At 55.4% G+C, this 137,325-nt stretch overlaps 9 protein-coding genes and 1 pseudogene across 14 annotated transcripts; 7 read left to right on the top strand and 3 right to left on the bottom strand.

Annotated features, from left to right (window-relative positions):
• Positions 1-7,580: 7,580 nt before the first annotated feature.
• On the top strand, positions 7,581-23,999 carry LOC125625847 (glyceraldehyde-3-phosphate dehydrogenase 2). Of its 3 annotated transcripts, none has more exons than XM_048828386.2 (11): positions 7,581-7,665; positions 16,051-16,176; positions 16,949-17,045; positions 18,489-18,595; positions 20,184-20,274; positions 20,580-20,698; positions 21,217-21,298; positions 21,411-21,562; positions 21,929-22,091; positions 22,856-22,953; positions 23,603-23,999. In XM_048828386.2, exons 2-11 carry the CDS (start codon positions 16,148-16,150, stop codon positions 23,673-23,675), a joined length of 1,011 nt encoding a protein of 336 aa, XP_048684343.1. In that variant the 5' UTR covers positions 7,581-7,665; positions 16,051-16,147; the 3' UTR covers positions 23,676-23,999. The 3 variants fall into 3 exon arrangements, with proteins under 3 accessions (XP_048684343.1, XP_048684342.1, XP_048684344.1); XM_048828385.2 differs by having other exon boundaries at positions 7,589-7,688; XM_048828387.2 differs by lacking the exon at positions 7,581-7,665 and adding an exon at positions 13,387-13,492.
• A 5,341-nt stretch (positions 24,000-29,340) lies between these two features.
• TMEM147 (transmembrane protein 147) lies at positions 29,341-36,736 on the top strand. 2 transcript variants are annotated; one of them, XM_048828380.2, is made up of 8 exons: positions 29,341-29,416; positions 29,925-30,066; positions 30,824-30,893; positions 31,079-31,144; positions 31,245-31,381; positions 32,704-32,788; positions 33,264-33,385; positions 34,095-36,736. In XM_048828380.2, the coding sequence occupies exons 1-8, from the start codon at positions 29,392-29,394 to the stop codon at positions 34,213-34,215; spliced, it is 768 nt and encodes a 255-aa protein (XP_048684337.1). In that variant the 5' UTR covers positions 29,341-29,391; the 3' UTR covers positions 34,216-36,736. The 2 variants fall into 2 exon arrangements, with proteins under 2 accessions (XP_048684337.1, XP_074978810.1); XM_075122709.1 differs by lacking the exon at positions 29,341-29,416 and adding an exon at positions 29,472-29,490.
• A 957-nt stretch (positions 36,737-37,693) lies between these two features.
• ATP4A (ATPase H+/K+ transporting subunit alpha) lies at positions 37,694-57,500 on the bottom strand. Its single transcript, XM_048828378.2, has 23 exons — positions 57,489-57,500; positions 54,637-54,774; positions 53,711-53,770; positions 52,688-52,891; positions 51,284-51,397; positions 50,862-50,996; positions 50,463-50,580; positions 49,448-49,716; positions 47,023-47,221; positions 46,599-46,708; positions 45,957-46,091; positions 45,472-45,664; positions 44,944-45,119; positions 44,604-44,740; positions 43,840-43,990; positions 43,386-43,554; positions 42,994-43,148; positions 42,605-42,728; positions 42,019-42,164; positions 41,403-41,536; positions 40,771-40,872; positions 40,187-40,278; positions 37,694-38,097 (listed from the first exon to the last, which is right to left on the bottom strand). Exons 1-23 carry the CDS (start codon positions 57,498-57,500, stop codon positions 38,069-38,071), a joined length of 3,102 nt encoding a protein of 1,033 aa, XP_048684335.1. The 3' UTR covers positions 37,694-38,068.
• A 6,084-nt stretch (positions 57,501-63,584) lies between these two features.
• LOC125626000 (proline rich transmembrane protein 1B) lies at positions 63,585-67,476 on the bottom strand. Its single transcript, XM_048828669.2, has 2 exons — positions 66,588-67,476; positions 63,585-65,688 (listed from the first exon to the last, which is right to left on the bottom strand). The coding sequence occupies exons 1-2, from the start codon at positions 66,921-66,923 to the stop codon at positions 65,533-65,535; spliced, it is 492 nt and encodes a 163-aa protein (XP_048684626.1). The 5' UTR covers positions 66,924-67,476; the 3' UTR covers positions 63,585-65,532.
• Positions 67,477-87,218: 19,742 nt separating this feature from the next.
• On the top strand, positions 87,219-88,878 carry LOC125625601 (protein NKG7-like). Its single transcript, XM_048827873.1, has 4 exons — positions 87,219-87,393; positions 88,110-88,256; positions 88,484-88,612; positions 88,832-88,878. Exons 1-4 carry the CDS (start codon positions 87,219-87,221, stop codon positions 88,876-88,878), a joined length of 498 nt encoding a protein of 165 aa, XP_048683830.1.
• A 2,685-nt stretch (positions 88,879-91,563) lies between these two features.
• LOC125626013 (B-cell receptor CD22) lies at positions 91,564-107,541 on the top strand. 3 transcript variants are annotated; one of them, XM_048828678.2, is made up of 14 exons: positions 91,564-91,748; positions 93,061-93,156; positions 93,599-94,003; positions 95,735-96,025; positions 96,442-96,708; positions 98,004-98,267; positions 99,996-100,259; positions 101,878-102,141; positions 102,311-102,574; positions 102,744-102,843; positions 103,061-103,124; positions 103,632-103,771; positions 103,983-104,076; positions 105,678-107,541. In XM_048828678.2, the coding sequence occupies exons 2-14, from the start codon at positions 93,123-93,125 to the stop codon at positions 105,840-105,842; spliced, it is 2,616 nt and encodes an 871-aa protein (XP_048684635.2). In that variant the 5' UTR covers positions 91,564-91,748; positions 93,061-93,122; the 3' UTR covers positions 105,843-107,541. The 3 variants fall into 3 exon arrangements, with proteins under 3 accessions (XP_048684635.2, XP_048684634.2, XP_074978908.1); XM_048828677.2 differs by lacking the exon at positions 91,564-91,748 and having other exon boundaries at positions 92,732-93,156; XM_075122807.1 differs by lacking the exons at positions 91,564-91,748; positions 103,983-104,076 and having other exon boundaries at positions 92,732-93,156.
• Positions 107,542-110,234: 2,693 nt separating this feature from the next.
• Positions 110,235-111,366, top strand: LOC125626012 (free fatty acid receptor 1-like). The gene has a single exon (XM_048828676.2). It carries the CDS (start codon positions 110,235-110,237, stop codon positions 111,219-111,221), a length of 987 nt encoding a protein of 328 aa, XP_048684633.1. The 3' UTR covers positions 111,222-111,366.
• Positions 111,367-118,001: 6,635 nt separating this feature from the next.
• On the top strand, positions 118,002-119,531 carry LOC125626099 (free fatty acid receptor 3-like). Its single transcript, XM_048828783.2, has 2 exons — positions 118,002-118,952; positions 119,391-119,531. Exons 1-2 carry the CDS (start codon positions 118,002-118,004, stop codon positions 119,529-119,531), a joined length of 1,092 nt encoding a protein of 363 aa, XP_048684740.2.
• Positions 119,532-126,577: 7,046 nt separating this feature from the next.
• On the top strand, positions 126,578-127,643 carry LOC125626017 (free fatty acid receptor 2). The gene has a single exon (XM_048828682.2). It carries the CDS (start codon positions 126,615-126,617, stop codon positions 127,641-127,643), a length of 1,029 nt encoding a protein of 342 aa, XP_048684639.2. The 5' UTR covers positions 126,578-126,614.
• An 8,230-nt stretch (positions 127,644-135,873) lies between these two features.
• The window catches only part of LOC125625818 (free fatty acid receptor 2-like), a 3,959-nt pseudogene continuing 2,507 nt past the window's right edge, over positions 135,874-137,325 (bottom strand).

The following is a 137,325-nucleotide window of genomic DNA, read 5'->3' on the forward strand; positions in this document are numbered from 1 at the left end:
TGTTAGAGACAGGATCATTGGTCTGACCCAGTATGGCCGTTCTTGTGACTCCTGAATTATATCCCCAGCTCTGGGAGGGGAGTCGGGTCTAGTGGGTTAAAGCAGGGTGAGGGCCTGGGAGGCAGGACTCCTGGGTTCGACTCCTTGCTCTGGCATGTAACTGTGCAAGTTCAGATTATGCATATAAACATCCCAATCTTTTTGTGAATCCTGCTGAGCTCTGTGTTCTCGTGTGGCCATGAGCAGCACAGGCCAGTAGGAACGTTCTAGCCCCTGGTGTTTAGAGTATCCCCACCTAGTGGGACAAACCCTGGGAACTGCAACTTTTTACAAGTGTTCCAATTAGCCAGTGGAACTCCAGCCCACAAGGTATTACCCAGCTGAAGAGCTCTGTAGGATCCAGGAGAGGATTTAAATTTACTTGGACAATGGGAGTCTCTCTAAGTAAATCAAAGATGCAGGTATAAAATTTAAGCCGTCTCACTTAGAGAGGTGTTAATAGGCAAACTCCTGCCATTCCAAAAGGCCCTGAGCTACTACAGCTGCTAAAATCCCTGGGGGAAGTAAAACAACAGCATGCAAGTCTCAAGCTCCCTGGTGGAGGAAGGCTAGGGGCTCCTACCGCTGTACGGGGGCGATGGCACTGTGGTAATGCAATGGACATGCAGAAAGATGAAGGGAGACCCGGACACGCTTGCAGTGGGAGCCCTGGGTTTGCAGCTAGAGTCCAGTGTTGCAATGAAAGTTGCATGCAGGGTGATCATCATTTACAGTCCAGCTGGGCTAGAACTTCACCAAGGGAGCAGCTGTGACTGCAGAGGCCAAAGCAGGGGGTGAAATGGGGGCCAGCTGGGGCCACTCTAATGCCAGCACCCTGCTGGACTCAGGGCTGCGAAGGCGAGATGTACCCACCCAGGTACCTTACCTCCTGCCATGTGGGCTTGCTGCCATCTCTGATCGTGCTGTGGGGGTGTCCCAGCTCTTTCCCCACCCTGCCTGCTGCTTTGTGTTTGTGCAGTGCCTGGAGCAATATGGCCCTGGTCTTGGCTGGCTCTTAGTTACCACAGTAATAAATGTGATTAGATCTCAGTGATCCCTGGGGCAGGGTCTGTGGCCTGGACTATGCCAAGGGGGCAGCCTGCCCTGGGAACCTAGGAGTATACAGACCCAGCGGCTGCAAAGTGGAGGCTGGAAATCCAGGCCTGAGCTGTTGTGAAGCCACTCGCTGCAATCAAGAGGAGAGAGAGAGAGAGAGATGCTTGGCACAGAACAAGGGACAGGATCCCAGCATCCACCACCTGCCACACAGCAGGGGGCCTGGGGCCTGACTGGAGCACCTAGGTGCTACCGTAATTCACCTAATAAACAGTAATATACAGCACCTAGCACAATAGCGTCCTAGGCCATGATGGATGCCTTGGTGCTACCATAATATGCCTAATAAACAACAATGAACAGTGCCTAGCACAGTGGTGTCCTGGTCCAGGAATGGGTGCTACCATAATACAGCTAATAATAATGTGTAGCTCATAGCACAATGGAGTCCTGGTAGGTGCTACCGTAATACATCTAATATACTACTACTACAGTAGACCCCCCCTGTTTATTTGCCCCTCCATTATCCAGCTCTCCATATTAACCAAACAACCAGCGCACACAGGTCCAGAAGCAGGCGATCTCTCCTGTGGCCGCAAGACAGCACTGCAGCGTCGCACTTCCCCATTCTCCACATTACCTGAGTGTTTTATTATCTGATCTGGTCCCGGTCCCAATTCGATGGGATAAACAAGGTCCTGCTGTACCAGTCCTTCTACTTCTAGTACTGCTAATAAATGTCTCCTCCAGTGATCAAGACGAGGCCTCGTCAAAAAGCGAGGGGGAGCCCCTGCCAGAACCGGGAAGCGATAGCAAACCCTCAGTTGCTGTCTGCGCAGCGGCCCCGCAGGCTGGGAGACCAGGATTTCTGGAAAGGCTCTGCTCGAGCTCAAACAGGAGTTTGTTCAGGGGAGGTCTCGGGCCTGTGTGATACAGGACATCAGAGTAGATGATCACAACGGTCCCTCGTGGCCTTGGAATCTATGAATCCGTGAGAGCCTGCGCTATGTAGCAACACGGCACCAGGTCTGGAACACGGGGAGGGCAACTGGGCACGGGAGATGGGTCCCCAAGTGCAGCATATGACCCATCACCTCAGGTGCCTTCCCCCCTCTGACAGAGACCCCGACGGGCTCTGTCTTTTCCCTGTGCTTTGGCAGTACTTTGCACAGCTTGGCCTGCCCATAAAACAGCGCATTGAGTCCCTGAGGTGTGTCAGCTCGCCAACTCCCAGGCTGCCCACCAGAGGGACGCGTGTGCGCTCACATGCAGCACTGCGTGACCCGTCACTGCACAAACAAGCCAGGACCAGGCAGCAGGACACACACACGCAGAGTTTATGCCCCAGTTAATCTAGAGCTCACCAGCCCCGGCCTGCAGGAGAGGCGGGACTCTCCACTGGCTTTTAGCCATGCGGGGACATGGGCACACAGGAATAGTTGTGATTCTAGACAAAAGGGGAGTGGGAAGGTGTATGTGTGTGTGCAAACACACACACAATGCCATACACACAAAGACCACACACACACATGCAGAGTGCAAAGTTCATCCGTTCCAGCAGGGGGCAGCACGGATGTACACACATTCATTACAGTGAATATATATAATGCAAAACATTCCCAGTCAAAACATCCCTCTATCTATTCATCCATCCCCATACACACCCTTGTATCTATCTTCCATCTCCCTCTCTCTTGTATCACCTCCTTCTGTGTCTGTTATCCATGGACCATTTGATCTCCTCTGTCCATCTATCTTCCTAAAAGCAAAACTAGAACCCAGGAGTCCTGACTCCCAGGGCTTCTGAGAAATCCTTCCCCAGCCATAACAGCTCACCCCCATAATATCAGATGCAGAGCTAACAAACTGGGACAAGGGCTCACATTGGTGAGCGATCCAAGCCACAGACAACCTCAGCCCGGGGAATTGTAGACCAGTCAGTCTAACTTCGATACCTGCAAAGATATACCAGAAGCAATGATTAAACAATCTATTTGTAAGCCCCTAGAGGATAATAGGGTTATAAGGAATAGCCAGCACGAATTGGTCAAGAAGGAAACAAACCTAACTAAACTAATTTCCTCCTTTGAGAGGGTAACTGGCCTAGTGGATTGGCGGCGGAGCAGTAGATGTGATATATCTTGATTTTAGTAAGGCTTTTGAGACAGTCCCACATGAGATTCTCATAAGCAAACTATCCTACTACACACATCTATCTATCTATCTATCTATCTATCTATCTCCATACACTCTATCTATCTAATCTATCTATCTATTGCCAAACACAACTCTCTCTCTTTTCTCTTCCATCTCTCTGCATCTCTCTCTTTTCCTGCCCCCTTTCTCTCCCTGTCTCTCCCTCTCTCTCCAGTGAGGCCTGACGATTTATTTTTAGTCTCTTCTCCAGGGCCTGGGGCCCCACCGGCCTGTCTGCAGCCAAAGCTGCAAACGCAGGCGGTGTCAGAGCGGGGACAAGATAACCCAGGCAATCTCCGGTGAATCTGTGTTGAGATGCAGAGAGGAAGGGGGGTTGTCAACCTCTGGGGGTGATCTGGGAAGGGTTCTGCATTTCCAAAGACCACATCCAGGACCAAAGGATGGGTGGCCTGGGTGAGGGACAGGTCATTGTCTTTGAGATGTAACCTCCCTAGGGCAAACAGATACCTGGTCATGCTGGCAGTCCATGCCGGAGTTTGCATTAGTGCAGGTTATTGATTTGGATGCTGGTTAGTCTCTCTCTTGCTCTGCTCATTGATTGGCTCGTTATTTTAGTCCTGCGATGAGCCTGAAGTGTCGGTTGGGCCATTCCCTAACTCAGAGATGTTAAATGTATGTAGGATCATAATGGTTGCGCCAGGCTTGTCCAGCTGAGATCGGGGTCCCATTGTGCCGGGTGCTGCACAGCAAGAGGCAGCCCCTGCCCTGGCTGAGATCAGAGCCCCATTGTGCCAGGCGCTGCCCAGACACAGTGAGAGACAGTCCCTGCCCCAGCTGAGATCAGGGCCCCGTTGTGCCAGGTGCTGCACAAACACACAGAGAAAGATGGCGGTCTTCCCCTAACCCCATTCACAAAGGATTTTGGGATTCTGGTCATGGGATGATTTTTTGGTAATATTTTTGCCTTTCTGGTCAAACAATGTGGCAGAGAGGAGAGCTACTGCCGAACCCGGGAGTTCTGACTCTCAGCATCTCCTTCTAAAAGCCTTGATCCCATTCACCTCCCAGAGCTGGGGAAAAGAACCCATGAGTCCTAATTCCCAGTCCCCTGATCTAACCACTGGACCCTGCTCCCCTCCCAGACTCAGGGATAGAACCCAGGAGTCCAGGCTCCTAATATTGTCACAAGGGGCTTGTTTTTTTTCATTCTGATTCCCCCTCATCATGCCTCAAACAGGAGGCACACGGGGTCCCGACTCCCATGGTCCTGGCCTGCCTCTCTGGCCTAGTCTGGCCTAGCTGGGCCTAACCACCAGGCTAGAGTTGGGTGATCAGTGCTGAGTCATGGCCAGCCTCCTGTAGACCCACAATTCCTCTGGCCCATAAAGGGTTAACCCCCGCATTTAGAGGAGCTGCGTAGGGGTCGGGGCTGCAGCAAACGTATTGGGATGCCAATGCTGTGTGAGTGATGGGCCGGGGGTTGCCATGGCAGCGGGATTCTCCTCGGGCCTAGCCTTTTCAAAGGCATCAGCCACAGTGGGCGAGAGCATCACCTTCCCGCCCCCCCCCCCCCACGCCGGCTGTCGCCTGAATTATTAACAGCTCAATTCTGCTGGCTCATTTCTCCGGCTGACGTCAGGCGAGCGGCGGGCTCGTGCACGCACCACCCCACCACCACCGGCTGGGGGGATGGGAGGCCTCCGAGCAATTCCAGCATTGGAATAGGGAGCCAGCTGGCACGGGGACCCAGCTACAGTACCCAGATGTCCCTCTGCTTCAACCTCACCCCCATTCATCCCCATGCACACCCCTCGTCGATCCATCCCCCCACACACCACTCATCTGTCTATCCATCCCCCCTCATCTCTCTATCCACCCCCATCTGTCTATCCATCCCCCATACACAACCCCTCTTCTATCTATCCTCCCCCATACATATACCCCTCATCTATCTATCAATCCCCCATATACACACCCTGATCTATCCATTCCCCATACACACACCCCTCATCTGTTTACCCATCCCCTATACACACCCCTCGTCTATCCTCCCCCATACACACCCTGATCTGTCTATCCTCCCCCATACACACACTCCTCATCTGTCTATCCATCCCCATATACACACCAAGAAAAGGAGTACTTGTGGCACCTTAGAGACTAACCAATTTAGGGAAAAACAAGGGGAAATAGGTTACCTTGCATAATGACTTAGCCACTCCCAGTCTCTATTCAAGCCTAAGTTAATTGTATCCAATTTGCAAATGAATTCCAATTCAACAGTCTCTCGCTGGAGTCTGGTTTTGAAGTTTTTTTGTTGTAATATTGCAACTTTCATGTCTGTAATCGCGTGACCAGAGAGATTGAACTGTTCTCTGCCTGGTTAATGAATGTTATTTCCCCTTGTTTTTTCCTCCCCACTCCCCCCTCCTCAGACGTTCTTGTTAAACCCTGGATTTGTGCTGGAAATGGCCCACCTTGATTATCATACACATTGTAAGGAGAGTGATCACTTTAGATAAGCTATTACCATCAGGAGAGTGGGGTGGGGGGAGAGAAAACCTTTTGTAGTGGTAAACACCCATTTTTTCATGCTTTGTGTGTATAAAAAGATCTTCTATACTTTCCACAGTATGCATCCGATGAAGTGAGCTGTAGCTCACAAAAGCTTATGCTCAAATAAATTGGTTAGTCTCTAAGGTGCCACAAGTCCTCCTTTTCTTTTTGCGAATACAGACTAACATGGCTGTTACTCTGAAACCTGTCATATACACACCCTGATCTGTCTATCCATTCCCACCATGTCTATCCAACCTCCATATACACACCCCTCATCTGTCCATCTATCCCCCGTACACACACCCCTCATCTGTCTAGCCATCCCCACCTACCCCACCTACTCCACCATCTATCTGTTTATGTATCTGTCCCCACACTCCTCTATTTACCTGTCTATCTATCTATTTCCATACATATCTATCTATCCGTCCATCCCCATACACATACTCATCATCCATTTAATCTATCTATCAATTCCCATACATACCCCACCATCTATGTGTACCCATACCATCATCTATCTATCTATCTATCTATCTATCTATCTATCTAAGAATGGCCATACTGGGTCAGACCAAAGGTCCATCTAGCCCAGTACCCTGTTTTCCGACAGTGGCCAATGCCAGGTGCCCCAGAGGGAATGAACAGAACAGGGAATCATCCAGTGATCCACCCCCTGTCACCCATTCCCAGCTTCTGGCAAACAGAGGCTAGGGACACTATCCCTGCCCATCCTAGCTATTAGTTATTGATGGACCCATCCTCCAGGAACTTATCTAGTTCTTTTTTGAACCCTGTTATAGTTTTAGCCTTCACAACATCCTCTGGCAAGGAGTTCCACAGGTTGGCTGTGCGTTGTGTGAAGAAATACTTCCTTTTCTTTGTTTTAAAGCTACTGCCTATTAATTTCATTGGTTTCAGAGTAGCAGCCGTGTTAGTCTGTATTTTCAAAAAGAAAAGGAGGACTTGTGGCACCTTAGAGACTAATAAATTTGTTAGTCTCTAAGGTGCCACAAGTACTCCTTTAATTTCATTGGGTGGCCCCTAGTTCTTGTGTTATGGGAAGGAGTAAATAACACTTCCTTATCTACTTCCTCCACACCCGTCAGGATTTTATAGACCTCCATTATACCTCCCCTTAGCCGTCTCTTTTCCAAGCTGAAAAGTCCCAGTCTTATTAATCTCCCCTCATACGGAAGCCGTTCCGTACCCCTAAGCATTGTGTTGCCCTATCTCTCCATCCCTGTACAGCCCCACTATCTAATCTAATTGTCAATTCATTTCCACACCCCACCCTCTCTCGTGTTTTGTCTAGTTTCCAGGGAGGTAGTGGCAGAACCCAAAAGTCCTGGCTCCTGCCCTTGCCCCACCAGGGGTGCATTGCCAGCTCACACCAGGCAGGGAGCAGTCACGAAAACTACAATCCCCAGAAGCCCTCGCGAGCAGCTGTGCAGCCGGAGGATGCTGAGGGGGAGAGAATCTGCGCATGCGCTCGAAAATGGCAGTGGGCGGGGCGTGATCCTGGAGGCGGTGCGTGCCGCGTCGGTTGGTAACCGCTAGCGCGCCTCGCGACAAAGCTATAGCGCCTGCGCAGTAGAGGCCCCTAGCTTTTTCTCCCTCCCATCGCTCTCGCTTTCCATCACGACTGTTTGACCTGCACGCGCTGTGCGGTTACTAAGGCGCGCGCGGCTCGGAAGGGCGGGGCGGGGACAGCGCGCGCCAGACAGGGCGGGGCGTGGCTGGGGGGGGGGGGGGTGAGGGAGGCGTGGCAGGGGAGGGGCGGGGGGAGTATATAAACGGGCGTTTGCACCGCTGATGCTTTCGTTCGACGCCATCCAGACCCCAGACCATCTGGTACGTGGTGCAGGGCGCAGCAGGTGACGGGGCTGGCTGTGGGGGGCTGGGTATGTGGGGGAGGGGATGGATTTGGGGTGGGGGAGGGGATGGATTTGGGGTGGGTATGTGGGGCAGGGGATGGATTTGGGGTGGGGGGTTGGGAAGTAGGGTGCTCCAGGTGGGGAGAAGCTGTGGGGGACGCAGCAGGGGTTAGATCTGGGGTGAGGGTGGCTGGCTGTGGTGGGGAGGGGTTGGGTGCAAGGTGAGCTGGGGAAGTGGGGTGGGGTGGCTCTTGGTATTTGGCTGTGGTGATGGGCAGAGTGAGCTGGGGAAGTGGGGGGGGGTGGTGGCTGCATGGGGTGGGGAGCTGGGGTTAGATGGGGCGTGATGTGGAGAGGGGCCAGGAGGAGGTCTGAGGGGCAGCATGTGGAGGAGTGGGGTGGGGGGGGGGGGGGGTTAGTAGTGGCAGAACTAGAGGGGCTGTGGGGCAGGGACCCCAGCTGTGGAGAGCTGGGGGGGGTAGAGGATGCTGCAGATGGGGAGGAGGCTGGCAGGGGCATGGCTTAGGGCCCTATATATGTGCAGAGAGTTGTGAGGAGGGGGTGTCTTGTTGAGGGGTAGGATGGGAGTAGAATGAGCATCTAGGGTGGAGTGTAAATGGGAGGGGGCCCAGGGGTGTATCAGGGAACTGGGGTGGTGGGGAGGTTCCCTGTTTGGTAAAGGAGGGATGCAGCTCTGAGGTGGGAGTAATCAGGATGCCCTGCGGAGGGGAGTGCAGAGATCTGCTTGGGGAGCAGTTGGATGTGTTTGGGGCAGCTTGAGGGGGTGACATCTGCAGAGGGGGGTGGGGGGTGATGATGCAGACTGACCTGGTGGTGCCCTTGCACCATAGATTTCTCTAGAAACATGGAAATATCAGGGGAACTCCAATCAGACTCCGCATCACATCACCTCCCCCTCCCCCTCCCAGCAGGGCAGGGCTAGAGGAGGATTTACCTTCTAGTCACCGCCTGCAGCTATGCAAGAAATGAGCCCGTCCCCCTGTGGGGGATGGGCAGATGCATTGCTCTTCCTTTGGACCACCCATCACCGCCCCATGTGGGAGATCTATGGGGAGAATCTCCCTGCTGATCAGATCAAGTGGGTTCTTTGCTGTTTGCTTAAAATAGAATCTACTCAAAATAGACTAACCCCAGAGCCACAGCCGCATCTCCTGCTTGAGGCCTCGTCCCTCCACGCCTCTTACATGCCTGATTGGATCCCCCAAACCCAGCCCAGAACACCTCCAGGGAATGTTCCACAGCTAGTGGCCCTCTGTTCTCCTTCCTGTGCCCTGCCCCCTCTGATATGGGAAGCGTTTTATTGCTAGCATGCTTGTCCTTCCAGTCGCACCAGACAGCGGGTGCTGAAAATCGCCTGACCCTGGAGGGATTTAAACCCCTTCCTTCCTGACACTAGTACTTCCAGTGAGATTATATTGGTTCCCCTCCCTCCATGTGATCTAGCTGGGAGTAACAGTTGCAGAGGCAGGAGATGGCATGCTCCCCACAGCAAAATTGCACCTGCATTGGAGGACAGACTGCAATATTATTGCCCAGCCTCTGCTGTATTGCACCACTACCAATGTCATATGCCCCTCCCCTCTGCAGACGAGGCAGTCTCTCCCTATTAATATATGGCAGCTAGCTTAAAATCAGCCACTGGTAGCAGGACAAGAAGCGTCTGTCTGTAATCCTGCTCAAGACTGATGGTTAAATTGCTGCTCTGTTGAAATCTAGTGTAGACAGTGGGGAGATAGTTGTGTGCTCTATCCACTAGGTCCTGGTACTTTGGGCAAGTCACTTCCCCTCTCTTAGCCCCCATTTCACAGATGGGGAAACAGTTAATTTCTGTAAAGTGCTTTGAGATATACAATTGTATTACTTAGCACTTTTAATCAGTACATCAGGCCCCAGAGACCCAAGTACATTTATAGCTCCTCGCCAGGGAGGCACTCTTGCCTCTGTCAGCATCTGCAGCCAGCAAGCTGTGTTCTCTCCTGCCCCCCCTTTCAGAAGAAAAAGGGGGTGTGCATATAGAGCATATTTGTGACCCTTGGCCATGGTGCTGAGTGAGTATCTAAACTGAGCAGACTTCCTGTCTTTGATTGCTGGAAGGCTGCCAGAGGTGAAACTGGATCTGTCCTCTGGCGTGGGAAAGCAGACATCAGTTCTTGCGCTTGAGGAAACCTAGAGATCAGAACAAGTACCAAGGAGAGTGCCACTTGTCTTATAGAGGCAACACGGTCTAGTGGGAAAAGCAGAGGGAGTTGGGTGGCTTGTGTTCTATTCTGCTACCGACTCTTCCAAGGTCATTTAATCTCCCTAGCTCTCCACATTCATAAAATGATGCTTGTAAAGCCCCTGAGGTCTGACGCCGGGTATCTGTGCCTGAGCGAAGACGGCAGCATCTGTGGCGTTCTCGTCTGGTTTTGGTGTTCCGCGTCCTAACCTCTCAATGTCACTGCGGTAGAACGCCTGCAGTGGGGTGGAAATAGCCACGTCCCGCCCCCCCACCCCTCTGCAGCCAGTACAGACTGGCCAGCTTATCTTGAATCAATCTCCGGGGGGAGTTGGAGACTGTCAAGTACTGAAGCAACAGGTTTCAGAGTAACAGCCGTGTTAGTCTGTATTCGCAAAAAGAAAAGGAGTACTTGTGGCACCTTAGAGACTAACCAATTTGAGCATGAGCTTTCGTGAGCTACAGCTCACTTCATCGGATGACTTCAACAGGATGACTCAGTCGTATGCCATTAGTTCTGTTGGAGCCTTAGCTGGGCTGGTGCAGATGTATGCCTTTAAGATCCCTTGTATTCCTCTGTGCGTAGGTCCTAAAGCATCATTATGTATTTGGCATTCAATTGGGGGCAACTGGGAAAGGGGCCATGGTGATGGACACCTAGCACAAGGGGGTCCTGCTCCATGAGAAGGAGTCCTAGTTGCTATGGTAAGACAAATGTCTGATAGATGATCAGAGTGCAAGGATACAGAAGGGGTTCTCATGAGTCATGCCAAAACACAGACCCCGCCCCCCCCTTTATATGGCAAGCGTAGCTTTGCAGTGATGCTGTAGGAATGAGCGATCCAGTCCTCTTGCCTCTAGAACAGCACGTCCTCTGCACCTTCCCTTCCTCGGACAGCACAGGTGTTGGGTTCAAAGCTGCAGCCCTATTATTAGGTGGTCCTTCCTGCTGCACTTTGCCTGTGTCTACACTAGCGAACTTACAGCGGCACAACTGTGCCAATGCAGCTGCGCCCCTGTAAGATCGCTTGTGTAGCTGCTTTATGCTGACAGGAGAGAGCTCTCCTGTTGACCTAATAAAATTGCTTAAATGAGAAGCTCTCCCACCACCCTAGCACTGTGCACCCAAGTTTCACTGGCATAAGCACTCATGTTGCTCAGAGGGGTGGTTTTTTCACACCCCTGAGCCACATACATTTTGCCAAATAAGTGATAGTGTAGACATGGTCTTAGATTTCAGGGTTGGTAGCTGTGGAGTGAAAGAAAGCTGGCCATGGTCCCTCTGCTGGGAGTGGAAGTGATGAGTCCACCGCAATGCAAGTGAGTGTTAGGAGCTGATCCTCACGCGGTGCTGTGCAACAGAATCCATCTTGCAGAGCTGGCCATCTTGAAGCGAAATGCCATCTGCTGCCTCTAGCAGCTGCTGCCTCGATATTTTTTTTTGCACAGCCTCCTGGATTCTGATGGGGGTTGCGGGGACCAATTCTACGATAAATCCCACCCCAGCTTTGCAGTCAGAGGTCTGCAGTTCTGAGTGCACCCTCACAGGTGGCTTCATTCTTTGGTAGTGGCTGGATAGTCATGCCCCATCAGGACTCAGGCCAAACCCTCTGCCTGCCTGCCTACACTGACCTGCTGCATCTGTGTTTATCTGTCCGCCTTGTTTGGTTTAAAAAAATTGTCTGTCAGCAGGCTTGCCTGTAATATTTCTGGGTGCTTATCTTTGCCCTGCAGGCCCCAGTCCCTACTGTGATTTTTTTTCTTTTGGGGGGGGGGAGGGAGCGGTTGGCAGCATGTAAGACCTAGATGGTGCCTGTAGTGGTTTGGGTAGTTGCTGAGGGTCAGGGCGTCTGGACTGTATTCAGTCAGTGCTAGTGATTTGTGCCTTAGTTTCTTGGTATGTGACTTAATTGATATCTGGGGGGAGTCTGAGACTGTCTAGCGCTGAAGTGACTGGATGACTCAGTCATATGTTAGCTCTGTTAAAACCTGGAGCCCAGTTAAAATGGAGAATTCACCCACTCTTGTACAGGTAGGGAAACTGAGGCACAGACATGGCATGACCTTGTCCAAGGTCACACCTGTGAGCTAGTGGCAACTGGTACCAGAACCTGGGAACCCTGACTTCCAATCCCGTAGACGAACCCTTGTCACACTGCTTCCGTATCTGAGGGAGGCTGGATAAAAGTGGATAAGAGGCTGTTGAACCAAGGGTTGGGGATGTGAGCTACTCAAATTGCTTGCCAAAAGCACTGGTCCGTGAAATGAAGTGGCCTGTGATGTACGAATCTCTTGCTCTCCTGTTTTTCTTGAGGGACAGACTCCAGAGGGATTTCTTGGCTCTCAAAAGGCAAAGGCTCAGGCTCAGTGTAAACACAAAGCAGAGTGCTTTCTTCTACCCCAGTGGGGCCTCATGCCAGATTCACCTTTGCCATTTGACCTCGTAACTGATCTCGTGGAGAGGGGCCTCTGGGAGTCTTCTGGGTAATGCTATATTCTGCTGATTCAGATGCAAGATGATGGATGGCAGCATCATACCAGGATTTATAGCTGATGGAAGCAGAGGGCTATGTAAATGGGCCTAGCAAAGTACTTATACACACACCAAGCCCTTGACAGCATTGTGTATTTCCAGTACTTGAATAGGCCTCATTCTGATACACCTGCCTAATGACCTGGCTGGGTTTTAGCTTTGACTTACATTGCTCTGGGTCATAAGTGCAAGCCCCTAGCACAACTGGCATGGCTGCATCTGAGTCTGCAGGGGGTGCAGGGTAATGTCCCATGCATCTCTATGGGGCTTTAACTCTGAAATCTCCTGCTCTGGGAAGATCCTAGCTGGCTCGTCCAGTCAGAGGGCTGGGAGGGGGTGGGGGACTCATTGCTGCTACCCCATTATGGCTGGATTGAGTTGGGGGGGTGCAGAAAGGGCCCCCCACAGAATTCTCTGCTCAGTTAAAGGGGGTGAGACCTCCCTCAAGGATGTCCCCAACCTGTCTGAAGACAGAACAGTGGGAAGGACTTGAGCCCTGAATTGTCTTAGAGTTGAAATTGACTTGATTAGGATCAATTGCAGTCACATTGGCATTCTAGGTCTAGGCCTGCACTCAGTGCACAAGCCCTTCCCCTACCTAGCCTCTGCCTGCAATGGTCTGCTGGGCTGAAATATGGAATTTAAGGCCCATAGCCCATCTCGCCACGCTCCATCTGAATGTGCTTCATGCACATAAGCACATGAGTAGCCGTTGCAGGAAAGGGGGCCCAAGTGCTCTGCAGGATCAGGGCTGGTGTCCCCATGATGGGACTAAACCAACGTCAAAGGAACTGAAAGTAAGAATGACTTCACTGTCTGGGTCCTTTTTCTAAAAGACCTGCACTAACTGTTATAGCAACATAGATCTCAGTATAGTCAGTGATGGTTAAAGATCAGTTTTAAAGTGTCTTGAACTCGCTGTTTTCAGTATCTCCAGTCAGTAGCTAGGGCAGCCAGCAAAATGCTGCAGCGTTGTAACTCTCCGTTGAGCCAGGAGTCAATTGGATCATCTGTTAGTGTCAAAGTTTTCAGGTAAGCTTTGATTTAAGTGCATCTTAGTGGGAACCTAAACACACATGGGCCTTAGTCTGGCCTCCTGAGACTGTATGTTTCTGGGGACTTGCTCTTCTTTATAGCTGCGTGTAGTGATAAGCAAATAACTGCAGCTTCCCTTTTAAACTCTGATTTGATCAGCCTTGGTAAGAGCAGATCTTGACAAATAGTAAATCCACAAAGTTCAGATAGTGAACTTCAAAACGCAGAGCAGATCTGCACTTTAATCTCTCACAAATGACTTGATCCCAGGAGGTCAAATCCCAGGGTAAATTTGCAGCACGATTTGGTAGATGATATTCTCTGTATTTTGTTAGCATCTAAGCCATTGAAGCACGGGCCTCAAAGTCTCTGTCCCAATCTGGGTATGTCTACACAGCACTCAGAGCATTGATAGGGCCCTACTAAATTCATGGTCCGTTTTGGTCAATTTGATAGTCATAGCATTTAAAAAATCATCAATTTAATGATTTCAGCTATTTAAATCTGAAATTTCAGTGTTGTAATTGTAGGGATCCTGACCCCAAAAAAGAGTTGGGGGGGCTTTGTCACAAGGTTATTGTAGGGCAGGTTGCAGTACTGCTACCCTTACTTCTGCGCTGCTGTCTGCAGAGCTGGGCCCTCAGTCAGCAGCCACCGCTCTCCAGCTGCCCAGCTCTGAAGGCAGTGCAAAAGTAAGGGTGGCAATACTGTGAATCCCCCCTAACATAACCTTTGCAACCCCACCTGCAACTCCCTTTTGGGTCAGGACCCCCAATTCTAGATACGCCAGTCTTCCCTGTGAAATCCCTATCGTATAGGGTAAAAGCACACAAGACCAGATTTCACGGGGGAGGACCAGATTTCATGGTCCCTGACGCATTTTTCATGTCTGTGAAACCTCCGCGTGAGCTGGGATCCGGGGTATAGACTCGAGTGGCTAGTCTGTGCTGCGTCAGCTTTGCAGCTGCTGTGCATCAGGCTAGCTAGATCAGGTAGGCCTGCGCATGGTGCAGTCACACCTGATGGCAACATAGCCACACGCAAAGTAAAGCAAGCTTCTCCTGCTGTCCAATGCAAAGGACTCCTCCGCTGGGGCTTCGTTACAAATTCTGGTGCACTAGCCAGCATAGAATCCAGCTCGCGCTTCCCTAGCTGGACCTACAGGCTGAGTAGTGTAACTTTACCTTAGTGGGGAGGGCTGATAGCTGTGACTGACGGACACAAAGGAGGCAGCACCTTGACTACAGTGTCACTTTATTTATAGTCCAGTGCCTCATTGTGGATGCATCAACAGTGGGGGAAAACTGACAGGGAGCTGTTCTGCAGAAGCTATTCTGGATTATCTCCCTGTGAAGGTACTCTGGAATGTGTACCTCCAAGGAGTCATTCTGGAATAGTTCCCGGGCTTTAAATTCACACCCTACTTTATTCTGCAACCACTTCCCCTGTCTGGACAAGCCTCGAGATTCCTGCTCAATACGCAGTAACCCCTGGGGAGCAAGGGGTGTTAAGGTATAAGGAATGGGATAGAGCATATAGAATTTTGTTGCAACGAAGGTCTTCAGGGCGTGCAGTTTGCTGCTCTGTGTCATGTGTCACACAATGGGGCCCTGGTTTTGGATCTGCCCAAGGCACTACTGTAATAAACACTGGTTTCAGAGTAACAGCCGTGTTAGTCTGTATTCGCAAAAAGAAAAGGAGTACTTGTGGCACCTTAGAGACTAACCAATTTTATTTGAGCATGAGCTTTCGTGAGCTACAGCATGCATCCGATGAAGTGAGCTGTAGCTCACGAAAGCTCATGCTCAAATAAATTGGTTAGTCTCTAAGGTGCCACAAGTACTCCTTTTTCTTTTTGTAATAAACGCTGTTTGTATAGCAGCATTGTTAGTTAGGTGCCCTTGACTGGATCCCTCGGATCTCAAAGGTTAGAACAGAAACAGCAGGACCACAAGATGGACAATGCAAATGAAAGGATCAGAACTGTCCCTTTTGAGGGGTGCCCAATAACAAACTGGAATGGGTGCTGCCATTCACCTTCTCCCCTATGCAAACAAGCGTGGCATTGAGTGACAGGCTGCACACTTAGAACTGATCAAATGGTTTTGTTCCAAGTTTCTGGCCTGTGGAACTCAGTCCCACAAGAGGTCACTTCGGCCAAGAGCTTACAGGGATTCAGAAAAGGCATAGAATAGCCAGAGTTGAGAGGGTTTCTTAAAATAGGATTTTGGAAGGGATGTAAACCCTCGGCTTCAGGGCATAAGCCTCAATCTCTAAAGGAGGTCAGGAAGAAACCTCCTACCATGGGCAGGCTATTCCATCACTGCCCTTGAAGGAGCCTTTCTTGTACCTTCCTGTAACAAAATTAGGCCAGGCCATGGTGGGAGTTGGGACACTGGTCTGGATGGACCCTCTGGACTGATGTAGTTGGGCAAATCCCACGTTCCCAGTAGCTCTAAAGGAGCTGTGGCTTTCCCTTGCAAAAAAGCCTGTTTGCTGTTATCTTGATACTGGCATCTGCCCCAGCCTCTGCTCTGATTCCTTTTTCCTTCCAGACTTGAGGTCTCCCAGCCCCGAAAACCGTCCATTCCGGAGAAAAAACCGGAGAAAGTCGAGGAACCGGCTCCAGTAGAGAAACCAGTAGAACGAGTCATGTCTGAGCTCACTGTTGGGATTAATGGGTAAGGCCCCAGACTCCCCCTTATGCTGCCCCCAGGGCTGGAGTTGTAGCCCGCTGCTACCATGGGGCTGCCCAGTGCAGTGGGAGTGAAAAGTTCTGCTGCGTGTAGTAAGAAGTGGGGGCCGTAACTGGCAGCAACGGTAAAACCAACCGTGCGGCGCTTCCACTTGTTTTGCAAGTCACTCAGTGACTCCCTGCAGCTCTGGTGGCTGGGGACGCACCCTGCCGTTGAAATAGAGTCTGGATCTTTGCCCCTTTGGCCTCACCAGAACCACACTTACTGGCAGCTGTCTTCATTTCAAGGAAGAGCCCAGCTCATTGATAGCAGTAGTGGTGTTGAATGACTGAGCCTGAAAATGCAGTTCTTGCTTTCTTAGTCTCAGGTGACTACAAGGGTCACCAGGTTGTCATCTTGAAGCATTTAACTCCTCTACAGCTGCCGGATTGATGTCGGGGGTGTGCATGGAGGAACTTGTTCCAAGGTGGTTAGGATGGCTGGCTTGTGCTCCTACTAGATCAGAGCTAGGGGGCACCACTAGAGTGCAAAGCGAAGGGGGTAGCTTAATGTCCTAGTGATTGGACAGTCATGGGGAAGCCCTGCTGACTGAGCTCCCATTGGCTGCGCTGCAAGTGTGTGTGTGGGGGGGTGCTCTTGGAGGCTAAGGAAGCTCAAAAGCCAGCATGGAAGGGATGTCCCTTCATGACTAGCTCCCTAGATGGGACTATGGCTACAGTAGGAGGAACCTATCTAACTACTAACATTCCTGTTCCAGATTTGGCCGTATCGGGCGTCTGGTCCTCCGAGCCTGCCTGGAGAAGGGACTCAAAGTGGTGGCCATCAATGACCCCTTCATTGACCTCAACTACATGGTAACCCTCAATCCAATGGCCAAACTAACCTGCCTACGACACTCTTCTGCATGTCTCGGAAGCTCAGGCTCCCATAGTTAGTTCTCAGTCTCCCTGGATATCTCCCACCTCACAACCCTATGTAGACAGTGATTGTGGCATGGGTGAGCTTGGCCAGCTGGCAGATCAACATGTGACAGGAACTGAGGACTGAGGGGGCCTTGTTCAGCCTATGACTGGCTTTCCTGGGGTGCAACCTGGAACTGGGATACCACTGAGCCCTCTGACATACAAATCTGGGTCCCCTCTCACTGAGGCTGTGACAAGCTGCAGATCTTTCCCAGTCCTGCACTCACACAAACATCTACACAGGTAGGGACAAACCTAGCTGCAGTTACATGAATGCTTCTCTCAGCCACTCATAAACGAACAGTAGAGGCTCCAACCAACTTCCCCCCCCCAGTGTCACAGCCTAGGACCCCCAGAGCTGTACTGTCTTGCCCTAATCAAAAGCCTGACCAGTGTAAGTTTATTACCCAGTCTGCCCCTTCTGTCCTGCTTGGGACTCCCTTCCCCAGTTCAGTCTTTGTTCCTCTGGGGTTTTCAGGTGTTGTCACTTCCCCCTCTTATAGCTTCTTTCCAGTTTGCTAGAAAGATCTTTGCTCATGATGTGGGGGTCAACCCCTTCCCCCTCAAGCATCCTCATTGCCTACCTGCTCCCTATTGTACCTGAAAGACTAGTTGTGGGTGTTTCCAACTTCATAACAGAGCAAAACTTCATAGCTCTCCATACAATGACAGCACATACAATCCAACAGGGTATTAATGTTCAACAGATCAAGCCTTTTAAACTGATGCCTCAAGGCAGACTTTGTACGAAACATGCCATAATGATATCACTGTAGTGACTATGGGGTGCAGTGTCTCTCAGCCATGGCCAACTTTCCTCTGAGCTGCCTCACCTGGGACTTGATCCTTGTGTTCCAGTCCAAGCCAGCCCCTGTGGTTTAGAAGCTGGGTGGGAGACATGGGTTTTTCCCTTGGCCTTGCACATTCAGCAACTGCTGGCTGCTAAGGAGCCATTGCATCTCTGACACCCAGCTTTGTCTAGGACCCATCCCACGGTCACTGTTGGGTTTGATTGCTCAATGCTAGGACTCTAAGGGCACCATACCCTTTAGCTTTCAGGGAGCTTGGCCCTTCTGCCCTCTGTGCTGATGCATGATCAGTCAGTGTCCTCTAGATCTACTTGGAGGATAGTCTTAATGCTCGCTGCCCACCGAGTGAGAGGTTTGCTGCTGATCAGCCCCCATCTTGAAGAGAACTGGTCACCAGCTTCACCTTCTGCAGTTGATGGAAGCAGAGTTGATCCGCTGGGGAGATTCCCCTGCTGAATGACAGGAGCTACCTAGGGTAACTCCACGAAGGCTTGGGTTACTAGGCTGATGCACTCTCCTCTTTCAGGTGTACATGTTCAAGTATGACTCCACTCACGGGCGCTACAGCGGCGAGGTGAAGGCTGAAGATGGCAAGCTGGTGGTGGACGGCAGTGAGATCTCTGTGTTCCAGTGGTGAGTACGGGGAGCTGAATGGACCTATCCTCCATGACCATCAATGGCTGTTAGCCAGCATGGGCGGGGATGGTGTCCCTAGCCTCTGACTGCCAGAACCTGGGAATGGGTGATGGGATGGATCATTTGATTACCTGGTCTCTTCATTCCCTCTGGGGCTCCTGGCATTGGCCACCATCAGAAGACAGGATACTGGGCTAGATGGACCTTTGGTCTGACCCAGTATGGCCATTCTTATGTAGCACAGGGTGTGGGCTGGCACCTCATCACTGGCATAGTGCTTGGGATCTTGCCAGCTAAGCGGGACAAATCTCCTCAATAGTAGGAGGGGAGACCTCTGAGCCCAGTGCATGGTGCTGCAGGAAGTGATGGTCCTTCAACAGTGGATCAGTGCTAATAGTTGCCAAATTGCTGGAGGGCTGTCTTTTGTTGGCTAGCTGGGGAAACTGAGGCACTGAGCATTTGAGTCCTGACAGCCTTTCTGCACCATGGTGGCATCACTCCAGCGTTCTGATTGTTAGGCTAAAACTCCTTCCTGCAGTTTCAGCTGGCTGTAGTAAACTTCCTGTACATAGCTTCCTGTCCTAGACTCTAGCATTGGCATTAAATCAGCTGCCATGTGCCACTTCAGAGGTGGTAGCATTGCAGTGTACAGAGAGCAACTCCTGTACACTGCATCCTTCAGCACTGTCTAGAGAAATAACTACTTTCCTGTATAGCATGTCCAACTACTTGAGACTCCTACCAGTCTAGCAGAGCCTAGATGTGGCTTCCTAGTCTACCTCCTGCGTCAACAGACCTGCTTGCTTCACTTAAGACACGAATCTGTAGTGTCAAGGAGACATCTCCCCTGACTCTGAAGCCCGTCCCGTTGAGCTGAGCGCATGGCTTGCTGGAAATGTCATTCTGGCTTCAGGCCAAATCAGAAGTGATTGGTCTCAGTACAGGGCGAAATTCTCTGGCCTGTTACACAGGTCAGACTAGATTAGAAGTCCCGTCTGAGAATCCGCTCAACTTAATTGTTGAGAGCCTAGCATCTAGAGTAAGATCCAGGGGTCTGGACCTCTGAAGGATCTTGCTAGTGTGAATGAATGGATGGTGAGTGGATGTGACAGAGCTATGCAGTGATCTCTAGGTACTTGTGTGCAGCCTATCATTGTGGTGTCTGCCTCCAACTACTAATGGACTCTTCTTCTCAGCCACCTGTGAGCAAGGGGAAATAGTAGATTTACAGGTTGGGGGAAACTGAGTCACATATCTGGTTCCTGGCCCCACAGGGAGTCTGGTGGAGCTGGCAGTTCTCAAGAGTCTCTGTCTAGTGCCTTGAAACCAGAAGACCAGCCTTCTTCCAGATCACTGCGTTTCCACTCGGCTGTATCTCTAGGTCACCCTAGAAATGAGATAGTCAAAGGAAGAGTTGGGTGCCAAGGGGCTGGTGTATCAGGGTCCTCAGAGGCTGGGGGTCCCACACCACTCCCTCAAGCTGTATAGAATGGGGACAGAGTCCTCATCTGTGCTCAAACGTGCATTGACCTCCTGGAAGTAGCCGGCCCTTGGGGCAGTAACCCTGGTCTGCTGTCTGTTACAGCATGAAGCCCAGTGAGATTCCCTGGGGTGACGCAGGAGCGCTCTACGTTGTCGAGTCCACCGGAGTCTTCCTCAGCGTTGACAAAGCTTCGGTGAGTGTCTGAGCTGCCTAGCTTGGTACAGGAGCTGCAGGGCCCATGTCTGGCTGGCACGTGAGGCTCAGACACCTGCTTCTCCTCCTTCATTGGGAGTTGGGTGAGAACCTGTGGCTAACAAGCTGAGCCACTACAGGGCTAGGACAGCCTGGCTTTGTCTGGGATGCCATTCTCCTGGGCAGCCTTCGTCCAAGACCTTAGTATGATGGAGTCTAGGTCTGCTAGTGCCTAACTCCTCCAGATGATGTTGGCCTGGCCTCCTCCATAGCAGGATCCTCCATGATTAGCCTCCTCTTCCACAGGCCCACATACAAGGTGGAGCCAAGCGAGTGGTGGTGAGTGCCCCCTCCCCTGATGCTCCCATGTTCGTCATGGGTGTCAACGAGGACAAGTATGACCCATCCAGCATGACAATAGTCAGGTAAGACCTGCCTCCCCACATTGTGCTGGGAGGTGGGGGCGGGGAGTTGGACAGTAGGATGGGATGACTTTCTGAGTTGCTCCCCAGACTGGCTTGGGGTGATTTCCTGAGTCTGGCTGCCTTGTACGTAGCCAAGGAGAGATGAGGGCATGGATCTGCCATTCGGGGGTCAGAGGGATGTTTGAGAGAGCCTCCATTTTGTGGACATGTGCCTGAGGAAAGGGCCCAAGACAAGAATTTAGCCACTTGTGCCATACAATTGGGAAGCGAGAGGCCTATAGACAGCTTGGGCTGGAAGACTGTCCCCTCAAGAGGAGGGCAGGTGGATTTCTACTTTGACATGTGAGCAAAGACTATCCTAATAGCGTGGTTTCTATTGTCTCCCCCTTGGTCTCCCCTACACCAGGGAGAAATGGAGGTGGTGGTGGGAATGGGAACTCAACTAGGCAGGCTACTGGAAACCCAGTAGCAGGTGTCTGTTCTAGACATCATTCTGTCTCCCTTCCCTCCCCATGTAGCAATGCCTCCTGCACCACCAACTGCCTGGCGCCTCTGGCCAAGGTGATCCATGACAACTTCGGCATTGTGGAAGGACTCATGGTAAGTCTCCTGTGTGCTGTCAACCCCCAGCAGCTTGCCTGTGTGCGGGAACCGGTAACTGTCTCTCTAGCTTCTACCAGCTCATAACCATAATTCTCCTCTCAACCTTCAGACCACAGTGCATGCCTACACTGCCACACAGAAAACTGTGGACGGGCCCTCTGCCAAAGCCTGGCGCGATGGAAGAGGCGCCCACCAGAACATCATCCCAGCATCCACTGGTGCTGCCAAAGCAGTTGGCAAGGTCATCCCAGAGCTGAATGGGTATGGGCTATCTCTCTAAGCGGGCATCAGGAGAGGTCTCCAGTCTAGGTGTTCCTGTAGCAATCCCAGGTGGCTGGGTGATGTCCCACAGGCCAGATAGCGGCTAGGAGAGAAACTCTGGCTCCTAGAGGTGGCCATGGGGATGGGCAAACCACATCTGTGTGGAAGCTTGCACCATTCATGGTGGCTGACTAGCAGTGTTCACTAAGCAAAACCTGAAACACCACATCTCCGTTGGGAGAGTCTGGGGGTCTCCCTTCAGGGGTCCGATGCCAGAACCACAGACTGGTCTTCTAGATCCATTGATGTCTTGCTTACAGGCAGTCCTAATTGGTTCTCTCATTGGCTGAACTTCCCTCCTCACAGGAGGCTCACTGGCATGGCGTTTCGTGTGCCTGTCTCTGATGTCTCTGTTGTGGACCTAACCTGCCGCCTTGCCAAGCCGGCAACCTATGCTGAAATCAAAGAGGCCATGAAGAAGGCTTCTGAGGGCCCCATGGCTGGGATCCTGGGATACACAGAAGATGAGGTGAGCAGGGAATGTATCCACAGAGCTGTATAGGGCCTGCTCACGGGGAAGAACGCTGGTACACATTGGCCTGGCATGTTGCTACTGATTTCTTCCAGGCCTTCTGGGGACTCTCCATTCAGTGCTTTAGCTGGTCACATGATGGGATCAAGAAGGAATTTTTGGATGTAATCTGGACCTTCTCACTTTCCTCTGAAACATCAGCTGGGACCCCAGGCTGGTGGGCCAGAGAATCCCTTTTGAATGCCTGGCTGGTGTCTTCACATGCTCAGGGATCAGACTGATGGCCATGTTTGGGGTCAGGAAGGAATCTTCCCTTCCCCCTCAAGCCCATCAAATTGGCAGGGACTTACATTTTTCACCTTCCTCCCCGGCATGGGGCATGGATCAACTGGACAGGTCTCGCCAACCCAGTTCCCTGCCATGGATGGGACCTCCTGCATTGGTGACATCTCAGTCCCTCCTGTTCTCTGCTGGTGGCATGTAACAATGGAGTCTCCTGAAAACTGAAATGCTGTAATCTGTTTGAAGTCCTTGGGGATAACGGTGACATTCTGTGGCCTGTGCTATATAAGTGGTCAGACTGACCTAATAGTCTATTCGGGTATTCAGCCCTATTAAATCTTGATGTGCAGCCTATGGTGCAATCAAAGCTGCTTCTGGGGACCTCTGGCCAAGGGAGGCAGGTCTCCTACTGAACTGGCCCCTACACATTCCTCCCCCTCCTGCATCTCTCTCAAGCCAAATGCCCCCCTCACTTGCAGGTGGTCTCTTCTGACTTCATCGGCGACAGCCATTCCTCCATCTTTGACGCTGGAGCTGGGATCTCCCTCAATGATAACTTTGTGAAGCTCATCTCTTGGTAAGGCCCAGCAGAGGGATGCTGCACTTAGTCCTAAGCAAAGGGATAGGTCTGAAAACCAGCCTCTCCTAGAAGGCTGGGGTGGAGGGGTCCAGCATGCTTTGGAGTCTAGTGACCACTCTCCAGAGTGGATCAAGAACCAACAGGTTCCATCAATTGCATCTCGCTTGCCTGGCATGAGGTGTCTGGGTTCCCCTAGCCATAGAGTATGTTTGGAGCGCCTTGGCCTAGTCCCATGCACAAATGGCCCCCGTAACCCAGCTGAAGACTTCTGGGTGAACGACTGGCTAAATCTGAGGGTCCCAGTCCAGATCTAGTGAGGTCACTGTCCCTGGAGCTAAGCTCCAGGTGGAGAACAGGGGATATGCCAGAGATCCCACAGGAAGACTGAGGAACAAACCCAGATCTCCTGAGTTCCAGTCAGTGCCTTAAGCACAAGGTCCTCTACTACCTCTGCCTTCTTCCAACCATCCTCAATTGGTCCAGAGGCCTATTGGCATGTGGCTGATCCAATAGGGATGGGAAACCAGGAGCCCCCTAGAAGTCATGTGGAAACATCCAGTTGAGAGGGTCTCCTTTGTGGTCAGGGTTGTCCACTTGGTGTGGGAGGTGGCTGAGAGCTGAACTTGTTCCTCTTCTCTTCCCATAGGTATGACAATGAATATGGCTACAGTAACCGCGTTGCCGACCTCTTGAGTCACATGTACACCAAGGAGAACTGAGCGCCTGTCCCACTTACATTCCAGGCCATCTGAAGAATCTGCTTCACCCCCTCTAGACATATTTGGCCACGAGATCATCCTATCTTAATGCTTCAACCACACAGCCCCAAATGCTGCGCCTCGTCCATCCCCGTAAACCTCTGTACGTGTCCATGTGCGTGTGAATCCTGCTCTCACAGCAGCCTGCGTGCGCCTAACCAGAAAACTGCACCAACGCCTCCCCCGGGGGAAGGAGTCTAGCCCTGGGTTAGTAGTGGTCTGTGGCAGTAGTGTCATTGAGATTTCATAAGTGTTGGAAATAAAAGCCACTTAAAGTTGCAGAAACATGGGTGAGATTGTTCAGATCCTTTATTCCCACCTGCTTCTGAAGCCTGGGGCCCAATAAGATCATGGTTTCAGAGCTAGACTATTTGTGTAGTCCTCAAACTGCAAATGTAGTGTAGTAGCACCATATCTCAAATGGACAATCCCTGCCCCAAAGAGCGAAGCCTAAATACACAAGGAGGGAAAACTGAGGCAAGGCCCAGTCAGTGCCTTTCAGCACAAAGTAGGTCCTGAAGAGACTCTAACAGGGTCCTGACCTGCAAACCACATAGCTGCAGATTTTTCATGGGGCCACCTCTCTAATAGCTTGTTTCTCTGCTGAATGTTTGTCACCTGCCTGTAGACAACCAACAGTCCGTGGACTGCCACTGAGCACCATCGGAGCAAGATCACCCCCAGCCAGAGTTGGGATCTGTAATGACAGCTGCTGCCTTGTCTCTGTGCAAGGGGTTGGAGCAGATCTTGGTGGCTAGGGCCATGGGTGTCCCACCATGGTGGGGCAGAGAAATTAAAGCATCGCTGATAGTGCAGCGTTCAGGGGCTTCATGGTGACATCCTTAGAGCCTGGAGAGTTGTCCCGACCTCTCCAGCAAGGGCTTGTCCACACCTGATCTCTGAATGGAGCCATTCAGGGCTTTGCCTCGTTGCTTGGCTCCAGTCGACCAGCTGTTGCAGATTCTCCATAAAGGTCTCCATTGTGTCTAGCTTGGCATGTCACCATCTTGGCAAAGGGCCATCCTCGCCCAAAGCAGGATGCTGGGTTTTGGCAGCAACTGGGCCCTTTGCGCTTGGTGTGCGCTTTCCTAGCGTGTCCCTTCCACAGAGGCTGGGGCACTCACATGCTGAAATGCTAGGTTTTTGCCCAGAAAACACCCCCTGCTTCTGTCAGGTGTAGCTGAAGCACTGTCCCCAAAGGGTGAAGGGGCCAATAGCTGGCCTGAGCCCCCTGGGTCACAGCCTGCAGTGCCTTTTGAAAAAGGCAGCCCAGACTTGCAACCCTGGAGTCTTGATATCTCTGCCTTTCTTGGCTGCTGGAGAGGAATTCTATTCTAGCAGCTTCAGCCAGGACCACACTGTGGTAGGCACATCACAATCCTAAGAATGGTCCTAGTGGGTCAGACCCATGGTCCGTCTAGCCCAGTGTCCTGTTCAGCAGTGCAGGCTTCAGAGGGAATGAACAGAACAAGGCAGTTCCAGAGGGATCCATCCCCTGTCCAGTCCTGGCTGCTGGCATTGAGCTTTAAGGACACGTAGAGCATGACATTTTGTCCTGGGCCATCTTGGCTAAGAGCCATCAATGGACCTATCCTCTGTGAACTTAACTGGGCTCAAAAGAGAACTAGTTATAATTTTGGCTTTCCAACATCCCCTGGCAGTGAGTTCCACAGGCTGGCTGACTGTTGGGTGAAGGACGTATTCACGCTTGTCTTACACCTGGTGCCTGCCCTCTTCATAGAGTGACCCCTAGGTCTTAGGGTTGTCCCCACACATAACTCTCCTCAACACTGTTCCTGGTTTTATAGATTGGCTTAGAAACAAGGTGCCTGAGGGGGAATATGACAAACTGTCCCGGTCTTTTCCATCTCAGCACATGGAAGCTGTTCCATACCCCGAATCATTTTTGTTGCCCTTCTCTGTACCTTTTTCCATTTCTAATGTGTGGTTCTTTGAGATGGGGGCACAGAAGTGCACCAAGTACTCAAGGCGGGGACATACCATGGGTTTATACAGTAGTGGCATATTTTCTGTCTTACTGTCTCTCCCTTTCCTAAGGGTTCCTAACATGTGTTAGCTTTTTGACAGCTGCTGCACATTGAGCAGCTGTCTGCAGAGGACTATCCACAATACCCACCTGACCTTTCATGAGCAGTAACAGCAAGTTAGACTCCATCATTTTGTAGGTAGAGTGGGGATTGTTTTCCCTTGTGTGTTACTTTGCATTTATCAACACTGAATTTCACTTGGCCTTGTGTTATCTAGTTTAGCGGTATCCCTCTGTAACTCTTCATCATCAGCTTTGGACTTCCCTAGCTTGAGTAACTCTCCTGGCAAACTGGTCCTGGTACAGATCCCTAGGGCACCCCACTATTTACCTCTTGCCATGGTGAAAACTGACCATTTATTCTTAGGTTGGGGTTAAAAGATAGGAAACAGTTACTGCAATCTAACTATACAATAAACTACAGCTGGTAGAAGGCAATAATGGGTCAATAGTGACCCACAGTGGGTATGGTATCCCATGCACCCAGATAATGTGGCTCTGGGGCTGGCCTAGGGACCACCTCAGGGTCTGGTTTGAAAAATGTAACTAGTGGGTGAAGGAGGCTGGCAGCAGAGAGGGGGTGATAGTTCACTGAGGGTTGGGGGCACACAACAGGCCAGGAACAGCCTTGGAAGAGAAGACAAGCAGCTGGTGGTTGAGGGGATAGAGAAGGGGAGCCAGGGGTGGGATAGACAAAGCACCATAGCTCAGATCTATTACCCATGTATGACAGAAGGGAAACTGAGTCACAGAAGGCAAAGGGCTTTGGAAGGGTGGGCTTGATAGCGTGGGGCTTATAAGTTAACTCTCTGAAAACCCTATCTGCTGCTCCCCACATATTCTGTGCCCCACAACCCCATCCTCCTTACCCACTGGCACTTGCTTTGACTGCCTGCAACCTCGATTTACTTTCCCTTAGAAGGGGAAGTAGCAGCTGTTCCTCCTGTGTGGGAAACTCCTGAGTAATCCAGCATGGCCCTAGACCTTCCCACTACCACCTTCTGTGGGAGGGGAAAACCCAGGCTGGGTTTAGCAAAACTCTCCTGCTCTAACCACTAGACCCCACTCCCTTCCCACAAGTGGGACTGGAAGCCGGGAGTCCTGGTGCCCAGCTCCAACCGCTAGACCACAACCCAGCAGTCCTGTTATTTGCCTCTTAAAATCTAGGCCAGGTGAGCTGATTAAAATGGCAACGCCAGGCTGCCTCCTAGTGGCCAATGTGGCTATGACGGGGAGGAAGAGCCCCTTCTTCAGCAAGGTCACCCTACGTGGCATCAGCCTCCAGCTCCAAGGCTGCGACTGATCCACTCAGGGGCTGACGTCAGCGGGAAGCGAGGCCCAGGACACGAGCCAGGGTGTGTGGAGCAGCGGCGGGGATGCAGGATGGGGACGTGCAGAGACAGCAGCGCGGGGCCCAGCCTCAGACCTCTCGGCAGGTTGGGAAGGGCCAATAGCCGCCGTCAGCCCTGTAGCGCCCGCGTGAAGCTGCGGGGGTGACCTGGCTGAGGCATCAGCCGCGGCATCCTGGGGATTTGGGTTCTGGGAGCAGCTAGAGGCTGCAGATGAGGTGCCAGTGGGATGGACACGGCCCAGACCTGGCGAGAGACCAGCCCTGCCCTGTCTGAGATCAGGGCCCCATCGTGCCAGGCGCTGCTCAGACCCGGAAAGAGACCGGCCCTGCCCCAGCTGAGATCAGAGCCCCGTCATGCCAGGCGCTGCTCAGACCTGGTGAGAGACAGGCCCTGCCCCAGCTGAGATCAGGGCCCCGTCATGCCAGGCGCTGCTCAGACCTGGTGAGAGACAGGCCCTGCCCCAGCTGAGATCAGGGCCCCGTCATGCCAGGCGCTGCTCAGACCTGGTGAGAGACAGGCCCTGCCCCAGCTGAGATCAGGGTCCCGTCGTGCCAGGCGCTGCTCAGACCTGGTGAGAGACAGGCCCTGCCCCAGCTGAGATCAGGGCCCCGTCATGCCAGGCGCTGCTCAGACCTGGTGAGAGACAGGCCCTGCCCCAGCTGAGATCAGGGCCCCGTCATGCCAGGCGCTGCTCAGACCTGGTGAGAGACAGGCCCTGCCCCAGCTGAGATCAGGGTCCCGTCGTGCCAGGCGCTGCTCAGACCTGGTGAGAGACAGGCCCTGCCCCAGCTGAGATCAGGGCCCTGTCGTGCCGGGCACTGCCCAGACCCGGCGAGAGACAGGCCCTGCCCCAGCTGAGATCAGGGCCCCGTCGTGCCAGGTGCTGCCCAGACACACAGCAAGAGACAGGCCCTGCCCCAGCTGAGATCAGGGTCTCGTCGTGCCAGGCGCTGCCGAGACCTGGCGAGAGACAGGCCCTGCCCCAGCTGAGATCAGGGCCCCGTCGTGCCAGGCGCTGCCCAGACACAGCCAGAACCAGTCCCTGGCCCTAGATGTCACAATCTCCATAGAAAGGGGGTGATTATGGTGCCCATTGTACTGACAGGCAAACTACGGCCCCAAGAGATGCAGTGACTCTCCTAAGGTCACAAAAGCAGCCTGTGGCAGAACTGAATATTGAACCGAGATGTCCGAGCCCAGGGTCTTAACACTAGCCCAATCCTGGCACCCCACTGGGGGCACCAGGGCCAGCCAGCTGCCAGGGGAGAGCCCCCTTGAGCTGGGACATCAGGGGCAGTCCAGACTGCCAGGGCAGCGCCCTCCACCCTGCTCGTTGTAGCACAGCACCCCCTAGTGCTGTACTGGGATATCGGGGCAGCCTGACTCCAGCTGGGGATTTATGGCAGCTTGCTGGGAGGGATCTAATTGCAAAGAGTCAGGGTGTGGATCTACCCAGAGGGGCAGTGGCAGGGGACGGTGCTTCTGCCACCCTCCCATCCCAGCTCCGGATAAAGGGTTCAGAGAAAATCCCAGCCGCTTACGCAATGGGATTAGGCACAAAGTCAGGGAAATCCTTAGAGCTGCTGGATGCAGCAGTGAGGAACATCTGGCCAGGCTGCCCCGGATTGAGCCATTTATGGGGGGCGGGGGAAGGGGAAATGATTGTTTAACCCACTATTGTCCCCTGGATCTGGCTTCCACAGACCACTTTAGCTTCAAGATGTGGAGTGTAGCCAGAATTCAACTCCACTTCCAGTGCCGGGGATGGAACCCAGGAGCCCTGGCTCCCAGCCCCCCAGCTCTAACCACTAGACCCCCACTCCCCGCATAAAACCCAGGAGTCCCGAGTCCTCCTCCCCTTCTCAAACCAACTACACCCTTCTGTTATTAATGCCTCCCCATGCACGGTGGGGATCTTTAGACCTTATTGCTGTGGAAACGGGCTGGAAGACTACAGCTCCCATAGTGCACTGCTGCTTGCTGCATCACGGGAAATGTAGTCTAGTGAACGAATGACTACAACTCCCATGCTGCCCCGCTCGCCATACTGGGTGCACAGCCTCATGGGAGATGTAGTCTGATGGTACCGTAACCGTCTCTGATTCCCATAGTGCTTTGCTCCCAGACCAGCTGGGTGCGCGTTGCATCATGGGTGTTGTAGTCCAATTACCCAGTTAGGCCAATCAAAAGGCTGGTCCAAGGGAAACTAGTAGCTACAGCTCCCAGAGTGCACTGGGGCAGGGCATGAGTCCATCCACCTTGCGGCTCATTGCGGCGCATGTGCGAGAGACTGGTGGGGTCTAGTGAGTGTCAGGGGCGAGGAGCCCGGACTCCTGGGTTCTCTCCCTGGCCCCGGGAGGGGAGTGGGGTCTATTGGGTTAGAGCAGGGGATTCTGGGAGCCAGGACTCCTGGGTTCTCTCCCTGGCCCCGGGGTGTGTGGTGTCTAGGGGGTTAGAGCAGGGCGTTCTGCGGGCCAGGACTCCTGGGTTCTCTCCCTGGCCCGGGAGGGGAGTGGGGTCTGTTGGTTTAGAGCAGGGGATTCTGGGAGCCAGGACTCCTGGGTTCTCTCCCTGGCCCCGGGGTGTGTGGTGTCTAGGGGGTTAGAGCAGGGGGTTCTGGGAGCCAGAACTCCTGGGTTCTCTCCCTGGCCCGGGAGGGGAGTGGGGTCTATTGGTTTAGAGCAGGGGATTCTGGGAGCCAGGACTCCTGGGTTCTCTCCCTGGCCCGGGAGGGGAGTGGGGTCTAGGGGGTTAGAGCAGGGGATTCTGGGAGCCAGGTCTCCTGGGTTCGATCCCTGTCATTCTCCGCAGGCAGGATCCGGGCAGTGCCAGACGGGCCCCCCGACCCCCACACTGATCCTGGCGCCACCGCAGCCATGACCCTCTTCCACTTTGGGAACTGCTTCGCTCTGGCCTATTTCCCCTACTTCATCACCTACAAGTGCAGCGGCCTGTGAGTGCCCGGTCTGGGGTCTGTACTTCCGGGCAGGGGCTCTGCCTAGCTGGGGAGGCAGGGTTTGGGGTGCAGTGATGCTCGGGGGGAGGGCTGGGCTGGGTATCCTGCCTGAGGGGCGGGATACCCAGTAGATGGGCCCCTGGGGCTGAGCGGGGTGGGGGTGGGATACCAGGGTAGATGGGCCCCTGGGGCTGAGCGGGGTGGGGGTGGGATACCAGGGTAGATGGGCCCCTGGGGCTGAGCGGGGTGGGGGTGGGATACCAGGGTAGATGGGCCCCTGGGGCTGAGCGGGGTGGTGAGTGGGATACTGGGGTAGATGGGCCCATGGGGCTGAGCGGGGTGGTGAGCGGGATACCGGGGTAGATGGGCTCATGGGGCTGAGGGGGCGGGATACCGGAGTAGATGGGGCTGAGTGGGGCAGCGGGGAGGAGCTGGGATACTGGGATAGACGGGCCCATGGGGTCCCGTGGGATACCAGGGTAGATGGGCCCCTGGGTCTGAGTGGGGTGATGCGTGGGATACCGGGGTAGATGGGCCCCTGGGGCTGATCCTACTGTGAATCAAGGTCTTGGTGACACCCCCCCCACCCATTGTTTGGGCTAGTGGATTCCTCTCTCTGCCATGAACCTGCTTTTGCTCCTGGGGCAGCAGGGGTGGCTATGGGGGGAGGGGTTGGATTGTCCTGGGTTGGGAGCAACATTGTGGGGCCCCCTCCACGTGACCCCAGCTGATCTCTTCCCCCCGTCCCCCGCAGGTCAGAGTATAACGCTTTCTGGAGATGCGTCCAAGCTGGGGCTACCTATCTCTTTGTCCAGCTCTGCAAGGTGAGGGGTACATCTCTCGCTGACCTCAGGGCTGGGAGCCAGGGCTCCTGGGTTCTATCCCCAGTTCTGGGAGGGGAGTGGGCAGGAAGCGGAATCAGAGACTACGGGGGCCTATTGACCTGACCTGGGGGTGCTGGGCCCGTTGCTGTGATGTTGTCTCATCTCCCGTTGCTTTTTCATTCCAGATGCTGTTCTTGGCCACTTTCTTTCCCACCTGGGAGGGTGCAGCCGGGGCTTATGATTTCGTGGGGGTAAGTTCAACTCGGGGAAGGGGGGAGAGCCCCGGGCTGGGCTAGCAGGAGGCTGCGGGTCGGGACTTAGGGGCACTGTTTAACCCCTCGTATTCCCTAGGAGTTCATGAAGGCCACGGTAGACCTGGCTGACCTGGTGGGGCTGCACCTGGTGATGTCGAGGAATGCGGGGAAGGGCGAGTACAAAATCATGGTGGCAGCCATGGGATGGGCCACGGCCGAGCTCGTCATGTCCAGGTGGGACCCGCCCTCCCGCTCAGCCGGGCCAGGTGGGGTCAGGGCTTGGATGGGAGACCTCCCGTGGTGGCCGAGGCGCCCCCGTGTGGTGCTAGGGGGCGCTGTGCTGTGGTGGGCGGTGAGGGCCTAAGTTCCTGCTAAGCTGCATGGAGAGATGCCCCGCCCCCACCCCCAGACCTGCCTCAGCGCCCCCGCCCTGGCGCCCGTGCCCCGACCCAGCCCCGGACCAGAGCTGCTGGGGGGAGTCCTCTCTCCCCGCTGTAGCCCCGGGGCAGCCTGCTCCCCAAACCCCTCATCCCCAGCCCCACCCCAGAGCCCCCCCCCCGACCCGAGCCCTCACCTGCCCCCACCCCAACCTTCTGCCCCAGCTCTGAGCCCCTCATCCCTGACCCCACCCAAGAGCCTGCACCCCCAGCTGGAACCCCCACACTCCAGCCCTGAGCTCCTCATCCCCAGCCCCACCCCAGAGCCTGCACCCCTAGCTGGAATCCTCGCCCCCCCCCCCACTCCCAACCCTCTACCCCAGCCCTGAGCCCCTCATCCCCAGCCCCACGCCAGAGCCCGGACGCCCAGCTGGAACCCTCACGCCTGAGCCCCTCATCCCTGATCCCATCTCAGAGCCTGCCCCCCCAGCCGCAACCCTCACCCCCATACCCCAGCCCTGAACCCCTCATCCCTGACCCCACCCCAGAGCCCGCACCCCCAACCGGAGCCCTCACCCCACCCCGAGCCCCTCATCCCTCACCCCACCCCAGAGCCTGCACCCCCAGCCCGCACCCCCAGCCGGAGCCCTCACTCCCCCCGCACCTCAACCCGCTGCCCTAGCCCTGAGCCCCCTCCCACATGCTGAACCCCTCGGCCCCACCCCTGCCACATGAATTTTGTTACATGCACCAATATGGAGGTGACGTGTCACACAACAGACTTCATTCCGCACATGGGTGGGAAAAGTTAGAGGGAACGCTGGTGAGGACTCTCCTCCGTTAGTCAAGGCCGGCCCCAATCCCCCAGGGCAGCTCTAGGGGGCGCCGAGCCGCATGGGGCCAGGGTGTGGGGCTCTCCCCTAGCAGGCAGGGCTGGCCCCAATTCCCTAGCGCAGCACTAGGGGGCGTTATGCCACAGTGAGCAATCACTGACTCTGAGCCCTATAAAGAGTCATTGGGACAAAGGATTCTCTTTCCTTCCCATCCTGACGTTCTGTGCGGCTGTTCCCCAGCAGCCCCAGAGCTGGCTGCATCTCAGTGCTGGGCGAGCCCTCCCTGCCTGTCCCAGCTGCGGTGTTTGAGCCGAGCAACCTCAGACCGTCCCTGTGTCTCTGTCAGGTGCATTCCTCTCTGGGTGGGAGCCCGCGGCATTGAGTTTGACTGGAAATATATCCAGATGAGCATCGACTCCAACATCAGCCTGGTGAGAGCCCCTCTACTGCTGCCTGGGCCTTCTGCTGTGAGCTTCCCCGGGACAGTGTCCTAGCCTCAAGGGAGGGGACGCTGCAGTGCTGTGAGCTTCCCTGGGACAGTGCCCCAGCCACAAGGAATTTGACATGCCAGTGCTGTGACCTTCCTCGGGACAGTGCCCCAGTCCCAAGGAAGGGGATGCTCTGGCGCTGTGAGCTTCCCCGGGACAGTGTGCTAGCCTCAAGGAATGGCATGCCAGTGCTGTGAGCTTCCCCGGGACAGTGCCCCAGGGAAGGGGACGCTCTGGCGCTGTGAGCTTCCACAGGACCGTGCCCCAGATGACCTGGGTGGGGAGTGGACAGATCGGTGCTGTGATCTTCCCCTGAGCAGTGCCCCCGTTGTGGGAGGTGGGGCACTGGTGCTGCGCTCTTCCCCAGGGCAGTGCCCTGCCCTCTCTGACACACCCCTGCCCTGCGTTCCCTCCCCAGGTTCACTACATCGCCATGGCTGCCCTGGTATGGATGTTCACCCGCTACGACCTGCCCAAGCACTATCGTCTGCCCCTCACCCTGCTGCTGGGCCTCAGTGTCTACAAGGCCTTCTTCATGGAGTGAGCAATGGGGTCGGGGCATGGGAGCGGAGCCTCTGGGAGCAGGGCACAGAGCTCCAGGGCAGTTGGGGGACCTGGCTGGAGTTGGGGGTCTGGGGAGCGTGGCAGGGCCGGTCAGATTGGGAGGTGAGGGTCCCAACTGGAGGGGGGACAGGGATCTAGGTGGGGTGCAGGGGCTGGCAAGCAGGCCCAGGTTCCTGCTGGACCCAGCTGGGGCCAGGGGGAGGATCTAGGGTCCAGGCAGGCTGGGGCTGTGGTGGGGGAGAGGATTTAGGGTCTGGGGCGGGAGGGGATGATCTGGGCCGAGGGCCCTGGCTGGGGGGTGGGGCTTGTCTTGGGACAGGTCTACCCAGAGAAGTTTTGGGCCCCCGACATCATGTGTGCCGGCATCCCCATCCCTCCCTTTTCACCAGTTATAGGGGTTTTGGGCCCCCTGAGCTCGGAGCCCCGGGACAATCGCAATCCTCCCCTTGTCGGCCCTGAGCATTTCGATTTCCCGCAGATGGCCGTGAACTGCCCTGTCGAAAATCTTCCTCACCCTTGGGGGTCTCCGTTGCGGCCCGCAGCGCCAGGTGCTGTACGTTCACAGAGCGCTCCCGTTCCCTTTCGCTGATAGGGTGGGAGGACACTGTGGTGCTGTGATCTTCCCCCAGGCAGTGCCCCAGCCTTGGAGTTCCTGCTAACTCCCGTCTCTCTCGCTCCCCTCCAGATCCTTTGTTCACGTCTTCCTGCTGGGCAGCTGGACGGCACTGCTGGTCAAAGCTGTTATCACCGGCTTCCTGGCGCTCAGCTCCCTGGGTCTCTTCGTTACCTTGGTCCATGGAAACTAATCGCCCCCACCCCGCCAGGGATACTCTCAGCTCTGCTACCTAGAGACCTTGGGGATGGCTAAATGCCCGGTTTTGCCGCCTGCTGCGGCACCAGATCCGATCCATGTTGGATCCACCAGGACAAGGGTCAGAATAAATGACAGCGGTTGGGGTTTTTTTTTTTTTTTTTATTTTCAACATTTTTTGTGTGTGGTATTTCTGGTATGGAGGTGTCTTTGTCTTGCTGCTGCCCCCTGCTGGAGGAGACGAGCCCTGGTGTTCATGTCTGTGCCGCCCCCTGCTGGAGGGGACAAGCCCTGCTGTGTGTGTTTGAATGAGTATGAGGGACACCCTCTGCCTCTCAGGGTAGGAATCGACACAGGTCTGCCCAGCTCAGCAGAGGGGGCCGGATCCAGCACAGGATGGTGAACACCAAAGCAGGGATGATTATGGGGCAGGGTGGGAGGGCAACAGCTGGAGTCAGCTCTTGGTGGGCACCGTCCCAGCACTGACTCTTCTGTGAGGCTGGGGATGGTCCCACTCCCTTCCCGGGAGGAATATGCAGGAAATAGGCTCGGGTGGATTGATTTAAATCACCGATTTTAATCAGGATTCAAATCGGTGACTGTGGGACCCCGGGACTGTAACCAGCCATGTAAATCTGGCTTCCCAGTTGCACTTTCTAGTGGAAACCCTGAGCCTCCTTGGCCAGTAACCATGAAAACCCAGTCATTGCAACGGCGCGGAAGGGACTCAGAGCCCACCCAGGCAGGACCCAGCAACCCTAGCCCAGCCCTGATGGGGGGCCTAGTCCTAAGAACCTCCAATGACGGGGATCCCACGGCCTCCTTTGGCCACCGATTCCAGAGCTGAATTCCCCGGGAGTTAGAGAGTTTTTCCTAATATCCAACCTCCATCTCCCTGGCTGCCGGTTAAGCCCATTCTTGCTTGTCCTGCCTTTGTGGAGAACAATCGATCTCCGTCCTCCTCAGAAGGGCCCTAAACATGGTTGCAGCCTGTTCTCAGATCCCCACTCAGTTGTCTTCTCTCAAGACTAAACAAGCCCAGGGTTTTTATCCTTCCCTCCCAACTCAGGGTTTGCTCATTTTTGTCATTTTCCTCTGTACTCTCTCTGGTGTATCCCCATAGTTTCCCCCTTCCCCAGTTCTGCACCTGAGACCCCACGTGTTGATTCCTGGCCTTGATGCTAAATTTGGTCCTGCTTTTTGCTAACTGGGGGCAAAAGCCAAAATAAGGATCTGGCGAATGAGGAGTGTGTCGTTCACTGTTTTCTAACAAATCCAAACCCCATAAACATTATCTAGGCAACCCCTGGATAAATGGCTGCCAAGCTACAGAATTGCTGAAATAGCTGTAAACATTTATTTAAGCAATTTTGTAGCCTAACAACTGTTTGTTCAGGGGCTGAATTTTTCGGAGCATTAGAAGACAGCAAATGACGCATTCCTTATTTGCATGATCGTTTTTTTTGCTCGTGATTTGTGTCAAGCTGCCGTTGAATGGAGATTGGAACTCAATGAAAAATGCACCAAACCAACCTTTCAAAAATGGTTCTTATAATTAAATAAAATGACCTTAAATGTGCGTCTTCTGTGGCCAGCACATTTTTAGGTCATTTTGTTTAATGAATAAAAGCCATTTTAAAAGGCAGGTTTTGTGCCTTTTTGAAAGGAATTCCCCCCCCTTTTAAAAGCAAACCGTATTTTGATCCGAAGACTGAGTAAGTTTATCAAAATATGGTTTGTGTTTAAGACGGGATTAATTTAAGAAGGCACAAAACCAGCCTTTTAAAACTGTTTTTATGGGTTCACTGGAACAACCTTGACTGTGCTGGATACATAAGAAGACTCAGAAATATGGTTTGCCTTTAAAAAATGGGAATTCATTTAACAAGGCACAAAATCAGCATTTTAAAATGGTTTTTATGAGTTTAATAAAACAACTTTCAGTATCCTGGAGCCATAAGAAGGACAAGTAGGTTTATCAAAACAGAGTTGGTGTTTAAAACTCATTTTAAATTAGACAAACGAAAGGTTATCTGGAGTTAGTGGTTGGAAGTATTTGGTTTTGGTCACCAAATCCTTCAAGACTTTAGCACTTGGAGATTTTGTGCATAGGTTTTTGTTCATATATTTGAAGAGGAAAACGAGCTTTTCTGCTCGCTCAGCTCTCCCGCGTGTTCCTAACTTTGGAGCTGAATACAGCTGGAACTGAAGAACGTTCTCCCTCGGCAGCTGTTGTCGACAGCGGGGTTAGCCCTTCAGCACACTCGGGGGCCTGCCACTGAGCCGGCGATTTCTGGCCGCTCGGTGGCTTAATTTTCTGTACAACGTTGGCAGCAAATGTGGCCTGCTGGGTTATTTGGGTTGCGGTGAGAGGAGGCGGCCGGGATCTCAGAGTGGTTTGTTTGTTAAAAGAAAACTGGATTTGACGTCAATCAAAAAAAATCCCATTTAAATTAAATTAAATGATCTATTGGATATTTTTCGTTAATAATTAAAAAATAAACAGTTGATTTTTATCCCCGGGGAGCAGCCTGACCTGCCCCTGCTGTCGCTGATTCCCAGGGCTGGGGTGTCTGGAGCGGTGTGTGTGTGTGGGTTTCCTGCTGGTAGTAGCTGGGTGGACAGGGGCCCCTAGTTTTTGGGAGGGGTGAGCCCCACCTGGGGGTCAGGCTGGAATTAAGGCCTCTGCCATGGGGCAGCCAGGTGCATTGTGGGAGCTATGCTCCTTCCGCCGAGGAATCCAGCACAGATCAGTGAGGGGGAGTGGGGCCCGGGGGTCTGAGCCAGGGTGGAGGCCAGATATCGGGCTAGATGGGCCCATGGATCTGATCGGGGGGAGCACGAAGGGAACAGGATCTCAGGCTAGATAGGTGATAGATGCTGGTGTCGGGATATCAGGGTAGGTGCTGCAGACGGGATACCGCGCTAGATGGGCAGATGCTCAGAGTGGCGGGGGGGGGGGGGGGGAGAAGGGCTGTAGTTCTGCTCTGTCCCGCAACCTCCTCTTGCTTCTTTTCCAAGCTGCCATCCCGCTTAGGGGGGCAATGGAACCCCACTGGGCCAGCTCCCCTGGGAACACAGGGAGGCAGGACGCCCGTCTGTCAGCCCCTCATGGAGCATTTTCCTGTCCTGGGTCTGTGAGATGCAAGCGAGGGAGGTCTCCCAAGTCTGGGTGAGCTGGGAATTGATGTCTGTCCGGCCCCCTGTGTCCTATCGCTTCAGAGAGAGTCTGGCTGAAAGCCAACGCTACCTAGCCACGCCTGCCGTGGAAACCGGGCGTCTGCTAAAGCTCCCCCACCCCAGCAAGAGGAAGGGTGAGCAGTGCCTGACCAGTGGGAAACTGAGCGATATGGAGAGAACCCAGGAGTCTTGCCTCCTAACCCCCCCTCTGCTCTAACCACTAGACACCACTCCCGTCCCACAGCCAGGCAGAGAACCCAGGAGTCCTGCCTCCCACCCCCACTCTAGCCCTTCAACCCCACTTCCCTCCCACAGCTGGGGATAGAACCCAGGAGTCCTGGCTCCCAGCTGCCCTGCTCTAACTACTAGACCCCACTCCCCTCCCAGAGCCAGGGGTAGAACCCAGGCGTCCTGCTTCCAACTACTCAAAAAGAGCCAGCAAGGCCTAGCTATGAACTGATGCGAGTGGGCCAGTCTTGTTCCCTCCATGGCTGGTGCCCCTGACCCAAGGGGTTTGCATTCTCCAGTAGTTTCCAGGTTGGTGAAGCAGGGACCGGGAACATGGTGTGGGCGTCTGTATCTCTTTTGCTGCACTGAGGGGGTGGTGTAAGCCCTGAGATGCTGCAAGAGGCCGGGGGCAGCAGCAGCCGTGGGGCAGAGCTTTGCCTTTAGTAGTAAAGTTCTTTGTCCCACCAGCCTGTGGAAAAGAAGAATGAATAATACAGTGAGATTGCTGGAGCTGTGGAGGATCCCAGTGTTAGAGCGTGTCACTGGGGTAGCGATGCAGCCATCTCTGGGGTGGGGCAGCTGGGGAACAGCTGCATATAACGCTGCATGGGCGCAGCTTGCCCAGGGCTGAGATGCAGCCACCTCTGGGGTGGGGCAGCTGGGGAACAACTGCATATCACGCTGCATGGGTGTAGCTTGCCCAGGGCTGAGATGCAGCCACCTCTGGGGTGGGGCAGCTGGAGAACAGCTGCATATAACACTGCATGGACGTAGCTTGCCCAGGGCTGAGATGCAGCCATCTCTGGGGTGGGGCAGCTGGGGAACAGCTGCATATCACGCTGCATGGGTGTAGCTTGCCCAGGGCTGAGATGCAGCCATCTCTGGGGTGGGGCAGCTGGCGACCAGCCGCACCTGACGCCAGACTGGGATGACGCACGGTGCCAGAATACGCCTCAACCCACGCACTACTGCACGACAGTTTTTACAAGGCCTCGTGCGGTAGCACTGAAAAACTCAGGATTTGCTGGGCAATAACACGGTGGCAGATGGCCTGGAGGTGCAGTTAGAAACACAAGCCGAGCTACTGACCCAAAGGTTGTTTTCCAGAGAAATCTGGGGAGCGGCCAAACCAGTTCCTCCATGACAAAGGGCAAGTAGCCACCTGAGCCTGCTGTGAACAAGGCTGATGGGCCGTTACCTGGTTCTCAGGGCAGTGGGCGGTGCAAAAAAAAAAAAAAAATCTATATTTTTAGCAAAGAGCCAGCATGGAGTTTCCTTTCTTCCCCAGCCGGCTGCCGCCTGGCTCCTCACTGAAAGCGCTTTGCCCTCGGGGTAGGGTGACCAGATGTCCCGATTTTATAGGGACAGTCCCCAGTTTGGGGGCTTTTTCTTATATAGGCACCTATTACCCCACACCCCCTGTCCCGATTTTTTACACTTGCTGTCTGCTCACCCTACATGCGGGGACTGGCCTATAAAACGAAGGGGCAGCTGCCCCACGACACCCCATCTCCCGCCCTGCCCTGCGCTCTCTGCCCCAGGAGAGAGACAGGAAATTGGCTCTGGACTCGAGGTGGGGGAGGGGGTGTCCCGTCCTGAAAGCTGGTCAGCAATCTGCAGGGCAGGGAGCCCCCGACACGGTGCGAATTACTCTTTCATGGGTCTCCTGTGGTTCTTCGCAGCACGCGCTATTAAAACACCATGCGATCGAATCTGCAGCACTGCAATCAATGATTCTGCTATCGTTTGCTCGGTTAGGCCTTCGGAAACCTCGTCTCTTGGGGCCATTTCTCATTTTTATGCCTCCTTAACGTGGCCTCACTTAAAAGCGGTCTCTCTGGCTCGTGAATCAGCTGGTTTTCCTGGTTTAGCTAATCCCCCCAGTTTAAACGGAAGGGTTCGAATAACTGCGGGAGGCAAAGCCGGCACATGGGTCCCTTAAAGCAGGGGGTTTTCAAACTTTTTTTCCATTTGAAGACCCCTAAAAACATTTTGAATGGAGGTGTGGACCCCTTTGGAAATCTTAGACGCAGCCTGCGGACTCCTGGGGGGTGTGTGCGGCCCACAGGTTGAAAACCATTGTCTTACAGGAATAATGAACTTAAAAGAGTTTGTACTGTTGAGGAGAGGACCAGGCAGGGTGGGACAGGCATTTCTGGGGGGGAATCTAAGACTGGGGGGGTGTTGGGGTCACCCCGCCGTATAACCCAGGCTGGGGAGAGCCAGGGGGTGGCTTGCAGGCTGCTGTTACATACAGACATGCCGGTGTGGTTTGCACCGTTTAGATTGTGAGCAGCCCAGCTGGGAGCTACTTCAGCAAGGCATTAAAGCACCCAGGGTTGCAGGATAGGGGAGACACAGCAGCTCATTAATCTGACTTGTACCCTGATAGGTTATATTCGCCCGGTGCAGAGATGCAGCCACTTCTGGGGCAGGGCAGCTGGGGAACAGCCGCACATAACGCCACATGGGGATGGCTCCCCTGGCCCTGAACCGCAGCCCCTTCTGGGGCAGGGCAGCTGGGGAACAGCTGCTCGCGCGATCTCTCGGTTACTCACTTCCGGGGTGCCTGCGGACTCCGAGCTTTCGGATTTCATCATAGACGAAGATGAGGATGCCGTAAGGCAACGGCACCAGCCACCACTGGAATCTGGATAGGAGCCAGGAGAGAGACCTTAGCCACGGAGAACGAGACGGCAGCACCTACTCAGCCACAGCGCTGAGCCCTTAGCGGTCGCTAAGCCAGGCTGAAGAACCAACGCTGGTTTCTGGAGCGGCACAGTGCCCTCCAGGGGCATCGGGGCCAGCCCTGCCTGCCTGGGGAGAGCCCCCACCCTGCCCCCCGCAGCACAGCGCCCCCTAGTGCCACGTTGGGGCACCGGGTCCAGCCCTGCCAGCCGGGGAGAGCCCCCACCCTGCCCCCCGCAGCACAGCATCCCCTAGTGCCACGTTGGGGCACCGGGTCCAGCCCTGCCTGCTGGGGAGAGCCCCCACCCTGCCCCCCGCAGCACAGCGCCCCCTAGTGCCACGTTGGGGCACCGGGTCCAGCCTTGCCTGCCAGGGGAGAGCCCCCACCCTGCCCCCCGCAGCACAGCGCCCCCTAGCGCCGGGCTGAACCAGCAGGGGGTAGCCCAGCTCTCACCGGATGGGCATGAAGTTGAAGATGTTCGGCATGCCGGGACAGTAGCACAGGAAGCAGCCCAGGCAGAGCTGGAACACGATGGCGATCACCAGGATTTTATTCCTGCCACAGAAGCAGACCGTGAGCTCGGGTGAGGCCAGCGAATGGCAGCTGCCCCTGGCTGACACGCTCTCCGTGCAGCTGAATAGGCAGGACCACCCAGTCGCCAGTGATACAGGGACACCCGAGACCAAACCCCCATCTTGTAGCGTCTTACACCTGGGAGGATGCTAGCGAATGACTTGCTCGGCACTGAGATGCAGCCACCTCTGGGGCACTGCACCTAGGGAACAGCTGCACAGTGACGCCACACGGAGGTGGGTGAAATGCAGCTGATTCTGGGGTGGGGCAGCTGGGGAACATCTGCACATAACCCTGCATAGAGCTGGCTCATCCGGCGCTGAGATGCAGCCACCTCTGGGGCGGGGCAGCGGGGGAAGAGCCGCACAATGACACCACATGGGGATGGTTCGCCGGGCGCTGAGATGCAGCTGACGCTGGGGGAAGGTAGGCAGCTGGGGAATGGATGGAGAAAAACAGGTCGCCTGCACTCCTGGGTTCTCTCCCCAGTGGCCTGCGGGCTCCCTGCTCACCTGAAGAAGCCCTGCTGGAAGACGGAGAGACGGCGAGTCTTGCGGATGAGGACATCTGAGATCTGACACATCTCGATGCTGATGAAGAAGACGGTGTAGCAGGTGTATTCCTGGTACAGGCGCTGCCCAAATGTCTGAGGGTGGGGACGGCGACCAGTCAGAGTCAGCCTCCACCACCATCCACATGGGGAAAGACCCCGTGCCCCATTCCCCAGTCCCCTGAGCCAGCCCTGGGGCCAGATCGGAGATGGCGCCCCCTAGAGGGGAAAGGCGCTGAGTGCCATTCCCTTGAGCCAGCCAGTCTCCTGCCCGTACACTGACATTCAAGAAGGAACCACCCTGGTATCCCAGGCCTTGCTTCCAACCTTCCCGCCCTGGGGCGAGGGGTTGGACCCCCACACACTGAGATTCACAGTCCAGACCTCCACCACGGGAGCTAAAGTTAACAGAGGTCTCTCCAGTAGACTGGCAGCAGCAGTACGGCTGTTATCCTCTAGGTGGGGCTAATGGAGTCGCTCCATTCCCCAGCGGCAGCAGTACGGCTGTTATCCTCTAAGTGGATCTAGCTGCTTCATTTCCTGGCAGCAGCTGTTATCTCGGATGGTCCATCACTCACCCACTCCTGCCCGTAGCTGTCCTGCAGGTCCTGGAGGTGGTCATTCTCCCACTGGGCCCGCAGCCCCACGCAGAGCAGGGGGAACCAGCCCTCCTGGGCCATGGCCGTGAAGTAGTCCGTGAAGCCGGCGAAGGACTGGATGGCCCCTGGGCAGGTGGGGGGAGGGAGGAAAAGCCATGAGGGTGGGATGCCCCCGGCACCCTGGGGACTTGGTGCTGCCCCCTGCTGGCTCCCAACAGGGTGGGATGGGAGGCAAAGCCAGCTGTGTGTGGCTCCACCCATGAGTTCTAACAGGGAGGCGGGATGAGCTCTGTTTGGCCCCGCCCCTGAAGTCCAGCCCCACTGCCCATATGTCAGAGCCACCCCTTGCCCCCCAAATCTGACCCAATGTCAATCCCTCAAAGAGGGTTAATTAATGTGGGGAAGCCACCAGAACTAGAGGTTCATATATGGTGAGCTATGAAAAAGGGGGGACAGAGGGTTCAAACTGGATCCTCCGGCTCCCAGGCCCCCCTGCTCTACCCACTAGGCTCCACTCCCATCCCAGAGCTGGGGCTAGAACCCAGGCGTCCTGCGGGGGACGCACCTATCTGGAAGTAGGAGTACACAGCCAGGGCTTCGTTCACCAGACGGTCGCGTCGCGGGTTTCGGGGCTTCAGGTGCATGATGTCGCTTTCAGCTTTCTCGTAGGCCAGGGACACCGAGGGGAACTAGCAGGGAGAACGAGAGAGACTCGCGGGGCTGAGCTGAGGAACCCAGGTGTCCGGGAGAGTGCCCCCACCCAGCTGCCTGCAGCACAGCACACCCCTAGTACTGCATTGGGACATCAGGGCCAGCCCTGACTGCCAGGGGAGAGCCCCCACCCTGCTCCCTGAGGCACAGTTCCCCCTAACTCCATGCTGGGGCATTGGGCCAGCCTTGACTGCCAGGGGAGAGCCCCCACCCCGCTGCCTGTGGCCCAGCACCCGTACTCACAATGTCAGTGCAGAGCTCGATGAAGAGGATGGTGATGCAGCCCAAGGGCAGGGGGACGCTGACCGTGATGTAGATCAGATACGGGGTCAGCTCCGGGATGTTCTTGGTCAGGGTGTACGCGATGGATTTCTTCAGGTTGTCAAAAATCAGGCGGCCTGGGCAGGAACACAGCCCGTCAGAGCACCCCCTTCCCGGGGAGACATCCGAACCTCCCCCCGGTACCCTCCGAACCTGTCTTGGGGAGAGCTCCCAATTGCTTGGGAGATGCTCTCAGCCCCTCTTGAGGTCCCAGCTGCATTGTCAGTGCCCCCCACACCCTGGGGAGAGCGCCCCCTGCTGGCCCCCAGGCTGCCTGGCCCATTTGGAGTCTAAGCCCCCCGCTCCATGAGCACCTTGCTCCACGCCGGTGACAATGGAGGCAAAATTGTCATCCAACAGGATCATGTCGGCCGCATTCTTGGCAGCATCAGAGCCAGCGATGCCCATGGCCACCCCGATATCAGCCTTCTTCAGAGCCGGGGAATCATTCACCCCGTCACCTGTCACAGCCACAATGGCACCCTGTGGAGGGGGGACAGGCAGGTCATGGGGGTGGGGGACACGGCGGAAGGGAGGGAGAACATTGGGGGAGGGTGAAAGAAAGAAAGAAAGAAAGAAAGAAAGAAAGAAAGCCATAAAAACACAATAAAATGAACAATAAAGAAAATATGTGAAAGCCAGAGAAAGCAAAGAAAGAATATGAAAGAAAAGCGAAAAAGAAAGAAGGACCGTGAAAACCAGAGACGAAGGACTGAGCACAGGGCAATAGGCAGAGGGAGCGGGTGGGTTAGCTCCTGGGTGCCTCACCAGTTTCTGACAGCTCTCTACAATGATCAGTTTCTGCTGGGGGGAGGTCCGCGCGAAGACCATCTCGGGGTGCATCTTCAGGATCTCAACCAGCTCCTCGGTTTCCATGTCCTTCAGCTGCCCCCCATTCACCACGCAGGCCCGGGCCTCCCTGGGGAGGGAGAGAGAGCCCCCACTGCTGAGCCACCCCACACAGTGACCCCTGGGGAGGTGCCAACTTTTCTCGGAGCCGGTGGGTACTCGCACCCCCTCCGCCCCCGGCCCCGCCCCCATTCCAACCCCTTCCCCAAAGTCCCCACCCCAACTCAGCCCCCTCCATGCCCCTATTGGACCCCTCCCCAAATCCATGCCCCGGCCCCGCCTCCTTCCCTGCTTGCGCCACTTTCCCCCTCCTCTCTCCCAGCACGGTGCAAGCCCTGGGAGCCGGGGCAGAAGCAGGATGCAACGGCGCGCTCAGGGGAGGAGGCGGAGGTGAGCTGGGGCGGGGGGATGGGGAGCTGCAGAGCACCCACCAATTTTTCCCTGTGGGTGCTCCAGCCCCAGAGCACCCACGGAGTCAGTGCCTATGCCACCCACACAGCATCCCCTGCAGCACAGAGCCCCTTGCTGAGAAACCCCACACAATGCCCTCTGCTGAGCCACCATGCAGGATTCCTGGGTCCTATCCCTGGCTCTGGGAGGGGAGTGGGGTCTAGGGGTTAGAGCAGGGCGGGCTGGGAGCCAGGACTCCTGGGTTCTCTCGCAGCTCTGGGCAGGGATCTCACCACTTGTTGACCTGCTCCACGGGGATGCGCATCCTGGCGGCGATGTCCTCCACTGTCTCACTGCCCTCCGAGATGATGCCCACGCTGGCCGCAATCGCCTTGGCCGTGATGGGGTGATCTCCAGTCACCATGATAACCTGGGGGTGAGGGAAGGGCGTCAGCGCTCCAGGTGGCAGCTTCAGGGAGGGGACTCTGGAGCTGTGAGCTTCCCCAGGACAGTGTCCCAGCAGGGGTGGGGGAGGGGACTCTGGAGCTGTGAGCTTCCCTGGGGCAGTGCCCCAGCCAGGGTGGGGGAGCGGACTCTGAAGCTGTGAGCTTCCCCGGGGCAGTGGTGCCGTACCCGGATTCCGGCAGTACGGCACTTCATGACGGCGTCGGGCACGGTGGCGCGGGGCGGGTCGATCATGGAGATGAGGCCGGCAAAGCAGAGCCCACTGGTGGGGAAGTTCATCTCCTCTGTGTCGAAGGAGAAGCCGCGTGGGAACTGCCCTGGGTCCAGGTACAGGTGGCAGAACCCTGCAGGGAACAGGGCCCGTGAGGGGTGGGGCACTGGGGTTCCCCCCCAGCACCGCAGTCCCACGTGCCCCATGCCCGGGGATCCTCCATCCCCCTTAGGACTGGGAATTCCCCCCCCGATCCGCCCACCTGCCCTCCACACCTTGGGGGGCCTCCAGCCTTGGCCCCATGAGTCCCACGCACAGAGCCCCCCACCTCAGTCCCACGTGCCCCACACCCGGGCACCTCCCGCTCCCTAAGCCCCCACCCGCATCCATGACCCCCACCCTTACCCAGCATGCCCACCCCCAGCCCCCATCCATGCCTCCTTACCCCTCACACCCTCCCCCAGCCCCCATCCATGCCCCCTTACCCAGCACACGCTCTCCCAGCCCCCCCAGGTCCATGTACGCCGTCTGGAATGCCTCCTTCCACTGCTCGTCCAGGGGCAGTTCCTGCCCCTTGATCATGATGGTGGCGCAGCGCTCCAGGATCCGCTCCGGGGCCCCCTTCATCACCAGCAGGTACCGGGGGTCCCGGGGGTCCTCCAACTCATGGATGGACAGCTGTGCGGAGAGCAGGAGGATCAGGACTCCTGGGTTCTATCCTTAGCTCTGGGAGGGGGGTGGGGCCTAGTGGTTAGAGCAGGGGTACTGGGAGGCAGGACTCCTGGGTTCTAGCTCCAGCTCTGGGAGGGGAGTGGGGCCTAGTGGTTTGAGCAGGGGACTTGGAGTCAGGACACCTGGGTCCTGTCTCCCTCTCCTGGAGTCACTACATCCGCTGGTAGCAGTAGAAGGTTCTTATCCTCCTAACTGGAGCTGAAGGCCTAGCAGGACCAGGACGCAAACGTCTGCTGACCTGGAATTTGTTGGTGGAGTTGAAGGGGATTTCACAGGCTTTCTTATAGCGCTCCCGGTACTCCATGACGTTCCCCAGCGTGATCTCGGAGAACTTCAACAGCGCCGTCTCTGAGGCGTCTCCAATCACGATCCTCTGGAGAAGGGAGAACAGGTGAGTGGAATCTGGACTCCCAAGCAGTGCTGAGATGCAGCCACCTCTGGGGTGAGGCAGCTGGGAAACAGCTGCACATAACAGCACATGGGGATGACTCTCCCAGCGCTCAGCTGCAGCCGCCTCTGGAGCGGGGCAGCTGGGGAACAGCCGCACAGCGACAGCGCTGCACAGTTATGGCAGGGAAAATAATGCCACATCTAAATGAACGCTCAGGTCAGAGGCACAGTGGAATTATCCTGAGCTGGAACAGCAAGAGAGAAACTGCCTGATTTTTGAGACTAGAGTCATGAGATCTTTTAATGACCAGCATGAGAGCGCCCCCTGCTGCACCCCCTCCTCACTCTGCTCCCTGCAGCACAGCGCCCGCCAGGGGAGAGCGCCCCCTGCTGAACCCATTTTGTATGTCAGATCTAAGTCCCCATTAAATGATAGGTGGTCAAGCTGTCTATATTGCCAGTCTCGTCTCTCCTGCATACTGGGCCGTACCTTGGGCACCGGCATGTTATCCTGGCCTGATTTGAAGAAGGCTCGATTGCAGAGAGACACAATCTTGCACAGAGCTCTCCATGTCTCCGATGACTGATCGAAGCTCTGCCCTGAAGGAGAGAGAGATTGATATAACAGCCGAGGAGTTCCCTGTCCCGCTTCCGACCTGAAATGTCCCAAAGCACCAGAGAAGCAGGGACGACTTGCCGGGTGCTGAGATGCAGTCACCTCTGGGGCGGGGCAGCTGGAGAACAGCCACACATAATACTGCATGGGAAAAGCCTGCCTGGTGCCAAGATGCAGCCACCTCTGGGGCGGGACAGCTGGGGAACCACTGCACATAACACCGGAGTGGGACAGCTTGCCCGGCGCTGGGATGCAGCCACCTCGGGATGGCAGCAGCTGGTTGAACAGTGTCCCATACCTGACTGGTCCTCTGTGGTGTCAGCCGTGTGAATCTGGTTGTCGAACCAGAGATGGGAGACAGTCATGCGGTTCTGGGTCAGGGTACCCGTTTTGTCGGAGCAGATGACAGAGGTGGAGCCCAGAGTTTCCACCGCCTCTAGATTCTTCACCACGCAGTTCTTTCGAGCCAGACGCTTGGCTGTGAGTGAGAGACAGACCTGCCAGGGGAGGAAGGGAGGGAGGGAAAGGAAGAAAGATCAGAGTCAGCATAAACAGCAAAGTATATCAGATGTGAGACCAGATCACTCAGTCAGTAGGAATGCTTCACAAAATCTGGGTTGAATCTGGTATAAAACTGGATCAGAGTCAGTCTAAACACGGCACGCAATCTGGACTGGATTCAATTTGAGACTAGAATCAGAGTTAGTGTAAACATCATTATGCAAAATCTATACTAGATGCAATGAGAGACTAGATCTGAGCTCATGTGAGCACTGTAGAAAACTCAAATTGGATTGGAGACCATCTAAACACAGCCTGAAACCTGGAATGGAATCGGGGTAAATCCCGATGGAATGCTGCACCCAGTCTAGACCGGGGTTCTCACAAGAAATTCTTGCTGGTGGCCGCACTGACAATTTTTTTCTTAAAATACTTAATTAACTTGAGGAAAAACGACTAAATATGCACATAGACATGTCCAAATCATTGTCATTTATTTATGTAGGATTTTTTTGCAGACTCAATAATAATGTCCAGTTCTCTATTCTTCACGGGACCTAAGCAGACTAGAAACACAAATAAGGTGCTTTGCCCATTCTTGTCTTTTGTTGTTGTTTCTTGTGGTTTTGGTTGCCTTTTCAAAAAAGACTTGTTAGCTAAGGAAGTCGGCTGCTGTGAAAAGTGATATTTGTATGTTTGTTAATATCACTTTTCATGGCAGACTTGCTAGCTAGCTGGGAGGCTGTGAATGGTGATATTAACAACCGTACAAATATCAATTTTCATAGAAGGCTTACTCAGCCCTGGCAAGCCAGGGGACAAATTAAGCCCTGGATGGGGAGGTGGGAAGGGAGCCAGGGGGCAGTGGGGGGAGGATGGTGGGCCAGGGAGAGAGTGGGGGCTGGGCGTAATGGTGGGGAGGATTGTGGGTCAGGGAGGGAGTGGGGGCTGGGGGTAATTGTGGGGAGGATTGTGGGTCAGGGAGGGAGTGGGGGCCAGGGGTAATGGGTGGGAGGATGGTGGGCCAGGGAGATAGTGGGGGCCGGGGTAATGGGGGGGAGGATGGTGGGCCAGGGAGATAGTGGGGGTCAGGGGTAATGCGGGGGGAGGATGGTGGGTCAGGGAGGGAGTGGGGGCCAGGGGTAATCGGGGGAAGGATGGGGGGCCAGGGGCAGTGGGGGGGCAGTGAGCCCAGGGTCCAGGGCCAGACCCCGAAGCCCTGTGGCTGTGGGCAGGAGCCCACCACTGCAGCCTGCTACTGCATGGCTGGGTACAGGGCCGGAGCCCGAGCCCGAAGTCGCACGACTGGAGCCTGCCCCCTGCTGCCCCAGGGCTGAAGCCCGAGCCTCACCACCCCCAGGAAGGTGGGGCCTAACTGGCCGCCTGCTTCTCTGGCATTTGTGGCTCCAGAGGGGGGAAGGGACCAACCCCTTCTGGTGGCCCTGGGGGAGAGGCACTGCTCTGAGCCCTCCCAGTCGCAAGAAAAGCCCCTGGTGGCCACATTTGAGAAACGCTGATCTAGACTGGATCTAGTGTGGAACTGGATTAGGAGTTGGTCCAAATACTGCAAAATCCGGACTGGATCTGATGTGAGACCGGTCCCTGAATACTGTCTGAAAGAATCTGAATCTGGATCCATTATTGGACCAATATGAAATGATCTTGGACTCAAACTATTTATAAAATCTGGACTGGATTCACTATAAAACTGGATGAGAGCCAGTCTAAGTATTGTATATAACACAGAATCCAGTGTTACACCAGATCAGAGTCAGTCTAAACCCCACAAAACCTGAACCGGATCCAGAATGAGGCTGAAGACCTAGACTGAATCCACGCTGAAACTGGATCGGAATCAGCCTAAATGCTGCACAAAACCTGGGCTGGACTCAGTACAAAACTGGCTCAAGGTCAGCCTAACCACTGCATTAAATCCGGTCTGGATTTGGTGTGAGGCCGGATTGGCATTAGTGTGAAAACAACGTAAAACATCGACCGGCACCTGCGCAAAGCAAGATCGGAGGCAAACTATGTATAAAACCTGGACCGGATCTCGTGTGAGACTGGATTGGAGTCAAGATGAACCTGAAAGAAAACCCGGACTGGATTACTTGTGGGACTGGATTGAAGTCAGGGTGAAGCTGGCACAAAACCTGGACTGGATCCCTTGTGAGACCAGCTCGGAGTCAGGACCCTGCAAGGGCTGGTCAAGGGGGACTTACCGTGACGGTGGCCAGCAGCCCCTCAGGCACGTAGGCCACCACGATGGCCATGAAGAAGACCATGGCCTTGAGGAAGGGGTAGCCGATCACCATGGCGACGACGAAGAAGGTTCCCCCGAAGAAGATGGCCAGGCCGGCGATGATATCCACAAAGTGCTCGATCTCGATGGCGATGGGTGTCTTCTCGTTCTCCACGCCCGAGGCCAGGCTGGCGATGCGCCCGATGATGGTGCGGTCTCCGGTGTTAACGATGATGCCGGTGGCGGTGCCTGAGGGAGGGATCCGCTGAGATGCAGCCACCTCTGGGGTGGGGCAGCTGGGGAACAGCTGCACATAACAGTGCCCAGGGAGGGCTTGCTTGGCACCGAGATGCAGCCACCTCTGGGGTGGGGCAGCTGGGGAACAGCTGCACATAACAGTGCCCAGGGAGGGCTCGCTTGGCACCGAGATGCAGCCACCTCTGGGGTGGGGCAGCTGGGGAACAGCTGCACATAACAGTGCCCAGGGAGGGCTCTCTTGGCACCGAGATGCAGCCACCTCTGGGGTGGGGCAGCTGGGGAACAGCTGCACATAACAGTGCCCAGGGAGGGCTCGCTTGGCACCGAGATGCAGCCACCTCTGGGGTGGGGCAGCTGGGGAACAGCTGCACGAAACAGTGCCCAGGGAGGGCTCTCTTGGCACCGAGATGCAGCCACCTCTGGGGCGGGGCAGCAGGGGAACAACCTCACAGCAACACGGCACAGTGATTTAGGACAGGATGTGAAGGAGAATCTTGTATTCAGTTGAAACCACAGGAGGGAATTTAGAGACAGCGCCTGCCACTGAGCCGTCCCACACTCCACCCACGAACGGGGCCAGCCCTGACTGCCGGGGAGAGCCCCCCGCCCCGCTCCCTGCAGCACAGCGCCCCCTAGTGCCATGCTGGGGCATTGGGGCCAGCCCTGACTGCTAGGGGGAGAGCGCCCCCAGCTGGGTCTCCCCTTCACGCGCCAATGGGACCCTTCCCTGCTGGCACCTTCCAGGCACATGGTGGAGAAGAAGGCGATGTTCCTGGTCTCCAGGGGACTCTCGTGGGTGCACTCGGGGGCTCTGGTCTGGGGCTCGGACTCCCCTGTCAGAGATGAGTTATCCACCTGCAAGAGAGAGCCCAGTGGGTCAGTGCCACCTTGAATCCCCCCCTTGCCCCAGCTTGGAGGCCTCTGGCGTGGATGGCAGGCTGTGGGGGGGGGGGGGGTGAGGGAGCAGGCCCAGGAGTGTGGGGGAAGATCAATGGGTGCCCAAGTGATCAGCTGGGCAGATGGATAGGAACCGTCCAGCAGGAGGCAGAAAAACACACACACACACAGAACGTACCCCATGTTCCCCCACCCCCATGCCCATCTAAGGCAGAACCCACCCCACCCCCCCGCCGCACCTTGCAGCCCTGTGCTGAGATGATCCGGACGTCGGCCGGGACCCTGTCCCCGCCCTTGATTTCCACCAGGTCACCCACCACCAGCTGGTTGGCGTTGATCTGGAATTTGTCCCCGTCCCGAATCACCGTGGCTTGCTAGGAGAGCGAGAAGAGTCAACGTTAACCTTAGAGCTCCAGCCACACGGGGACGTCTCACGGTGAAGGCTCGCCCAGCGCTGAGATGCAGCCACCTCTGGGGTGGGGCAGCTGGGAACAGCAGCACATAGGTATGGCTCTGCTTTAAGCAGTCCCCTCTCAGAGCTAGGGATAGAACCCAGGAGTCCTGGCTCCCAGTCCCCCCGCTCTAACCACTAGACCCCCACCCCCAGTGCAATGACTGGGGTATGAATGGCCTGGATTCCCCTCCCAGCCCTACTGCTTACCTGTGGCACAAGATTCTTGAAGCTGGCGATGATATTGGTGCTCTTGAACTCCTGGTAGTAGCCAAAGCAGCCAGTCACGACCACCACAGCGATGAGCGCAATAGCCAGGTACAGCTGCCCAGGGGGAGGGCACAGGGAGAAAGGTTATTACTCATCACCTGGCCCAGCGGTGCCCCCTGCTTTGCCAAGCTGCCTGAGTCTGCAGAGAGCCTGGGACAACCCGCTCCCCTCCCAGAGCTGGGGAGAGAACCCACGAGTCCTGGCTCCCAGCTCCTCCCCCCACCCCCACTCTAACCACTGGACTCCACTCCCTTCCTAGACTCAGGGATAGAACCCAGGAGTCCTGGCTCCCAGCCCCCCCCCCCCAGTCTAACCCACTAGACTCCACTGCCCTCCCGGAGCCAGGGATGGAACCCAGGTGTCCTGACCCCTCCCCCGAGCTCTAACTCACTAGATCCCACTCCCCTCCCAGAGCCAGGGATGGAACCCAGGTGTCCTGACCCCTCCCCCGAGCTCTAACTCACTAGATCCCACTCCCCTCCCAGAGCCAGGGATGGAACCCAGGTGTCCTGACCCCTCCCCCGAGCTCTAACTCACTAGATCCCACTCCCCTCCCAGAGCCAGGGATGGAACCCAGGTGTCCTGACCCCTCCCCCGAGCTCTAACCCACTAGATCCCACTGCCCTCCCGGAGCCAGGGATGGAACCCAGGTGTCCTGACCCCTCCCCCAAGCTCTAACTCACTAGATCCCACTCCCCTCCCAGAGCCAGGGATGGAACCCAGGTGTCCTGACCCCTCCCCCGAGCTCTAACTCACTAGATCCCACTCCCCTCCCAGAGCCAGGGATGGAACCCAGGTGTCCTGACCCCTCCCCCGAGCTCTAACTCACTAGATCCCACTCCCCTCCCGGAGCCAGGGATGGAACCCAGGTGTCCTGACCCCTCCCCCGAGCTCTAACTCACTAGATCCCACTCCCCTCCCGGAGCCAGGGATGGAACCCAGGTGTCCTGACCCCTCCCCCGAGCTCTAACCCACTAGATCCCACTCCCCTCCCGGAGCCAGGGATGGAACCCAGGTGTCCTGACCCCTCCCCCAAGCTCTAACTCACTAGATCCCACTCCCCTCCCGGAGCCAGGGATGGAACCCAGGTGTCCTGACCCCTCCCCCGAGCTCTAACTCACTAGATCCCACTCCCCTCCCGGAGCCAGGGATGGAACCCAGGTGTCCTGACCCCTCCCCCGAGCTCTAACTCACTAGATCCCACTCCCCTCCCGGAGCCAGGGATGGAACCCAGGTGTCCTGACCCCTCCCCCAAGCTCTAACCCACTAGATCCCACTCCCCTCCCGGAGCCAGGGATGGAACCCAGGTGTCCTGACCCCTCCCCCACACCATGGGGTACCCACGTTATCCGCGCTGGTCAGGTCTCCTTGGCCGCACTGGATGCCGAAGGCTATGAGGCAGATGGCAGCAGCCACCCACATCAGGCACTGCAGCCCCCCGGCCAGCTGGCGGGCGAATTTGACATATTCAGGGGTCCCCTTGGGGGGTTTGAGCTCGTTGGGGCCATCCCGGAGCAGGATCTCTCCTGCCACTGTGCTGTTCATGCCCTGGATGCAGATAGAGAGAGTGTCCCATGTTAGCTGGAGCCACGCCTATGCTATGTGGGGGCGTGGCTATAAAATGGGGTGGAGCTACTTCACAGGGGCGGGGCTTCAATAAAGGTGTAGGGCTATGAGAGTTTCTAGGATCTCCAGAATCGCCTTTGTCCAGGCAGTTTCCTGTCTGTAGCTTCTCCACCTTTTCTCAATTTCCTCTCCAGAGATCAACATGCACCCAGGGCCGGACGGAGAGCCAAGGCCCCAGCTCCAGGAGTCAGCAGAATGCTGCAGGATCTCAGCTTTCATTAAAAAAATTTAAGCCAGGTTCTAGCTCTTGTGGTGGGGGAGAAAAGCTCTGAAATGTGCCCGATGCCTGTCTGAGTTTGCAGAGAGCCTGAGCTGATTGCTCAGCAAGGGCTGAAAACAGCACTATTTATGGCAGTCTTCCTCCCACTGTCTGGTGTCCCTCTCACCCCAACTGGGGCACTGCCCTCAGGAAGCTCATAGCTCTGGAGATACCTTCTAAACCTGGCTGGGGCACTGCTTAGAGGAAGCTCACAGCCCTGGGGACAAATCATAGTCTGTCTGAATACACGGGGGATTGAAGGAGGAGCCCCCAGCCCAAAAAGCAGTGGCTCTCAAAGCCTGGTGGGGATGGGCTACCCTGTAGAGGGCATGGTCACCTTCGGGGGGGGGGGGCACAGCCAGAGAAGGTGTGCTGTACTCTAGCCCCTGGGCTGTACTGGAGCAAGGCATCTGAAGTAAATGGCACCCAGGGCTGGCTTGAGAGGCACAGACCTACCTGGCCTCCATCTTGGAGGCCCTTACCTTGTTCACGTTGGTTTGGTACTTCAGCTCCAGGTCTTCCACTGAGAGCTGATGATCATCCTGGAGGAGAGAAGGGAGCCCAGAGTGGGTGAATGGGCTGCCCCAAGCATGACTGACGCTGCCTGGGTCTGCCGAGAGCCTGAGCCCATCGCTGGGAGAGGGGGGAGCTGCCCCAGGTGTGACAGACACAGTGACACTGCCTGAATCTGCCGAGAGCCTGAGCCCGTCGCTGGGAGAGGGGGGAGCTGCCCTCGGTGTGACTGACACAGCGACGCCGCCTGAGTCTGCCGAGAGCCTGAGCCCGTCGCTGGGAGAGGGGGGAGCTGCCCTCGGTGTGACTGACACAGCGACGCCGCCTGAGTCTGCCGAGAGCCTGAGCCCGTCGCTGGGAGAGGGGGGAGCTGCCCTCGGTGTGACTGACACAGCGACGCCGCCTGAGTCTGCCGAGAGCCTGAGCCCGTCGCTGGGAGAGGGGGGAGCTGCCCTCGGTGTGACTGACACAGCGACGCCGCCTGAGTCTGCCGAGAGCCTGAGCCCGTCGCTGGGAGAGGGGGGAGCTGCCCCAGGTGTGACTGACACAGCGACGCCGCCTGAGTCTGCCGAGAGCCTGAGCCCGTCGCTGGGAGAGGGGGGAGCTGCCCTCGGTGTGACTGACACAGTGACACTGCCTGAGTCTGCCGAGAGCCTGAGCCCGTCGCTGGGAGAGGGGGGAGCTGCCCTCGGTGTGACTGACACAGCAACGCCGCCTGAGTCTGCCGAGAGCCTGAGCCTATTGCTCTGAGATGGGGGGTTGTCTACAGCTGCCTCTAGCTCCACACAGAAGCTAACAGTTCTACTACTACTGCCAGCGGCTTGAGCAACAGAGCTTTGTGCGAGGCCCATGTTCGAGTCTTGCGGCTGCCCCCAGTCTGACTGCCCCTACTCACCACGTCCATCTCTTTCTTCATGCTCTCCAGCTTCTCCTTCTTCTTCGCCGCCTTGTTCGTCTTCTTCTTCTTGATCTTCACATCCACGGCACCATCGCCCTGCTTCTCCATCTCCACCGAGTACATCTCGTATTGGTCCTGTGGAGAGGAGAACAGCCCTGCTGCTGTCGGCCTTTGGGGGAGTTGCTCCCTGAGCTCGACAAGTAGAGGGCGGCGCTGAAGGGACCCAGTTGGGTCTCTGTGCAAGATAACAGCCCTACTACTGCTGCTGGTAGGCGATAAGGCATCTCGATGCCTGGGTATTCAGCTCAGCAGCCCCTGGGGTCTACGCCTGGCTCTGTGAAGGGAGTGGGGTCTGGTGGTTAGAGCGGGGGGGCTGGGAGCCAGGACTCCTGGGTTCTCTCCCTGGCTCTGGGAGGGGAGTGGGGTCTGGTGGTTAGAGCGGGGGGTGGGGGGGGCTGGGAGCCAGGACTCCTGGGTTCTCTCCCTGGCTCTGGGAGGGGAGTGGGGTCTGGTGGTTAGAGCGGGGGGGGGGGGGGCTGGGAGCCAGGACTCCTGGGTTCTACGCCTGGCTCTGGGAGGGGAGTGGGGTCTGGTGGTTAGAGCGGGGGGGCTGGGAGCCAGGACTCCTGGGTCCTGTAGCACTGGTTCAGATGACTTCACATCCCTTTGTTCCTCCTCAGGCACTGCATCCAAGAGGTTTGCTGGGGCTCGTAGCGTGTGCCCAGACGCGAGGGGTGGCGCGGTTCACCTCCTTCTCTCATTGACAGCGGTTCTCTAAGCCATCAAAAGGCTGGTGTAGAAGGGAGAGTGCCCCCTATTGCACCTGGGTCGCCTAGCACAGCGTCCCCTAGCGCCGCCCTGGGGCATTGGGGCCAGCCCTGAGTGCCAGGAGCCCATGGAGTCCTCTGGCTGCGAAATGTCCAGCCATGTGGGAGTCTCACAGCTGGGCCAGTTGTTCCTTGTGCGGCCCCCAGGAGGCGCCGTTTATCTAACTCGATTACACCCCCGGCCACCTCCAATTGGAAAGTCAAATAACAAAACAGATGGGTGCTTGCTGTGAAATTAAAAATTTCAAAGTCCTCTATCCATTCCTCCTCATATACACCATCTATCCATCCATCCCCACGTACCCCCTCTATCCATCCTTCCCCATACACACCCTCTATCCATCCATCCCCACGTACCCCCTCTATCCATCCTTCCCCATACACACCCTCTATCCATCCATCCCCACGTACCCCCTCTATCCATCCATCCCCATACACACCCTCTATCCCTCCATCCCCACGTACCCCCTCTATCCATCCTTCCCCATACACAACCTCTATCCATCCATCCCCATGTACCCCCTCTATCCATCCTTCCCCATACACACCCTCTATCCATCCATCCCCATGTACCCCCTCTATCCATCCTTCCCCATACACACCCTCTATCCATCCATCCCCACGTACCCCGTCTATCCATCCATCCCCATACACACCCTCTATCCATCCATCCCCATGTATCCCCTCTATCCATCCTTCCCCATACACACCCTCTATCCATCCATCCTTCCCCATACACACCCTCTATCCATCCATCCCCATGTATCCCCTCTATCCATCCATCCCCATACACACCCTCTATCCATCCATCCCCATGTACCCCCTCTATCCATCCATCCCCATACACACCCTCTATCCCTCCATCCCCACGTACCCCCTCTATCCATCCTTCCCCATACACACCCTCTATCCATCCATCCCCATGTACCCCCTCTATCCATCCTTCCCCATACACACCCTCAATCCATCCATCCCCATGTACCCCCTCTATCCATCCATCCCCATACACACCCTCTATCCATCCATCCCCACGTACCCCGTCTATCCATCCATCCCCATACACACCCTCTATCCATCCATCCCCACGTACCCCCTCTATCCATCCTTCCCCATACACACCCTCTATCCATCCATCCCCACGTACCCCCTCTATCCATCCATCCCCATACACACCCTCTATCCATCCATCCCCATGTACCCCCTCTATCCATCCTTCCCCATACACACCCTCAATCCATCCATCCCCATGTACCCCCTCTATCCATCCATCCCCATACACACCCTCTATCCATCCATCCCCACGTACCCCCTCTATCCATCCATCCCCATACACACCCTCTATCCATCCATCCCCATGTACCCCCTCTATCCATCCATCCCCATACACACCCTCTATCCATCCATCCCCACGTACCCCCTCTATCCATCCATCCCCATGTACCCCTTCTATCCATCCCTCCATCTCCATTCGCCCCCTCTATCCATCCATCGCCATACACACCCTCTATCCATCCATCCCCATGTACCCCCTCTATCCATCCATCCCCATGTACCCCCTCTATCCATCCTTCCCCATACACACCCTCTATCCATCCATCCCCATACACACCCTCTATCCATCCATCCCCATGTACCCCCTCTATCCATCCATCCCCATTTGCCCCCTCTATCCATCCATCCCCATACACACCCTCTATCCATCCATCCCCATACATACCATCTATATATCCATCCCCACATATCCCCTCTATCCATCCATCCCCATACACACCCTCTATCCATCCATCCCCATTTGACCCCTTCTTCCATTCATCCCCATACACAGTCATCTCACTATTCATCCATCCAGCCCCACATCCTCCCCTCTATCTATCCATCTATCCATCCATCCATCCATCCCCATATACCCTCTCTATCCACCTATCTATCTAGCCCCGTACACACTCTCGATTTACCGAGCTGTCCACAAGGAGACCCAGCACCCTGGCATCTGGCCCCTTCCCACTGCAGCCCGGCCCTTACCGCTTTCCCCATCCTGGCTCTCTGGGTGCCCAGCCGGTGGGACACTCTGGGGACGGTGGCCGCGCTGGCAGAGGGACGGCTGCACAGCTAGTGCTGGCAGTCCGGCCCGGGCAAGCACCCGGGTCCGGCAGGGAGCCTTTTATGCTGTCCCAGGGGACCTTCCCCACCCACTGCGGACGCTGCGGTGCCATGGCTGGGCCCCCCTCGTGCGTGAGCCTTGAAGTCACAGCCCAGGAGCCGATAACCTTGGCGGGTGGAGAACAAAACACTGCGATCACCTTGGGATGACCCCCGCGGGGAACCAACGCGCCTGGCGCTGGTGAGGACCAGCAAGGTGACACCCCCCTGGCTTGGGAGAAAGGGACACAGCCCTCCAGCTGTGGGGGCTGGGAGCCAGGACTCCTGGGTTCTCTCCCCAGCTCTGGGAGGGGAGTGGGGTCTAGTGGTTAGAGCGGGGGGGAGGCTAGAAGCCAGGACTCCTGAGTTCTATTCCCAGCTCTGGGAGGGGAGTGGGGTCTAGTAGTTGGGGGAGGACTGGACTGGAACTGAGGGGACTGGAACACATGAGTTATGAGGAGAGGCTGAGGGAGCTGGGATTGTTTAGCCTGCAGAAGAGAAGAATGAGGGGGGATTTGATAGCTGCTTTCAACTACCTGAAAGGGGGTTCCAAAGAGGATGGCTCTAGACTGTTCTCAATGGTAGCAGATGACAGAACGAGGAGTAATGGTCTCAAGTTGCAGTGGGGGAGGTTTAGGTTGGATATTAGGAAAAACTTTTTCACTAGGAGGATGGTGAAACACTGGAATGCGTTACCTAGGGAGGTGGTAGAATCTCCTTCCTTAGAGGTTTTTAAGGTCAGGCTTGACAAAGCCCTGGCTGGGATGATTTAACTGGGAATTGGTCCTGCTTCGAGCCGGGGGTTGGACTAGATGAGCTTCTGGGGTCCCTTCCAACCCTGATATTCTATGATTCTATGATTCTATGAGGGGGTGAGGCTGGGAGCCAGGACTCCTGGGTGCTCTCCTCAGCTCTGGGAGGGGAGTGGGGTCTAGTGGTTAGAGCAGGGTGGGGCTAGAAGCCAGGACTCCTGGGTTCTACCCCTGGCTCTGGGAGGAGAGTGGGATCTAGTGGTTAGAGGGGGGTGGGGCTGGGAGCCAGGACTCCTGGGTTCTACCCCTGGCTCTGGGAGGGGGTCTAGTGGTTAGAGCAGGGTGGGGCTAGGAGCCAGAAGTCTTTCTACACTCCGTGGAGCACAGAAAGTGGGGGGAAGTGGCCTTGTTCTGGGAATAAATAAGAGTCAAGAGATTTTAAAAATCATAGTCAAGTTCAGATCATGAACAGGTGACGAGAGATCAGGGGCCCAGATCCCAGCTGGGGTCACGGGCAGCACTGGGTTCCTCCTGGTTTCCGCAGTGGAGGATCCGGCTCGGTGTTCAGCGGAGCGGCTGGCACGTGACGTGACTTGTCAGTTTTCTCTGGGCCGCTGACCTTAGGGACAAGCATTTGATTCTGCTGCAGAGAATATCAGGGGATGCTGGAGCAATCTGTACGGGCGACGGGGGGACGGGGGGGCTGAGAGCCATTGAACCAAATGGCAAACCCTGTATCTGAAGGAAACCACTTCAAGCCAGCGGGTGCAGCATCAGCACCCCGAGTTCCAGCACCTCTGCAGAATGTGCCTCCAGAGGCAAAGTGGCCTAGTGGTTAAGGTGGGAGGATAAACATTCAGGTTCAATGCCCAGGACTGTTGTAGCCTCGCTGGGTGACCTTGGACAAGTCACTGCAGAGCTCCGTGCCTCAGTTTCCCCACCTGTAAAGTGGGAAGAAGAATCCTGCCTGTGTCTAGTTACAGAGTGACCTGGGCAGGGACTGTCTCTCGCTCTGTGTCTGGGCAGCGCCCGGCATGACGGGGCCCTGATCCCAGCTGGGGCAGGGCCTGTCTCTGGCTGTGTCTGGAGAATGCCTGGCACAGTGAGTGCCGGGACCAGTCTGTGCTATATATACCTACAGGTCTCTCTCTCCCTTGGGCAGCTCACAAGCACAAACAAGGTGGGTGTTTCCATTCCACTTCCTTCGGGTTGTCGTCTACAGCTGGGCAGCTTGTGGGGCCGGCTGGAGCTGGCTCAGGAGCCTCAAGGGACGCAGCTCTCCGTGGCGCCCTCCTGAGCGGGCGTCGTGCCGCTGCTGAGTTGGGCAGACGGGGCATTTTGCTGGCCCTGGGTGCGGCCAGCTTCAGGGATGGTGCGATGGTTTGTCTCAGCCCTTCCGCTGCAGGGCCTGACTCATGCTGCAGAGAAAAGGTAGTAAAACAACTCCTGTGTTGGCCAAATGGGGAAACTGAAGCATGACAAGGGGAATGATTGTCCCAAGGGCAACAGGGATACAACCTAGGAGTCCTGGCTCCCTGCCCCCCCTGCTCTAACCACTAGCCCCCACACCCCTCCTGAGCTGTGGATCCTCCAGTGGTTCCGACACCCCCCCGTGGCCCAGGCTGGTGCTGGCTCAGCAATTTCCCATCTCTGACCTTGCAGGGCCCTTGGCCTGATACAGCCACTTTGTCCCAGCCACGTGTGACTGTCTGGGCACAAGCAGGCCGGAGCCAGCGGTACCCCCCTCCCCCCACCCTTATCATGGCTGGGTTATCGGGCGGGCGGCGAGATTGCGGGCGGGGGGGAGGGAGGGAGGGGCTCCTCACAGACTGGCACGCACATTCACCGACACACACGCCCAGTGACACGCACACACACTGATACACACACACACGCACCCTGACACATGCAGGCCGGAGCCCGTTGTCACACACAAGCACCCCACAAAGGCGGACATCACCCTAACTGGTGCCTGGAAGCCTGACTCTGCCGGCTAAGAGTCAAACCATTTTCAGGTGGAGGTGGTTGTTTGAAGACAACTGTCCCTTTAAGCATGGTTGCACTGAGCTGGGGTGGTTCTCAGAGGCCTGGCAGCCCTGGGGATCAGGGTGGGGGCAGTGCTGCCCCCTGCTGGCCACGCTTCTATGCTGCTCTCTGGCTCCCTCCTGCCTTCCTCATTGAGCTGCCCTGAGAAATTCCTGGGTGCTGTGGGTGAGTTTGTAGGTAGAGAGAGTCAGGACTCCTAGGTTCTCTCCCCGGCTCTGGGAGTGGAGTGGGGTCTAGTCGTTAGAGCAGAGGGGCTGGAAGCCAGGACTCCTGGGTTCTCTCCCCGGCTCTGGGAGCGGAGTGGGGTCTAGTCGTTGTGGGGGGGGGGGAGCTGGAAGTCAGGACTCCTAGGGTCTATCCCAGCTCTGGGAGGGGAGAAGGGACTAGTGCTTGGAGCAGGGAGGGCTGGGAGCCTGGACTCCTGGGTTCTATCCCCAGTTCGGTAGCACACGTTTCTTTAAACCGATGTGATTAGATAAAATCAAGAGCCACGTCCGGCCTGATGCTGAGGCTCCCTCCCTTTGACCTGAGCACACCAGGAAATGAGAACAATTTCGCCTGACTTGTTGGAATTCCTGCCCTTGCCTGGCACTTCCTGCTGGCTATGCTATAGATAGCTCGGAGCTGCCAGCAGGGAAAGCTCAGGCAATGGTCAGCCTGTGGGCATCCCTCCTGCACCCCCATCGCTGTTATAGAGCCACAGGCCCAGCTAGCCCAGTGCCCACCCTGTCCCTATAGCCCTGGATCTGACCCATGGGCCCATCTAGCCTGGTATCCTGCCCCCTTCCAGATCAGACCCCTGGGCACACAATGGCTGTGCCCTTGGCTTGTTCCCCGGCTGTGTCAGCCCCTCTCCTGGGGACACGCAACCTGGTACTTTCCTTGCCCCAGTGGGCAGGGCTGTAAGGCATGTGTGACACTCTGCACCCCAAAGCAACACCCTGGCACCCCCATATTTACCATGGTGATATAATCATGATACGTTTTGTACCAAGTCTGCTTTGTGAGGTACTAGGTTAAAAGTCTTGATCTGTTGGACATTAATATCCCGTTGGATTGGATGTGTTGTCATTGCGTGGGGAGCTGTGATGTTTTGCTACGTGTGTGTTACTGAAATAGGTTGTGAGGCTGGGAACCCCCCAAAACTAGCCTTTCAGGTACAACAACGGAGGAGCCAGAAATGAATCCACACTCCCAAGGACTATCACAGGAGCTGTAAACAATGATGGCTTTCCCAGAGAACATGTAGACAATGGACACCGTTTGACTCACTTCATTGCAAAATGACAGGTTTCAGAGGAACAGCCGTGTTAGTCTGTATTCGCAAAAAGAAAAGGAGTACTTGTGGCACCTTAGAGACTAACCAATTGGTTAGTCTCTAAGGTGCCACAAGTACTCCTTTTCATTGCAAAAGATCTTTCCAGCAAGCTGCAGGAACAAATAAGGGAGGGGAAGTGACATCATCACTTGGCCTTTCTCCCCCACACAACTCAACAGCTGGAAACACGTCTGGAGGACAAAGACTGAATGGAGCAGGTGGCCCCAGGCAGGAAAGGAGAGTCCCAGGCTGTGTATGAAGGAACAACAACAATACCATCAGGGTGAGACACGACTTGACTCAAATCCTGTCTAGATTATAGGACTCAGATTGTGATTTTACTTTTATTTCTCAGGTGACCAACTGTGATCTCTACGCTCACTACTTATAATCACTTCCAATTGGTCTGTAGTTAATAGATCTGTTTTATGTTTTATCTAAAACAGTTGTGACAAAGTTCCTGCTCTACCTTGGTGGGTCTTGCGCTTATTGGCGGATTTGCTCGCCTTGGAGCTTCACGGCAGCCCTCAGCTTGGCCGTTTTTCTGAACCCACAGTCCAGGTCGACTCCTGTGTCTGACCAGGAGTTGGGAGGATTTGGGGGGAACCCGGGCCCGCCCTCTACTCTGGGTTCCAGCCCAGGGCCCTGTGCAATGCAGCTGTCTAGACTGCCTCCTGGAACAGCTCGGTGACAACTACAACTCCCTGGGCTACTTCCCCATGGCCTCCTCCCAGCCCCTTCTTTATCCTCGCCATAGGACCTTCCTCCTGGTGTCTGATAATGCTTGAACACCTCAGTCCTCCAACAGCCCGCGTTCTCACTCTCAGCTCCTAGTGCCCCTTGCTCCCAGCTCCTCACACGCACACCACAAACTGAAGTGAGCTCCTTTTTAAACCCAGGTGCCCTGATTAGCCTGCCTTAATTGATTCTAGCAGCTTCTTGATTGGCTGCAGGTGTTCTAATCAGCCTGTCTTAATTGTCTCCAGAAGGTTCCTGATTGTTCTGGAACCTTCCCTGTTACCTTACCCAGGGAAAAGGGACCTAATTAGCCTGGGGCTAATATATCTGCCTTGTATTACTCTTCTGTAGCCATCTGACCCGACCCTGCCGTACAGTGCATTGCTCCAAGTGCCGGGGGAATCTGCTCAGGAACAAGAGCTGGTGCATGTCCACTTTCCTTTGTAGAAGTGGAGGACTGGATAATAAACTTACACCGGTCAGGGTCTGGCTAGGGCAGGACGGTGCAGCCCTGGGATCCTAGGCTGGGGAACGGGGGGGAATTGGCTGGATCCTCTCTATTGTTGGTTCATGAGTGGCTAGGAGAAGTATTCATGTAACTCAGCTGGGTGTATCCCTGCCTGTGGATGTCTGTGTAAGTGCAGGACCTGGAGGGGTTTGCAGCTTGTCACAATATCACAGTGTGAGAGGGAGCCCAAGTTTGTAAGCCAGAGGGCTCAGTGGTACCCCAGTTCCAGGTTGCACAGCAGGGAACCCATCACTGTGTGTCACCACCAACACAGTTCCCCAGGGCTGGTCACTGAATTGCCCAGCAGAAGACCTCATCATAGATGAGCTGGGAGGGGAGGGGAGTCTAGTGGTTTGAGCAGAGGAGCTGGGAGTCAGGACACCTGGGTTCTGTCCCTGTACTTGGCTCTGGGAAGGTCTAGTGGTTACAGCAGGGAGGGGACTGGGAGTCAGGACTCCTGAGTTCTCTCCCCTGCTCTGGGTACGAAGTGGGGTCCAGTGGTTAGAGCAGGGGGGGCTGGGAGCCAGGACTCCTGGGCTCTTTTTGTGGCTCTGGGAGGGGAGGTGGGTCTAGTGGGCTAGAGCGCAGTGTGAGAAAGGTAAAATATCAAACACACATTGGTTAAATAATTTAATGAGCCAGTTCCCTCTGGATCCGTGATCCTTACAGCACCGACTGGAGCATGAGCACATATCAGTGTTTTACTAGCCAAAAATAACTTTGAAAGCAGCCGAGAGTTTGCAGAAAGCAACGGGAAGCTGGTTAGCCGAGCCGCAGAAACTGAACTCCCCGCGGGATGCTACAATTTCGGAGTGCTCAGCCCATGCAACAAGATCTCATCCCAGTCTCGCTACACAGCAAACATTTAGTCTCTGTCCCTACCCCTTCTGCTGGGGGAATTTAGTATCGACACGGAGCCTGAAATATCCCCAAAAGAGCTCGGCTGTCCATGGAATTAGTGGATCTCGCTTCTAAAGTCAAGCAAAGGATTCTCAAGTGGGATTGAAGAAGGGAGACAAGCTACTGATCGAGCCAAGAACGGCAATTCAATTCAAAATGACCTCACCTGGGCAATACTCCATAGCCAGGCCGTCCCACGCATGACTGTACCCAAAGGTAATATATGGGGGATAACGCTGAACCCCTCCGAATTCCTCTGGAGCGCCCAATGCCCCTTTAACCAAAGAGTCACGTAAGAATCCTACCTAGCTCTTGGCAGCACTGTCCATCGGTAGCTTTGTCGATCACAGGGTCAGAAAGGAGCCCGGTGATCACAACAAAGCCTGAACGCTTTCCCAAATGAACCCCCGTTTGCATGAGAGCAGATTTTTTTAGAAAACCACCCCAGCATTCCCCTCCTTGTTGGACACGGACCCCTCGTTTCCAGCCTGAATGCGTCTAGCTTCCACTGAGCATTAAAGTCGCGAGTGTGTCCAGCCTCAGTGCTGTCAGCGGATCGAGGGCAACCTCTGGACAGACGGGCGAAGGCTGGTGGGTGAAACACTGGGGCAACCGCCTGCGTTTTGAGGCCTTCAGAAGCTGTCGTTTCGCAGTAACCCGGGACTGTCATTCCCGAGGCGCAGGTGGCATTGGAAGTGTGCCACCCCCTAGCACCTGCATACAAGAGGCTTTTTGCTGCTCGTCAGTGCAGCTGGCAGGGGGTGGCTTTCCCAGCCGGGCGCCCGCAGCTGGTTTCTCAAGGCAGACGGGCGTTCGTTCTGGGGACCCACTGGAGGAGTGAGGACAGCTGCGCGCTCTCTTTCTGGATTTTGCCACTAGGATGCTGATCAGGGACCAGACTTCTGGGGTTACCCAGCAGGGAGTGCTCCTGCTGGTCAGGCCATGACAGGCCCTGCTCACAGCTCCTTCAGCCATTAACCAGCAGTGGTAGTCGAGCTGGTATCCTCTAGGTGGCATTAAAGGAGTCTCTCCACCAGACAGCAGGAGTAGTAGAGCTCTTATCCTCTCACACAACAAAGGGGGACATGAGACAATCTTAGCCAATGGGCTGGCCAGTCCCGTTTTTCCCAGAATCCAATGGTGTGGCCCGAAACGGACCCCAGATGGGTGGTGGTGGTGGGGAGCCAGGGGGGTAAGGCCAGATTGAGGGGGGGCAGGAGGACATTTGGGTCCACACTCCTCTTAGCCCCCTTTGCCGTGTCTGAATCATCTCAGACCCCGTCTGAAGTCCCGTCCAGTCCCAGTGTCTCCCAGAGTCCTTTGCGCCCTCATTGGGCCATGCGCCCTGGGGGGGAGGGGAGTGGTACTTGGCCTACTTGGGGGGTCTAGGGTGTGTGAGTCCTGATGGCTGGCAGAGGGGGCTCATTTTCCCTGGGTCCCATGATGTGGGCTGGGGGGCTGGCAAGGGGGGGATGTTGTATGTGGGGGGCACAGACTGGCTGCTTTGTGACTGTGTGGGTGGGCTGAGGAGATGGTTGTGTTGTGGTGAATGCGGGTCTGTGTGTATGGATTCAGGGAGGTGTTCAAAACCACTGCCCCCTATTGGAGGGCTCGGCTTAGAGCTGGGGGGCAGGGCGGGGCGGAAGGATCAGTCCCTCAGGGGTTTTATCTATAGGCTGAGACGCTGATGGCAATCACAATGGCGACCCACACGATCAGCACCACAATCCCCACCCCCAGGGCTGTGTGGTTGAAAATCCGGGCCATCCGGGAACTCTGCTGTGCTTGGCTAGTGTTCCCGCTGCTGTTGGCATCCCGGGTCTGTGGAGAGACAGAGAGACCGGAACAATTAACCACACAGCAACGCTGCATGGGTACGGTTCACCCGGCGCTGAGATGCAGCCACCTCTGGGGCGGGGCAGCCGGGGAACAGCCACACATAACACTGTACAGGGATGGCTCACTGGGGGCTGAGACGCAGCCACCTCTGGGGTGGGGCTGCTGAGTAACAACCATGAATAGCACCTCTACCACACCCCTCTTATTATCTCCGGGTGGCTGTTCCCCAGTGCCTCTAACCGGTCCCCAGCTCTTTCCCCCGCCCCGTAGTCCCAACATATCCTTTCCATGGATGAAAAGCAGCTGGCTAGAATCAAGCCTAGGGAATCAGATGTCAACACCTGCCTTCCCCTTAGACCCTGGTTCCATGCCACACACTTATCTGGCTGCGCCGATCCAGGCTATTACTACCTTGAAACCAAAGGGACAAGGAATGGCCCAGGTGGCACAGAGCAGAGCAGCCCATGTCACCAGCCATCTGGGCACCCACCCCCAGACCCTCCTAGCCTTACACGGTCTCCCCACTCAGTAGAGAGCTTGCTTTGTTGTCCTCCTACCGATCCCTGAGGAATGATGTCACCTGCTCCAGTGACAGGATCCCAGAAGAGCAAACTGTGGGATGGGTGTGGACTGTGGAACTCATTGCCACAAGAGAGAGCCCACTGTGCCCTGCAGCACAGTGCCCCCAAGTGGTGCAATGCGATCAGCACTGACTGCCTGGAAAGAGCACCCCCCACCCTGCTCCCTGCAGCCCAGCGCCCCCTAGCTCCAGCCCTTACTGCCAGGGGAGAGTATCCCCACCCTGCTCCCTGCAGCACAGCGCCCCCTAGCGACCGTGCTGGGTCAGTGGGGCCAGGGGAGAGTGCCCCCTAGGGACTCACCTGGATGGAATACACCAGCGCCACGATGCCCAGGGGCAGGCAGCAGCAGAGGAGGGTGAAGATGGAGTAGCCCAGGTAGTCATTCTCCTTGGCAGGAGGTGGGGAGACCAGGATGACCTGCTGTGGGGCATAGCCCATCGGGCCCCGGTTGGGGTCCTCGTTGTATGGAGGGTAATAGCCCTGTTGGTTGGGAGCTGCCCCGTAGCTTGGAGTGGGGAGTTGCCGGTCTGAGGGCAGTAGCGGAGGAGGGGCCCCATAAGGCGGCACGTTGGAGTATGGGGGCGGCTGAGCAGGGACGGAGGGCTCGGGGCCTTTACCATAGCCTGGGTAACTCATGGTGCCGCACTCCTCCTGGGAGCCTTTGCTGGTCTGCCACTCCCTCAGGGCGTGTCTCCAAGCCCCCTAATTTCCAGGCCTCCCCTCTCCTCCTCCAGGCCGTTCTCCTGCTCCTCTGGTGCCGGCTTGCTGTATTTCCTGAGTTGACTTGGGGCGTTCTCCCCTCTGAGTGACCTTTCTCGCTCCCCTTTTGCACCCACTACTGCCTCAGGGCCCTGGGGTCCACTGGGCAAATTCAGGGTGTTTGCTGTCCTCCGCTCTGCCCCTCACGTCCTTCTTCTGCTCGGCGGAGCAAACCCGCAACAGTCACTCTTTTCTTTCTGCCTTTCACCTTCCTTCTTCCCTTGCTGAGAATCAGAGCCCCCCCCCCCCCCGATCTCTCGCTCCTTTCCGCCTTTCACCGTCTTCCTCCCCTGAGAAACAGATGCTCCAGGATCCTCTGCTCCTCCGCTCTGCCTTTCCTGTTCTCTTCTTCCTTGCAGATCCAGGGCCCTTTATCCACCACCGGACAGAGCCGGTCCCCAGGCCCGCCCCCAAGCTGCAAAGAGGAATAGGACAAGAACCAGCCTAGCCAGATGCAGCCACACCCTGGAGAGCAAATGTGAGCCATGATAAGGGATCCCGCAATAAACCCCCCCCCCGTACCCTGCTCCACCTACTCCTCACGTCCCTGCCTAGTGGCCCATTAAAAGTCAGCATGACACTCCCATCTGGGCTGCCAGGAAGGGAGAGTTTGCTCCAGGGATGGGGTTTCCATCTCTAACCACTAGCCCCACTCCCCTTCCCGAGTTAGGGATAGAACTCAGGCGTCCTGGCTTCCAGCTACCCCGGCTCTAACTACTTGATCCCACTCCCCTCCCCTCCCAGGAGTCCTGACTCCCTGCCCTCCCAATCACTAGACACCCTTCCTGTGCAGCTGTATGATTAAAGACCATTTATATCATTGATATTATCACTGTTATACAATTACCCTTAGTTTCCGATTTTCACCATACTTTTGTATCATTCAAATATATAAAAAAGAACTTGTTTTATTAGGAAAATACAATGCATTGCATGAGAGATATGGATTAGGATAATACATTAGTCTGTGTGTATATGCAAAGCTGCCTTAAAGTCAGGCTCTGTATTAGTCTGGAAGATACACCCAATAAACAAACAGGCCCGCATGCAAGCTCGGAAGTGTGTGCATCTGAACGTACTGATGAATCTCATGCCCACCATGGTCACATTGAATGGTTTAAAGATCTGATGCAGTGAAATGGGAAGAAAACGAAACTCTGTCTCAGAACATGGTTCAGAGCACAAGGACGCATTCAAAAGTTTAAAAACAACCAAAAAACAGGAGAAAAGGATGAAATTGAGAGTATCCGCTCAAATGGTGGGGCCCAATTATTAAACATTAATATTTATAGGCTTAATCGTTCTAAGTCTACAACAGTCAACTGATAGGTTTCAGAGTAGCAGCCCTGTTAGTCTGTATTCGCAAAAAGAACAGGAGGACTTGTGGCACCCTAGAGACTAACCAATCTATTTGAGCATAAGCGTTCGTGAGCTACAGCTCACTTCATCGGATGCATTTGCTTATGCTCAAATAAATTTGTTAGTCTTTAAGGTGCCACAAGGACTCCTTTTCTTTTTGCGGATATAGACTAACATGGCTGCTACTCTGAAACCGTTCATCAAAGCGTTAATCCACTGAGCACTTACCCCCGTCCACCAAAATAAACCCCGAGATTTACCCAGAAAAATTACCAATAGTTTTTGGCACCGATTTTCACCTGTTTTTGTTGTGATGGCTAATAAACACCCGGGAAAAATTAAATCAAATCAAATCTGAAACTGAAGGGCCTTACCTATCAAAGGCACTCCACTCTCACAATGGGCCATCGGAGAAACCCATCCCGTGCAAATAGCTGTTCCTGAGGATGCCTCAGACAGCGAGGAGCCAATGTGGCCACCCCCTGTGTTTCAGCAAATCACCTAAGGGCATGTGGTAGCTCACGTGACCCTAGGATCCATCTTGGGCCAGTGATTTTCCATGCACTGGAGCTGGGGGCTTTCTTTGGGACAGTACATTTCCATGCCCACGGCAGAGAAGATATAAATTGCAGTTTCAATGCCTCCATTTTGCCTGCCCCAATTCTCTGGACTGTGGATTTACACTTAACAGGAGCAACTTGAACTGAGAACCTTCCAATCCTTTGGAAGTTACCAGAGAGACTTTGTCAAGCCCACCGTCTGTCCCAGCAAACCTGATCTAAGGACTTTGCAATCACTTGTCTGCATAGGATTTATTACCCATTTATAACTCTCTCCTTTTATTATTAAATCTCTAGTTAGTTTACTAAGGATTGGCTGACAGCGTGCTAAAATCTGAGATTATATTGACCTGGGCTAGGGTGATCAGATAGCAACTGTGAAAAAACGGGACAGGGGGTAGGGGGTAATAGGTCCCTATGTAAGAAAAAGTCCCCCAAAATGGGACTGTCCCTATAAAAATGGGACATCTGTTCACCCTAACCTGGGGGGAAGTGTCTGATCCTTTGGGATTGGAACGAGCCTCACATTTGGTGAATTGGGTCTCCAGTAACCTCTCACTATATTAGACCTATTTGTCTGGTTGGGAGCCAAGGGCTGGAACCATAGAATCATAGAATAGCAGGGTTGGTTGGAAGGGACCTCTGGAGGCCATCTAGTCCAAACCCCTGCCCAGAGCAGGACCAATTCCAACTAAATCATCCCAGCCAGGGCTTTGTCAAGCCTGACCTTAAAAACTTCTAAGGAAGGGGATTCTACCACCTCCCTAGGTAACGCATTCCAGTGCTTCAACACCCTCGTAGTGAAAAAGTTTTTCCTAATATCCAACCTAAACCTCCCCCACTGCAACTTGAGACCATTACTCCTTGTCCTGTCACCTGCTATCACTGAGAATAGTCTAGATCCATCCTCTTTGGACCCACCTTTCAGGTAGTTGAAAGCAGCTATCAAATCCCCCCTCATTCTTCTCTTCCGTAGACTAAACAATCCCAGTTCCCTCAGCCTCTCCTCATAACTCATGTGTTCCAGTCCCCTAATCATTTTTGTTGCCTTCGCTGGACTCTCTCCAATTTCTCCACATCCTTCTTGTAGTGTGGGGCCCAAAACTGGACACAGTACTCCAGAGGAGGCCTCACCAATGTCGAATAGAGGGGAACGATCACGTCCCTCGATCTGCTGGCAATGCCCCTACTTATACACCCCAAAATGCCATTGGCCTTCTTGGCAACAAGGGCACACTGTTGACTCATATCCAGCTTCTCGTCCACTGTCACCCCTAGGTCCTTTTCCACAGAACTGCTGCTGAGCCATTCGGTCCCTAGTCTGTAGTGGTGCATTGGATTTTTCCGTCCTAAGTGCAGGACTCTGCACTTGTCCTTGTTGAACCTCATCAGATTTATTTTGGCCCAATCCTCTGATTTGTCTAGGTCCCTCTGTATCCTATCCGTACCCTCCAGCATGTCTACCACTCCTCCCAGTTTAGTGTCATCCGCAAACTTGCTGAGGGTGCAATCCACACCATCCTCCAGATCATTAATGAAGATATTGAACAAAACCGGCCCCAGGACCGACCCTTGGGGCACTCCGCTAGATACTGGCTGCCAACTAGACATGGAGCCATTGATCACTACCCGTTGAGCCCGACAATCTAGCCAGCTTTCTACCCACCTTGTAGTGCATCCATCCAGCCCATACTTCTTTAACTTACTGACAAGAATACTGTGGGAGACCGTGTCAAAAGCTTTGCTAAAGTTGAGGAATAACACGTCCACTGCTTTCCCTTCATCCACAGAACCAGTTATCTCATCATAGAAGGCAATTAGATTAGTCAGGCATGACTTTCCCTTGGTGAATCCATGCTGACTGTTCCTGATCACTTTCCTCTCATCTAAGTGCTTCAGAATTGATTCCTTGAGGACCTGCTCCATGATTTTTCTGGGGACTGAGGTGAGGCTGACTGGCCTGTAGTTCCCAGGATCATCCTTCTTCCCTTTTTTAAATATAACCCTTCTGCCCGTCAGAGTTGGCAGCAACAAGGGCCAGGCTCAGTATCTAGGGGATCCATTCCAATAACACAATGCAAACTGGCTCGAGCCCCCACCCAGTGACCTGGGACAAATATATACCACCCCCGCTGGGCGCCTCCAAGAGGCAATACTTCCCCTCTCGCAATCACGTAGTCTGAGTGTAGCAAAAAGCCTTTTAATAACAGAGAGAAACAATGTGGCATTAGGTTGGGGAAACACCACCAACAGGATTCATAACACAACCCATCAGCAAAAAACCCACCCCAAGCAAATTGGGGCATGCCCTTTCCCTTTGGTTCTTGAGTCCAGCAACCCCAAATCACCCAAAGTCCCAAAAGTCCAGTCGCCCAAAAGTCTCTGTCCCTGGTCAGGGCAGCCCCAGAGTTCGAAAGTTTATCTGCAGAGCTTTACCTCCCAACCTGGGTGGAGATGGAGGGGGGAGAGAAAGAGAGAGGTAAGAGTCACCTTACATGATCTGAAGCTGGCTGTCCCACAGCTCCATAGGCCTTCGTTTTGCTCCGCCCCACCAACCGCCCCGCAAACTGCTTGGCTCAGCTCAGCTCTGCTGCCCACAGGCAGCTCCCACCGTCCTATGAACTGCTCCACCAGCCTGTCCACAAGGCACTTCAGCACTGCTTGCAAACTGCTCCACAATATATCTTCAGGCTCCCCCACTACTTAACACAACGCTCAGTGATTTCAGCTCTTAGGTGAATTCAGCTTGTAGTACTGGAGCCTCAGGGCTGGTACACCATTAACCCAAAATGAGCTCAGCAGCCTGTAACTAGACTCCTAAAGGAATCAAAATTAGCTCTGATATTCTACAGTGGAAAGAAGAGAAAGTACAATTGGCATGTAAGACCCTCACCCAGAGGCCCATACCACCAAGTATTAATACTTATCCCCAACCTCTCTCAATTCACAGGGTTTTGGAACCCATGTCCCTTGCCTAGCGAGTGCTGCTTAGTTGATGGTGAGTCCCTCCATCATAACAAAAGGCCCAGTACAGTTCCAAGCACAGTTCCCATAGTCAGGGTAATAACAATTTATTCTTCCTGCCCCAATAACAGAGACACTGGGGATCCCACAGCAGCCAAAGTGACCATTTGGGCAGCTATGGGCTCATGCTAGGCAGGGTGGGTGTGCCTATGCAAATGAGATCAGCCCCTGAAGTTCTTTTCCACAACTTGCCACACCTCACCACCCTATGTCAGGGTGGAGCTCATCCTGACTCTGCTTACATAAAGATGGCCTAAAGAATTAAAGAATTAAAGAATTAAGGGTTTCTTCAGGTATGTTGGCAACAAGAAGAAAGTCAAGGAAAGTGTGGGCCCCTTACCGAATGAGGGAGGCAACCTAGTGACAGAGGATGTGGAAAAAGCTAATGTACTCAATGCTTTTTTTGCCTCTGTCTTCACTAACAAGGTCAGCTCCCAGACTGCTGCGCTGGGCATCACAACATGGGGAATAGATGGCCAGCCCTCTGTGGAGAATGAGGTGGTTAGGGACTATTTAGAAAAGCTGGACGTGCACAAGTCCATGGGGCCGGACGAGTTGCATCCGAGAGTGCTGAAGGAATTGGCGGCTGTGATTGCAGAGCCATTGGCCATTATCTTTGAAAACTCGTGGCGAACGGGGGAAGTCCCGGATGACTGGAAAAAGGCTAATGTAGTGCCAATCTTTAAAAAAGGGAAGAAGGAGGATCCTGGGAACTACAGGCCAGTCAGCCTCACCTCAGTCCCTGGAAAAATCATGGAGCAGGTCCTCAAAGAATCAATCCTGAAGCACTTGCATGAGAGGAAAGTGATCAGGAACAGCCAGCATGGATTCACCAAGGGAAGGTCATGCCTGACTAATCTAATCGCCTTTTATGATGATATTACTGGTTCTGTGGATGAAGGGAAAGCAGTGGATGTATTGTTTCTTGACTTTAGCAAAGCTTTTGACACGGTCTCCCACAGTATTCTTGTCAGCAAGTTAAGGAAGTATGGGCTGGATGAATGCACTACAAGGTGGGTAGAAAGCTGGCTAGATTGTCGGGCTCAACGGGTAGTGATCAATGGCTCCATGTCTAGTTGGCAGCCGGTGTCAAGTGGAGTGCCCCAAGGGTTGGTCCTGGGGCCGGTTTTGTTCAATATCTTCATAAATGATCTGGAGGATGGTGTAGATTGCACTCTCAGCAAATTTGCGGATGATACTAAACTGGGAGGAGTGGTGGATACGCTGGAGGGGAGGGATAGGATACAGAAGGACCTAGACAAATTGGAGGATTGGGCCAAAAGAAATCTGATGAGGTTCAATAAGGATAAGTGCAGGGTCCTGCACTTAGGACGGAAGAATCCAATGCACAGCTACAGACTAGGGACCGAATGGCTCGGCAGCAGTTCTGCCGAAAAGGACCTAGGGGTGACAGTGGACGAGAAGCTGGATATGAGTCAACAGTGTGCCCTTGTTGCCAAGAAGGCCAATGGCATTTTGGGATGTATAAGTAGGGGCATAGCGAGCAGATTGAGGGACGTGATCGTTCCCCTCTATTCGGCATTGGTGAGGCCTCCTCTGGAGTACTGTGTCCAGTTTTGGGCCCCACACTACAAGAAGGATGTGGATAAATTGGAGAGAGTCCAGCGAAGGGCAACAAAAATGATTAGGGGTCTGGAACACATGACTTATGAGGAGAGGCTGAGGGAGCTGGGATTGTTTAGCCTGCAGAAGAGAAGAATGAGGGGGGATTTGATAGCTGCTTTCAACTACCTGAAAGGGGGTTCCAAAGAGGATGGCTCTAGACTGTTCTCAGTGGTAGCAGATGACAGAACGAGGAGTAATGGTCTCAAGTTGCAGTGGGGGAGGTTTAGATTGGATATTAGGAAAAACTTTTTCACTAAGAGGGTGGTGAAACACTGGAATGCGTTACCTAGGGAGGTGGTAGAATCTCCTTCCTTAGAGGTTTTTAAGGTCAGGCTTGACAAAGCCCTGGCTGGGATGATTTAACTGGGAATTGGTCCTGCTTCGAGCAGGGGGTTGGACTAGATGACCTTCTGGGGTCCCTTCCAACCCTGATATTCTATGATTCTATGATTCTATGAATGCCTAAAGGGGACAGTGTCTGGCTTCTGGTTAACCAGTGTGGTGCTGTAGAAGCTCTTTTGTTACTGGTTTGGTGCATCCAATGCTAGAGAAAACCACCAGCTCTGCCCGGTTCCTTGCAGTCTGCCCTGAGCGTGGAATTTGCACTGTGGGCGGTCACAGATCCCCTCCCAGCTCATACGTGGCAAGGGCATGTGCTGGGTGAGTCAACGCCTTGCCCTGGGGAGTTGTATTGACAGTGACACACCTTACAACCCTGCCTGCTGGGGCAAGAAAAGCGCCAGGTCGTGTGTCCCCAGGAGGTGGCCTGATGCAGGTCAGGACCAAGCCAGGGCCATTGTATGGCCAGGGGTCTGATCCAGGTGGGGGCAGGGTACTGGGCTAGATGGGCCTATGGGTCAGATCCGGGGTGACAAGTAGGAGGTGGGAACTGGGCTAGATGGGCCCGTGGCTCTATATCAATGACGGGGGTGCAGGTGGGATGCCAGGCTGGATGGGCCCATAGGCTCAGATCTAAATATAGCAGAGCTGACAGGAAGTGCTGGGCAAGGGGGGGAATTCCAACTTGTCAGGTGAAATTGTTCTCATTTCCTGGTGCGCTCGGGTCACAGGCAAGGGGACGTGGCTCTTGGTGTTATACAATCACAGGAGTTTAAACAAACGTGCTACTGAACTGGGAATAGAACCCAGGAGTCCTGGCTCCCAGCCCCCCCCCCTCCCGCTCTAACCCACTAGACCCCACTCCCCTCCCCGAGCCATGGATAGAACCCAGGCACCCCCCAACCACTATACTCCACTCCCCTCCTCGAGCCAGAGTCCTGGCTCCCAGCTCCCCCCCCCGCTCTAACCACTAGCCCCCACCCCCCCATCCCCGAGCTGGGGATAGAACCCAGGTGTCCTGACTCCCATTGCTGTGCTATAGTCATGTGACCCTTTCGCCTCCTCTTTTCCATTTCAGTTTAATAAGACTGAAGAACCTGGGTTGGTCTCCCTGGCCTGTTTTTGCCACCTCTGTGAAAACACACCCTTTGGAGGGATGTCTTTCCTGCTTGGCCCCAGTGAACTCCACTGCCCCATTCTTATGTTCACCCCCTACGGAGTCTCCTCTGCCCTGCTCCCCCCAGCACAGCGCCCCCTAGTGCCGCTCTGGGACATCGGGGCCAGCCCTGACTCCCAGAGAAGTCAGTGACGATTTGGACTGGTTCACCTACTTTCTTGTTGCATGTAAATAAGAAATGTTCCGGTTTGCTCAGGGTGGCTCCCTCTGTATCTGGAAACCACTGACTCCAGTAACTACCCCCCGAAAGGTCCAGGTGAGCTGTCCCCTTGTGGCCATTCTCCAGCTGCTCCCACCCCAGAGGTGGCTGCATCTCAGTGCTGGGTGAGCTGTCCCATGTGGCGTTATGTGTGGCTGTTCCCCAGCTGCCCTGCCCCGGAGGTGGCTGCATCTCCACACCAGACAAACCGTCCCCATGAGGCGTCGTTGTGCGGCTGTTCCCCAACTTCCCCACCCGAGAAGTGGCCGCATTGCCTACTTTTCTCTCTCTTCCCCTGCCCCTCCCCAGGGCTGGTGAAACCCGAGGAGGGAGGGTGAGGTTGCACCCTCGCCTGGCAACACTGGCATGCAGAAGTCTGTGACTGGGGGTGCCTGGCGACAGGAGGAGATGCAGCCGGGTGGGGAGTCTGACATGGCGTCAGCTGGCATGGGTAAGGCCTCCTGAGCTCCTCTCCCCCCTGGTCCCACTACTGGGGGGGGGGGGCATTCTAGTGCCCCAGCTATTTCAGGCCTGGAGGTTGTCTCCCAGCCAGCATCCCTGGAGTGGCCAAGAGCTAGAAATAGAACCCAGGAGTCCTGGCTCCCTGCCCCTCCCTCCCCACCAACTACTAAACTCCACTCCCCTCCCAGTCCTGAGGCTAGAAGCCAGGAGTCCTGAGTCACAGGCTGCCCTGGTCTAACCCACTAGACCCCACTCCCCTACCAGAGGCGAGGATAGAACCCAGGCGCCCTGGTGCTGGACTTGGGGACAACGAGTTAGTACAGGAAGACCTGGGGCTTGTCACAACTTGTTTGTTGCTCTCAGGAAGGGATGAAGGGCCTGCAGAATAAACAGATCAGACAAAGACGCTACCCTTGCCCTGGCCTCCCAACACGGCCGCCTCCCCCACTGCCAGGGTCCCTCTCTGATCTCCCGCCCGCAGACCTATGCCTCTCGGTTGGTTTAAACTTGGCCCGAACCTGGTGGCTGAAAGAGCTGCCTTTCATTATTGATACACTTAAGGAACAATTAAACTCCTCTGTAGAAGCAGCTATAAGACAGATATCATGACATTTAATATTGTCTCACCGTCACCAGTACGGATAGCGGATCATAGAATCATAGAAGATTAGGGTTGGAAGAGACCTCAGGAGGTCACCTAGGCCAACCCCCTGCTCAAAGCATGACCAACTCCAATTAAATCATCCAGCCAGGGCCTTGTCAAGCCAGGCCTTAAAAACCCCTAAGGATGGAGATTCCACCACCTCCCTAGGGAACCCATTCCAGTGCTTCACCACCCTCCTAGTGAAATAGTGTTTCCTAATATCCAACCTAGACCTTCCCCACTGCAACTTGAGACCATTGCTCCTTGTTCTGGCACCTGCCACCACTGAGAACAGCCGAGCTCCATCCTCTTTGGAACCCCCCTTCAGGTAGTTGAAGGCTGCTATCAAATCCCCCCTCATTCTTCTCTTCTGCAGACTAAATAAGCCCAGCTCCCTCAGCCTCTCCTCATAAGTCATGTGCTCCAGCCCCCTAATCATTTTCATTGCTCTCCGCTGTAGTCTCTCCAATTTGTCTTCATCCTTTCTGTAGTGGGGGCCCCAAAACTGCACGCAATACTCCAGGTGTGGCCTCAGCAGTGCCGAATAGAGGGGAATAATCACTTCCCTCGATCTGCTGGCAATGCTCCTACTAATACAACCCAATATGCCGTTGGCCTTCTTGACAACAAGGGCACACTGCTGACTCATATCCAGTTTCTCTGTAACCCCTAGGTCCTTTTCTGCAGAACTGCTGCCTAACCAGTCAGTCCCCAGTCTGTAGCGGTGCATTGGATTCTTCCGTCCTAAATGCAGGACTCTGCACTTGTCCTTGTTAAACCTCATCAGATTTCATGTCCAAACTGTCTTCATTCCATACAACTTGCCTCAGAAAAATCCTCTCTTTCTTTTGGCCCAGAACAATCTCAAACCCAGATCTACTGGCGGATTGATGATTTTGCTGCCCCTAGGCCCGGAAATAATTGCCGCCCCCATATGAACTTATTTTTAGTTATTTTACAAGATTCGCGCCATCACTGGTGGTTTCAATACGCACTATGATTGGTAAAATCGCGGCGTCCATAGACGCTGACTCCGTGGGTGCTCCGGGGATGGAGCACCCACTGAGAAAAGCTGGTGGATGCAGAGCACCCACTGGCAACTCCCCGCCCTGCCCCAGCTCACCTCCGCTCTGACTCTGACTCCTTCCCTGAGTGCGTCGCCGGGTCCTGCTTCTTCCCACTCCCTGCCAGTGCTTGTGCATGAAACAGCTTCGTGCAGCTGGGAGGGAGAGGGGTTGAGGGGGAAACGCCGCGCGCTCAGGGGAGGAGGCGGGGCTGGGGCGGGGATTTGGGAAGGGGACCAACAGGGGCAGGGAGGAGGTGGAGTTGGGGTGGGGACTTTGGGGAAGGGGTTGGAATGGGGGCGGGGAAGGGGTGGAGTTGGGGCAGGGGCAGGGGCCACGAGCACCCACCGGCGCTGGGGGAAGTTGGCGCCTCTGGCTGTTGTTATAAATTTGCTGCACCTGCAAATTTGCCACCCTAGGCCTAGGCCTTGTCGGGCTAGGCGATAATACGCCGCTGATTGACACTGTGCAGCCAAGAGGATCTGAGCACCATCATTTCCAGGAGGCGTTGGAGATGGATTGGTCATGTGCTTTGGATGGAACTTGATTCCATCACCAGAGCAACAATAAGATGGACACCAGAAGGCAAGCGAAAATGAGGCTGCCCAAAAACAACATGGCGAAGGGCTATGGAAGCCCAGCTGAAAAACCTGGGGCAGAGCTGGGGAACCATTGAAAGACTTGCCAGACACATACAGGAGTGGAGGAGCTTCATCATTGCCCTAAACACCAGAGGCATAATAGGAACTTATAATGATGATAGAACCAGGTAGATGAAACCATTGCAGCCACCATTCAGAACAAGGGCATACCTGGGCAGAGGAGTTTCACTGGGTACTCTTTGATGGAAGGGGTGTGTCTGTGGCGAGCAGCAGCAGAAAGCCAAGGAGGCATTCAGAACAAGCACTGGGAATGCGGCCCTCAGAAAGGCCAACACAGAGAGAGAGAGAGAGAGAGAGAGAGAGAGAGAGAGAGAGAGCTATTGGGCACAGTGCTGGCTGGAAGGGGGCTTGGGATTGCAAGCAAAGAAACTTTCTCCAGCTCTTTGATTGCTGCTGTATTCGGGGAAACAGGCCCTTGTGCATGGACAGGATCCTCTAGACCCTGAATATTGGTGAACCAGTCTGGTCAAAAAGGAGTAAAGTTGATGTGTGATACTAGCAGGATTAAGGATCCAGGTCCTGCTATGCCAGGTGCTGCCCAGACACACAGCAAGAGATCAGGGCCCTGTTGTGCGAACCTCACTCTGGAATCAATCAGCTACAGGCCCCTTTACAGCTGACACTGTCCTCACTAATCAGCTGTGGTTAAGCGCTGTAAATAACCCCTGAGAGAATAGGAGCCATCTGATTCCACGGTCCCTAGCTAAACACATCCCGGGCAGTAGGGAGAGAGAAGGGGATTCCTACCTACGCCAACCGCGGGCACAGCTGAGAGCCGAGGAACTCCAGGCCCTCAGCCGAGCTAGTGAGATACACGTGCGGTGGGTTGGTACTGAAGTGCTCGAGTCTGCGAAGCCTTGAAATCACTGACATTTTTGTGCATCTCTCCCATGCCCTCACGGAGCATTTCGGCCCATTCCAGAGCCCGGCCCCTGCCCCGGTGCTGTAATTGCCCCTAAACAGGGGAAAACCAGGACCACCGAGACCACCTAAAAAGCCCTGTCACGGGTTTCCTGGGGTACAACCTGGAACTGGGGTACCGCTGAGCTCTCTGGCTTAAGCAACCTGGGTTCCCTCTCATACTGTGATGCTGTGACAAGCTGCAAACCTCTGTCAGGTCCTGCACTTACACAGCCATCCCCAGGCAGGGACACACCCAACAGAGTTAAATGAAAGATCTCCCACCACTAATGACTCAACAATATAGATGCTCCGGCCAATTCCCCTCAGCTCTCCACCTGGGACCCCAGGGATGTACCATCCTGCTCCGGTCAGAAGTCTGGGCAGTGTAAATTTATTACCCCTCCCTCAATGTGGAGAGGACAATGAACCAGCTCTTGCTCCTGATCGGATTTCCCAAGTACTTCAAGCAAAACTCACTGTTTTAGGTAAAATATAAAACAGATTTATTAATTACAGAAATGTGGATTTTAAGTGATTATAAGTACTGAGCGTAAAGATCAAAGTTGGTTAGCTGAGAAACAAAAAGTGAAATCTCAATCTGAGTTCTACAAACTAGACAGGATTTGAGTTGTTGGGTCATATTAAAGAAGTTCTGTATTAAAATCACAAATGACTTTGATTTCCCATAGTTTAAATTCCAGGGTATTACTAATTAAGAGGTCTCTTGGTTTTTGGTACTGTTTCTCTGACTCTCTGTGTGAAACTTGCAAGCTGCTAATTATGTTAGTACATTCTAAGACAGAGTCTGTTCTCAACGCAATCCTTTGTAACAACAACTACTCACACAGAGAGACTCAAAGCAATACTCTGTAACAACAGAAACAGCACCCAGAGACTCCCCGCCCTTTTGTTGCATTTATCTCGCTTTGTTAACAATTGTGATTAAAATAGAGATAGAGGATGTATGTGGATGGATGCTTGGTGTGGATAATAACTGAATGATCAGGGAGGTGCCAGCCTAAGAATCCAGTGTCCATCGGCTGAAGAAGGCTTCAAGTGGAAATAACCAGAGGACCCCCGGAGGGCAGACTGCAACCCACCCAACAGCCTCAAGGATGGGGGAACCAAAGAACAAGATAACATCTGGCAGCACGGAGCCGTCAGGAATGTGCCATCTGCTGATTGATTCAGCAGCAGCATGATGAAGCAATTCCCACAGACTGGCCTAGGAATAAATTCCTATAAAAATGGACTTTAGAAAGTGAGAACTTTGGGGTCTGATTCTGCAAACCAACTTCCAGGAGCATCAGATGAGCATCTGACAAGGCCCTGCTCCCTCCTCGTGTCCAGGCCACCTGGCCAGTGGCTTGGCATGAGCAACTCTAAGGCTGGTAACTATGATAACAACCTTGCAGAACCTCTGTGTGTGTATGAATGAATGTGTGAATAAATTTGAAATTGAATGGAGTATTATAGCTATAACTAACTGCTTACTATGATTCTTTCTGTATTCACAATAAATGTGGCATTTTGCCTTTTCCCCTTTAATAAGATCCTGCTGGTTTTTATTTTATTGGTATAACAGAGTCAAGTCGTGTCTCACCCTGATGGTGGTGGTGGTGTTCCTTAATACACGAGCTGGGATTCTCCTTTCCAGTCTGGGACCACCTGCCTCATTCAGTCCTTGTTCTCCAGACATGTTTCCAGGTGTTGGATTGTGGGAGGAGTAAGGCCAAGCAGTGATGTCACTTCCCCCTTTTATAGCTTCTCCAGCTTGCTGAAACGCTCTTTTGCTATCATGTGAGTCAAGCAGCCTCCATTGTCTATGTCAGGTGTTCTCAAACTGGGGGTTGGGACCCCTCAGGGAGTCGTGAGGTTGTTAGATGAGGGGTCGTGAGCTGTCAACTGCCACCCCAACCCCACTTTGCCTCCAGCATTTATAATGGTGTTAAATATATAAAAAAGTGTTTTTAATTTATAAAGGGGGTCGCACTCAAAGGCTTGCTATGTGAAAGGGGTCACCAGTAAAGAAGTTTGAGAACCACTGGTCTACGTGCTCCCTCTGAGAAGTCTCCCCTGTATACGGTTCCTTTAATGGGCCATCAGCACTTCTGGCTGCTCCATTGTTGTACCTGAAAGGCTGGTTGTGGGGGTTCCCAACCTCACAACGTATTTCAGTAACACACATGTAACAAAACATCACAGCTCCCCACGCAATGACAGCACATCCAATCCAACAGGGTATTGATGGTCAACGGATCAAGCCTTTTAAAATGATACCTCACAAGGTAGACTTTGTACACAACACATCATCATTATATCACCATGGCAAAAATGGGGTTTCCATGGTGTTGCTTTGGGGTACTGAGTGTCTCAAGCCCCAAAAGGTCAGCTTTGAAGGTAGCTCTGTCCTGCTCTGGAGGAAGCCAGTGTTCTGGGAAACCTGGCATTCAGGCCCGAGGGTTCGGGCAGCAGCTCCTGAATGCCAGTCGCTACAGGCCCTGGAGAAGGCCCTCTAGATCTTTGCGTTTTCAGATCTAGAATGCCAGCCTGGCTGGAATATGTTTATTGGGTTTAACGCAGGGAGAGCTGGGAGTCAGGGCACCCAGTTTGAATCCCCAGCACTGGGAGGGGCGTGGGGTTTAGTGGATTAGAGCAGAAGGGAGCTGGGTGTCAGGACTCCTGGGTTCAATGATCAGGCAGTTTCTCTTGCTCAGCATCGCTCAGCAACGTTGGAGCTGGCTGATGGGGTGGGGATTGTGGGCTGTGAGAAGAAAATAATACTTAGGATGGGGAGAGCAGGGTCTGCGTGCACATAATGGACACCTTCCTCCGGGGCACCCACCTGTCTCGTGGAGTCAGCAAGGAAACTGAGCTGGGCTGGAATTAGCCCTTCAAGGGAGGAGGTGATGCAGAGAACAGGTGAGGGCTAATTTAAGCAGAGCCCCCTGACTGCATGGGGAATACAACAGTCTGTCTGTCCCCATCCACACCCAGCTATCAATACACCTCTATCTAGCCATCCCCTTACACTCCCCTCTACCTATCTTATCTAGCTATCATCTCTCTATCCCCAGACACTCCCACTCTATCTATGTATTATAGCAAGGTGCCAACTCTTCTAAAGTTAACAGCCACTTTCTGTTTCCAGGCCACTCCTTCTAAGTACTCTAAAATCCCCATGCTCTCTCCAATTGCCTTGGCAATTTGCTGTTCTTCGTGGAGGAGAGTTAATGATTTATATGTGGGGTCATTAGCACTAATTTGCTGAGATACAGCCCCTGCCCCTCCCCAACCAACTTCTTCAAGTTCAGAGATTCTCCCAATGGGTTTTTTGTGCATACTTGACTTCTAAAGATCTGATGGCTTAATGGGGATATGAAGGGGAGAGGGAGCTGGAGATGGTGGTGGGAAGGGGGCTACATAGAGCAGGGGATGGGGGAAGGAGAGGAATACACCAGCCTCTCTCACAAGCTTAAAGTTCCTGTAACCATCATATAATAAAACTGCCCTGTTTCTGGGGCACAGACCTGGTCAGAGATTTCTCTTTCCAGCCCTGTGGGCAATGACGTTGCAGGTGGTTCAAAGCATGGCCATTCACCCCATTCCACTGCCAAGAAGCATGCAGTGCAGGCACCGGTAGGGTTGCCAACTTTCTGACCGAACAAAACCGAACACCCTTGCCCTGCGCCTTCTCTGAGGTCCTGCCCCAGTCCCTCCCTCCCTCCGTTGCTTGCTCTCCCCCACCTTCACTCACTCACTCATTTTACCCCAGGCTGGGGAGAGTTGGGGAGGGTCCCTTTTCAACCTGGTGTTCGGTTGAAAACTGGACACCTGGCAACCCAGTGCTTAGCAATCACATAGTGGCCATGTGGCCTTGTGGAGAGAACAGCAGATTGGAGCTTGGAAAACCTGGCCCATATTCCCAACTGCCACATGCCTTCTGGGTGACCAGGCCAAGTCACTACCCAACTATGTGCCTCAGTTTACCCATCTGTATGATAGAGGCCAAAGGACCATTGTGATCATCTAATCAGGCCTCCTAGATAACACAGACCTGAGAACTGCCCCCAAAATAATTCCTGGAGGAAATCTTTTAGAAAAATATCCCATCTTGATTTAGAAATTGTCAGCAATAGAGAATCCACCATGAGTCTTGGTAAATTGTTCCAGTGGTTGTACCCTCCCTGTTAAAAGTTGATGCCTTATTTCCAGTCCGAATTGGTCTTGCTTCAACTTCCAGTCATTGGCTCTTGCTAATCCTTTGTCTGCTGCATTAAAGAGCACCATTATTAAACATTTGTTCCCTATGTTGGTGCTGGTAGACTGGGATCAAGTCACCCCTTAACCTTTCTCCTTGTTAAGCTGTGCCTGGCTCTGTTTCATGACTCTGCTTCCAGTCTAAAACTCATACATCCTCACCCCGAAGATGGCCATGCAGGATCGTCAGCGGCTTCAGAGAGCAGGGATTTGCCGGATTTGGTTTTGGCCTCGCTCCTGGCAGGTGGCAGGTGCTCAGTGAGCTCCTTGCACTGGATTCAGTCGGCTTGATGGGCACTTCTGCCAGCCTCTTTGAGATCTTTTCATATTGAATGGAAAAAACGTTGGTTAATGCAGGGTTAAGGATGCCCAGGGGTATCTCGTGCCCTTGCAGAGCATCAAGTTCAGCCAAACTCAGTCCTCTGCAAGCCAGCAAATGCAGAGGGAAGGTAAATGCCCAGACAGCCTTATCTTTGCCCCTGGGGCTATCAGTAGCCATGGGGAATTATCGGTATGCAGCCCAGCTGCATTGCAGGGTGGAGGGATTAGACGGAGCATCTTGACAGAGCTGTGGTTGTGATCTGGGGTGGTCTGGAGTAATCTGGGGGTGTATATGGGCCCCTCTCACTGCCCCCACCCCCCACGCATGTGATCCAAGGAAAGAGGGGAACACATACCTTGAGAGACCCAGTATGTCCAATATTGGCAGAATTCGATTTCTATTTTTTTAATACTTTTGATAGACACTATCAATGTTTAGTTTTAAGCATTTCTCCCTGCTTTCATAAATTTAAATGTTCCCCGTTGCACACAATTATGGGGTTTAAGCCTTTTCCCCCCACTTTTTATTTACTTAAATGTTCATAGTTGTGGGAAGTTATAGCAGGGGTGGGATCAGACAATAGGGGAGGGTTGGACAGTAATTATTTAATGTCAGTTCCACTATATACTTCCAGTTCTTGTCACCCCATCTCAGAAAGGAGACAGTGGATCTGGGAAAGGTTCAGACAAGGGCAACAAAGATGTGCAGGAGTCTGGAACAGTTTGCAGACAAGGAGAAACTAAAAAGATTAGGGTGGTTCAGCTTAGAAAAGAGGCGACTGAGGGGAGATATGATTGAGGGCTATAAAATCAGGAAGGGGGTGGAGTAAGTGACTAGAGAAGCGTTATTTACCCTTTCCCACAATAGAAAAAAGCAGGGGTCACCCTGTGAAATGAACAGGCAGCAGGGTCAGTATAAACAAGAGGAAGTACTTTTTCACACAGCAAGGCTCTGTTAACCTGTGGAACTCATTGCCAGGGGACGTTGTAAAGTGTAACTGAGTTAAAAAAAAGAACTGGATAAGTTCCTGGAGGATAGCTCTATTGATGGCTATTAGCTAAGATGGTCAGGGATGGAGCCTCTAAATCTCTGACTGCCAGAAGCTGGGAGGGGAAGTAGGGGTGGATCTCTCCAAAATTACCCTGTTCTGTACACACACCCTGGAAGCCCTCATGCTGGTCATTGTTGGAGACAGGATACTGGGCTAGATGGACCATTGGTCTGCCCCGGGATGGCAGCTGTTATGTTCTTATGACAGTAGATTCTGCGATTCAAAAAGTGAAACTTCCCCACCCTTAAAACTCAAACTTGCAGCTTTGCATATCAACATACATCCAGCAAATACCTTGAAATCAAACTCCAATTGTGCCCGGGGCAGCTTTCCTCTTACTTTGTCTATTGGTCAATTTTGATCATCATAGATGGAAATGTCGGTCCACGGTTCGATGGGTGTGACGTGATCCTCAGGGTACAACCGGGAACTGTGCCCACTTCACTCTCCAGCCTGGGCTGTCTTTCACAAAGCTGTGCCAGTCACAAGCAGCAATCCCCTCCAGGCACTGCGATCACTCAGCCACCAGCAGATGGAGCCCCACACGCAGTTAAATTGCACGAAGGCTCCCTGAGCCACTCATGAATCACACAGAGAGAGGCACCAGCCATTCACCCCAGCCCCAAGCCTTGCACCCCAGAATATACTGTCTGACACAGCTCATGACTACCTTGGACAGTGAAAGCTCACTAATCAGTTTACCACTTTGTCAAAGGGTAGGGGACGTGCAGCAGCCCTTGTTAACCTGAGCTAAGATTCCCCGAGCAGTTCCACCAAAACACACTGTTTTAGGTAAAATATAAAACAGATTTATTAACTACAGAGACCTGGATTTTAAGTGATCAGAAGTAGCAGGCCTAGAGGTCAGAGTTGGTTATGTAGAAATAAAAATAAATTCGCCTTCTAAATTCTACAGACTAAGCAAGATTTGGATCAAGCACTTTCTCACCCTAATAGATGTTACAGGCAGCTCACAGTTCTTGATACACAGGCTGGATTCCCTCTCAGCCTGGGACCAATCTCCTCAGTTCCAAGTCTTTGTTTTCCAGATGATCTTCCAAGTGTTGAGATGGGGGAGAGGAGACACCAAGTGGTGATGTCACCGACCCTCATTTATCCTTCCCTCCAGCTGCTAGAAAGATCCTTGCTATGACATAGGGGTCAGGCAGCCCCCCACTGCATATGTGTCCCCTCTGAGGAGTGTGGATTCTTCTTGATCGCCTGTCTGGCCAGTGATTGCTGCTCCTTTGTTGCCACTGAAAGGCCGGCTGTAGGCTCCCAACGTCACAACTTATTTCAATAACACACACGTAGCAAAACTTCATAGCTCCCCATACAAGGCTAGCATGTACGATCCAACAGGGTATTAATGTTCAACAGAGCAAGACTTTTTAAACAATATCTCATGTGGCATGCATTGTATAAAACCCATCATAACCGCACTGAACCCGGGGGTTCCTGGGTGCTATTTCAAGGTATGCAGTGCCCTGGTGGGTACGGAGAAATCGACATCGATCGACAGCGGATGGAAACCGAACGCTTTGCATTGCGTAGTGTGTGTCCGTAGCAGGGCGTTGGCTTATCCTGCTGTGGGGATTGGCAGCTGTGGGGCAGGAGAGGAGCCTAGTCTGTGAGTTTAAAGAAGGTGAAGTGAGAGGCGAGTTAGATGGTGTTGGGCACGTGAGGGGAAGGCGTTGAAAGAGCTGTGAAATGTAGCCAACGGGCTGAGTTTCACAGCTTCTAAAACCTTTTTGCTACCAGGGACCGGCTTGTTGCCTTCCTAGACTGTGTCAGGGAGATCTCAGGGACCAGTCATTGAGAGAGACTGGGCTACCTGACTGTAGGAGGGGGCAGGCAGCTCCTGTTAAATACATGGCACAGGTGAGGGGGGAGGTTGGGTTATGGGTGAAGGGGGCATGGCACAAAAAGACAGCGTGAAGGTGGCACACAGGCGTGGACCCAAGTGCTGTATTTTCTGGTCTGCAGAGGTTGGTTGATCTTGGCTTTCGGGAAGGGCCCAAGATCCCGCCCCCAGGAAGCCTTAGCTCTGCGTCAGAAAACCGTTTTGAGGCTGAATCAGGCTAATTGCAGGTTCTCTCCGTCCGTGGACTGGGTGGGATCTCGCTACGGTCGCGCCCCCCCTCCCACTCCGGGACTGTCCCGGTGTCTCCAGGGATAACGAACCTTTAATGAACTATTGTGTCATGTGATGAAACCTCCAGGAATACGTCTCGGCCAAACTGGCAAGCCTAGATCTCGCTTTCTTTCCATCCCAGGTCTCCCTTCACTACAGCCGCTTATTCGAACCCTGCCCTCCTCCCCGGCCAGTGCGAAGGGACAACTGGGGTCATGCCCCCCACCCCGCATCTTTCATTTCCTCCCTCTCTTGCTCTCTTGTTGGTCCCTCGCCTTCTCGCCTACCTGGGACAGAGAGGCTGGTCTGTGACCATCCCTATTTCCCACCTGGCTTTCCAGCAGCTCCCTCCCCCCTGAGGCTCAGGCCCCAGGGACCCCCCCAGCGATGGTGCTTTTCCGGATCGCAAGCATCATCCTGGCTCTGCTCAGTCTGGTGCTGCTGGTGGTGGCCCTGGTCTCAGACAACTGGGTGACGGTTACTGACGCAGAGGGGAGGCATTTGGGGCTGTGGAAGATCTGTGTGCAGCAGATTTGCATCTTGCATCCAACCAGAGTACCAGGTAAGGAAGCTGTGGGTCCTGTCCCCAGCTCTGGGAGGGGAGTGGGGTCTAATGGTTAGAGCGGGGTGGAGGCTGGGAACCAGGACTCCTGCGTTTTCTCCCCAGCTGTGGGAGGAGAGTGGGGTCTAGTGGGTTAGAGCAGTGTGGGGTGGTAACCAGGACTCCTGCGTTCTTTTCCCAGCTTGCGGGGTGGGGGGGAGACAGGGGAGTGGGGTCTAATGGGTTAGCGCAGAGGGGAGTGGTAACCAGGACTCCTGGGTTCTTTCCCCACCTTGGGGGTTGGAGGGGAGACAGGGGAGTGGGGTCTAGTGTGTTAGAGTAGTGGGGGGTGGTAACCAGGACTCCTGGGTTCTTTCCCCAGCTTGGGGGGTGGCAGGAGAAGGGGAGTGGGGTCTAGTGGATTAGAGCAGAGGGGGCTTGGAGTCAGGTTCTCTCCCCAGCTCTGGGAGGGGGCAGGGGAGTGGGGTCTAGTGGGTTAGAGCAGTGGGGAGTGGTAACCAGGACTCCTGGGTTCTTTCCCCACCTGGGGGGGGGGGCGGGTAGCGGGAGACAGAGGAGTGGGGTCTAGTGGGTTAGAGCAGAGGGGGCTTGGAGTCAGGTTCTCTCCCCAGCTCTGGGAGGGGGCAGGGGAGTGGGGTCTAGTGGGTTAGAGAGCTGGGAGTCAGGACTCCTGGGTTCTGTACAGTTACTGATTTAACCCCTTCCCCGTCCCACAGGTTTCTTCCACACCATCAGGTTTTTCATGATCCTGGCCATGTTTGCTGGGTTTCTCTCCTTCTTCGCTCTCATCGCCTCCTTCTTTTGCTCCCACTTTCGCTCTGTGTCCCTGATCCTGGTCTCCACCGTGGGCAGCTTCAGCGCAGGTAACGCCCCCACAGGGCCCCCTCCTCGCTGGCCATTCCCTGCCCCCGGGTCCCACAGCTCTAGGGATACTGTGGATTGCTCCCAGCCAGCCCTGGGGAGAGGACCCTCTCCCCTGGGATCCTGCCCTGGGCTCTGACAGCTTCCCTGGTGGTGGGATGGGGCAGGGACCCTGGGACTGTGCGTGGGCCACACTGAGGGGTGTCCATGCTGTTCCCTTTGGCGCTAGGTGTCTGTGCCATGATCGCGCTGGCCGTGTTCACCAATGCTGATTGCCAGATTTTCATGTCAGGAATGCTCTCCTACAGTTGGTCCTACGGCCTGGGTTGGCTGTCCTTCTTCCTGTATCTTGGAACTGGTGAGCGCACCTAGGGCTCTGTGGGCTGAGATGCAACCACCTCTGGGGTGGGGCAGCTGGGGAACAGCCGCACATAACATCAGATGGGGATGGCTTGCCCACCACTGAGATGATGAAGCCACTTCTGGGACGGAGCAGCTGGGGACCAGCGGATGGTGCTTCCATTGGTTCGATCACGGTCCTGAGCCCATTTCTCTCCTCTGCCCCCTCCATCCCCAGGTGCGGTAACACTGCTCACCCCAGGATCCTCCTACAGCCGAGTGTGAGGCCCACGCTGCCCCCTAGGGATGGAGCTGGGAGCTGGGAGGGCTGGACGGAGCCTGCAGCGTCGTGGGGGTGTGAACTTGTGTGTGTGTGTCCATCTGTCCGACTGCCCTCTGCTGGAGGGGATGAGCCTTGCTGTGTGTATATGTCACTCTGGGCTCTCACAACCCCCCATCGCAGCGATTGCCCCCCCACACAAACCCCCCCTGCCCTCCTCTCTTCTCCCTGGGGCCCCCGGCTGAACCCCACTTCTTCCATGGAGATTAAAGGGCCTGTCCTCCAAGCCTTCCATCTGGTGATTTCTGGCCCCTCAACAACACCCCTCATTCCCCCCACTCCCCTGGGGTGAGTGTCAAAGACAGGCAGGACTCCTGGGTTCTCTCCCCAGCTCAGGGAGGGGAGTGGGGTCTAGTGGGTCAGAGCAGGGAAGGGGGGTCAGGGCTCCTGGGTTCTCTCCCCAGCTCAGGGAGGGGAGTGGGGTCTAGTGGGTCAGAGCAGGGAAGGGGGGTCAGGGCTCCTGGGTTCTCTCCCCAGCTCAGGGCAGGGAGTGGGGTCTAGTGGGTCAGAGAAGGGAAGGGGGATCAGGGCTCCTGGATTCTCTCCCCAGCTCAGGGCGGGGAGTGGGGTCTAGTGGGTCAGAGCAGGGAAGGGGGGTCAGGACTCCTGGGTTCTATTCCTAGTGCTGGGAGGAGCGGGGAGACGACCAATTAGAGCAGAGGAGTCGGTTCTGATCACATCAGCTGTGGGAGCTCAGGCTCGGTTTCTGGGGTGTCGGGCTGCAGTGCTATAAAACGCTCCCTGCCCAAAGTTGCTGCGTCACTGACCCTCACCAGGCTCCAGCGGGCTGAGGCCGCTCAGCCGCTGACATCTGCAATGTCAGAGACGGAAGGGGTGGGCAGGGGGGTGACTCAAACGGGGCAGGCCAGGGAAAGAGATGGGCGGGTAGCCAGGGTAAATCAGGGACTGAGTAGACAGAGGGTTTTTTCCTTCCTTAGATGCTAGTTTTTGAAATGATGTGGAAAATATCACCCCAAATTCTTGCTTTTACATTTTGATCCATCTCTGAAATCATCCACATTTAGCCTTTCTAAAATTTCAGTCGTTTCCAAATTCACAGCAGAGATTTCACAGGGGTGGAAAAAGGCGACAGGCTGACAAAAAAATTAATATTTGGAGATCAGTAACTGCTAGCAATTGGTGAATGTGAACGGGAGCAGAGATTCCACTTGGAAACCCCGGCCGTGGAAAGCAGCTTAGAGCTAATCAGGGAAGGATTAGATTTTTACTGGTAAATGTCGGTAAAGTTTTATCTACTCCTTTCACACCCTCTGTAAGCTGCTTTCAACAACAGGGTTTTAAGGCCAGTTTCACTGTTCACACTCAAACAGACGAGAAAGTATTTCCTCATTGGTGACAATCAAAGTTTACAGCCAGGCAAAGGAAGAAAAATGCTGACGACGAATTTCTTTGAGTCAAAATCCGGCGATCCGGACTTTTGGACGAGGCCTGTTAGAAATGGAACAGGTGGGTCTGATTTGTTGCTTGACGGTTGTGTCCTTTGTGTATTTTGCCATGTGATGTTGACAATGGGTGTTGTAAAGAGTTATAAAGCTGTAGCTTCTTGAGCCCCAAGATCGACTGCCTTCAACTAAAACTACCGACTAACCACCCCGCAAGGTCACGTGCCTGCATGCTTACAGAGAGAAAGACATTGTAAAAAACTCTTAAAGAGAATCACTGTAAAATTTTCTGATGAAATTTAAAAAAAAGTAAACAAGGAGTTCTGCCAAACACCCTTATATCTAGGCTTGGCCGAGAGACATTTTTATCGGTAAATGTCGATTTCAAGGGGTGGAAAAATATCTCCCTTGATACGAACCGACATTTACAGAGGAAGAAGAACGCCGCTTGAGAACGTCTCGGTGTTTGATTTCAGGATATTGACTTTGCATACGTGCACCGGCGACATTTGTGTTTAAGGGTTAGAAAGCATCAGCTTTCAGTATCTCAACCCCGCTGCTGCCATGAAGTCATTCTTGGCCGACCCCGCTGTTCTCAGCTCCTCCCAAGGAAATCGATAAAAATCAGGAAAAAAGGGTGAAAATTTCCAAGGATAAGAATTGAAAAAAAAAATGCTGGAAAATGAACATTGATCTTGTCTGTTGAAATGATCAAGAAACAAATACTGAATTCTGCAGACCCTGGCTGTGATTCTATCTCTGCTCATATGGGAGGACATAGGCGCAGGGCCGGAGAAGGACCGGGTGGAGGGCACTGCAGTTAGAGGTGTGAACATATATTCCACCCCACTGCCATGCCCAGGGCGTGATCGCCCCTTACTGTCTGATCGTAGGTCTGGACTGAGATATCCTGTGCAATTAGTGACCTTTCTTTACCCCCATGGCACAGCGCCCCCTAGTGCCGCCCTAAGGCATTAGGGCCAGCCCTAACTGCCTGAGGAGAGCCCCCACCCCCTGCAGCACAGTGCCCCCAGTACCAGACTGAGACATTGGGGCCAGCCCTGAATGCCAGGGGAGAGCCCCCCACCCTGCTCCCTGCTTGTCTCCCATCCATGCCCAGATCGTGCCCGCCCCTGCTTAGCCAGAGACAGGAAAGTGAAAGGACTCAGATGTTGCTCAGCAACCCCCTGCATCTGCAGCGAAAGGGGGAAGTTTGGAGCTGCCCTTTGAGGTTCTCTGGGGCCCAACCCCCTCCCCCCCCCAGTTTCCCCCCAAGGGGACCCACAGAAATCTCACCCCCGCCCTGCCCGGTGCCACTTCCCCTTTCGCCTTCCAAAGCCACCAGACTGATCGCTCAGCTCCCCCACCGCCAGATCGGCTGCCGGAGCAGGGGCTGCAGGACGCGTGATAAGGTAATTGCACCTTCTCCTGCTGATCGTGAGGGCTAGTGGTTAGAGCAGGGGCTGGGAGCCAGGACTCCTGGGTTCTAGCCACACTTTGGGAGGGAACTGGGGTCTAGTGGTTACAGTGGGGGGCTGGGAGCTGGAGCTGGTGCAGGCTGGCTTTCCAGTGCTAAGGGGGAAGAAGGGGGCCTGTTTAATGCTTGGAGGGGAGACCTACAGGGTGCTTCAAGGGGCAGGGTGGGGGTGCTAGGGGGCGCTGTGCTGAAGTGAGCAGGGTGAGACACATTCTCCCTGGGCAGTGAAGGCTGACCCCCACGCCCCAGTATGGCTCTTGGGGGGTGGGGTGGGGACGCTAGGGGGCACTGTGCAGCAGGGGGCGGGGCAGGGGCGGTCAGTGCCGATTCTCACACCCTGAGGCTGCTCTCCCAGGTCCTCCCCCTCACTTTGGTTTGCTCAAAGCCCAGAGGAAGTGGCAGCGTCTCTGAGACAAAAATACCCCGGCCGGCCGATTCCCAGCCAGCGACCCTTGACATGGGGAAACAGCTGCTCTGGCGCCCTGCGGTGCTGGGACGTGGGGGAGGGGTGTTCTCAGGGCTCTTCGTCCCCCGTCCCCCAAGTGGGGGATCAAACGTGAGGTGCAGCCGGGGCTTTTCACTCTGGACTGCGCCATGCCCAGCCTGTGGCGATGCACACAGCCTGACAGCTGCTGCACAGCTGGAGAAACTGAGGCACGGGGGGGGTGAATTGGAGAACTTACACACAAGTGGGCTCAGAGTTCTGGGCGCTTCTGCTGCTCTAACCACTAGACTCCGCTTCCCACCCAGAGCCAGGGATAGAACCCAGGAGTTCTGGCTTCCAGCCCCCGCCCCCTAACCGATTAGAGGCATCTGGTCTGAGCTCCCAGGGGGTGTGGGCGAGGATGTACCAAGACCTGCAATAACAGAACCCTGCCCAGAGGGGTGTGTAGCGGTTCCCCTGCGTTTAGCAGCCTCGCCTATGTAAATGTGACGCCCTTTGCACCGTGCCATGCGCGACAAACCCATCCGGCCGCTATTTCTTCTGCCTTTGGCAGGGGCGTTAGAACAGGGGGACTGAGAGCCAGGACGCCTGGGTTCTCTCTCCAGCCCTGGAAGAGGAGAGGGGTCTAGTGGTTCGAGCGGGTGGTGGTGAGGGCTGGCAGCCAGGATGCCTGGGTTCTATCCCCAGCTCTGGGAGCGGAGTGGGGTCTAGTGGTTAGAGCAGGTAGCGGGTTCCCTGCAGTCTCCCCTCTAGCTGGTCTCTCTCCACTCCGGGTGGTTGATGTTGCTCTGGGTCATCGCAGGCACCGACCAGCCCTTCGCTCTTTCCTCTGCTCCTCAGCGCCGCGGCTGCCCAGGGGTCACCATGAGACGCCTCGTCTGGCTGCTGTTCCTCCCGGGTAAGGCCCCTTCGCCTCGCCCTGAAGGTCCTGGTGCTTCAGATCCACAGAGCCCTGGGGGCAGGGGAGAAGGGAGGGGAGACCTGGCTGGGGGGGTCACAAGCTCAGAGGGAGGTTTTCCTCTGTGAGATTTACTCCCTTTGCATCAGACTGATGTGACCTAGTGATTGGCGGTGGGCGGTGGGCTGGGAAACAGGACTCCTGGGTTCTATCCCTGGCTCTGGGAGGGGAGTGGGGTCTAGTGGTTTGGAGCAGGGGGGCTGGGAATCAGGACTCGTGGGTTCTTCCCAGCGTGCCAATGGGGAAACTGAGGCACAGAGCCACACCATGAACTGAACAGTTAGCGCTGGGAATCAGACCCTGATCTGAACCCCAGTTTGGCACTGGAAGTGCCCGGCCAGCTTGCCCCTCGCTGCCATTTCTGTCACTATGCTGTTTCCAGGCTTCCTGTGTCAATGTGACCAGCAACCTGTCGAGGTTCCCGCATCCCTGATCGCTTGGACGGGGGCCTGTCTGTCCATCCCGTGCCACTATAAATCCTGCCTCCTGAATCCCAGAAGGCCAAACAACCCAACCATCAACGCCCTGACCTGGTACCTCAACCCTGTGTTTCACTCTGAGAAGAAAGATTTCAATGGCACCATCCTCTATAAACACAATGCCATCAGCCAGGCCTTCGCAGGGCGTGTGAAGTTCCTGGGGAACCTGGAGAGAGATTGCAGCCTGCAGCTGTCTGACCTGCGGGCCAGCGAGAACGGCACATATGGGCTGAGACTGATCATCTTGAACCCCAGGAAGAAGCAAGAGGAGCAGAAGTGGATGGCTAAGATAGTTGTTAACGTGATGGGTAAGAGGGAAAGTCCTGGGCTTCCTTGTAGGAACAGACTGAAGACTCATAGCCCCACCCCCAACTGCTAGACCCCACTCCCCTCCCAGAGCTGGGGACAGAACCCAGGAGTCCTGGCTCCCGGCCCCCCCCCAGACACTAGACCCCGCTCTGGTAGCAGCTGTTACTGGGGGCATCCAGGCCGGTTGTTCCTATTTTCTCCACCTCTGTCCCACCCATTTAATGAGGTAAAGACTCTCGCTAAAATCTGGGGCTACACCCAGCCTCAAGCTCCCCATCTGCATGAGAACAGCACCGACCTCTGCCAGTCAAGCTAAAGGAGATGGGTCCGTACCTAGCGGAAGCAGTAGGTTGTTATCCTCCGTGCTGCTCAGCAGAGCCTCTAGCAAAACGGAACAATGGTTTGGGTGGAAAACTTCAAAGTTGTTTCCATTTTACGGTGTTTTTCCACATTTCTCCTGAAATATTTTACCCACAAATTTTGAATTTCATTTTTCCACTTGCTTTTTATTCCCTTTTCACCCCAAGTGCAGCGCAAGGAGGGATGTCGGGGGTTGGGTTTTGTTATTTCATGTTTTCCCTTTTCCCCCGGATGCCCCAGGGGACGTCGTTCCAGCTCTCTGTGCCTCAGTTTCCCCACCTGAAAATCAGGGAGAAAAATCCTTTGCCTATTTCCACTGTGGTCTCTTTGGGGCAGGGCCTGTCTCTCGCTGTGTCTGGGCAGCATCCGGCAAACAGGGCCCCGATCTCACCTGGGGCAGGGCTTGTCTCTCGCTGTGTCTGGGCAGCGCCTGGCCCGACAGGGCCCCGATCTCACCTGGGGCAGGGACTCTACCGTAATGCACCTAATGCAGTAGGAAGAGAGCCTGAGACGTGAGCCCGTGTATCAGAGGCCTGGTATGGGGCAGGCCCTGCTCACAGAATGTGGCAAGAACAGGGCTGATCTTGCAGAAGTGCTGGGCACAGAGCACTCACGCAACCACAGCCCGATATTAAGTGGTACCAAGGAAGGTACAAAAACCTTCCCCCAGGATACTGGGAACACCACGACCCCTCCTAGCAGATAAGCTCAGGCTGACAGTATGGAACTTGTTTAGAGTAGGGTATAAAGATGTGTCCAAGGCTTTGTCTACACTAAGCACCTTTCAGTGACACAGCTGTGGCGTTACAGCCCTGCCACTCAAAGGCGAGCAGGGAGAGAGCTCTGCCGCCGACAAAAAAATTCCACCCCAACGAGCGGCAGCAGCTTTGTCGGCGGGATGCCACTCCTGCCCACAAAGCACTGTTCAAGCCACCACTTTTCGTCGGTAAAACTTTGGTCGTTCGGGGCGTGTGAGTTTTTTAACACCCCTGAATGACAAAAATTTTGCCGACAAAGTTCCAGTGTAGGCACAGCCTCAGAGGGAGAATCTTTGGCCAGCTAAGGGGGCAGTGGAAAGTCCCACCGTGGACTGAGCTGCGTCCATTGTCATGGGCATCCATGTCTTAGTATCCTCGGAGAGTCTTCCAGGTGGTACTACCTTGCTTCGTGAACAATAAACCTGGCCTGGTGCCTTCGTCCCTTAACGGATCTTGTGGTCATTGGGCAGTTCGCTCGAGGTCTGCCGTGCCGGCTGTCTGCGCAGAGCTGGGGCAGCACACAGAGAGAACACACACGCAACCGAACATCTAATACCACCTAATAATAAAGTGCTCTCCTTAATAACTTTCCCCTTTGTCCCTCTGACACAGATTCACCTCCAGCTCCTCAAATCCAACCACCCAGTGAGCTCAGGGAGTCAACCCTGGCCCATGTGGTTTGCTCCATAGACTATCACTGCCCCGACTACCCCATAAGCCTGAAGTGGATCGGTTTGGGGCATGGGACCCCTGAGTCCACCATGAGGATGGACAGCGGAAGGACCGAGAACACACTGACTTTCACACCCACCTGGCAGGACCATGGGACAAATTTAACCTGCCGGCTCAGCACCCCAGCTGGGACACCGAGCTCTGAGAGCAGCGTGGTGCTGAACGTGAAATGTGAGTGGGGGGATTTGAACTGGGCGCCCCGGGTCTGACAGCACCAGCCCCACCAGCAGCTCTGGCTCTGACCCATAAAGCACTGTACGGGTTGTTGTTCCTGGGGGGCACCAGGGAGGTGGACTGGGGTCCAGGTGGGTGGAAGCAGATTGGTCAATGGGGCGGAAGCTGGCAGTATTTTCAAGGAAGAGTGGGGCCGTCCCACTGAGCAGGGATGGGCACGAGGGTCAGAGCCAGCGCCCCCTAGAGGGGAAAGGCCCAATGCCCCATTCCCCATCCCCCTGAGCCAGCCAGTCCCCTGCCCTGGATGGGAGCTGGCGCCCCCTAGAGGGGAAAGGCCAAGTGCCCCATTCCCTGCCCCACATCTGGACAGTGTCCATATCTCAGCTGTTCACCCACGTGTTTGTTTGCTCCAGATGCCCCTAAGGGAGTCCAGTTGAACGTGACACCCGGACAGACCATCCGAGAGGGGGACAGACTCGTGCTGATGTGCATGACCAATGGCAGTAACCCCCCCATCTTCACGTACAACTGGCATAAGGACACACAGTGCCTGCACCAGGGGCAGGAGCAGAAGTGGGAGTTTGAAGCCAAGGGGGACGAGCATTCCGGCTCCTATCTCTGTGAAGCCGTCAATGAAATAAGCCCGGTCCGATCCCCAGAGCTGAGGATAGACGTCCAGTGTGAGTATGGGGGCTGGGGCCAGACGGGAAGGCAGGGTCTGTGGAACTGCCCGAGACTAGATACCTCTGCTGAGCACAAGGGGAGAGACTAAGAGAGGGTGTTATTGTGCTTCCCTAGACACTTGTGATGTGGTCATCAGAAAGGGTGAAATAGGCAGGGCCTGTGGCATCGGGAAAGACAAGAACTAAAGTTAAAGGGGAATCTCCATTAGTTCTTAGCAGTACATGGCCTCTGACACACAGCATGGCAGTTCTGGTTCCAGCCAGCAGAGGGTAATGTGCCTAGTCTCACACACACAGAGGCGGATCTGACCTGTTCCTTCCAGCAGGGGAAGTGCTTACACGCGCAGAGCAGGAGTCAGCCTCTCCCGCAGGGAGACGTGTGCGCGTGCACACACATACACACACACTTGGGAGAAAAACACAAACAAATTGCAAACGTTAGAACAATTTATTTTATTGCACTCAGGGGAAAAAAGGAGAAAAACAGAAAATTTCTCATTTCAAAAATGTGACATTTTCCGCACCCCCAAATCGGGCCATTTTGAAGCAGAAGCGACTTGGCTGTTTCAAACATTTGAAAGTTTTTTCATCCCGTCGCCTCTCGGGAGAGCCAGAGAGCGTCTTGCGCCTGAATGAACCCAGCGGGACACGCTTGGTCCATGGCATATGCAGAAAACAACGTGTGATGCAAGAGGAACATTTGCTTCTGGGGTGAAATGTCCTGGATTTTGCTAAAAAACCCACGGACCAAAACGCACTTTCCCTCCTCCCACCCCTACAACTTGTGGAGGTTTTTCCACAGGCAGATAATTTGCTTCACTGGACAATTGGTTTGGTTTTGTGGGGTGGAGGTGGGGGCGTGGCCCGTTGAAAATCCAAACATATTTTTAGGTTTTGGTTTTTGATAAAAATCCCCCAAATATATCCAGGCTTTAGAACTTTTCCTGAGACCGTGGGACGGGGTTCACCCCATCACAGACCAGAAAATTATTTTTTTCACAGGAAATGTCTGGGAATTTTTCATTGAAAACACAAACATTTCAGATGGAACCCTCCAAAACTTCCCGAGAGAAATAATGGCTATTTCCCCAAATCAGGGAGGGCTCTGCAGTGACCCTGCCTCTGTTTCCTCACCGTACCTCTAGAGAGAGGATTGGCCTGTGCGTCAGGTATTCACTGGGGAACTAGTTCAGTTCATTCTCTGCCACTGGACTCCCAGAGTGACCTTGGTCAAGTCACTTAGGGTTTCCCACGGAATAGTCCATTTAAATCAGGGCCTTTTTATTCCCCAGATGCCCCAAAGGATGCTCGTGTTGAACTGCTTGTGGGATCTCCGATCCAGGAAGGGACCATGGTTGTGCTCAGCTGCTCCTGTAGGGCTCATCCATTCGTCAGCAGCTACACATGGTACAGAAATGGCCAGTACATCCCAGCACAAACCCAGCAGGAGCTGCGCTTCGACAAGATCCATGCTGACCAGTCCGGTTCCTACCACTGCAAGCCTCAGAACAGAGTCGGGATGTCGGACTCGCCAGCCATTACAGTCGACGTACAGTGTGAGTAGTCAGGGGACCAGCAGGGGGCGCTGCAACTACGTGGGGTATCCAGGATCTGCACTCCAGCTTGGTATGGCAGAGCCTGCATGAATCCCGGAGGGGCAGGAGCCGTAGCCTCCCCCTAGGACCTCCTTCCTCCCTCTGAGGAGGCATTGCTGTGAGAGCTGGGATCCCGGTATGTACCTCAGCATTCAGGGTATCTGTGCCCGGGTGGGGTGCTCTCCTCCTCCTGCTTCACAGAGCCCCCGATTGGGCACAGGGCCTCAGCGCAGCAGGGCTGAGAGTTAACACCCCTTTGGGATGGTTCCCCCCGTCTCAGAGCGATGGGCTCAGGCTCTCTGCAGACTCAGGCAGTGTCAGTCACACTCAGGGCAGCTCCCTCGTCTCCAAGCCACAGGCTCAGACTCTCTGCAGACCCAAGCAGTGTTGCTCTGCCAGTCGCACTTCGGGCAGCTCCCTCTGTGATGCGTTCCCCCTGGGGTGCCACTTGGAACTGGGTTACCACCGGCCTGGGGTCCCTTTATACTGTGGTGCTGTGATAAGTTGCCAAGCTCTCCAAGCTTGCTCTTTCACCAGCCTACACACAGATAGGGACACACTGAGCTGCAGCTTCACACACAGATGCTGAGATCAGCTTTGCATGGGAAGGCTCAGTTAAGGCACCCCTCAGTTGCTAAGGCACGCACCCCCCTCTGGAGTGTAAACCCAAAATTATGCCGTCTTGCGCTGCACAGGGAACTGTACAGCATAAGCTCATAAAAGTCACCCCCTCCCTCAATGTGGAGAGAGATATGCAACAGCTTTCTGCCCCCAGTTATAATTTCCACACACTGGTTTTAGACAAAACCAAAACAAGTTTGTTAACTACAAAAGATAGATTTTAAGTGATTATAAGTGATAGCAAACAGATCAAAGCAGATTACCTAGTAAATAAACAAAACCGCAAACTGAGCTTAATACACTAGATAAGTAGGATATGAATGAGCAAATTCTCACCCTGAGTGATAAGCAGGCTGGCAGATTCTTAAGGTACAAGCTGCCTTTGCTTTCCCAAGTTTTCATACACTGGCTAAAAATCCCTTTAGCCTGGGACCATCACTTCCCACAGTTCAGTCCTTGCCCCTCAGGTGTTTCCAGGTGTGTTGTTGTAGGGAGAGTGAGGTACCATCATTTCCCCACTTTTATATCTTCTTCCAACTTGCTGGAAAGCTCTTTTGCTGTGACCTGGGTGAAACAGTTCCCATTGTGTAGCACTATCTCTCAGAGGTTTCTATTGCACACAGTTCCTGGGGTAATCCTTGTGCTTGTGTGCATCTCCTCAGCAAACCGTTAACATTGTTTGGCCTTTTTACTGTTGTACCTGAAAGGCTGCTTGTGGGTGTGTTCAACCTCAGAACATGTTTCAGTAACACACACAGAGCCAAACTTTGTAACTTCACCTACGACGGTAGCACACGCAATCCAACGAGATATTAATGTCGAGCAGATCAAGACTTTTAGCATGATACCTCACAAGGAATACTTTGTACAAAACATATCCTAATTACATGACAGTAGTGACTATTGGGATGCCAGGTTGCCACACTCTCCTCTCCCAGCAAGGAGCTCAGCTCTCTGCAGACTCAGGCAGGTGTCAGCTACACTCGGGCAGCTCCCTCCTTTTTATTTCCTGCCTATAACCCTCCCTCCTGAACACTGAGACACACCCTGATCTCGATTCTTTTCCAGACGCCCCCAAGGAGGTACGAATCACTGTTGAAAACCCCCTGTACGTCCGGGAAGGCAACACAGTGACGCTGAACTGCTCCGTGGGCAGCAGTAACCCCCCAGTGACCAAGTATACCTGGTACAAGGATAACAGCCAGTATCAGGACACTGAAGAGAGCATCCTGACCTTCCCTGCTACAAAAGAGCGGTCTGGTAGCTACAGCTGTGCAGCTCAGAACGCGATCAGCTATGGACGGTCTCTGCCTGTCTCCGTGGATGTGCAGTGTAAGTAATCGCTTCCTGGCTTCCCAGTCACTTTCCTCTTGGAATTTTCCACTGCAAAATTTTAATGAAAAAAAATCATTTTGTTTCTCTGGCTCGATATTTTTATTCCATTGGTGCTTTTCGAAGAGCAAAAAAATTCAGTTTTCTCCCCTTAGAAAAAACGGTCTTTGTCTCTCATTATTTAGCCTTTAACATTTTGTTCATGCTTTTCTAATGAGAAAAGTGACAACCCCCCCCCCCCCACTTCTAGTTTCTAACCGAGGAGTAGGGGTGAAAAGCAATACAAATTGTGCTTTGGTTGTATTGTGTAGCCTTTTCTCATTATTATTATTAAAAAGTCTTTTTCACATTTTCCAATGGGAAAGTGATTTTTTAAAAACATTTCTGCTTGATTCTCCATTGGAAAAGTGAGAAAAAATGTTTGACAAGCGGTGTGTTTCTCTCACCACCCAGCCTTTACAAAAGCAGAAAAACAGGTTTTCATGCTTTTTCATGGCTTTTCCCATTTTACTGTCACTGAAAAGTGCTCAAAGAAGTTTTTAAAAGTGTTATTTATGTTCATGATTTAGCCTTTTATTTAAAAAAAATATCTTTTTCATGGCTTAACTCACTTTATTTTTCACTGGAACAATATCAGTTTTTAAAAGTGTAATTTTGTCTCACTATATAGTGGGTTTTATTAAAAAAACAAACCCTTTTCATACTTTCCAGTGGAGAAAAGTGATTTTTTGGACTTTGTTCCACTGAAAAAATGAAAAAAACATTTTTAATGTTTAGAAATGACCAGAAAGTGTTTCCTCCATAATTTCTCCCTCTCTTTTACCCCTTCTCAGCTTTGTCAAAATGTTACATTGAGAATATCTTTTTCCAATCAATTTTTTGTTGTCAGAAATGACTGTTGTTCCCTGTGAGACCAATCTTTTGGGGGGTGAACCCCCAGTTTTCTGGCGAAAATAGATCTGCTGAAAAAAACCTCAGGCCGGTCTGGTTGTCATCTCAGGGGCTTTGGGGGGACCCCTGAATCTAAGTTGGGCTAGACACGCCTGGGTCACGGAGGGGAGACCGCTGCGGGAAGCAGAGTGCCAGAAGGAGCCCAGCTGGATTGGACTCTCATCCCGTCGGCCTTAGGGTCGCACAGTGCGTGGATATGAGACCTTCCTGGGTGATGGAGACAGAGAACTGAAGGAGCAGAGCTCTGGAATTTTGTCCCACCTGTAAAGATAAGCAGGGAGAGGCTGGTCAAGAAGCCGTGTGATCTCTGGGTCACTAGGCTCCTGTTCTACCTCTGAAGCTCAGCAGGATCAGATGGGGCCAGTGGCTGGAAGGGAACCCAGGAGGGAAAAAACCTGCCTTCTATTGAAATAGAGTAACCAGAGGAGCGGTATGGGAGGCTGTAATGGTCTGGCCTTTAAAATCTAGGTAGTGTCAGACCCCAGCCGTGGTCAATGGGCCAGATCCCAGCCGGGATCAATGGGCTGTTGCTCAATTGGGGTCAATGGGCCGGATCCCAGCCGGGGTCAATGGGCTGTTGCTCCATTGGGGTCAATGGGCCAGATCCCAGCTGGGGTCAATGGGCCGGCTGCCTGGGGCTCTCAGGGTGCTGCGTGTCCCTCTGTAGATGCCCCCAAGCATGTTTCCGTGGTGCGGCAGCCATTGGGGATCATTGAGGAGGGCAAGGACGTGACCCTGGAGTGCTACGTGGGCAGCGCCAACCCCTCCGACCTGCACTACACCTGGTACAAGGACAAGAAGCGGCAGGGCGAGAAGTCTACCAGGCTGAAGCTGGTGGCCGTGGTGTCGGCTGATTCGGGCCAGTACCACTGTGAGGCTCGGAATGACTTGGGCACCACCCCTGCCGAGCCCATCCCGCTGGATGTCTGGTGTAAGTAACGAACCCCCAGAACTGGGGAGAGAATCCAGGAATCCTGGCTCTGAGACCGCCCCCTGCTCTAACTACTAGACCCCACTCCCCTCCTAGAGCTGGGGCGAGAACCCAGGAGTCCTGGCTCCCAGCCCTCCACTCTAACCACTGGCACTGGCTTTCTCCCCAGATGGCCCCCGGGATGTACAGCTGTCCGTGACCCCGCAGGGGCAGATTGTGGAGGGGATGCAGGTGATACTGCGGTGCTGGGCCGACGCCCGCCCACCCATCCTGGGCTACGACTGGTACCGGGATGGCCAACTGCAGGAGCGCCAGAGCCAGGCCGTGCTGATCATCCTGGCTGTGAAGGTCAGGGCGTCCGGTCACTACCACTGTCGGGCCAGAAACCAGATCGCCTACGGGGACTCCTCGTCCATCCCCCTCATCGTCTACTGTAAGGGCCTTGTGTGCCGGTGCCCCTCAATCCCAACCCGCAGCCCCCACTAGCCCAGCCCTGGGATCGCCCCACCCCCAGCTCTGCTGGTGCCCCTCAATCCTGAGCAGCTCTAACCATTGGCCCCCACTCCTGTGCCCCCCACTCCTTGCTCTGTGTTGTTTTGCAGCCAGCTCGATGACTATAGCCAAGAACTCAGCTCTAGGGGTCGGCGTGGTGGTAATGTTTATCGTCCTGCTGGTGGTGCTGGTCTTGGCCCTCAGGCGATGGTAAGCAGAAACCTCTCCTCACCCCCAACCTGGCCATCCCCAATCCCCAGGGATCAGCACCCATGGAGCCCGGGTAGCCTGACCTCTGTGACAGGCCCAGGCAGCCAGGGAACTCCCCCACAACCCGCCCTAACCACTAGACCCCACTTCCCTCCCAGAGCCAGAGGTAGAACCCAGGAGTCCTGGATCTTTACCTTGCTCCACATTGTCGTTGCAGGAGGAAGCGGCGTCTTCCCGAAATGGTTGTGGAGCCCTTGGGCAGGCAAAGGAGATCGTTCTTTGTGAGATATTTTTGATAGGGGGTGCTGTGCCGCAGGGGGCGGGGCGGGGGCTCTCCCCTGGCAGGCAGGGCTGGTCCCGGTGCCCCAGGGCGGTGCTAGGGGGCTCTGTGCTGCAGGGCATTGCCCAATAGCAGATCAGAGTTGAATTTCTAGTCCTGAGCCCTTGGGGTCATTAAAGATTCCTGAGACCATTCCCTAAACTTCAGGACATCAAACCCAGTGCGTGGGAGAAACCCCATGTGGGAAATTCTGTTCTGCCTCCACCAATCCCTCTCAGAAGTTACAAGAAAAAAGAGGATTTTTCTTCACTTCCCATCCTAAACTTGTGGCATCACCATGCGGCTTAGCTGCCCTGCCCCAGAGGTGGCTGCATCTCAGGGCTGGCCAAGCCATCCCCATGTGGTGTTATGTGCAGCTGTTCCCCAGATGCCCTACCCCAGAGGTGGCTGCATCTCAGTTCTGGGCGAGCCATCCCCGTACACTCAATGAATGTTTTGTCTCTCTCAGCCTAGAAGACGGGAACCTTTGAAAACCCAGCGGCCCGCCAGCTCAGTGGGGTGCCTGAATGGAATTTCCATAGATGCCATCAATTATGCTACACTCCAGTTCCCACCCAGCCACCCCCAGGGGCCGACCGCCCCTGCCAGGTACAAAGGAAAGGAACTGGGGGAGTGGAAATGAGTTCCCCTGCCCCCAGTATGAAGCCCTGGCTCCTCCCAGAGACGAGGAGAGAACCCAGGCGTCCTGGCTCCTCCCAGAGCTGGGGAGAGAACCCAGAAGTCCTGGCTCCTCCCAGAGCCAGGGAGGGAACCCAGGAGTCCTGGCTGCTTCTCATCAGAGCTGTGGATTTCCTCCCAGGGTGCCAGGAAACTCGAGACAGCGAGTGAAGCCAGGGGGCCCAGATGAAACTGTTATTTACAGTGTGGTGAAGAAACCCAACCTGCTGCCCAAGGTACCAACCTGGGGTCACCCTGGGTCCCACAGAGCCCTGTCACTTCAGAGCCTGTGTCCCCCAGGCCCTTTAATTGTGATGCTTAGGCAATGCCCGTCTGTCTCTGAGTGAGGGGCACTGGCAGGGCTAGCAGGGGCTGTGGGTCATGAGTGAGGGGCACCGGCAAGGTGAGGGAGGAGTCCAGGGCTGGGATCGCAGGGACTGTGGGTTGGGAGTGAGGGGCACCGGCAGGGCTGGGGAGGAGCCCAGGGCTGGGATCGCAGGGGTTATGGGACTGTATCGTACTAGATGTACAAGTTGGAGGACTGGGCCAGAAGAAATCTGATGAGGTTCAACGGGGACAAGTGCAGAGTCCTGCACTTAGGACGGAAGAATCCCATGCACCGCTACAGACTAGGGACCGAATGGCTAAGCAGCAGTTCTGCAGAAAAGGACCTAGGGGTTACAGTGGACGAGAAGCTGGCTATGAGTCAGCAGTGTGCCCTTGTTGCCAAGAAGGCTAACAGCATCTTGGGCTGCATTAGTAGGGGCATTGCCAGCAGATTGAGGGACGTAATCGTTCTCCTCTATTCGACATTGGTGAGGCCTCATCTGGAGTCCTGTGTCCAGTTTTAGGCCCCACACTACAAGAAGGATGTGGAAAAATTGGAGAGAGTCCAGCGGAGGGCAATGAAAATAATTAGGGGTCTGGAACACATGAGTTATGAGTTACACATGAGGAGAGGCTGAGGGAGCTGGGATTGTTTAGTCTGCAGAAGAGAAGAATGAGGGGGGATTTGATAACTGCTTTCAACTACCTGAGAGGGGGTTCCAAAGAGGATGGCTCTAGACTATTCTCAGTGGTGGAAGACGACAGAACGAGGAGTAATGGTCTCAAGTTGCAGTGGGGGAGGTCGAGGTTGGATATTAGGAAACACTATTTCACTAGGAGGGTGGTGAAGCACTGGAATGCGTTGCCTAGGGAGGTGGTAGAATCTCCTTCCTTCGAGGTTTTTAAGGTCAGGCTTGACAAAGCCCTGGCTGGGATGATTTAGTTGGGGTTGGTCCTGCTTTGAGCAGGGGGTGGGACTAGATGACCTCCTGAGGTCCCTTCCAACCCTGATCTTCTCTGAGTCTACGGTTCTATGGTGCGGCTAAGACACTGAGGCATAGCAGGCTGGGCAGGTTGTTTTTCTGCCTCTAGTTCCCCTTTCCATGCCTCTCACATGACTTAAAATAAACTTTTGCTCTTGAAATAAGATCAAGACAATTGTCGAGATAAGATAAAAATACACTGCCCTTCCCCCGAGCAGCTAGAATCTAAACCAACCATGAACACCCCGGGGAGCCTGCAATTGTACCTATTATGCCTTGATGCATCTTCATTTAACATCAGACTTCCTCTGGCAGGGCATGGGGTGGAGGGGGTGGGGGTGAAGGGCAGGGCTGGGCTAGCAGGGGGCTGTGGGTCGGGAGTGAGGGGCACTGGCTGAGCTGGGTGTGGGGAGAGCCTGGGGCCGGGCTAGCAGGGGGCTGCGGGCTGGGAGCTGGGGGTCCCTGCAGGCGGTGCTGGGGGCTGGCATCTGTAGCTGTCCCTGTCTGACCCCCGCCTGCCTCCCCAGGGCGAAGCGAAGGGCGACTATGAGAATGTGGGGACCCGGCCGGAGGAGGAGCTGAACTACTGCACCCTGGTGCTGCCGCGCCCCCGGGCCCCACACGGCCACTGGGAGTCCGAGTCGGACTCAGAGTCAGAGGAGAGTGTCCAATACGCGGCCCTGAAGCACTGAGCCTTCCCCGGATGGGGCCAGCTCCCCACTGGCCATGGAGTCCGGCCGTGGACCCACGGAGCCCGGCCACAGACCCATGGAGCCCAGCTACGGACCCATAGAGCCCGGCCACAGACCCACGGAGCCCGGCCACGGACCCACAGAGCCTGGCCACTGACCCATGGAGCCCAGCCATGGACCCATGGACCCACAGAGCCTGGCCACGGACTCACGGAGCTCGGCCACGGACTCACGGAGCCTGGCCACTGACCCATGGAGCCCAGCCATGGACCCATTGACCCACGGAGCCTGGCCACAGACCCACAGAGCCCAGCCACGGACTCACGGAGCCTGGCCATGGACCCATGGAGCCCAGCCATGGACCCACGAAGCCGGGCTATGGACCCACAGGGCTGCACCAGGGACTCATGGAACCCAGCCACGGACCCACCGGATGGAGCCTGGCCCCAGCCACTCTGGACTCTCAGCGCCAGTTGAGCTCTGGACACTGGGCCCCATCTAGAGACCCAGACCCTGGGCGAGGGGGTGGAGTCAGTGGCTCTAGCGCTGGATCCGGACAGGGGAGCAGAGCGGGGGTGGGGCGGGCAGGGTCTGTGCACCTAGAGATAAACACACGAGATGTGATGCGGGGCCAAGGGATGGGGTGTGCCAGCCAGCAGGGGGCAGCAGGGACACACACACACACACACACACACACACACACACACAGAGCAAGGGATGGGGTGTGCCAGCCAGCAGGGGGCAGCAGGGACACACACACACACACACACACACACACACACACACAGAGCAAGGGATGGGGTGTGCCAGCCAGCAGGGGGCAGCAGGGACACACACACACGCACACAGAGCAAGGGATGGGGTGTGCCAGCCAGCAGGGGGCAGCAGGGACACACACACACACACTTCCCCTACTGGCTGTAGGACACACCTGTCTGCAGCAGGGGGCGCTGTCCCTGTTTACCCCACCCCCACCCCCAGCTATCCCCATGACTCTCCAGGTGCTGCCCCCTGAGGTTTAGCTCCCCCAGCACAGCGACCCCCCCGAGGCCCACAGGCTGTGGGTGATTTCCCTACCAGCTGAGCCTGGTTTGACCAAGTCCCACTCCCCTACCCCCCCCCCCACAGGTGATAGGGGACCCCCGGGGCAGGGGACCCCACAACTATCGCTCAAGAGCCAGATCAACCTGCTGTAGCTTTTCTAGTGCGCTATAGGATGGAGCGGGGGGCTGGGAGCCAGGACTCCTGGGTTCCAGCCCCAGCTCTGGGAGGGGAGTGGGATCTAATGGGGGGAGGAGTTGCAATGCTCACTGAAATGTTTATAGTTTAACAGCCTCGCAGCGAGGCTGCGCGGGGACGGCTCATCCGGTGCTGGGATGCCAGCTCTGGGGTGGGGCAGCCAGGGGACAGCCGCATGCAGTCACTCAGAGCTTTCCTTTCTGATTAGCGAGTGCCTTCCCCCGCCCGCAGCTGGGCTAGCATGCGCCTGGCACGAGGAATCAGGGATGTAATTGGCATCTCTTCCCGCCGTAAGCTCAGCAATAAAAGTACTTTACAGGCTATTAACTGCAGCAGGAACTGGTCAAATAGCTTGTTCTGTAAACAGCTCTCTGCTCAAAAGCACCAGAGCGTTCGGCCCCCGCTGCCCTGGGCACAGCTGCCACTGCAGGAAAAGAAATAAATTGATCCATGAGCATTGGCCAGGAGTTGTATTTACCTGGGAGAGCTGCGTGTCCTGTACGAGGGGAGGCAAGGCCTCAGCGTGGCACAGGGGGCGCTGGGCTGCAGGGTGTGTGTGTGTGTGGGGGGGGGGGGGGTCTTCCCTGGCAGTCAGGGCTGGCCCCAGGGCCCCAGGGTGGCGCTAGGGGGCGCTGTGCTGCAGGGAGGGGGCAGTGTCTCTCCCCTGGCAGTCAGGGCTGACCCTGATGCCCCAGCACAATGCCAGCTTGCTGGGTTTAAAGCAGGGGAGGCTGGGAATCCGGACTCTTGGGTTCTCCTCCATTCTGTCCTTCCCTAACCTGTGCCTCAGTTTCCTGCTATGGTGTGGGCGTAAGTGACTTAATGCCTGTAAGGGGTGGGGGCAGGGGGAAATGCCTTGATGGACTCTGAGATGCAGATGGGGCAGTTGGGGAACAGCTGCACACCACACTGCATGGGGAGGCCGAGCTTGCTGCTGAGATGCAGCCACTTCTGGGGCAGGGCAGCTGGGGAACATCCACACATAACACCACATGTGGACACCTTGAGCGACTCCAAGATGCAGCCACCACTGGGGCAGGGCAGCTGGGGAACAGCTGCACAGCACACTGCATGGGGAGGCCTAGCCTGGCGCTGAGATGCAGCCACTTCTGGGGCAAGGCAGCTGGGGAACAGCTGCACATAACACCACATGGGGTCAGCTCGCCGGGGCTGAGATGCAGTCGGCTCTGTCATGAGATCCTGCTGGGGGTTTCCTGCAGCAATACTTCAGAGGGCGTGAATTGCTCTAGTGAGTTGACGCTGCATTCCTGTGAGTCTCTAAAACCACGTTATCTCTCCCAGTGGAAATTGTACAGAGTCAGGGAACCAAGCAGAGCGATATGGATCTGGGGGGAGTTCACTCGTTGAGCTTTGTATCAGCCATTGAAATAACAGGCCCTGACAACTGATGGGCTGACAGCAGGGGGGGCTGGGAGCCAGGACTCCTGGGTTCTAGCCTTGGCTCCGGCGCTACGTTGGCAGATGGGTGGAAAGCGCCGGTAGCACACATGAATGCCGCGCTATGCTGCTTTTCACTAACAAGGGGTGGATCCAGCTGCTTTTAAAGGAATGCGTCTCGCTCTGGGGCAGCGTAGCTGGGGAAGAGCCGCACGGCGATGGCTCACCCAGCACCGAGATGCAGCCACCTCTGGTGCGGGGCAGCCAGGAAACCGCCACACAGGGATCGATGAGCGGCAGCTGCCTCTGAAGTGGGGGAAATCTCTACCCAGGAAGAGGGGGCGAGTCCCAGTTATCGGGGCCAGTGGCGGGGCTGGGTCTCTGGCCTATTTCGGGGTCCCAGCTCTGGGTCCACACAGAGGGACCCACTCCCCACGGGGGATAATCCAATCGCGCCCCCTGCCTCGGCGGCTGTTCTTTCCCTCTCCGTCCTGCCAGCTGGGGGGGCACGAGGCAGAAGGACCCGGGAAGCAGGGCGGCCCCCTGGGTTTTTATGGCTTTATGACCCAGCCACGTAGCTGGGGGATCAAGCTACCCTGGCTGAGCAATTCCTTCTGGGCAATTTCATCCCACCTGGGAGCAGGCAGATCCACGCCCCCCGTGACCGCCGGCACAGCTGCTTGCCATGTCCCCGGGGCCAGGCCAGGCGGGAGTGCAGGTGTGGGGAGCTGAGCCAGAGAGGTAGGAGCTAGGGGATGTGGCCATGGGGCAGGGGTGGGGGGAGGATCTAGGAGACACGGCTGTGGGGCAGGAATCTGGGGGGTGGATCTAGGGGATGTGGCCATGGGGCAGGGATGGGTGTGAATTGAGGGGACACGGCCGTGGGGCAGAAATCTGGGGGTGGATCTAGGAGACGTGGCTGTGGGGCAGGGATGAGGAGGTGGATCTAAGGGACGTGGGGCAGAAATCTGGGGGCAGATTTAGGGGACATGGCTGAGGGGTGGGGACATGGAGGTGGATCTAGGGGAGGCACTCGTAGGACAGGGATGGGGGGAGTGGATTTAGGAGATGTGGCGATGGGGCAGAGTTGGAGGGTGGATCTAGGGGACATGGCCATGGGGCAGTGATAGGGGTGGATTGAGGGGACCCGGCCATGGGGCAGGAATCTGAGGGTGGATCTAGGAGACACAGCAGTGGGGCAGGGATGGAGGGTGGATCTAGAGGGCGCAGCCGTGGGGCAGGGTTGGAGGGTGGATCCAGGGGCAGGGACTGGAAGTAGATCCAGGAGGCAGGGATGGGGGGTGGAGCTATGGGTTGCAGCAATGGGGAAGGGATGCGGGGAGGATCCAGGGGAGGTGGTTGTGGGGCAGGGATCTGGGGGTGGATCTAGGGGACATGGCCATGGGGCAGGGATGGGGGGGTGGATCTAGGGGACGCGGCCATGGGGCAGGGATCGGGGGGTGGATCTATGGGACGCGGCCGTGGGGCAGGGATCTGGAGGTTGATCCAGGGGGTGCAGCCATGGGGCAGGGATCTGGGGGTGGATCGAGGGGATGTGGTCATGAGACAGGGTTGGGGGGTGGATCCAGGGGATGCGTCCGTGGGGCAAGGATGGGGGGTGGATCTAGGGGACATGACGATGGGGCAAGGATCTGGGGGTGGATCGAGGGGACGCGGCGGAGGGGGCTCATCCCTGGTATCATTCCAGCCCCAGCTGAGATGCCGCCACCCTCCACCCCCCGCTGAGCCGGCACCATGGACCCGCTGGACACCCTGGCCCTGGCTGTCTACTTCGTCACCATCCTGCTGGGCTTGCCCGCCAACACCTTGGCGCTGTGCATCTTCTACCGCCGCGCCCGCGCCCACCTCACCCCAAACCTCATCTACATGATCAACCTCTGCCTCTCGGACCTGGCCTTCGTTCTCATCCTGCCGCTGAAGATCCTGGAGGTGGTTCCCCCAGGCTGGTCCCCGCCAAACTTCCTCTGCTCCCTCTACAGCCTGGCCCACTTCGGCACGCTCTACGCCAGCACCTGCTTCCTGACGGCGGTCAGCGCCGGGCGCTATCTGGGAACCGCCTTCCCCATCCGCTACCAGCTCTACAAGAAGCCCCTTTACTCCTGCCTGGTCTGCGTGGCCATCTGGACCCTGGTGGGCTTTCACGGCGTCCTGCTGCTCATCCTGGAGACTTCGCTGGGTGCCAACACCACCCTCTTTACGGGCAACGGCTCCGCCTGCTACCAGGAGTTCAGCCCGGAGCAGCTGGCCCTGCTGGCTCCTGTCCGCTTGGAGCTCTCCGTGGCCCTGTTTTTCCTGCCCTTGGCGATCACGGTCTTCTGTTATGCCAGCTGCATCCACGTCCTCGTCAAGTCCCGTCTCCACGAGCAGAAGAAGCGCCGGGCGGTGCGGCTGGCCATGGCCACTCTTTCCATCTTCGTGCTCTGCTTCGGGCCCTACAACCTGTCCCACGTGGTGGGCTACGCCCGCAGCGAAGACGTCTGGTGGCGCAGGGTGGCGCTGCTGCCCGGTGCCTGCAACGCCTTCCTGAACCCGCTCATCTTCTACTTCCTGTCCTCGGCCAAGGACTACGGCCTGGCCTGGGTCTGGCGCTCGGTGAGGCAGCGTTGCAGCTCCTTCCGGCAGAAGATGACCATGGGTCACAGGGAGTCAGGCAAGAGGCAGCCTCAGAAGGGGGCTGCATTGCAGGGGAGTACAGGCCCCGGGGTGGGGAGCTCCAAATGACCACGGGACAAGGAGACACCAAACTCTGTTGGGACAGGAGTTGTGGAGATTAGCAATCTTGGATGGGCTGGGGGCCTGGCTGCTCATGAGCCTTTAAAAATTCCCCATGGGGCTGGGAGCCTCCAATCTTGGATAGGATGCAGGACCAAGGACCAGGAAATTCATGACCATTACAGACTCCCCATGGCACCCGGAACCTCCGATCTTGGATAGGACATAAGACCAAGGACTGGGAAATTCATGGCCATTACAGATTCCCCATGGGCCTAGTAGTCTCTGACCTTGGATGGCACGTGAGCCCAAGAACCTGGCTTATCCATGGGTCAGTACATATCCCCCTTAGGACAAGGAGGTGTCTGGTTTTGACGGGACTAGGGGTTGAGGTAGCCATTTTCCACTGAGACATGAATGCATGGTCATGACCTTGACCACTGGTGGTCTTGAAAGACCCCTTTGGATGGGGACATCCCGGACTGGGGTGGGAGAGGGGGTGGGAAGATGCCAGGCGGGGAGTGACGGCAGGGCCCAGATTTCTCGTGGTCATTACGTATCCCCATGGGACGGATTCTGCCATGGGAAAATTGGATATAGAGGATGATCCAGACCCCTTCACCCCACTAGGGCGAAATAGACTGTTCGGCTAACTCCGCTACTGGGGGAATAGACTAAACTCCGTCCTGTGGGTCTGCATTGGGTGAGCCATTTTATGAGGTGTCACTGTGCAGTTATTCCCCAGCTGCCCTGCCCCAGAGGTGGCTGCATTTTGGCACTGAGGCCATGATTCCTACCCTTGGGGGATGGAAGGTGCTAGAGAAATGTCCGAGGTAACTGGGAGGTCTTTGTAACTTGGATGCAGAAATATTCCAAACCACAATTCAATGGGAATCCTAAATCTCCTGTCAATGAAATCCCAACTCCTGCAAGAATGTCCCAGGACCGATGAATGAGTTAGTAGGAACAGAGGCAATGGGGCCAGACCCTCTAGCTGGGGCCAATGGGGATCATCCCGGGGTCTCACCACTAAACCTTACCGCTGACTCTTTTGCTCAGTAGTTGTAAATTGCATTCCACTAACGGATCCGTGTTGATGTAATAAATAAAGTTTTCCCAGCTCTAGTGGGGTCGTTATTATTAATATTATTATTGTAGGTTTCAGAGTAGCAGCCGTGTTAGTCTGTATCCGCCAAAAGAAAAGGAGGACTTGTGGCACCCTAGAGACTAACCAATTTATTTGAGCATAAGCTTTCGTGAGCTACAGCTCACTTCATCGGATGCATTCAGTGGAAAATACAGTCTGGAGATTTATCTACACAGAGAACATGAAACAATGGGTGTTACCCTACACACTGTAAGGAGAGTGATCACTTAAGATGAGCTAATACCAGCAGGAGAGCGGGGAGGGGGCGGGGGGGGGGGAAGAAAACCTTTTATAGTGATAATCAAGGTGGGCCATTTCCAGCAGCTGACAAGAACGTCTGAGGAACAGCTTGGGGGGGGGGGGGGGATAAACATGAGGAAATAGTTTTATTTTGTGTAATGACCCATCCACTCCCAGTCATCATTCGACTGAGATCAGGCCCCCATTGAAATGGGTGCTCTGCACTCCTAGCACAATGGGGCTGGAAGCCAGGACTCCTGGGTTCTATTCCCAAATGTGGGAGGGGAGTGGGGTCTAGTGGTTAGAGCAGGGGGGGCTGGAAGCCAGGACTCCTGGGTCCTATTCCCAGCTGCCAGTGTGACCCTGAGCGAGTCCTTGCCTCGCTCAGTGCCACAGGTTCCCTCTGTCTAAATGGGGAGAAGGGCACAGCGGGAGGTGCAGCCGATGCAGCCTCTCCCGTCCTAGTTCCGATTGCCCTGTTCTGTCTCTGACCCTGACCCAGCTGCCCCTCGGCCTGGGTTTAGCGCTGCCCGTCCAACACGCCTGGGCAGGCGAGAATCAATGACCAGGCACTCTCCAGTTCGCCCCTTGCCCACTAGGTGGCAGCACATGAGAACTATATTGCCCAACCCTTTGGGCCTAGACTGCATTCTGGCTGCTGGGAGCTGGAGGATCTGGACCAATCCAGCCCCCTTCACCCTCCTCCCTCTCTCCCTCCCTCTGGTTCCACTTTAGGGCTTGGTAAAAGCAGAAGTTGCTTGAAACTGCCAGGTGACCCTGTGGTTTGGAGGCGAGGCTGGAAATTTGATGCGGGCTCTTTAGAAATTGCCCACGGAAGGAGGTGGTTGGGCAACTGGAAACTGTCCAGAGCAGGAGCTGCGGTTCCTAGGAGCTTCTAGGAGGGGAAGCAGGGCTGGGTTCCTAGAAACTATGTGGCTGAGCCCTGGGCTTCCCCAAAATCACTACAGATGATGATTGGGCTCCCTCAAAACAATCAAGGGAGGCTTGGGACTTCCTATAAACTAACAAGGGGGGGCTCTGGGCTCCCTCAAAACTATCGGTTCTAGGCTTCCTACAAACATCAGGGTTATCTCTAGGGTTTCTAGAAACTGTCAAGGGAGCTCAGAGCTCCCTTGAAACTATTGTGGGTGGGCTCTGGGCTCCTTGAAACTGTCGCAGCTCCCCAGAATCTACCGGCTTGCCCCACCCCCAATTTCCCTCTCCGCCTAAGCTTTGTAGCCAGCTGCAGTTGACCCAGGGTCAGAGTTTGGGGAGGAGGGAAGGGGGATGGGTGTTTGGGGAGGGGAGCCCGGAACTGGGGACTCCAGGGCCAGCAACCCCAACTCTGGCCTGGTTGCTCAGGTCTTGCCTAGCGGCCCCACCCATTGCTATCGCTCTAGTTCAGCCAGCAAGCGTGGAGGGCGGGTTCCCAGGGCCCACTGATGCTTCGTGACCCGGGACACTGGCAGGCGGAAGGGAGAGTTGGTCTCTGAGCCACTAGAGCAAAACTAGAGGGGAAAAGCCTCATTCCCCATTGCCTGCCCCTGCAAACCTGCCAGTCCACCAGCGTGGGGCCGGATGGGAGCCAGCACCCCCTAGAGGGGAAAGGTCCTGTGCCCCATACCCCACCACCTCTAAGCCTTCCAAGTTTGGGGTGCTCATCTCCTAGATGCTTGCTGCGTGTCTGTGTAGTGCCTGGCAGTGGGCCCCAATTCTGGTTGGGGAGGGGGTCCATGCGGTGTCCAGAGCTGGGCTCCCAGCCGCCCGTCCTGTACCCACTGGTTGGCCAGGCAGGGATACTGGTCTAGGGGCTGATCCGGATCAGGACAGCTGAGGGTGCAAGAGACTGTGCTCCAGTGAGTAGGAAAAGGAACCAGGAAAAGGAGACCTGACTTCAGTTCCTACAGCTCAGGGGAAGTGCTTTTTGTTAGAAGGGAGTGGGGACGGGGCGACAGGACTCCTGGATTCTATCTCCAACTCTGGCAGGTTAGTGGGGTTTAGTGGTTAGAGCAGGGAGGCTGGGAGTCAGGACTCCTGGGTCCTATCCCTGGCACTGGCAGGAGATGGGGGTCTAAGGGTTAGAGCAGTGGGGGCTGCGTGCCTGGACTCCTGGGTCCTATCCCCAGTTTTAGGAGGGGAGTGGGGTCTAGTGGTTGAACAGGCAGATTCTCCCCTCTCAGGGAGGGAGTTTCCCAGTGCAGATGTCAGTGGCAGCTACAGAGAACAGGGTGTCTATTTTGGTGCTCTGGTCACCTCTTCCTGCCCCACCTATGCTGCCTGAAGCATCCACACCTAGGTTTATTTTGGGGTCCAAAGTGTTATCCCTATCAGCTGTCACATCGATCCCACCCCGGACAGGAGACTGATTTACCCAGCCAGGGCCAGAGGAGAGATCAGCTCTGCCCCGAGAAGCGGTCCGGTAGAGAATCGGAGATGGACATGGAGTAAGGGACTGCATTGAGGTTATCTATCTGTTTGTCTGTCCTCAAACACCCCCCTCTATCCATCCATTCATGCATCCCCATACAGCCACCTCTATCTATCCATCCATCCTCTTACACCCTATCTCTCACTCTCGCTTTCTTTCCATACACCCCCTATCTATCCATTCATCCCCATCCATCCATCTGTTCCCATACACCCCCTCTACCTATCCATCCCCATACACCCTATCTGTCTATCTCTCCTGAGGAGCTGGGCCCTGGTAGGTTTTTAGATCAGGGAGAGAGCTGTGAATGCTCAGAGGTGAGATGTGTGGGACATGAGACATGGAGTCTTTTCTCCTCTACCGGGCACCAGCCCCAATCTGGCCCCAGGGTGGGGGATGAGCTGGCTCCGGGCACGTTCTCCACCGCAGGGCTCCATTCTTCATAACCCAGGGGGGTTATGACTCAGTGTTGTGGTTTCTCTGAGAGCTCAGGAGCTTTCGTTTCTCAATCCATCTGGGTGACAGCTCCTGGCCTTCTGGTCACAGGGCATCTGTCTGTCTGCTCCCTTGGCACACATGAAAGGTTGGGAGCCTCTGCCCATTGCTCTTTGTCTGGCAGGGCCATTACCCCGGGGACAGGTGTGGCTGTGGTGGAGTCCTGGCTCCCAGCCCCTCTGCTTTAACCACTAAACCCCACTCCTCTCCCAGAGCTGGGGAGAGGACCCAGGAGTCCTGGCTCCCAGCCTTCTCGCTCTAACCCAGGGGTGGCCGACCTGTGGCTCTTCAGAGGTTAATATGCGTCTCCTTGCACCGGCGCTGACTCTGGGGCTGGAGTTACCGATGCTAACTTTCCAGTGTGCTGGGGGGGCTCACTGCTCAACCCCTGGCTCTGCCACAGGCCCTGCCCCCACGCCACCCCTTCCCCCAAGGTGCCTGCCCCGTGCCCTCGCTCCTCCCCCTCCCCCACAGAGCCTCCTGCGCATGCGAAACAGCTGATTGCAGCAGGCAGGAGGCGCTGACTGGAGGGGCTGCCGGCAGGCAGGAGGCGCTGCGGGCTGGAGCTAATGGGGGGCTGCTGACGTATTACTGTGGCTCTTTGGCAATGTACATTGGTAAATTCTGGCTCCTTCTCAGGCTCAGGTTGGCCACCCCTGCTCTAAGCACTAGACCTCCCTCCCCTCCCAGAGCTGGGGAGAGAACCCAGGATTCCAGGCTCCCAGGCCCTCTGCTTTAACCACTAAACCCCACTCCTCTCCCAGAGCTATGGCGAGAACCCAGGAGTCCCGGTTCCCAGATCCTCGCTCTAACCACTAGACTCCCTCCCCTTCCAGAGCTGGGCAGAGAACCCAGGCTCTCAGCCCCCACCCCACCATTCTAGCCACTGGACCCCACTCCCCTCCAACAGCTGGGGAGACAACCCAGGAGTCCTGGCTCCCAGCCTCCCCTGCTCTAACCACTAGACTCCATTCCCCTCAGAGAGCTGGGGATAAACCCCCAGGATCCTGAGTTACCAGAGCCCCCTAGAAGCGAGGCGTAGGAGGGTGAAACACTTGGCGTTACCACGGTGGGGAGAGATGTCAAGCTGTGGGCCAGGAGGATTTATAGCAGTTCTTGGGGAACACTAAGTTTCGCTCCAGGCCGGGAACGATGTAAATATTGTAGAGTGCTGGAGCAGAGATGGAAGGCAGGGTCAAGACTGGATGAGGTGCCGTGGGCACTGGGCCCAGGGGCTTGCTGCCTCAGAGAGGGAGTGATCCGTGACCAATGGCCGGACCCCCAGCGTGGGGTCCCGGATTGGGCTCTGCTCAGAGTGGGACTGGATGACCGTAATGGTCCCTTCACGCCTTGGAATCTACAAATCTGCGATTTTTTTCCCAATGAGATAAAGGGCGGGGGGGAGTGAAAGTTTTTTTATTTCCCCACTTTCACTCACTGTTTTCATTTTCCCACCCTCTTTTTTGAGGTGGGGGAATAAAAAAAAAAGGGGGGGGCAGAGACTGAGACAAAGTGTGGGGACAGTTGGGGGTTTTTTGCCCCCAAATTCTTGGAAAAAACTTTCAACATGATCACTCAGAAAACAAAGTTTCGAGTGTAAGGGGGGCGGGGTCAGTGCTTTCGAAAGTTTCCCATGGAATGGAATGAGAAATAATATTCTTATTTGTACTGTGGTAGGATTGAGGGGCCGCCAGGCATGGCACAGGACCCCATTGCGCTAGGCGCTGTATGTTATATTAGTGCTATTTATTAGGTGCATTACGGTAGCACCCAGGCACCCCAGCCCTGGCCCAGGACCCCCATGTGCCAGGCGCTGTACTTCATTATTGCTATTTATTAGGTGTGTTACACTATCACCTAGGAGCCCCAGTTCTGACCCAGGACCCGAGGGCGCCAGGCGCTGTACGTTACTAGTGCTATTTAGATGCATTACTGTATCATCCAGGTGCCCCAGGACCCCGCTGCACCAGGAGCTGCACAGACAGAAAGAGCTGCCCCTCCGGCCCCAGGGTGTTTGTCTCAGGACTGATCTCAAAAGGGGCTCACTAATCCCACCTGTCTCTCCTCTCTCTGCAGTTAATGAGCCTTGCTGGGACCCTGCCTCCAGCCCTACCCCAAGGCCTACTAGGTCCCTGGTGGCTACTGGCAACCTGGCCCTGGCTCCGGCCCTACCTCCAGCCCCAGCCCAATGAGTAGTGTGTCCCCCGTTGCTATTGCAACCCAGATCCATCTCCATCTCCGTCCCAAGGCCTAGAGTGTCCCCTGTTGCTATTGGCGACCCATCTCCATCTCCATCCCTGTCCCAAGGCTTAGTGTGTCCCCCGTTGCTATTGGCGACCCCAACCCACCTCCATCCCCAACCCAAGGCTTAGTGGGTCCCTTGTAGCTATTGGCAACCCATCTCCATTCCCATCCCAAAGCCTAGTGGATCCCTGGTTGCTATTGTCAACCCAGCCCCTGCCACTCCCTTCTTCCCACCATGCCTCCCATTGGCAGCTATCAGCTCTCCCTGGCCGTCTACACAGTGACCTTTGTGACAGGCCTGCCCCTCAACCTGCTGGCTTTCTGCGCCTTCGTGGTGAAGGCCCGCCGGCGCCTGCTGCCCGCCGATGTCCTGCTCCTCAACCTGACAGTGTCCGACCTGGTGCTGCTGGCCTTCCTGCCCATCCGCATCACTGAGGCCTCCTGGGAGATGAAGTGGAAGATGCCGGATTTCCTCTGCCCCCTCTCCGGCCTCCTCTTCTTCAGCAGCATCTACCTGACCACCCTCTCGCTCACCGGCGTCAGCGTTGACCGCTACCTCAGCATGGCCTTCCCCCTCCGCTACAAGGCAGGTCGCCGGCCGGCCTATGCCGTGGCGGCCGTGGCCTTGTTCTGGGTGGCTGCTTTCTCCCACTGCAGTGTGATCTACGTGGTCCAGTACCAGGCCAGGGGCAACGACACAGTGGGCAACCTCACCCGCTGCTACGCCACCTTCACCGACCACCAGCTGGCTGTCCTGCTGCCCGTCCGCCTGGAAATGTTCCTGGTCCTCTTCTGCCTTCCGCTGGGAATCACCACCTTCTGCTATGCCAGATTCATCGCCATCATACGCTCCCTGCCACTGGTGAGCCCCGGGAGGAAGCGCCAGGCCATCGGGCTGGTGGCAGCCACGTTTCTCCACTTCCTGGTCTGCTTCACCCCCTTCAACATCTCCCACGTGGTGGGCTTTGTGGAGAATAAGAGCCCAGAATGGAGAGTCTACGTCGTGCTCCTCAGCACTTTCAACGCCAGCTTCGACCCCATCATCTTCTACTTCTCCTCCTCGTCTTTCCAGAAGATCTGCCTGGAGTGTCTGCAGGCTGCCTGGGAGAAGCTGCAGCTCGGCTGGCTCTGCCCTGGGGTCTGGCCGGAGGCCCCGGAGAACGTGGTCATGGCGGAGTCGCAGATGGTGCAGTGAAATGGATGGAGTGGGGACCACAGTTCTACCTTCCCCAGGTCTAGGACTGAAGGCTGGGAAGGAATATTCCCAAATAAGTGTTTGTCTACGCTTGCAAGTTATTTCAGATTTGGTGTTTCCACTTTAATCAGGGATAACTCTCCCAAAGCTATGCGTGAACACTGACTTCCCTTTTGAATCATTGCATCCACACAGCCCCGCAGGCTGCGTGCTTACCAAATAACCACACAGCCTTCCAGGAAAGCGCCTCTTGCTGCAACCTCCCGCCGCTTGCCTCTATGCATCCTGGGATTTCGCGCATTGTGGGAAGACCTTGGAATTCTGGGACCGACAGGTCCTCTGGCTTGGCTTTGGCAAGCCAGCCCCACTTCCAAACCGCTGGCTATCGGGCAGTGATACAGGCTGATGTACGCTTCTTGTCCATCACAGAGCCAGATGGCGCTGGAGACAGCCACAACGATACTGATAGGAGAGGAAATCAAGCAGCTGATTGTGTCCATGGACTCCTGGGAGCGACTTCGCTTGGTGGGGCTCCACTTCTGGGCTCAGTCAACCAGCGCCGACTGGTGAGACAGGGCCACCCATCCTGGGGTGAGCAGCAGTGGGCTGGTAGTACTTCTGGACGATAGGCCAGGCCCCTAGAGATCTGCGCAGAGCTCACCCCCGAGCTGCAGGGGTGGAATAGCTTCATGAGAGCGCCCCTCAGCATGGAGAAGCGCGCGGCTGTCACCATCTGGAAATTCCTCACCCACAATTGCTGCTGGTCAGGACCTGGCCGTTCGGGGTTGGTAGATAAATCACCGGAGTGTTGTCATGGAGCCACGTGCTGCTACTAGGAGGGTGACGCTCAGGAGGTTGTTGGTGGATGGGCACACTGAGGGTTTCCAAAATGGGGGCATTGGTGGGACCCATCTCCCTATTCTTTGCTCCCCACACCAGGCCTTGGAGTTCATCAACAAGATGGAGTTTCTCCATGGTGCTCCAAGACCTCGCTGACCTGCACGGCCGGCTCACCCGTACTGCGTACTGGCGTACTGCGGTGGGCTGGACACAGGAGCTTTAGAAACTCAGCCCAGCTTCCTGCAATGAGCAAATGGACCCAGGGCCACCACAACCAGGAAGGGTGGTGTGACTTCTCCTGTCCTTCCAGGAGACCAGCTTCTCTACTCCCCCGGCTGATGGGACCTCTCACTGGACAGCTGGACGGCAGAAAGGAGTCCACCCCGTTTAGCTGCAGCACGCCAGCGGGGTGCGCACCAGGAAGGTGGAGGTGTCTCAAAGCTGCTGAGCAATATCTGCCTCATGTCATAGTCGCTTGGCCGTATTTAGCACAACAGCTGAGGGCTTTGCCCGTGGCCCGTGGAACGTTATGAGTGGCCCCAGAGACACCCTCTGCTCAGGGCCACACCTGAGCAGAGTACAGGGCCAGGGGCCTTGGTCTTGGTCTCTCCCCTCCTCTCCCTGGGGCACAGGGTTTAGTCTAGTCCAACTGGAGTCTTTGGGCTTCTCTCGGGCGGACAGGAGGGGACCCTTACAAGGGAGACCGGGCCCAGCCCCACGGGCGACACGGCCAATCTGCCTCCCGAGATGTGGAGAGAAACCTCACCGAAAGGGGACCTTTGCTCACGAGGAATTTTATGATCTTTGTGCAGTGTTCTGAGATTTTTCCCAGCCGGCTCATAAAGAAATAATAAACCCAGGTGTCAATAATAAAAAAAAACATTCACGGAACATAACCCTGACCGGGCGGACATCCAACATGAGGTACTAGGGGCGCCCGTGGCCATGCCGATGGGCCACCGCCCTGCGTGAGGTGGAATCGGTTCTCTGTGTCTTAAGGCAGGGAGGGGGGTGTCTGTTTCTCAAAGCTGGGCAAGGGAAGGGGGGGCCATGGTGACCTCAGCATTGGGGTCCTTGCGTGTAGCCCGTGCTATGTCCCCCAGCGGGGCTGCCTTGCCTCCTGTCACAGCCAGGAGCTGGGTGCCCACCCCAGCTCCCCGCGGGGTCATGGCGAAAGTGGGGTGAGACGTGACAGCCCAGGAGTCAGGACTGCTGGGTTTTACTGGGGGTGGGGCCTAGTGGGTTGGAGTGGAGGGGCTGGGAGCCAGGACTCCTGGGTTCTATCCCCAGATCTAGGAGAAGAGGGAGGCCTAGTGCGTTAGAACAGGTGGGGCTGGGAGTCGGGATAGGCAAGGGGAAAGGAGGGGGCTCTCAGGGCTTGCCCCTCCCTCTGGCACCAGCTGGCTAAATGCTCCCCACTCCATCCCTCAGGATTCCCCCTCCCCGTGCCCCACTCCCCTCAAGCCAGCCTGTCCTCGCTATGGGGCCGGATTGGGCCCAGCGCCCCCTAGAGGAAATCTGTGGAAGTTTCGTAGGCAGCTAATGGGCAACCTACTACCATGGGGAAGGCAGCATCCAGCTCCTCTGCTTGGGGTCTACTGGTTGGAGCTGCGGGTGGGGCGGGAGGGATGGGGCTGGGAGCCAGGACTCCTGGGTTCTCTCTCCAGCTCTGGGAGGGGAGTAGGGTCTAGTGGTGAGAGCAGGGGGGCTGGGAGCCAGGACTCCTGGGCCCAGGGCTATCTTGGCAAAAGAGCACAGGGTGGGTCCATAGATGCCAAGCGCAAACCCTGCAGTGATAAATGCCCCCATCGGAAACCCGTCTCCCCTCTGGAAGGACGGGTGAGCCAGCCCATGGCACTCCCACGTGAACGTCCATCTGGGCACACGCCAGGTAGCACGGACTCCTGGGGCGTCACCTTTGTTGCACAGCACGGATGCTATCAGAACTATGCAAATAGTAACTGATGCGGCTACACCCAGGCGGAGGGACAGGACACTGGACCCAGAGCCCTGCACGAGGCCTGGGGGGGGAGGGTCTGCATTCCTGGGGCTCATTCATCCCTGGGCAGGATGCCTTGGGGTGGCTTGCAAAGCCTTGGGATGTGTCATTGTTTTCATGGCACTGGCTCATCAATGTCAGTGTCCCCTCCCCCAGCAACCTGGGGACCCATCTCCCCTGGTATCCTGGCTACGGCTTCAATGGAGTGATTTTCACCAATGGGGATCTGGCCCCATTGACTCCAGTGGAGCGACGGCCGATTGGCCCCAGCTGGGATCTGGCCCCATTGTCTCTGTCTTTAGCAGTCAGTCGGATTCCCTCCCACTCAGCTGTGGCTATTGTGCGTGTCTCGGTGCTCTATGCAGGGTCTTTATGTGCCCCAGAGCCTGAGCGAAGAAATATGAACTCGGATTTCCTTGTTTATTTAATATCGCGCTTCTGAAAGTTGCTACAGCCCTGGAGATCAAAGGAACAACCATAAATCCAGCGCGGCTTCTCCTCCAGTGCCCTGTGGTAGAACCACTAGACCCTGCGCCCCTCCCGGAAGAGGGGAGACAACTCAGAAGTCCTGGCTCCCAGCCCCCTAGCTCTAACCATTAGACCTCCCTCCCCTACCTGAGCTGAGGATACAACCCAGGAGTCCTGGCTCCTAGCCCGCCCTGTTCTAACTGCTAGATTCCACTTCCCTTCCCAGGAATAGAACCCAGGCGTCCTTGCCCACAGCAGGGTGCAGTAGCCTGGCCGGAGGGGGGGGGTGGGGGGATGGACAGACAACACCACACCCTCTAAAGGCCATGCCAAGTCACACCGCCCACAAGGAAATATTGGTTGCATCTCTCATCCTTTCTGTGTGGATTTCTGAGGAAAGGGGCCAGTGGGGTTTCCTGGGGCGAAGACAGACACAACATAACCAGCTGCTTGGGCTACAGAAAACTCACTCCCCAGCCGGGACGCAGGAGACCAGCCACCAGCTCATCCCTGACACATCACCTGGGGTGGCTCCCAGCCCGGACACCTGGGTTCCAGCCCTTCTGCAGGCTCCCAGGGCACTGACTGCTGGAGAGGAGGTGAGGATGGGCTCTCTAGCTGCCTGGGTCAAGGCTTGTAAGGAGGGGAGTGGGGTCTAGAGGTTAGAGCAGGGGTTGTGGCTGGGATTCAGGACTCCTGGAAGAAGACTGGGTTAGAGTAGAGAGATCGGAGAAAGGACTGCTGGATTCCTTTCCCAGCTCTGCTCTACTGGTTAAAGCCGGGGGGGTTGTGAGTCAGGATTCCAGGGTTCTGCTCCCAGCCCTCATGGGTGTGTATCAGGCCTTTGTGCAAAGTTTAATTTTGTTTTTGCAAAATTAAAAAACAAATAAGCAACAAAGTAAAAGGAAGATTGCTGGTTCAGCTGACCACGGGATTCTAGGCCCAGCGTGGGAGAGGAGTGGGGTGTAGTGGTTAGAACAGTGGGGGCAGGGAGTCAGGACTCCTGGGTTCTATCCCAGATTGGGGGGAGTGCAGTCTAATGGTTAGAGCAGGGGGCTGGGGAGAGCCAGGATTCCTGGGTCCTTTCCCCAGCATGGCCATCTCCTTTCCCTGCTCTGACTCTCTGTTCTTCCACCTGTAAAACGGGGGTAAAGGTTTGTGACCTACTTTTTCAAGATGCTTGCCCATCGCTGGGTGATCAGGGCGGAGTGAAGCTGACCAGGGGAGGGGCGTGGGGAGATGGAAATTTGTCTAGCTCAGCTGAGTGAGGGCATGGTGGGGAAAGGGAGAGGGGAACCCCAACACAGAAGAACACAACAGTCCACGTACAAGGGGCACTCAGCACTGCCAGTCAGGATGTGGGGCGTGGTCATTACATCTCCCACAGAATGGGTTCCCCCACTCGGAGAAAGAGACTCGAGGGGTCGATTCCTTCCCCCCACCCCCAGCAGCGGCTCCATTACCAAAGGTTCTGGGACTGGAACCATCAGGTCCGATCCGCTCGCGGTTCCATGTCTTGCCTCCACATCTGAGCAGCGAGACAGGCTGGGAGGGAAAGTGGGTTTCCCTCCACTAGGGAGAGCGGAGGGACTGACAGTTTCTAATCGCAGGAGGGCACGACTCTCGGAGAGATGTGCTGGCTGGTGCATACACCCAGCCCTGCTCCTAGAACCCAGGAACCCTGGCTCCCAGCCCCCTGCTCTGATCACTAGACCCCACTTCCCTCCTAGAGCCAAGGATAGACCCAGGAGTCCTTGATCCCCCCCTTCTGCTCTGATCATTAGACCCCACTCTCCTTCCCAGAGTCAGGGATAGAACCCAGGAGTCCTGGTTCTCAGCCCCCTGCTCTAACCCACTCGCCCCCCCCCCACCCCCGCCACGATTGGTAGGGGAGCAAGGGACAGGTCGGGCTCAGCCAAGGGTTTACTTTACGGGAGAGACTTATTAACTTCTGCTTAATGAGGCTATTTAACGATCGATCCCCACAGCTGTGAGGCAGGGGTAGAGCTACGTGCACCCTGGGGAAGGAGGGGCCCATTGCAGCTTGGCATGTGGCACCCACAGCCTGTCTGGAGCACGGGCGCAGGATGCCTGGCCCTGGGAAAGCTGGAGGGCTGCTCTTCAGAGTCACTGGAATGGCTCAGTGGCTAAAGGTGGGAGCCAGGACTCCTGGGTTGTCTCCCTGGCTCCGGGAGGGGAGAAGGGTCTAGTGATTAGAACAGGGGGAGCTGACAGGCAGGACTCCTGGGTTCTCTCCCCAGATCTGGGAGGGGAGTGGGAACTAGTTGGTTAGAGCAGGGGGCCTGAGAGGCAGGATTCCTGGGTTCTATTCCCAGCTCGAGGATGGAGGTGTGGACTAGTGGTTAGAGCACTCAGGGGCTGGGAGCCAGGACTCCTGGATTCTCTCCCCAGTCCTGGGAGAAGAGTGGGGTCTAGTGCAGCTGAAAGATCAAGAATCCTGGGTTGTGTTTCTGAGTTCTGTGCATTGACTCCTTATTTCCTATTGTAACCACAAAATCACCCCTTAGAATCATGGATTGAACCCAGGAGTTCTGGCTCCCAATCCCCCACCCTCTAACCACTAGACCACACTTCCTTCCACCCTTGATGATATATATGAAAATTTTCCTCTGAGTAACAACCACTTCCCTGTTGTCCAAGGTGCCCGCTCGCCCCACCACCTGCAGCCCATCCCTGTGTGTTTGCTCACAGGATCTCATTCATCCCAGGCTCTCCGTTCTCTCTCTGGGGCTGGCCCCGCTGCGCCTGCCACTGGCTAAACAGGAAACTGAGCTAAATAAATACGGCAGCTGGCTACATAAATTCCAGCCTTATGTCTAGTGTCAGATAATGGAACGGGAGCCCTGAGCTTGCTCGCATGGCTACTGGTAAGGAGGGATGGGAGCCAGGACTCCTGGGTTCTTTCTGCACGACTGGGAGGGGAGGGGCATCTAAGAGTTAGAGCAGACGGTCTGGGAGCGAGGACTCCTGGTACTCTCCCAGCTCAGGGAGGGAAGTGGGATCGAGTGGATTAGGACCAGGGGGACTGGAGCCAGGACTCCTGGGTTCAATCCCCAGGGATGGAAGGGTGTGACAGGATCCCTGGTGTGCAACCTGGAACTCAGGTACCCCTGAGTCCTCTGCCCCACCAGTCTGGGCTCCCACTCACGCTGTGATGCTGTGACAAGCTACAAACGTCTGGCAGATACTGGACTTAGCCATCCACAGGTCAGGACACACCCAGCCGAGTTACGTGAAAGGCTGCCCTCAGCCACTCATGAAGCAAAACCAGAGAGGCTCCAGCCAAATCTCCCCAGCCTAGGACCCCGGAGCTGCACCGCCCTCCATTGGGTAGAAGCCTGGGTAAGTTCACTACCCAGTCCGCCCCTCCCTCAATGCCGAAAGGACATGCACAAGCCTTTTGTGAATGGAGCTACGATTTCCAGGCACTTCAAGCAAAATTCACTGGTTTTCGGTATCATATAAAACAGATGCATTAACTACAGAAAGATAGAGTTTAAGTGATTAGAAGTGGTAGGTATAAAAGTTAGAGATAGTTACCAAAGAAAAGAAAATAAGCACGAAAACTACATCTTAAATCTCTAAGACACCGGGCAGTATTTAGATCTAGCCGTTTTCTTCGCTCAATGGATGTTACAGTTCAGAATACACAGGCTTCTCCCTTGTCTCCTCTGCTGAAGTTCTCTCTCTTCTCAGCGTCCTTGTTGCTTGCAGCGTAGGTGGGGGAGGAGAAAAGGCCAAGCCATGCAGCCTCTGTCCCTTATTTTATATCCTTAGTCCAGGTGCTTAGAAGACACTCACCCAGCCCCGCCCTGATGGGCTTTGCTGAGTCACAGTGATTGAGTAAATCCCACATAATGTGGTGCTTGTGGAACTGTCATTGAATTGTTAAATCCCTTGATTGCAACTCCCCCGTTGATGAATGGCCAGTGAGGTCACCACCCGTGTAGGAAGGACTCTCAAACTTATCACATATTTCATTGACAACCATCCAGCAAAATCCTCTAATTTCATACACACTAAAGATACACATATTTGGTCAGAACAATGGGTTTCAGCAGATCATGACCTCTAATATGAGCTCTTACACGACACGCTTTGTATGACACATAACAATCATATGACATGGGTGAATATGGGGTTCCAGGGTGTTGCTTTGGGGTACGGAGTGTCACAGAGGGGAGTGGGGTCTAGTGGTTTGGAGCAGGAGGGGCAGGAGCCAGGACTCATGGGTTCTATCCCCAGTCCTGGGAGGGGAGTGGGATCTAGTGGTTTGGAGGAGGAGGGGGCTGGCTACCAGGACTCTTGGGTTCCTTCGGCAGCTGATGAGCCTGTTCTCCTTTGAAGGAGCCAAGGAGATGCATTCAAATGTTTACATCCCGCTGGTTCTCACTGTCTACATCTTCACCTTCCTGATCGGCCTCCCGTCCAATCTCCTGGCCTTCTACACCTTCCTGGTGAAGGTCCGCCAGAAACCCACCCCCGTCGACATCCTTCTCCTCAGCCTCACCGTCTCCGACATCTTCCTCCTCGTTTTTCTCCCCTTCAAGATGGTGGAGGCTGCCTCAGGCCTGGAGTGGCCCTTGCCTGTTTTCCTCTGCCCACTCACCAACTACTTCTACTACAATAGCATCTACATCAGCTCCCTCTTACTCATGGCCGTCAGCGTTGATCGTTACCTCGGGGTGGCCTTTCCCATCAAGTACAAGCTCCGACGCCGTCCAGCTTATGCTGTCGCCACCTCCGTGGTCTTCTGGGTGTTGGGCTGTGCCCACTGCAGCTTTGTCTACATTGTCCACTACGAGGTCCTGAGCCCCAATGGGACCGTGACCGCCAATAACGCGTCTAACTGCTACGAAGTTTTCTCCCCTATGCAGCTCCAGATCCTCCTCCCTGTCCGCCTGGAGTTCTTCATTGTCCTCTTCTGTCTTCCCTTCACCATCACCATCTTCTGCTACGTCAACCTCATCCGCATCCTGCTGGCCTTGCCCAACATCACAGCCCGGAGGAAGCAGCGGGCCGTGGGCCTGGCTCTGGTCACCTTGTTCAACTTCATAGTCTGCTTCGCCCCCTACAACCTGTCCCATGTGGTGGGCTTTGTTCAGAACAAGAGCCCCAAATGGAGGGTGTACGCTCTTCTCCTCAGCACCCTCAATGCCGCCTTGGACCCTGCCATCTTCTACTTCTCCTCCACTGCCGTCCAACGAGCCTTCGCCAAGTACCTGGCTGCCCTGTGGCACAAACTCAGCGCCATCTTGGCCTGGTGCCATCTTCCCTGCTTGACTCGCTGTGCGGAAGGAGGCAGAGAGGTGGAGGCAACAAGTGGGATGGAGGCTGAGGAGTTGACAACTTGACCCCCAGGATGATACCGACTCTCTGTTTCCTCCGCAGAACCTTCCTTGTCCCATGCTCCGCAGGAGCAAGAGATCCTGCACTTGAGCCAGGGACGGCATCTTCTGTCCTTCCCTGCACCTCCCGAGAGGGCCGTTCTTCCTTAGACAGCAGCATGCAGCGGGGCTTGGAGTTGGTGCCCAACTTCCACAAGGCTTTGGCTTACTTGAGCTTCAGTGTGATTGGCCAAACTTTCACAAGAGTTTGGCCCACCTCAGGTTGGGGTCAAGGTCCTTCCTTTGCTGCTGCCGGGCCATGAGCAGTAGCGGGTTTACAATGGCGCCAACGGGAGCAGGCCCACACTTAGAAGGGGACATGGTGCCGGGACTGTGGCCTCACCCCCCAGCTGCACCCTGAGGCGCCACCCTCATTCAGCCTCTTCCTCCCGATCCTCCGCTCGCTGTTCGCTCCTCTCCACCCCCTCCCCAGCTCCCCCCATTCAGTCCTCTCCTCCCCTTATGCCCCATGCAAGTGGTGGGCAGGGACTCGGGGGGGAAGAGGCCAAGTGGGACCATGACCTCAAGGGAGAAGAGGCCGAGCAGGGTCGGGGCCTTGGGGCAGAGCAAGAGGTGGGGCCACGGTCCGGGCACCGGGGCCCACAAAAGATTAATCCAGCCCTGGCCATGAAAGGTTGGCCAAACTCCCACTGGACTTCGGCCACCCTGTTTCGGAGTGGGTGGCCCAAGTTCCTCAAGGGTCTGGCCTCTCTCAGTGTCAGGGTCGCCATGGCGTCAAGGGCCTTCCTTTGCTGCTGCTGGCACATGAGAGGTTGGCTGAACACAGGCCTATTTCATCGCCCTCCACCCACTCCGGGTCTTTCCTTCTCCATGGTTGGGCCCAAGGGCAAAGAAGCTACTAGGGGCTGCAACTGCAAGTGGGGGTTGCTTGAGGGAGGGCAAACAGGGCTGAGCTTGTCCCGTTTCAGGGGAACCATTTAGTGGCAGATGAACAAGGGCTCCGTGAGGGGCCCGTGGGGCCCGAGTTTGCCCTTGTGGAGCTATGGAGAGCTCCTCCTCCTTGGCTACTGGTATCCGTGCGTGCTGGCCTCTGTGGAAATGTGATTACCACCTCGGTGGGACTGGAACGCAGGGGGCTACAGCCCAGCATGCTACTGCTTGAGCTAAAGGAGCAGTGCCATGTGTTGGCGGCAGTAGTAAGGCCGTTATCTGCCATGTGGACGGGAAGGATTTGGACTCTGGACCTCCACCATCAATGCAAGGTGCAAGCGGAAGGGCCAGCGCCCCTTGGTAGCAGTGGTGGGAACAGGCTGTTATTCACTAGGATTTGAACGCAGGACTTCCAGCACCACAGTGAAGGGCTCACGTGATCTAAAGGCAAAGTGCCTTTTGCAGCGGTAGTAGGGCTGTTATCCTCCTGGTTGGTGGGGGATGGGAATTCAGCAGGCACACGTACAATGGACACTGGTCTCTGTGGGTCTGTTCCAGGTCCGGACGTAGAGCTGAGATCTCCCTCGTGCAAGGTCCTGCACCTCCTCCCTTTGCTGGTGGATCTGGCGCCCCCCCCCGGGGCAGTGGCTTTATCTACATATTAAATAAAATTATTGATTTATTATCCAACTGAGATTATTTTCTTCTTATTCTTCAGGTCTGGGGTGAGGTCTAGTGGGTTAGCGTGGGGGGCTGGCTGGGAGCCAGGACTCCTGAATTCTATCCCCAGTTCTGGAAGGGGAGTGGAGTCTATTGGTTAGAGTCAGGGGAGGGAGGTTTGGGGGTAGAACTCCTGGATTCTATCCATGGGAAGGGACCAGGGCTAGGAAGTGGGCCTCACACATATTGTCTCTGGCAACTTTTAATTAACTGCAGGGCGTGAATCTGGCACAGCAGGTGAGCAAATAGTGTCTCTGTAGTGCTGATATTAACCGGGGTTAATGGATAACTGGGCTGGGCAGAGCCTGGGGCAGCCAGGGGATTTCACAAGGAACCACCAGGTCCCAGGCCATGGGACCCTGCCACCGGCCTGACGCCCCCCACCCTCGGGGCTTCCCCAGAGCAGGAGCCCACCCACTAGGGTTGCCATATGCCTAACTGCAGCCCTGCCCTGCCCCCAATCACTCCACCCCCCCCACACCTTCACTCACTTGCTTATTTTCACCGGGCTGGGGGGTTTGGAGTGTGGGAGGGGGCTCAGGGCTGGGGCAGGGGGTTGGGGTATGGGAGAGGGTTCAGGGTGCGGGCTCCAGGCGGCGGTGACCTCAGGCAGCCCCGGCATTTCCCGGGGACAGAGGAAGTCCGCGTGGCTTCTGGTAAGCAGCCAGCATGTCCGTCCGGGCTCCTAGGTGGAGGGGTGGCCAAGGGGGCTCCGCGTGCTGCCTCGGCTGCAGCTCCCATTGGCCTCAGTTCCCATCCAATGGGAGCTGTGGAGCCAACACTCAGGGTGGGTGCAGTGCGTGGAGACCCCCCAGCTGCCCCTCCACCTAGGAGCTGGAAGGACATGCCAGCCGCTTCCCGGAGCCTGCCTGCCCTGCTGGTGCTGCGGCCAACTGGACTTTTAGCGGCGTGGTGAGTGGTGCTGACCGGAGCCGCCAGGATCCCTTTTCGACTGGGCGTTCTGATCAAAAACCAGACGCCTGGCCAGCCTACCACCCACACACAGCCCCCTGTATCACACATGCAGCCTCTTCTCCTGGGCTCAGGCACCGTGAGATATCTTACATGGCAGTCACTGTCCAACTCCTCGGGGGGAGGGGGCGAAGCTGGGTGCAGGTCGGCTCCTGCTCCGAATGGGGCTGAGACCCACCAAACCTCATTGCACAGCGAGCTCCCCAGAGCAGCTGTTAGCAGATAAACAAACCCGCTGAGTGCTCACAAGAGCAGTATGGGACCGCGTGTGGGCTCTCAGTGGGGTGACCTCACTGCAGACGCCAGGGCAGCGCTAGGAGGCGCTGGGCTGCAGGGGGTGGGGTGGGGGGAGTGTTGGGGAGTCTCACAAGGAGAAAACACGGCACTGCCTTTCAAGCCAAGTCCAGCCCGTTTCAGAGGGAGGGGAGTGGTGAGGGAGGGGAGGGGGGTTGTACAAATTCTCCAATTTTGTTGGATTAGTTTTTGTTTGATTAGTTTGTTTGATTAGCTGCCTACAACATCCAGTGACCCAGTAAAACTATCACAATAAGAAATGTGTGTGTACTTGCATTATAGGCCGTGTTGGGGGGGGGGGCAGAAAGTTCATGAATTTGCCCCCAACCCCAACCCCACCACAAGGAACTTGGGGGAGGGGAGTGGGGCTTTCATGCAGCATTTGCCCCCCGCAAGGAGCTGGAGGGGGGCTTCCCCGCACTATTTCCCTGCCAGCACCGCAGTATCCCACTGCTGACAGAGCTCACCGCGGGGGAGGTGTCCGCAGCGGCCCCCCTCTCTGGGTCTGGGGCGCCGGGACTCGCACTCAGCACCTCACTCTGCCGGCAGGGTTGCCAACTTTCTACTTGCACAAAACTGAACACCCTTGCCCCGCCCCTTTCCCGAGGCCCCGCCCCCTTCCCCAGCCCCTGCCAAAAGGCAGAAGAAATAGCGGCCGGATGGGTTTGTCGCGCAGGGTGAGGTGCAAAGGGCGTCACATTTACATAGGGGAGGCAGATAAACGCAGGGGACCCGCTACACACCCCACTGGGCAGGGTTCTGTTATTACAGGTCTTGGTACAACCCCACCCGAACCCCCCCGGGGAGCTCAGGCAGGATGCCTCTAATTGGTTAGGGGGCGCAGGCTGGGAGCCCGGACTCCTGGGTTGTATTCCCTGGCTCTGAGTGGGGAGTAGGGTCGAGTGGTTACAGCAGCAGAAGAGCCCAGAACTCTGAGCCCACTTGTATATGAGGTTCTCCAATTCACACCCCTTGTGCCTCAGTTTCCCCACTTGTGCAGCAGCTGTCAGGCTGTGTGCATCGCCACAGGCTGGGCACGGCCCAGTCCAGAGTGAAAAGCCCCGGCTGCGCCTCCCGTTTGATTCCCCACTTGGGGGGCGGGGGTTGAAGACCCCTGAGAACACCCCTCCTCCATTTGCGAGCAGGGCAGGGGCCAGAGCAGCTGTTTCCCCCGCCTCAAGGGCCGCTGGCTGGGCCTGGGCCGGGGTAGTTTTGTCTCAGAGACGCTGCCCCTTCCTCTGGGCTTTGAGCAGACCGAAGTGAGGGGGAGGACCTGGGAGAGCAGCCTCAGGGTGTGAGAACCGGCACTGACCGCCCCTGCCTTAGCCCCGCTGCGCCCCTGGTCCTGACCGGAGCCACCAGGGTCCCTTTTTGACCGGGCGCTCTGGTCCAAAACCGGACGCCTGGCAACCCTGCCCGCTGGCCCCCTCCTCTGCTGAGCCCTCTCTGGGCAAAGCCCCAGCAGGTCGCAGGGCTGGGCCACCCCCTGGCTGGTCGGGTTTCGCCGCCTCCCCCCGGACACTTACCTGGGCTGGGACTCCCCCCCCTCGCAGGCCGCCAGGGCACTTCTGGGACCGCCATAGAGCCCCGCCCGGAGCTCACTGAGCCGCAGCAGATCCTGCCCCCCCCCCCCGCGCACCGCCCGGGGCCCCGACCCCGCCCGGGGTGGAAGCGCTGGAGACCTTGGAGGGAGGGCAGGGCAGGGCAGGGCAGCCCAGGCGGCTTCCAGGCCAAATCGGCCACCTCCAAAGCAAACAAACCCCAAACCCGCACCTAAAACCAAGCCCGATTCCGCTTTGCAGCCCCCCTGTTCTCCCAGCCGGGGGCTCCCCCGCACGCATTCAGCCGGTGCCCCTCGCTCCCGACCCGCAGCCCAGGGCCGTCCCCACCTGGGGGTGGTGCCCTATGCAGCCCGAGCCCCTGCACCCGGAGCGGCCGCTCTGCTGGGGGGGCTGCGCTTAAGGGTTGCAGAGCAGCGGGGGCAGGAGCTGGGGGGGGGGGGCAGCAGCAGGGCAGGGAGGCCCAGGGCAGCGCGGGGGACCCGGCGCCCGCAGCCGGAGTCGGGCCACTCGCCCCGCACTCACCGGCGGCAGCGGGAAGCAGAGCGACCGGGCCCCAGCCCGCTCCCCCGGCTCTGTCACTTGGGGGAGGGGGCTTGGAGGAAGGGATCGCCCCCCCCCCCCCGGGGGCACGCACCAGAGGCGGCGGCGGGAAGCGGAGCAACGCGGCTGGGAGCTGGCGGAGCGGAGCCGGCTGGGACCGGGTCGCTCTCTGCTTCCTGCCGCCGGCGAGTGCAGACGCGGGCCCGACCCCTTCTGCCGGCTCCGGGACCCCCGCGAGCTCGGGGGAGGGGGCCTGGGGGAAGAGGTGGACCAGGGCAGGGACGAGGTGGGGCGGGGGCTTGGGGGAAGGGGCTGGCCGCTGGAGCCAGGGCTGCATACAGCTGCCTAGGGCACCATGAAACTTGGGGCCCCGAATTACGTGGTGCCCTAGGAAGCAGCTGCATGTTCTGCCTATGCCTAAGGGCGGCCCTGCCGCAGCCCCCTGCTAGGCAAGGCCTGGGCTCCTCCCCAGCTCTGCCACTGCTTACAGCGTGCTTACGCAATGCCGACAGACCCCGGTGGGCAGGATCGAACCGGGGATCTCTGGAGTATTAGTGCATGAGCCTCTACAAGGGGAGCTGAAAGCCAACTGGCTGTTAGCTAAGGCTGTAGAACAGACTCATTTTCTCTCTCTCTAAGCGCTCTTCGAGCCACTAGCCAGGGCAGAACACCAGGCCCAGAAGGTGTGTGGGTTATGGTGAGGTTATTGACATGAACAGTGACCATATAGATCATTGTTGCAACCACGGTCTTATAGTGGCACCCAATCTTGTACGAAGGCGGTCCAGTGAGGTGTCTATGGAAAGGTTATGATTTGCTGGTTATGATTATGCTGTCTGTATGCACATATCCTTTTTGTATTTAAAGTTATAAGTGTTGGCTCTATACCTCTTTCCAATGTTGGCTCCCGGGGTAATGCCCACGGGGTAATCAGCCAGATAGATATGCCATGTAAGATATCTGCAAAAATGTTATTTGCCAGATAGGATCATCTCATTTATATGTTTGTATTATGAGTTAGAGGTATGTATGTATGTCTGTATTTCAAACTCGGGCTATGCTTCTGGGTGGCACCCCAGACAGTTTGGCACCAGCTCTGCCTAGCCTGCTTGATGGCCCATTAAGCACCATCAGCTGTACAACTGACCCATTGAGAGTAGGCAAATATGCCTTATGACGCAGCAAGGCATGCAGGACATGCCTATGGAGAGAACGCCTCACTTGCAACTCGACACTTGCAAGTTAGCGCACATTAAATCAGCCCCGGGCGCCCTAACTCCGGAGGTGTCCACATTGGCAAGGCCCTTAGAGCACCTGGACCCTGCAGCTGGAGCGCTCCTGGTATTCCACCTCCGCCCAGGTGTCTGTGGACAACGTGGTGCATTACTGCGCTGTGGTCGGCCTCCGGAAACGTCCCACAATCCCCTGAAGTCAAGTGGCCTCTCCTGCCATGGTTTTGAACTCAGCTGCAGGCATGGGGATATCCCCTTTCAACGCGCCGTTTCTGACAGCCGGCTGCTTATCTGCCCCGGGACAAAGCAACCCATGGCTGTGGAATGCTGCTGCTGTGAGTGTGTGTGTGAGAGAGGGGGCGGGGAGGGGGGGAAGGGGGGGGTCTGCTGCTGTCTGAACTTACAAGACAGAATGCTGACACACTGCCCCCCAAAACACACTGTCTCTCCCCCCACATACACACAACACACTCCCTGTCACCCTCCACCCTGCAAACCCCCCCCCCATTTGAAAAGCACGCTGCAGCCCCTTGCACACGGGGACAGCTCCCACAAGGCACTGCTCTCTGTGGCGTTTCAAGAGCTGCTAATGTGGCCACACCAGTGCCCTTGCAGCTGACAGTGTAAACACTCGGCAGCAGTTTCCCTGCTGCAGTCTCCGAAGGCTGGTTGAACTCCCAGGGCTCTACATCTGCAAGCGTAGCCAAGCCCTTAGGCTTCCGACGCCGAGTTTGAAACAAAGGGATCACAGGCCGCGTGGCAAGAGATGAGAAAAGGCAGCTGCATCTCCTCCATCTGGTCTTCAATCCTGCTTCTTACCTCTGCAGGGACTTTGCTACAAACTGAAGCTCTGAACAAAGGACTGAATGACCCATCCCAGCTGTGGGTGTACTCCAGAGACTTGACTTAAGCCAGCAGTTTATTCCATCACGGCTACAAGCCTGACCCAAGAACGTTGCCATGACTGTATGGATTTGATTCCATTGAACCAATTCTACCTCTCACCTGTATCTTTTTCCTTTTATGAATAAACCTTTAGATTTTAGATTCTAAAGGATTGGCAAGAGTGTGATTTGTGGGTAAGTTCTAACCGGTATATTGACCTGGGTCTGGAGCTTGGTTGTTTGGGATCGGGAGAACCTTTCTTCTTTCACTGGGGTATTGGTTTTCATAACCAGTCATCCCCATAAGGAATCATAGAATCATAGAATACCAGGGTTGGAAGGGACATCAGGAGGTCATCTAGTCCAACCCCCTGCTCAAAGCAGGACCGATCCCCAATTAAATCATCCCAGCCAGGGCTTTGTTAAGGAGTGGCGCTGGTGGTGATCCTGGGAAACTGGAGTGTCTGAGGGAATTGCTTGTATGACTTCTGGTTAGCCAGTGGGGTGAAACCGAAGTCCTCTCTTTTCGGCTGGTTTGGTGGGCCTTCGTAGTAAACGACCCGCAGCCTTGGGCTGCGACTGCCCTGCGCTAAGCAATTTGTCCTGAATGGATATTCTCAGTAGTGTCCGGCCAAAAGTCGCTTTGTTACAGTTACACTTACAGTTTGTGTTTACAGGGAGCGGCGTGAATGGGCTCCTGCTCTGCGGAAGCCCAGGGAGGGGGTGTCCTCTCCGTGGCAGGGTCCCCTGGCCTGGAAGCCCATGGTTCCTCCAGCTGCCCATGCGAGATCACCCAGCTGCCCCAGGCCCTGCTCGGCCCAGTTATCCATTAACCCCTCGTTAATATCGGTGCCACGGAGATGCTATATGCTCACCTGCGGTGCTAGATTCACGCCCTGCAGTTAATTAAAAGTCGCCAGCGACAATATGTGTGTGTCCTACTTCCTAGCCATAGTCCCCTCCCATGGAGAGAACCCAGGAGTCCTGGCCCCCAGCCCCCACCAACTCTAACCCATAGACCCCACTCCAGCCCTGAAGAATAATAAGAAAACAATCTCAATTGGATAATAAATCAATAATTTTATTTGATACATAGATAAAGCCACTGCCCCTCTGGGGCACGCCAGATCCACCAGGAAAGGGAGGAGGTGCAGGACCTTGCGCGAGGAATATCTCAGCTCTACGTCCAGACCTGGAACAGACCCGCAGAGACCAGTGTTTGCTAAACACCCATTCCCCAGCAACCTGGAGGATAACAGCCCTACTACCGCAGCAAAGGGCACTCCGCTCTTAGATCACGTGAGCCCTTCACTGTGGTGCTGGAAGTCCTGCGTTCAAATCCTGCTCAATAACAGCCTGTTCCCACCACTGCTACCAAGCGGCACCAGCCCTTCTGCTTGCATAGAGGGCCGCGCATTGACGGTGAAGGTCCAGAGCCCAAATCCTTCCCGTCCACATGGCAGATAACGGCCTTACTACTGCCGCCAACACATGGCACTGCTCCTTTAGCTCAAGCAGTAGCATGCTGGGCTGCAGCCCCCTGCGTTCCAGTCCCACCAAGGCGGTAACCACATTTCCACAGAGGCCAGCACGCACGGATACCAGTGGCCAAGGAGGAGGAGCTCTCCATAGCTCCACAAGGGCAAACTCGGGCCCCTCATGGAGCCTGGCCCTTGTTCATCTGCCACTAAATGGTTCCCCTGAAACGGGACAAGCTCAGCCCCGCCTGTTTGCCCTCCCTCAAGCAACCCCCACTTGCAGTTACAGCCCCTAGTAGCTGGCTTGCCGGTGGGCCCGACCATGGAGAAGGAAAGACCCGGAGTGGGTGGAGGGCACCAGGGGGACCCTCCATCTGAAATAGGTCTACGTTTCACTTGTGAGCCAGCAGCTGCACGGGAAGGCCCTTGACACCATGGCGCCCCTGACACTGAGAGAGGCCGGATCCCTGAGGAAGTTGGGCCACCCACTCCAAAGCCGAAGTAGGCCAAAGTCTGGTGGGAGTTTGGCAAACCGCTGGTGGCCAGAGCCAGATTAATCTAATGTGGACCCTGGCACCCGGAGCATGACCCCGCCCCTCGTTCTGCCCTAAAGCCCCGCCCCTGCTCAGCCGCTTTCCCCTGAGGTCCCGCCCATTGCTCACAGGGGGATAGGGGATGGAGAGGAGCGAACAGCGAGCAGGGGTTTCAGGAGAAGAGGCCAAGAGGAGGTGGAGCCTCGGGGCCTAGCAGGTGTGGGGCGGGGGCACCCTTCTGAGTGTGGGCCTGGCACCATTGACACCTTTGTAAACCTGGTACGGCTCGTGGCCCAGCAGCAGCAAAGGAAGGCCCTTGACACCATGGCGACCCCAACTTGAGGACGGCCAAACCCCTGTGCAAGTTTGGCCAACGACTCTGAAGCGCAAGAAGGCCGAAGCCTTCTGGCAGTTGGGCACTAACTCCAAGCCCTGCTGCATGATGGTGTCTATGGAAGGCCTACGGCCCTCTCGGGAGATGCAGGGAAGAACACAAGATGCCGTCCCCAGTGTGACACTGCACCCCGTATTCTTTGCAGTGAT

Source organism: Caretta caretta, chromosome 24 (assembly GCF_965140235.1).
Source record: "Caretta caretta isolate rCarCar2 chromosome 24, rCarCar1.hap1, whole genome shotgun sequence".
NCBI classification, from domain to species: domain Eukaryota; kingdom Metazoa; phylum Chordata; order Testudines; family Cheloniidae; genus Caretta; species Caretta caretta.

Excerpts from the sequence above, each read along its gene's own strand:
- LOC125625601 (XM_048827873.1), top strand. The coding sequence starts at position 87,219 with ATGGTGCTTTTCCGGATCGCAAGCATCATCCTGGCTCTGCTCAGTCTG. Across the intron at positions 88,257-88,483 it reads CGTGGGCAGCTTCAGCGCAG|GTGTCTGTGCCATGATCGCG; the intron begins GTAACGCCCCCA and ends CTTTGGCGCTAG. Across the intron at positions 88,613-88,831 it reads CTTCCTGTATCTTGGAACTG|GTGCGGTAACACTGCTCACC; the intron begins GTGAGCGCACCT and ends CTCCATCCCCAG.
- LOC125626013 (XM_048828677.2), top strand. The coding sequence starts at position 93,039 with ATGTTGCTCTGGGTCATCGCAGGCACCGACCAGCCCTTCGCTCTTTCC. Across the intron at positions 100,260-101,877 it reads TGTCTCCGTGGATGTGCAGT|ATGCCCCCAAGCATGTTTCC; the intron begins GTAAGTAATCGC and ends GTCCCTCTGTAG. Across the intron at positions 103,772-103,982 it reads GGGCCGACCGCCCCTGCCAG|GGTGCCAGGAAACTCGAGAC; the intron begins GTACAAAGGAAA and ends ATTTCCTCCCAG.
- LOC125625847 (XM_048828387.2), top strand. The coding sequence starts at position 13,422 with ATGCTGCAGCGTTGTAACTCTCCGTTGAGCCAGGAGTCAATTGGATCA. Across the intron at positions 13,493-16,050 it reads GTTAGTGTCAAAGTTTTCAG|ACTTGAGGTCTCCCAGCCCC; the intron begins GTAAGCTTTGAT and ends TTTTCCTTCCAG. Across the intron at positions 22,954-23,602 it reads TTTGTGAAGCTCATCTCTTG|GTATGACAATGAATATGGCT; the intron begins GTAAGGCCCAGC and ends CTCTTCCCATAG.
- TMEM147 (XM_048828380.2), top strand. The coding sequence starts at position 29,392 with ATGTGCGAGAGACTGGTGGGGTCTA. Across the intron at positions 29,417-29,924 it reads CGAGAGACTGGTGGGGTCTA|GCAGGATCCGGGCAGTGCCA; the intron begins GTGAGTGTCAGG and ends CATTCTCCGCAG. Across the intron at positions 32,789-33,263 it reads TCGACTCCAACATCAGCCTG|GTTCACTACATCGCCATGGC; the intron begins GTGAGAGCCCCT and ends TTCCCTCCCCAG.
- LOC125626012 (XM_048828676.2), top strand. The coding sequence starts at position 110,235 with ATGGACCCGCTGGACACCCTGGCCCTGGCTGTCTACTTCGTCACCATC.
- LOC125626099 (XM_048828783.2), top strand. The coding sequence starts at position 118,002 with ATGCCTCCCATTGGCAGCTATCAGCTCTCCCTGGCCGTCTACACAGTG. Across the intron at positions 118,953-119,390 it reads TCATGGCGGAGTCGCAGATG|AGCCAGATGGCGCTGGAGAC; the intron begins GTGCAGTGAAAT and ends TGTCCATCACAG.
- LOC125626017 (XM_048828682.2), top strand. The coding sequence starts at position 126,615 with ATGAGCCTGTTCTCCTTTGAAGGAGCCAAGGAGATGCATTCAAATGTT.
- LOC125626000 (XM_048828669.2), bottom strand. The coding sequence starts at position 66,923 with ATGAGTTACCCAGGCTATGGTAAAGGCCCCGAGCCCTCCGTCCCTGCT. Across the intron at positions 65,689-66,587 it reads CGCTGGTGTATTCCATCCAG|ACCCGGGATGCCAACAGCAG; the intron begins GTGAGTCCCTAG and ends GTCTCTCCACAG.
- ATP4A (XM_048828378.2), bottom strand. Across the intron at positions 45,665-45,956 it reads ACTCCACCAACAAATTCCAG|CTGTCCATCCATGAGTTGGA; the intron begins GTCAGCAGACGT and ends CTCTCCGCACAG. Across the intron at positions 41,537-42,018 it reads ACAGCTACGGGCAGGAGTGG|ACATTTGGGCAGCGCCTGTA; the intron begins GTGAGTGATGGA and ends CCCCACCCTCAG.